A 128,469-nucleotide genomic window follows, 5' to 3' on the forward strand; every position below is an offset into this window, starting at 1 on the left:
TGGGAGTGATGTCATCATGACATCATTCTTATCTATGGAATAACAGATGGATAGGACTGGAGAGGTGAGGGATTCTGGGAATGGATGGAGTGATAGTAATGTGTCTCTCCATACACAGGATTACACAGTAGTGAAGAAGTCCTCTAGTGGGCGCTGTGGGGCCCCTGGGTGTGAAGGATGGGGAAGAACCCTGAGCCCAATCCCGGGGCCCCTGATACATGAGGAAATGGAGGAAGAGAAGATCCTAGAAGTCACCAACAAGATGGTGGAGCTGCTGAGTGGAGAGGTGAGACTGTGGCTGCTGGGAATGCTGGGACATTATACAGTAACACCACTGGAGGGGTGGGGGGGATGACTGTGTGATCATTGTGTGTGTCAGGTTCCTATAAGGTGTCAGGACGTGGCGGTCTATTTCTCCATGGAGGAGTGGGAGTATGTAGAAGGACACAAGGATCAGTACAAGGATGTGATGCTGGAGGATCAGCAGCCCCTCCCATCAGCAGGTAATAGACAGGACTATATACACACCTCCTCTCTGTATTATCTGGATGGAAAGAATGAATTCAGTCTCTGTATGTGTTCCCTCCAGTCAGATCCAGTAAGAGAACAGCACCAGAGAGATGTCCCCGTCCTCTTCTCTCACAGGATCAGGATCAGGTAGATGGAGATGTTCCCTATGATGTGTAGATGTGAGGTTCTTGCTCTCAGTCTCGGTTTATCCTACACTATTATATGGATGATACTTGTGTAATGAAGAAGGTGGATATGGCGGATAAAGCCGACCATAGACATTAGATGATGTCTGGATCTAAGGAGACAACTGGTTGGATTTATTCCTATCTGATCCTTTATTTCCCATGAGACAAACCTCAGATGTGTCTGGCAGAGGCCGATCTGGTCATGCCGGATATACAGTGTATTAGGTTGTCACTGATCCATCATCTAACATCTATTGTTCTTTTCATCAGGTAGAAGATCTGGACTATATTGATGCTCTAGACATAATTGTAAAAGAAGAGCCAGATGACAGCAGTGATGAGCAGTATAAGGAGGACATCACTACAGGAAACCGCTCAGGTGAGTAGTGACCACTAAACGCATTCTCCTTAGTCCTCCAGACAGAATGGAGAACATATAAAAGTTGTTTCGATTTCCAAAAGACAGATCATCTAGAAATACAAATTTGTGACAATCCAACGTAAAGAGGTTATCCAGAATTCTAAAATTTATATCTTGTCCGCAAGATAGACTCTGATAACCTAATAATAATAATGATTTATTATTAATAATAATAATGATTTATTTAAATCACAAGCCTAAAACAATCACAGGAGTCAGTTGACGTTGTCAACCACGAGAATTACTTAGACGTCCAGGTAAAAACTATACAAATTGTGCTAAACAAAGCTAATCCTGGACTCCTTCAGAGTCATCCTACAGTACTCGGGAGAGGAAAAAACCCCTGTGGAGGAAACCTCTAGGGAATCATTGCTGAAGGATTGCATTTCCCTCGAGCTGAGAGGGTTAATGCCAAACTCTAAATTTTAAAATAAAATAAATGATATTGTCATCCCATATATTGCACCATGCACAAACAGATAACATACATATACCTCACCCTAGTAATAATCTATATACATACAGTATATGGCTGGGTTCACACTACGTATATTTCAGTCAGTATTGTGGTCCTCATATTGCAACCAAAACCAGGAGTGGATTGAAAACACAGAAAGGCTCTGTTCACACAATGTTGAAATTGAGTGGATGGCCGCCATATAACCGTAAATAACGGCCATTGTTTTAATATAACAGCCGTTGTTCTAAAATAACAGCAAATATTTGCCATTAAATGGCGGCCATCCACTCAATTACAACATTGTGTGAACAGATCCTTTCTGTGTTTTTAATCCACTCCTGGTTTTGGTTGCAATACTGACTGAAATATACTGACTGAAATATACGTAGTGTGAACGCAGCCTATACCTTAGCCTCGTCATAATAATATGCTATATACACATATATCTCACCCCTCATAGTAATACACTATATACACATAGATCCTACGGCCCTCAAAGTAATACACCATATACACACATACCTCACCCTCATAGTAATACACTGTATACCGCCCCCAACCCCACCCCCGCTGCCACCAAATTCACGTCCTCCTTAACACAATTGTTTTCACTACATTATTGAGCAGGAGGTCGGGATTGTCACCTACAGTTCACTTTAATATAAACTGATATAATGCTCATAGTTATATTATTCAATAAAATAAGCTTTCATTTTTGCAGATGACCGTACCTGGAGCACAGAGGGACATCGGACATCTTCAGTGTTTAAAGGAGAGGATTGTGCGTTCCCACAAAATGCATATGAAGCTCGTTCTTTTATCCCATACCTACCCTCAGCCCTTCACAGAAAAGATCTGTCATTTCATCCTTATATACAAGTCCTGCCTTACGACTCATTGCAGGCACAATATAATAGTGACAGGAGAACTCACACAGGGGATAAGTCATATTCATGTTCAGAATGCGGGAAACGCTTTGCCGGGAAGGCTGTTGAACGTCCAAAAATTCGAAGACCACGTTCTGGAAAGAAGCCGTATTCGTGTTCAGAATGTGGAAAATGTTTTGGTGCAAGATCTAATCTTATCACACATCACAGAATTCATACAGGAGAAAGGCCATTTTTATGTTCAGAATGTGGGAAATGTTTTACGCAGAAAGCAGATCTTCGTAAACATCAAAGAATTCACACAGGGGAGAAGCCATTTCAATGTCCGATATGCGGGAAACATTATAGCTTTAAATCCCGTCTTGTTGAACATCAAAAAACTCACACAGGGGAGAAGCCGTATTCATGTTCAGAATGTGGGAAATGTTTTAATGTGAAATCAAATCTTAACAGACATCAGCGAATAATACACGGAAAAAATGTACAAAACTAACCGTGAAAATTAAGTCACGCATCATACACAAGAAGGGGAAAGCAATGGAGATAAGGAAATGTCCAAGAAATGTCTGTGACCCGAAACACAGTTAGGCTCTAGATAACACATCTACATTTGTCTCCTTTATTACAGTTGTACAACGTATTATGCGTGTGAACTATTCGTAGAATTTTAGTAAAATTTTACATGTAGGTTTTAGTTTTTACAATAAAGTGTTTTGTTTTTTTTCTCTAATAGTGTTATTTTCTTTTCATCAAATGTAAGGACATACCCTGAAATCTACAAATGTTCATCCCCATATTTTGCCCCATAACCCCCAGGAAGAGTCGGCACAACACATGTAAATCTGTGAAGAAACAAGAAATTTAGTTTGAACAAAAATTTACCTGGAAGTAACATTCGGAATTTAAAGTTTGCTCAGTATCCGAATGTTTTTGTGAGCGTGAATGTTGGGTTGTACCTGGTGAGTTTAGCAGTGCTGAGGCTTCACATACAGTACAGCACTGTATATGATAACATATACACTCCAAAACTAAGGGAGTATCTATCCTAATTGCCCGCTCTGCTCTTTGGGAGTTTGTGGATCAGATGTCGGACCCAGAGGGCCGGTTCCTATTTGTGAAAGGTAAGATGGTGGGTACTCTCTGTACCTTTGGTACGGTTTACCTTCCCAACACTGGCCAGTTGGCCTTCCTAGAGCGTTGCTTTGCGGAAGTAGACAATTTTCTTGAAGAAGTGGTTGTTTTAGGTGGCAATCTCAATATGGCCCTTTACCGGATCACTCTTCTCTTTCTCTTCTTTGCGCCGCACCAGGCATTCCTCTCCTATCTGCTATTGGATGTTTGGAGGCTTCTTCATCCTCTTGACAAGGATTACACCTTTACTCGCGTATTGACTACTTATTTCTTTCTCATGTACGCCTGGATTGTGTGACCGCTGCCTCCATTGACCCCATCTCTTTCTCGGATCATGCACTGATTTCTCTTTCCCCGACTTTTACCCTCAACCCCGGTCGGGGTGCTGGCGCCTAAAAGACACCTTGCTGAGAGATCATGGAGTTCTCGCTGAAATCCACTCAGACTTGACTACATACTTCGCTACTAATGTCACTGTCGACTCATCGCCCCTGGTGGTCTGGGAGGCCCATAAATGTTACATAAGAGGAACATTTATCAAACTGGCCACACGACTCGAGAAGGAACTATCTGCTAAAATAACGACACTGGTTTCCCAAATCGCGGACCTTGATAAACAACACAAGAGAACTCTTGCTATAGCTGCGGGTGCGGAGCTAAGCGGTCTTGCGGGGTAAGTTGCGTGACCTCACTTTCGCAGATGCCAAGGCCTCTCTAGCGAGATGCCGTCTTCATTACTTCGAGTTCGGCAAGACCCTAGCCCGGGCCCTACGGTTGCAGAGAGCCCACTAATTTATCCCTCAAGTCTCTTCAGCTGCAGGCTCATGATTGACCCTATCCTCCCAAATAGCAGATGCCTTTCGTTCCTACTATGTAAACCTTTATGGTCTATCCCAGTGCTTCTCAAACAGTGAGGCGCCCCCTAGTTGTTGGTGAGGCCCAGCTGAGGAGCCAGTTTTCAAAGAGCAACTATGATCTGCACAGTCCTTTTGCTGTTAGCAAAAAAATCTAATCTAATCTTGCTTTATTAGTATATCGAGCTTGAGAGACAGGTGAAAGGTAGCCCTAGCATCATTTCAGCTTTTAAATGGACTTTCACCACAGATAGTGAGGCCCAGGCACCCTCTTGGTCAGTCTGGTGAGGCCCAGGCATTGCCTTGGTCTGTTGGGTGAGGCTCCAGTAAAAAAAGTTTGACAAGCTCTGTTCTATCCACCACCGTGAACCCTACCAGCCCTGATTCCCTTCACTCTTCCAATCTCCAGTCTTCCCTCTTTGCCAGAGGAAAGCAGTTCCTCGCTTGAGTCGCCCATCACTGGTATGGAATTGCAATGGGCGAGTCCTCCCCTTCTGGTAAAGCCCCAAGCCCAGATGGCCTCACATTGCCCTACTACAAATCGTTTGGTCCCCTTCTTCAAGATAATTTCCTGTCTGCATATAACTCTATCTCTACGGGCTCCACTCTCCACCCAGACTTCCTACATGCCCATGTCATTCCCAAGGAAGGCAAAGACCCCTCCCACTGTCAAAATTATCGCCCTATCTCCCTTCTGAACCTGGAACTTAAATTTTTTTCCAAAATACTGGCCACCCACCTTACCCCTCTTCTTCTACCCATCATACACTCTGACCGAGTGGGTTTTATGCCCAAACGAGAAGCCCATGACAACACTACCAGGGCCCTTAAAATTATCCACCACGCCCGTTCTGCAGCTCTTCCAACCATGCTACTGGCCACTGATGGAGAAGGCCTTTGACCGAGTCAGCTGGCCCTTCCTCTTCGCCACGCTCAGACACCTTGCTCTCAGACCTCACGTTAGAGTGAATTGGCTCCTTATACTCCAACCCCTCGGCTCAGATCTCGGTCAATGGCCTTCTCTCTTCATCATTTCCTATATCTAACAGAACACGGCAGGGCTGCCCCCTCTCCCCCTTTATTTTTATTATGACCCTTGAGCCCTGACTTGTAAGAAACAATGCTAATATTTCTGGGGGGCGAGTGGGACCTGTAGATCATAAAGTTGCGGCTTATGCAGACGATCTCCTATTTTTACTTACAAAACCTACAGTCTCCCTCCCTAATCTTCTCTCTGAGCTTTCCCATTACCAAACCCTTTCTTATTACAAGATTAACTTAGAAAAATCCGAGGCACTCAACCTTTCTCTTCCTTCCTCTGTAGCTAACTCTTTAGAGTCCTCATTTCCCTTCCGCTGATCGCGTACTTCTCTGACATATCTGGGGGTCCAACTCACACTGCATTGTACTTTCCTAAAACTCAGGGAGGTTTTGGACCCCCTAACCTCTATCTCTACTATGTCGCTGCTCACCTCTCTAGGGTGTTAGACTGGCATTGCCATGCTCACACTAAACTATGTGTAGGCCTGGAGATAACATTCTCCCCAATGTCCTTCTTGGGGGTTCCATGGATACCGACCTCCTCTCGTTTTGTCGGTCTCCATCCCACCATTGCCCTGACACTGAAGGTATGTCAGAAACACCTTTCCTCTATTTTCTTGGTCCCACACCCCTCCCCACTGTTCCCTGTGCTGGGTAATCCTTCGTTCCTAGCTGGCTCAGATAATACAGTATTTCGTGCCTGACTTCGGACTGGCACTTTTCACGCTACCTCCTTCCTCAAAGGCCCGTCATGGCTATCCCTCTCTGAACTTAAGGATCTCTCGGACCCTGCTCCCTTGGGGTTCTGGAGGGCACTGCAACTTAATCATTTCCTCCATTCCCTTCCTAACCCTTCTTGCTTTGCCCGCTCTTCGACGCAATTTGAATCCTTATGTCTGGGTTCTGGCCCTCTCCATCTTTCTCTTTCCCTTCTATATAACATGTTGAGCTCTCCACCGGAACAACCACCTTCTCCATTTCTCACTGCCTGGGAAGGAGATTTAAATATTACTCTTTCTGTGGCTCAGGTAGAACGAGTTTTTACCTGTATACACTCTTCTTCTATCTCCTTGCACCTTCAAGAGGCGAGATATAAACTTCTTTCCCGATGATATCGGGTCCCTACCCGTCTCCACGGAGATGTCTCACCGCTCTCCTGAAGAAACTGTGGTGAAGGCGCCCTTTTACATACGTTTTGAAGCTGTCCTAAACTGGTCCCCTTCTGGAAGGAAGTGTGGCGCATCTCTTCTACCTTTACTGATCATCAGCTGCCCTTTTCTCCATCGTTTTTTCTCTTGCACGTGTCAGATATCTCTCTCAAAACTTACCGTCACTCTGTTCTCCGAGATCTGGTGTGCGTGCATGTATCCCTGCTCTCTGGCGTCGCCCTGATCCCCCTAGCATCTCCATGTGGATTCGTAAAGTTGAGGACATCAAACGCATGGAAGACCTCACTGCACAACTACACGGTCGTGATTCTAGGTTTTTCCGAACGTGGTTTTACTGGGATCAATTCAACAAATAATAATAATAATAATTTTTATTTATATAATAATAATAATTTTTATTTATTTAGCGCCAACAGATTCCGCAGCACTTTACAATTCTGGGGGTACATACATAGACAAAAAATGTACATTACAGAGATATACATATAATTATCCATACATGAGGAGTGAGGTCCCTGCTCGCATGCATGAGCTTACACACTATCAGGAGGGGGTGCGAGACAAAATGGCAGAGGGGCAAAGTGCATCGTTGTTCTTATGGTCCAGCCATAAGGCAGTATATATAAGGCAGTGCGGGTAAGGGGGGGTGAACCTGTCACCAGCCAATGCCTGCATGCAGGGCCGGCGTCAGCACCTGGCGTACTTGGGCAAGTGCCGGGGCCCACAGCTCCTCTGGGGGCCCCCTCAGCACTCGCCCGTCATGTCACAATGCAGGCCCAGCGTTTTTCTGGCACCCGGCCCGTGCCACTGTGGCAGGCTGCCGTCAGGACACCCCCCCCCCATCCGCCCGGCCCGCGGGCGCATGAACTGCTCACCTCTCGCGATCAAGCCCTGCATCCCTAGCAACGGCTAGCAACAGCCCGAGCTCGCCGTAACATTCGGCTACGCTCCGGCGTGACGTCACTGGCTTCATCCGGCCGCAGCGGCGCGTAGTTGTTCCGCCTCCCGCCTCCAGCTTGCAAGCAGGACAGAGCTTCGGCAGAGACTGTGGTGAGTATTCTTGAGGGAAGGGGGGGGGGGGAGTAGGGGGTTTTGAGAAAGAGTAGGAGAGTAGGGGGCCCGGGGGGGGGTCGGTTTTTGGTAAGGGAGTCGGGACAGAGCAGGGGACATTACTATGCGGAGCAGGGGACATTACTATGGGGAGCAGGGGGCATTACTATAGGGGCAGAGGACATTACTATGGGAAGCAGGGGGCATTACTATGGGGAGCAGGGGGCATTACTATGGGAAGCAGGGGGCATTACTATGGGGAGCAGGGGGCATTACTATGGGGGCAGAGGACATTACTATGGGGGCAGGGGACATTACTATGGGAAGCAGGGGGCATTACTATGGGGAGCAGGGGACATTACTATGGGGAGCAGGGGGCATTACTATGGGGAGCAGGGGGCATTACTATGGGGGCAGAGGACATTACTATGGGGAGCAGGGGACATTACTATGGGGAGCAGGGGGCATTACTATGGGGGCAGAGGACATTACTATGGGGAGCAGGGGATATTACTATGGGGGCAGGGGACATTACTATGGGGGCAGGGGACATTACTATGGGGAGCAGGGGACATTACTATAGGGGCAGAGGACATTACTATGGGGGCAGGGGACATTACTATGGGGAGCAGGGGACATTACTATGGAAGCAGGGGACATTACTATGGGGACAGAGCAGTTGACATTACTATGGGGAGCAGGGGACATTACTATGGGGGCAGGGGACATTACTATGGGGAGCAGGGGATATTACTATGGGGCAGAGGACATTACTATGGGGGCAGAGGACATTACTATGGGGAGCAGGGGATATTACTATGGGGGCAGAGGACATTACTATGGGGGCAGGGGACATTACTAGGCGGACAGAGCAGGGGACATTACTATGGGGAGCAGGGGACATTACTATGGGGGCAGGGGACATTACTATGGGGGCAGGGGACATTACTATGGGGAGCAGGGGACATTACTATAGGGGCAGAGGACATTACTATGGGGGCAGGGGACATTACTATGGGGAGCAGGGGACATTACTATGGAAGCAGGGGACATTACTATGGGGACAGAGCAGTTGACATTACTATGGGGAGCAGGGGACATTACTATGGGGGCAGAGGACATTACTATGGGGAGCAGGGGATATTACTATGGGGCAGAGGACATTACTATGGGGGCAGAGGACATTACTATGGGGAGCAGGGGACATTACTATGGGGGCAGGGGACATTACTATGGGGACAGAGCAGGGGGCATTACTATGGGGCCAGGGGACATTACTATGTGGAGCAGAGGATATTTCTATGGGGGCAGAGCAGGGGACATAGGGCATTTTTACAATATGGAGGGCACAACATGGGGGCATTATTACTATATGGGGGCACGGGACCTACAAACCTCCTTACTTTACTGCACATGACACCAAGCAGCAGAATTACTACTGTATGAAAGCCTATGGGTGGGAAAAAGGGAAGGAAGTTGCTGGAAATGTGCGGAGTCTAAGATGTTTGTCTGACAGGTCCTGAAGAGAAGAATTGTAGCTTGAAGAAATCATCATGGTGGTCTGGGCAAGACGGAGAGGAAACGGAGAGCGATCGCCTCAGATCAAAGAAGACGTCACATGTGAGTTACTGGATTACGTTCTTTTTCGGTATTTTGTCAAACTTTATTTGGTAGGTGTGCCCCGAGGTGTGCTATACAAAGGGGCCCTCTGAGGCTCTCTCGCCCAAGGGCCCACAAAAACCTGGAGCCGGCCCTGCCTGCATGCACAGGTCTAAGTGCTTAAATGCTTGGTGTGTGTGTGCGCGTGTATGTATGTGTGTGTGTGCGTGGTGGAGGTGTCTGTGTGTGTGTGTGTGTGTGTGTGTGCGTGTATGTATGTGTCTGTGTGCGTGGTGGAGGTGTGTGTGTGTGTGTGTGTGTGTGTGGAGGGGGGGTTGAGGGTTGAGTCAAAATTAGGGAACCTGGTAAGTCTGTTTGAACAGATGTGTTTTGAGGGCACGTTTGAAGCTTTGGGTATTGGAGGTGAGTCTGACAGTCTTGGGTAATGCATTCCATAGAACTGGTGCAGCTTGGGTGAAGTCCTGGAGACGGGAGTGAGAGGTGCGGATCAAGGTGGATGTTAGTCGTAAGTCATTAGAAGAGCGTAGGGCACGGGTAGGGCGGTAGACAGAGATGAGGGAGGAGATGTATGGAGGTGCAGCACTGTGGAGAGCCTTGTGGGTGAGCAGGAGGACTTTATTTTGTATCCTGTGTTTAACAGGGAGCCAGTGTAGTGACTGGCACAGGGGGGAGGCATCGGTGTAGTGACTGGCACAGGGGGAGGCATCGGTGTAGTGACTGGCACAGGGGGAGGCATCGGTATAGTGACTGGCACAGGGGGAGGCATCGGTATAGTGACTGGCACAGGGGGGAGGCATCGGTATAGTGACTGGCACAGGGGGGAAGCATCAGTATAGCGGCTGGACATGGGGATGAGCCTGGCCGCTGTATTGAGAATGGACTGGAGAGAGGAGAGTTTGGAGGAAGGAAGGCCGATTAGTAAGGAATTGCAGTAGTCAAGACGGGAATGGATCAGAGCGACAATGAGAGTTTTAGCAGATTCCACAGGAAGGAAGGGACGGATTTTAGAGATGTTTTTTAGATGCAGATTACAGGAACGTGAAAGAGATTTAATGTGAGGAGTGAAGGAGAGATCCGAGTCACACATAACCCCAAGGCAGCGGGCTTGTTGTGTAGGGGTTATGGAGCTTGTTGTGTGGGGGTTATGGTCGCACCACAGACAGAGATGGAGATGTCAGGTGGGGGGTGGTTAGCAGAGGGAGGGAAGACAAGAAGCTCAGTCTTAGAAAGGTTTAGTTTTAGGAATAGGGAGGACATAGCGTTAGAGACGGCAGACAGACAGTTACTGGTGTTCTGTAGAAGAGCAGGGGTGATATCACGGGAGGAGGTATACAGCTGGGTATCATCAGCATGGAGATGGTATATAGCAGAGGGTGATATCACGGGAGGAGGTATACAGCTGGGTGATATCACGGGAGGAGGTATACAGCTGGGTATCATCAGCATAGAGATGGTATATAGCAGGGGGTGATATCACGGGAGGAGGTATACAGCTGGGTATCATCAGCATAGAGATGGTATATAGCAGGGGGTGATATCACGGGAGGAGGTATACAGCTGGGTATCATCAGCATGGAGATGGTATATAGCAGAGGGTGATATCACGGGAGGAGGTATAGAGCTGGGTATCATCAGCATAGAGATGGTATATAGCAGAGGGTGATATCACGGGAGGAGGTATACAGCTGGATGATGTCACGGGAGGAGGTATACAGCTGGGTGATATCACGGGAGGAGGTATACAGCTGGATGATATCACGGGAGGAGGTATATAGCTGGGTGATATCACGGGAGGAGGTATAGAGCTGGGTATCATCAGCATAGAGATGGTATATAGCAGAGGGTGATATCACGGGAGGAGGTATACAGCTGGATGATGTCACGGGAGGAGTTATACAGCTGGGTGATATCACGGGAGCAGGTGTATAGCTGGATGATGTCACGGGAGGAGGTATACAGCTGGATGATGTCACGGGAGGAGGTATACAGCTGGATGATATCACGGGAGGAGGTATACAGCTGGGTATCATTAGCATAAAGATGGTAATGAAAACCAAACTTGCTGATGATTTTTCCGATGGGTAAAGTGTAACGTGAGAAAAGGAGAGAGAGAGAGGACCTAGGACTGATCCCTGAGGAACCCCGACTGTAAGGGGGAGGGAAGATGACGTGGAGCCAGAAAGTGATACACTAAAGGAGCGGTCAGAGAGATAGGAGGAAAACCAGGAAAGAGCAGAGTGCTTGAGGCCGATAGAGCGGAGCGTGGAGAGGAGGAGCTGGGGGGCTACAGTGTCACATACAGATAGAGCGGAGCGTGGAGAGGAGGAGCTGGGGGGCTACAGTGTCACATACAGATAGAGCGGAGCATGGAGAGGAGGAGCTGGTGGTCTACAGTGTCAAAAGCTGCAGATAGGTCCAGGAGAATGAGAAGTGAATGGTCACCTTTAGATTTGGCGGAGAGGAGATCATTAGAGACTTTAGTAAGGGCAGTTTCTGTAGAGTGGTGAGGACGGAAACCGGACTGAAGGGGGTCAAGGAGAGAGTTGTCAGAGAGGTAGCGGGTTAGGCGGGAATAGACCAGACGTTCCAACAGTTTGGAGATAAAAGGAAGATTAGAGACAGGTCGATAGTTGGCTGCACAGGAGGGGTCTAGGGAGAATTTTTTCAGTAAGGGAGTGATAATGGAGTGTTTGAAAGTCGAGGGAAAGATGCCAGAGGAGAGGGAGAGGGTGAAGATTTTAGTAAGGTAAGTAGTGACAACAAAACAAAAAAACAAAACAACTGAATATAAGTCCCTCCTGGCTTAGTGAGGATTGACCTGCCCTACTCCCTTCCCATACCCCTCCCCCGCCTCTCACCCCCTCCCCCTTTTTTCCCCTTCTTTCTCTCTCTCCCTTTTCCTCCTCTTTCTTTTTCTTTGTTCCAGGGCCGAGCGTTAGCTCACTCCTTGCTTTCCCATACACATGCAATCCCGTCCCACCCGGGAGCTGTGCAATGCTCCTGCTTTGTTATACTGCAGTTGCTCAATGTTCCATTTTGTTATGATTTTATGGATATGTGCCTTTGCACCCTTTTGGGTGTCCATTGTATTGTTGGTTTAAAAAATTGAAAATTGAATAAAATTGAGAATTAAAAAAACAAAAAGATAGCATATACAGTACAGTAGTAATAGAATCAGTGCACTCTCATCTCCCATCCATTATAATAGGGGGGGGGCACTGTACAGTAAAGAATGAATGAGGAGTTGGTGACCGGCCCTTGGACTCTTGCTGGGCTCCAGGATCTCCTCCGCTGCCAACATCACGACCCGGCTGATTTTCAGCCCGCTCAGCCAGTCAGTGACTGGGGCTGGACGTCATCACAACTCGGAGGAAATCTGGGGTCCTGGAAGAGGTAAGTACTTGTTCCCTATCATTTTCCCTCCTGACAAATTAAAAAAACACATCTTTAATTATTGGAAGGTGCTGGAACCAATTAAACACATTTACATTATTTCCTATGGGAAGACACTGCTCGGTTCTTAGACTGCCCCCCTGACCCAATTACATTCGAGAACCGAGGTACCACTGTTTTCGTCTGTTTCTGCCTGTTGAACTAACAAAGATTATGTTTTTTCCCAGTTTCTCAGCATATTTTATAGAAAAATTAAGTCTGACGTTGCAAAGTACAATTAAAGGTGGAAATAATAAGAGCTCATTTTGGTTTGTAGGTGAAAAAATACACAAAGAAAAAACAAAAGCACAAAAATCGTCCTTAAGGGGTTTATCAGGATAAGAAAATGCACAGCGCCACCCGTCCTCAGTTTATGTGTGGTACTACAATTCCATCTCTATTTATCTCTATGAAAGTGCGTGAAGAGTGGTGATGTTTCTGGAAGAAAGCAGCCATGTTTTTTGTACAGCTGGATAACCCCTTTATACAGTGTTGGGATTACACACAGGGCTCTGCTGCAGGCATATATAACACACACATACAGCTCAGCTACATGTACATTACACACATATACAGCTCAGCTACATGTACATTACACACATATACAGCTCAGCTACATGTACATTACACACATACAGCTCAGCTACATGTACATTACACATATACAGCTCAGCTACATGTACATTACACATATACAGCTCAGCTACATGTACATTACACACATACAGCTCAGCTACATGTACATTACACATATACAGCTCAGCTACATGTACATTACACACATACAGCTCAGCTACATGTACATTACACACATACAGCTCAGCTACATGTACATTACACACATATACAGCTCAGCTACATGTACATTACACACATACAGCTCAGCTACATGTACATTACACACATACAGCTCAGCTACATGTACATTACACATATATAAAGCTCAGCTACATGTACATTACACATACAGCTCAGCTACATGTACATTACACATATATACAGCTCAGCTACATGTACATTACACATATACAGCTCAGCTACATGTACATTACACATACAGCTCAGCTACATGTACATTACACACATATACAGCTCAGCTACATGTACATTACACACATACAGCTCAGCTACATATACATTACACACATACAGCTCAGCTACATGTATATTACACATATACAGCTCAGCTACATGTACATTACACATATACAGCTCAGCTACATGTACATTACACATATACAGCTCAGCTACATGTACATTACACACATACAGCTCAGCTACATGTACATTACACATATACAGCTCAGCTACATGTACATTACACATACAGCTCAGCTACATGTACATTACACATATATACAGCTCAGCTACATGTACATTACACATACAGCTCAGCTACATGTACATTACACATATATACAGCTCAGCTACATGTACATTACACATACAGCTCAGCTACATGTACATTACACACATATACAGCTCAGCTACATGTACATTACACACATATACAGCTCAGCTACATGTACATTACACATATACAGCTCAGCTACATGTACATTACACACATACACAGGGCTCCAGACTAAAAAATTTACCTGGGAGCCATTGGCTCCTAACCTGAAAAATTTAGGCGCCAAATAGAATATTTGGTCGCCAACATTTTAAACCATGTAAAATTAATGTTATGTTAAATGGGACTTACTGTGTGCAGAGGCCGCGGCAGCAGCCTCCTCCTCCTCCTCCTTTAGATCCTTTCTTTTCTTAGTTTGAAAATGTTCAACATGGAAACTTGCAACTTGACAACCATATACAGTCTGACTCAGTACTTCAGCCTCACTTGGCTAGCCTTTTAATGAGGCTTACTCTTCTGAACTTGAACTTAAAGGGAACCTGTCACCCCCGGTGACGGGGTGACAGGCTCCCAACCCCCCTATACTCACCTCATCGCGCCGGGTCCCGCTTCTGAAGATGGTCGGGTCACGGAGATCTCAGCCGCTGCAGCCCGGCGTGCGCTGAGAGATGAGTCCAACTCTCATAGAGAATGACGGGAGAGTCCAGCGCTCCGTCATTCTCTATGAGCGTTGGACTCCTCTCTCAGCACGCACGTCGGGCTGCAGCGGCTGAGATCTCCGTGACCCGACCATCTCCAGAAGCGGGACCCGGCGCGATGAGGTGAGTATAGGGGGTTCTAACGGGGGGTTGGGAGCCTGTCACCCCGTCACCGGGGGTGACAGGTTCCCTTTAAAAGCTTGCAACAGTCTATACATACTGAGCTAGACTTCTGACTGCAGCCATAGTGACCCCCCACAAGATGTGTATATAGATAGATATATCTCTCGCCTAGTGACTAATGCAAGTGACCCCCTACAATACAGACACCTGAGGGGCCCTGATAATAATAATTGTGCATATATCTATCTCCCAGTGTCTGCAGCCAGTTTGCCCTACACTTATAGATGGCCCCCTCCCCTTATAGATGCCCCCTCTACCCCCATTATAGATGCCCCCTCCTCCCCCCCATTATAGATGCCCCCTCCTCCTCCCCATTATAGATGCCCTCTTCTCCCCCCCTTATAGATGACCCCCTCCTTTTATAGATGACCCCCTCTACCCCCATTATAGATTCCCCCTCCTCCCCCCCATTATAGATGCCCCCTCTTCTCCCCCCCTTATAGATACCCCCTCCCCTTATAGATGACCCCCTCTACCCCCATTATAGATGCCCCCTCCTCCCCCCATTATAGATGCCCCTCCTCCCCCCCATTATAGATGCCCCCTCCTCCCCCCCATTATAGATGCCCCCTCTCCCCCCCATTATAGATGCCCCCTCTTCTCCCCCCCTTATAGATACCCCCTCCCCTTATAGATGACCCCCTCTACCCCCATTATAGATGCCCCCTCCTCCCCCCATTATAGATGCCCCCTCCTCCCCCCCATTATAGATGCCCCCTCTCCCCCCCATTATAGATGCCCCCTCTTCTCCCCCCATTATAGATACCCCCTCCCCTTATAGATGCCCCCTCCTCCCCCCATTATAGATGCCCCCTCCTCCCCCCCATTATAGATGCCCCCTCCTCCCCCCCATTATAGATGCCCCCTCCTCCCCCCCATTATAGATGCCCCCTCCTCCCCCCCATTATAGATGCCCTCTTCTCCCCCCCTTATAGATACCCCCTCCCCTCCCCTTGAAGATGGCCCCTCTTCTCCCCCCATTATAGATGCCCCCCCTTCTCTTCCCCCCATTATAGATGGCACTCTCTTCTCCCCCCATTATAGATGCCCCCCTTCTCTTCCCCCCATTATAGATGGCACTCTCTTCTCCCCCCATTATAGATGCCCCCTCCTCCCCCCCCCCTTTCCTCTATGCTAAGCAGTATTTAAAAAAAACAAACACACAAACTCACCTGACAACCCGCTCCCCCGGTGATCCTCTTCTTCTTCGGACGCTGTTCCCGGCTGATGCGCGGCTGCCGGGGGTGTCCCATCCTATCCCCGGCAGCGCGGCGCATCAGTGAGCTCCCTGTACGCCGGGGCTGTGACTTCTGACACAGGAAGCGTCTCTGACGCGCGCTTCCTGTGCCGGAAGTCAGGGCCCCAGGCAGCTCACTGATGCGCCGCGCTGCCGGGGATAGGACGGGACACCCCCGGCAGCCGCGCATCAGCCGCGCATCTTAAAGAGACAGCGCGCCGCCGGGGCCAGTCGCAAATGGCGCCCAGATTAATAAATCTGGGCGCCATTTGCAAAATATCAGTCGCATTGGCGACCATTTTGGTCGCCATCTGGAGCCCTGATACAGCTCAGCTACATGTACATTACACACATATACAGCTCAGCTACATGTACATTACACATATATACAGCTCAGCTACATGTACATTACACACATATACAGCTCAGCTACATGTACATCACACACATACAGCTCAGCTACATGTACATTACACATATACAGCTCAGCTACATGTACATTACACACATATACAGCTCAGCTACATGTACATTACACACATACAGCTCAGCTACATATACATTACACACATACAGCTCAGCTACATGTACATTACACATATACAGCTCAGCTACATGTACATTACACACATACAGCTCAGCTACATGTACATTACACACATATACAGCTCAGCTACATGTACATTACACACATACAGCTCAGCTACATATACATTACACACATACAGCTCAGCTACATGTACATTACATATATATACAGCTCAGCTACATGTACATTACACACATATACAGCTCAGCTACATGTACAGTACACACATACAGCTCAGCTACATGTACATTACACACATACAGCTCAGCTACATGTACATTACACACATACAGCACAGCTACATGTACATTACACATATACAGCTCAGCTACATGTACATTACACATATACAGCTCAGCTACATGTACATTACACATACAGCTCAGCTACATGTACATTACACATATATACAGCTCAGCTACATGTACATTACACACACATACAGCTCAGCTACATGTACATTACATATATATACAGCTCAGCTACATGTACATTACACACATACAGCTCAGCTACATGTACATTACACACATACAGCTCAGCTACATGTACATTACACACATACAGCTCAGCTACATATACATTACACACATACAGCTCAGCTACATGTACATTACACACATATACAGCTCAGCTACATGTACATTACACACATATACAGCTCAGCTACATGTACATTACACACATACAGCTCAGCTACATGTACATTACACACATATACAGCTCAGCTATATGTACATTACACACATATACAGCTCAGCTACATGTACATTACACACATACAGCTCAGCTACATGTACATTACACATATACAGCTCAGCTACATGTACATTACACATATACAGCTCAGCTACATGTACATTACACACATATACAGCTCAGCTACATGTACATTACACACATATACAGCTCAGCTACATGTACATTACACACATACAGCTCAGCTACATGTACATTACACACATATACAGCTCAGCTACATGTACATTACATATATACAGCTCAGCTACATGTACATTACACATATACAGCTAAGCTACATGTACATTACACACATATACAGCTCAGCTACATGTACATTACACACACATACAGCTCAGCTACATGTACATTACACATATATACAGCTCAGCTACATGTACATTACACACATACAGCTCAGCTACATGTACATTACACACATATACAGCTAAGCTACATGTACATTACACACATACAGCTCATCTACATATACATTACACACATACAGCTCAGCTACATGTACATTACACATATACAGCTCAGCTACATGTACATTACATATATATACAGCTCAGCTACATGTACATTACACACATACAGCTCAGCTACATGTACATTACACATATATACAGCTCAGCTACATGTACATTACACACATATACAGCTCAGCTACATGTACATTACACACATATATACAGCTCAGCTACATGTACATTACACACATACAGCTCAGCTACATGTACATTACACATATATACAGCTCAGCTACATGTACATTACACATATATACAGCTCAGCTACATGTACATTACACATATACAGCTCAGCTACATGTACATTACACATATACAGCTCAGCTACATGTACATTACACATATACAGCTCAGCTACATGTACATTACACACATATACAGCTCAGCTACATGTACATTACACACACATACAGCTCAGCTACATGTACATTACACACATATACAGCTCAGCTACATGTACATTACACATATACAGCTCAGCTACATGTACATTACACACATATACAGCTCAGCTACATGTACATTACACACATACAGCTCAGCTACATGTACATTACACACACATACAGCTCAGCTACATGTACATTACACACATACAGCTCAGCTACATGTACATTACACACATACAGCTCAGCTACATGTACATTACACACATATACAGCTCAGCTACATGTACATTACACACATACAGCTCAGCTACATATACATTACACATATACAGCTCAGCTACATGTACATTACACATATACAGCTCAGCTACATGTACATTACACATATACAGCTCAGCTACATGTACATTACACATATACAGCTCAGCTACATGTACATTACACATATATACAGCTCAGCTACATGTACATTACACATATACAGCTCAGCTACATGTACATTACACATATACAGCTCAGCTACATGTACATTACACATATACAGCTCAGCTACATGTACATTACACACATATACAGCTCAGCTACATGTACATTACACACATATACAGCTCAGCTACATGTACATTACACACATATACAGCTCAGCTACATGTACATTACACATATACAGCACAGCTACATGTACATTACACACATATACAGCTCAGCTACATGTACATTACACACATACAGCTCAGCTACATGTACATTACACACATATACAGCTCAGCTACATGTACATTACACACATATACAGCTCAGCTACATGTACATTACACACATACAGCTCAGCTACATGTACATTACACACATACAGCTCAGCTACATATACATTACACACATACAGCTCAGCTACATGTACATTACACATATACAGCTCAGCTACATGTACATTACACATACAGCTCAGCTACATGTACATTACACACATATACAGCTCAGCTACATGTACATTACACACATATACAGCTCAGCTACATGTACATTACACACATATATACAGCCCAGCTACATGTACATTACATATATATACAGCTCAGCTACATGTACATTACACACATATACAGCTCAGCTACATGTACATTACACACATATACAGCTCAGCTACATGTACATTACACATACAGCTCTGCTACATGTAAATTACACACATACAGCTCAGCTACATGTACATTACACACATACAGCTCAGCTACATGTACATTACACACATATACAGCTCAGCTACATGTACATTACACATATATATACAGCTCAGCTACATGTACATTACACATATACAGCTCAGCTACATGTACATTACACATATACAGCTCAGCTACATGTACATTACACACATACAGCTCAGCTACATGTACATTACACACATACAGCTCAGCTACATGTACATTACACATATACAGCTCAGCTACATGTACATTACACACATATACAGCTCAGCTACATGTACATTACACACATACAGCTCAGCTACATGTACATTACACATATACAGCTCAGCTACATGTACATTACACATATACAGCTCAGCTACATGTACATTACACACATACAGCTCAGCTACATGTACATTACACATATACAGCTCAGCTACATGTACATTACACACATATACAGCTCAGCTACATGTACATTACACACATATACAGCTCCGCTACATGTACATTACACACACATACAGCTCAGCTACATGTACATTACACACATATACAGCTCAGCTACATGTACATTACACACATACAGCTCAGCTACATGTACATTACACATACAGCTCAGCTACATGTACATTACACATATACAGCTCAGCTACATGTACATTACACATATATACAGCTCAGCTACATGTACATTACACACATACAGCTCAGCTACATGTACCTTACACACATACAGCTCAGCTACATGTACATTACACACATACAGCTCAGCTACATGTACATTACACATACAGCTCAGCTACATGTACATTACACATATACAGCTCAGCTACATGTACATTACACACATATACAGCTCAGCTACATGTACATTACACATATACAGCTCAGCTACATGTACATTACACACATACAGCTCAGCTACATGTACATTACACACATACAGCTCAGCTACATGTACATTACACACACATACAGCTCAGCTACATGTACATTACACACATACAGCTCAGCTACATGTACATTACACATATACAGCTCAGATACATGTACATTACACACAGGGCTCTGCTCCACACACATACACAGCTCTGCTCCACACACATACACAGCTCTGCTCCACACACACACACACACACACACACACACAGCTCTGCTCCACACACATCACACACACACAGCTCTGCTGCATACACATCACTTCAGCTCATCCAGCACAGCAGAGTCCTGCATACACTGAGCAGCAGCCCCTGATCATGTGACTCCTCCTCCTCCTCCATGTGAGTGATCACATGACTGTGACATCATGGCAGGTCCTGAAAGCACAGGGGAAGCACACGGCTCCTGTATCTGCAGCTGGAGGTACAGTATATATATACATGTAACATATAGCCCAGTGTCTCTCATACTTTGGTTATACAGAGGTGCCTTGGATTATGACTGTAATTCGTTCTGGGACGGCGCTTGTAATCCAAATCACTCTTAAACCAAAGCAAATTTTCCCATAAGAAATCACTGATCTGCAGACAATTGGTTCCACACCCAAAATATACTGATTATTATTCTGAATAACAAGTAAAACAGATGAAACAAACATTCAGAAACAGCAGAATCTGTGATATTATAAGTTACTATACAGTAATGGAGAGGATGGGAAACACAAGGGCGGACAGAGACTGCAGGGAGCAGGAAGGAATGAGCAGGGCAGATGTGGGCACATACATGCAGCACTCTCTGTCCGGGGAGAGAGGGGTTACAGCTATGGAGAGATTACCTCCACAGTCCTGTCCTCTGATGTAAGCCCCAGCCTGAGGTGGATCTGCTATGGAAGGTGAGGGAGACTTCCTGGGTCAGAGTACAGGGCTGTAGACCCCACTATGCAGACCATGCCCCTTCCCTTACTCCCCCTCCTACCGAGTACTGGGAGCTCTTACACCAAAGCAATGCTCTTACACCAAGGTACCACTGTATATATACAGTAGGGAATAGACACAGAGAGAGAGGTAGCTGCACCCTCAGTGTGAATGAAGCCCGTACAGCCCTCATACACCGCAACCACCATCACAGACTGATTATATCAGGATGGGATTTACCATTATCCAATGTTCTCTGCCCCTAATATCTTACAATACATTGTAAGATATTACACTGAAATACAGATATATTTATATCACATGTCAGGAGGTATATTGTATAATGTTTTCACAATGGCTTCTCACTTCTCTGTTTAGGATCCTCTGCTGATATCTTCTATATAAGAGACCGACCCATCAACCATGGAGAGAGACAGAGACAAGATGGCCGACAGGATAATAACCCTCACCCTACACATACTCTTCCTGCTTACTGGGGAGGTGAGGGATTCTGGGAGTGATGTCATCATGACATCATTCTTATCTATGGAATAACAGATGGATAGGACTGGCGAGGTGAGGGATTCTGGGAGTGATGTCATCATGACATCATTCTTATCTATGGAATAACAGATGGATAGGACTGGAGAGGTGAGGGATTCTGGGAGTGATGTCATCATGACATCATTCTTATCTATGGAATAACAGATGGATAGGACTGGGGAGGTGAGGGATTCTGGGAGTGATGTCATCATGACATCATTATGGAATAACAGATGGATAGGACTGGAGAGGTGAGGGATTCTGGGAATGGATGGAGTGATAGTAATGTGTCTCTCCATACACAGGATTACACAGTAGTGAAGAAGTCCCCTAGTGGGCGCTGTGGGGCCCCTGGGTGTGAAGGATGGGGAAGAACCCTGAGCCCAATCCCGGGGCCCCTGATACATGAGGAAATGGAGGAAGAGAAGATCCTTGAAGTCACCAACAAGATGGTGGAGCTGCTGAGTGGAGAGGTGAGACTGTGGCTGCTGGGAATGCTGGGACATTATACAGTAACACCACTGGAGGGGTGGGGGGGATGACTGTGTGATCATTGTGTGTGTCAGGTTCCTATAAGGTGTCAGGACGTGGCGGTCTATTTCTCCATGGAGGAGTGGGAGTATGTAGAAGGACACAAGGATCAGTACAAGGATGTGATGCTGGAGGATCAGCAGCCCCTCCCATCAGCAGGTAATAGACAGGACTATATACACACCTCCTCTCTGTATTATCTGGATGGAAAGAATGAATTCAGTCTCTGTATGTGTTCCCTCCAGTCAGATCCAGTAAGAGAACAGCACCAGAGAGATGTCCCCGTCCTCTTCTCCCACAGGATCAGGATCAGGTAGATGGAGATCTTCCCTATGATGTGTAGATGTGCGGCTCTTCCTCTCAGTCTGGGTCTCCGGAGTTCCTCTTATTTGCTCCGGGCCCCTCACCCTCTGTTCCTCCTTACAGTAATGGTTCACTGCTCCAGACTGTAACAGGATTAACCCTTATCTCCCCTTTTACCCCCCTGTAGTGTGTTTTTCTTTTCTTGTAAGGGTTAATACTGTACACGGTCTCCCTTCTATTCTCCTCTCCTGTAGCTTCTCACCTCTTCCTGTTGTCTCATATTCACCTCTGTTTTTTCGTTTTCTCACACGTCGTAAATCAGGAGGAAGAAATAAACTATACTGATGGTATAAACATTATAATAAAAGAAGAAGAAGAGACAGATGACGGCAGTGATGAGCAGTATAAGGAGGACATTACTACAGGTAACAGCCCAGGTGAATAGTGACCACTTAATGCTGTCTAACCTGGTGATAAGACGGATACTGAGGAGATTATATGGTGGGAATATCTTCTGGGATGAAGAGTCTCTCTGTGTTTTCCCCCCCATCATTCTGCACTAGTGCCCCATAATGAGAATGGGGAAAAAAGGAATTTTAGAAATTCTATTAGGTTTATTACAAATTAAAAGGTAAAACTTTGCATGGAGGTAAGTCTTCAGCCATTTTGTTATAACTTATGACATTCAGCTCCTCCTGATCGTATCACAGATGTTTCTGCACATTGATTGGGGTCACCAGTGGTAAATTCAGCTGATTGGACGGGATCTGGAGAGACTCCGCCCCTGTCTATATAAGGTTTCACAGCTGACAATGCATCAGAGCAAAGACCAAGCCATGAGGAGGAAAGAGCGGCCTGTAGAGCTCGGAGACAGGATTGTGTGGAGGAGATGGACCTAGAGAAGAGGACAAACACATCTCTGTTGCACTGAAAGTGGAAAAAGTTTGGAACACTCAGGACTCTTCAGAGAGCAACATTTTGACGTGTACCGCCTGGCAGAATTTAATATTCCCATAAACCTGTCAATGATAGGGATGAGTGAACCAAACTTCCGGAACCTAGCTACATTACAAGCGAGGGGACTGAACTGCTTAAAACATAACTTTAAAGGGGTATTCCCCCCAAGAGCTAAAAAAAATGTAATGCTCCCAAACCTAGCTGGCCTTACTCACCAAGTCCCTCTGAGTATTTTGAGACGTCTCCCATCTTTCTAGCTGCTGCCGTTCATGAGGTTCAAGTTTTTCTAAAAGCCGATCTATATCCAAGATAGGAAACTACATTTCCCATCATGCAATGCTTCTGCCTGATGATGGTGAAGTAGCAGAGCTCAGACAATGAAGGAGATGATGATAGTGTAGCAGGGCTGAGATGGCGGTGTCGGTGTAGCAAAGCTGAGTTGGAAGTGACGGTGCAGCAGAGCTGAGTTGGGGATGACAATGTAGCAGAGCTGAGTTGGCGGTGTAGCAGAGCTGAGTTGGGGATGATAGTGTAGCAGAGCTGAATTGGCGGTGACGGTGTAGCAGAGCTGAGTTGGGGATGACGGTGTAGCAGAGCTGAGTTGGAAGTGACGGTGTAGCAGAGCTGAGTTGGGGATGACAGTGTAGCAGAGCTGAGTTGGCGGTGATGGTGTAGCAGAGCTGAGTTGGGGGGGACAGTGTAGCAGAGCTGAGTTGGCGGTGATGGTGTAGCAGAGCTGAGTTGGGGGGACAGTGTAGCAGAGCTGAGTTGGGGGGACAGTGTAGCAGAGCTGAGATGGTGAGTGCCGCGGGTGAAGGTGGTGCCCCATGGCTGATCACGAAGGGGGGGTTCCACTTGGTGATCGTGTGGTGGAGGGGTTGGGCGGTGATCGCGGGGTCGGGTGCCGCTGGTGATAGGGGGCGGAGCTTGCCGCGGGCGATCGGGGGGAGGAGCTTGCCGCGGGCGATTGCGGGGGGGAGGGTGCAGCGGGTGAGTGTGGAGGCTTTGCCGCGGGTGAGTGAGGGATGCCACGGGTGATGTTGTGGGGCGGGGGGGCTGTGTGCTGCGGGTGAGTGCTGGACGGTGCGCCGGGAGGCTCTGGACAGAGGGGGTGAGCTCTGGGCTGGGGGTGACCGGGTGGCTGCTGATAGAGAGGGATGCAGTCACAGCTGCGCTGATCACTGTCTCCCTCTATAACAGCAGCCTCCCCATCAGTGTTTTCAGTCACTTCACTGTGCTGGGACTGAGGACACGTGATGCCGTCTCAGAGGGTCGGGGCCAGGAGCAGGGAGCGTGTCGGGTTGGACTGAGGTCTGATGATTCTCGGCAATCCGTGGGGGTGAATGCAGCTGGATAACAGCAAAACTGTGCAGAATCCTTAATACATTGATATTGGAAAGATGGAAAGCTACGGGTGGGCAACATATTAATGCAAAAATAATTTTGGGGGGAATACCCCTTTAATCATGATGAATAAAATACACGGTGATTCCTTCACCCAGCACAAGAATCAAACACTAATACGACGTAATCATAGTGTCACATAATTATGCGTCTCGGGAGACCTCCCAATAGCGGCTCCACTTAACAGGATGCTCAACGACTCTAGCGTCAACGTGATGTGGATGTATGGTAGCCTGTTTATATAGTAATGAGCAGTAGGTCTCCCATGTGGCCACCCATAATCAAAGAAGTCACTGAGATTAGTCTGACATGATCGGCCCGTAGTAAAGCCATGCTGGTTTGCATGCATCAAATTCTTATCTTCTTTTTTTTTTTTTTTTTTTTAGAAGTGTTTGCATCATTTTTATTACTAGTAAGCTAGCTGGTCTGTAGTTACTGGGCTCTTCTCTGCTACGGATGTTAAGCTCACTGGTCTGTAGTTACTGGGCTCTTCTCTGCTACGGATGATAAGCTAACCAGCCTGTAGTTACTGGGCTCTTCTCTGCTACGGATGTTAAGCTAGCTGGTCTGTAGTTACTGGGCTCTTTTCTGCTATGGATGATAAGCTTACTTGTCTGTAGTTACTGGGCTCTTCTCTGCTACGGATGTTAAGCTCACTGGTCTGTAGTTACTAGGCTCTTCTCTGCTACGGATGTTAAGCTTACTGGTCTGTAGTTACTGGGCTCTTCTCTGCTACGGATGTTAAGCTCACTGGTCTGTAGTTACTGGGCTCTTCTCTGCTACGGATGTTAAGCTCACTGGTCTGTAGTTACTGGGCTCTTCTCTACTCTAGATGTTAAGCTAACCAGCCTGTAGTTAGTGGGCTTTTCTCTACTACCCTTCTTGTGGACATAACATTGGCCACTCTCCAATCATCAGGAACATCTCCTCTTCGGTGGAGTGTCCATGCCTTATGTTGCAGTACGATGGTGGTGGATCGTCTGGAACTGACTGGCCAGGATCTAGTATCGTTTTCCTACTGTGTTGATCCTGAGAAAGGCAAAAACTCTCTATGGCGGATGACAATTGCTGCATACTAGGGAATAATTCCTTCCCAATTCCAGATACGGCCTCCATAATAAATCCCTGGGTCATCCTCCTACTTCCAGACATCTAGTCACCATCGTGTGTAATATATTATTTAAAGAAGCCGCCATGTTACTTTGGCAGCAGCTGCCTGGCGCTAGTCGCTGAGGTTACTGCCCACCAATACCCATCAGTCCTTTCCAGTGATAGTGTTACCCAGTGTGTTACTACTTATCATATAGTCATACATGCCTCAGGATAGTCTATAACTTTACATGTATCCACATTTAACCTCATTTGTCATTCCTGCGCCCCAGCCTCCAGCTTCATCAGATCTCTCTGCCCTAGCATTCAGCTTTATCAGATCCCTCTGCCCTAGCATTCAGCTTTATCAGATCCCTCTGCTCCAGCAAACATGAGACAGATCAAATGAAGCACCAGACATATATCCACACGATCAGAAATACAAATTGGGCTATATATATCCCAACTATTATACCTAATAGGGGGAGTGGAGCGGAACCATTTACAGTTGGGTTATTTTATGATAGATTGATGTGACGCCATTCTTTATACATGGAAGTATTTGCACCTATGTGTGTGCGGTTGTGCAATTTAATCTGAGATGTTTACATTGTTATTTATCACTGCCTGAGTTTATGCTGCTTGAGTCCTATGTAGGACCTATGTGCAGTAGAGATACAGAATGCCGTAATGGTTTACCTGCCAGATAGTTTGGATATATATAGTATTTGTAGTGACCTCTATTGATATGGAACATTTCCCATATGATGGTCTTATGCAGGACATATTTACAGTAACATATATATATATATATATATACATACATATACACACACACAAATGCAACATGTTTAAGGTTATTACTCACAAATACTCTCTTCTCTATTGGCAGCTGAGTGTACCCGGAGATCAGAGGGACATCAGATATCTCCAGATATTACAGCAGATGGTCAGATCACACAAGATACATATGAAGAACATTCTATTACCCCAGATATACCCCCAGACCCTCACAGCAAAGATCTCTCATTTGATTACGACAAGACCCCATTGTCTGATTCATCTCAGTTTGTTAAGCAAAATAAGAAGAGGCCCTATTCATGTTCAGAATGTGGGAAATGCTTTTTTCAAAAATCGGATCTTGTTAAACATCAGAGAATTCACACAGGGGAAAAGCCATTTTCTTGTTCAGAGTGTGGGAAATGTTTTACTCAAAAATCAGTTCTTGTAAAACATCAGAGAATTCACACGGGGGAGAAACCATTTTTATGTTTAGAATGTGGAAGAAGCTTTATTCAGAATTCGGATCTTGTTAAACATCAGAGAATTCACACAGGGGATAAGCCGTTTTCATGTTCAGAATGCGGGAAATGTTTTGTTCAGAAATCTGTTCTTATTATACATCAGAGACGTCACACAGGGGAGAAGCCATTTTTATGTTCAGAATGCGGGAAATGTTTTACTGAGAAATCTGATTTTGTTAAACATCAAAGAACTCACACAGGGGAAAAGCCATTTTCATGTTCAGAATGCGGGAAATGTTTTACTCGTAAGTCATATCTTAATGACCATGAAAAAACTCATACTGGGTAGAAACTCTTTTCATGTCCAAAATGCAGTATATGTTTTATTCAGAAATCAAATCTTGTCCAACATCTCACACAATGGAGAAACTTGTGTGTGTTGAATGTGGGAAATGTTTTCCCCATAAGTCAGCTGCTGTTAAACATCAAAGAAGTCACACAGGGAGAAGCCATTTTTGTGCTCAGAATGCGGAAAAAAGTTTTACTGATACATCAGATCTGAAAAAACTCATACAGGAGAGAAACCATTTTCATGTCTTAGAATGCGGGAAAAAAAATTTAGAACACAAACAGGAAAGAAGCTGTTATGTTCAGAATGTGGGAAATGTTTTACTCAGAAATTAAAGAACATTTCAAAGATTTTTACCATTATTTTCTCACTTTGTCATTATGGGGTAACAAGGGCAGAAAGATGGCGGAAACTGGAATTATTTATTCTATTTATTTATGTCCCACAAAATATAACCGGTAAAATGTCACTGGAAGGCAGGGGGTGCAGGAACATAAGAAAGTATACTTACCTGTGCTACCTGCGTTGGTCTCTTCTGCAGTCACCCAATGCCTTTTTCATCCCGGCTCTGGCTGCTGCAATGTCACAGCCCCTTTGATGGATTGGCCATTCAGCAACTTGGTAATTGCAAATGATGTCCCTCCTCAGTCACTGATTGGCTTAGCAAGCAATCCATCAACAGGGTATGTGACATTGCAGCAGGAGGAGCTGTAATTGCCAGTGGTGGGCAGCACTACAGGGACACCGGGATGGGTAAGTATACTTTTTTTTTTTTTTAGATCACATTATACATATGATGTGTGCTCTGATAGCTATCCTATTGTGTATATGTGGTTATTACCAACAACATTCATAGTGATTTCATTGATCCAAATTTATTTATCATTTATTTATAAAGCCCCTTTGATTTCAGAGCGCTGTACAAGCGATAGAGGGAAACAAACAGGAACACGTTACATGAATAAGGTAAATGGCAGACTGGTACATAGAGAGGACCCTGCCCGCAAGGGATTACTATTAAGAGGAGAGAGACAGAAGGTAAAGTGCAGCCAGTCACAGTGTGGTGCAGAGTTATTATAGGTTGTAGCCTGGTTTATAGAGATGGGTTTTCAGGTTACTTTTAAAGGTCTTGATGGTGGATGAGAGCCGGATGTGTCGGGGTAGCGAGTTCCAGAGTATGGAGGAGGCTCGGGCAAAGTCTTGGAGGTGGTAGTGTGAGGTACAAAAAAAGAGGGGAGGAAAAAAGAAGGCCATTGTGAGGATCGGAGGTTGTGTGAGGGACGCCAGTGTTCTCTGGCAAATGCCAAGTGTCCTGCACGGTATTGGGCTGTGAGCACAACCCCCATCTGTGGACGTCGGGCCCTCATGCCATCTTCATGGAGTCGGTTTCTAACCGTTTGTGCAGACACATGCACATTTGTGGCTGCTGGAGGTCATTGTGCAGGGCTCTGGCAGTGCTCCTCCTTGCACAAAGGCGGAGGTAGCGGTCTCCTCCACGTCTCCTGGTGTACTGGCCTGTCTCCTGGTAGCACCTCCAGCCTCTGGACACTACTCTGACAGACACAACTAACCTTACTGCCACAGCTCGCATTGATGTGCCATCCTGGATGAGCTGCACTACCTGAGCCACCTGTGTGGGGTGTAGAGTCCGTCTCATGCTACCACCAGTGTGAAAGCACCAGCAACATTCAAAAGTGACCAAAACATCAGCGAGAAAGCAGAGGTAGTGAGAAGTGGTCTGTGCTCCCCACCTGCAGAACCCTCCTTTATTTGGTGTATTGCTAAATGCCAGTAATTCCCACCTGTTGTCTATTCCATTTGCATAACAGCAGGTGACAGTGATTGTTGCTGCCTAATGGTTCGTTTACATGAATCGATAATTCGATTTTGAAGCAACGATTTGGTTTTTATAACGAGATAAATCATTAGAAAAATCATTATTGTAATCGTTTTTTAAGATCGCTTAAGCCCATCTCACACATAGGGTGAATCTGTGTAAGACTGTTTAAACAAAGCGATCTGCAAATTTTTAGCGAACGACCAACAACGATTTGAAAACATGATGAAAGATCACGATGAACAATTTCTCTCTTGTCACTTGATCGTCCGCTGTGTGTACACGAGCCGATTATTAAGTCAGGAGACAAGGAAAGACTAAGGAATGTGCAAAAGGAGCTAAAGCGACAAATCCGCGAGGGAAAGGCCAATTATAAGAGAAAGATGGAAGAACAAATAGAACACAGAAACATTAGTGAGGTCTGGAGGTCTCCCGGGTAGAAGGAGATACAAAGTGGCTTAATTAGCTCAATCTATTCTTCAGTAGGTTTGATAACACACTAGCTCCTCCCATCCCAGCATCAGTCCCCTCTCCTACAAGGGCCCTATTCCACGGGACGATTATCGTTCAGATTATCGTTGAGTCGTTCAAATTTAAGTGATAATCTTTCGGTTGAATAGCAGTTAACGATTAACGACCGAACAAGAAATCGTTGATCGTTTTATAAGACCTGGACCTATTTTTATCGTTGCTCGTTCGCAAATCGTTCGCATTGAATAAGACATGGTTCGCAGTAGTGACGAACGCAATAACGACGACAAGACGACCGCAAGAACGATCATAAGTAATGCTTATCGTTCCATGTAAATGGGTGAACGATATCAGGTCTTTCGCAATAGCGGTTGTTTGGATAGTTTATCGTTAACGATTATTCGAACGATAATCATCCCGTGGAATAGGGCTCTAACAGAGACCTTACCTCCTGCTGGGAGCTCTCACCCCCAGATCAGTGAATGTGACAGTCAGTCATCTGACTCCAGGCTGATCTTCACAAGTGCCCAGGTGAGAAAGGAACTCCGAAAGATCAAGGTTGGAAAGGCTGCAGGGCCAGATGGCATCAGTGCCGGCTACGTAAGACTTGTGGGGACCAGCTGTGTGGTATTATTACATATATGTTTAATATGAGCCTGAAGCTAGAAATGTGTGGTACCAGCTCCAAAGACACCACATCCAAGGGACCTGAACGGCTATAGACCTGTAGCACTGACATCCCACCTGATGAAGGTCTTGGAGAGATTGGTTCTCACACATCTCCGCCCTCTAGTGAGCCCAGCCATGGACCCTCTCCAGTTTGCTTATCGGCCGGGCATTGGGGTGGATGATGCCATCATCCACCTTCTACACAGAGGCCTTTCTCACCTGGAGAAACCGGGGAACACTGTGAGAAGAATGTTCTTCCATTTCTCCAGAGCTTTTAGCACCATACAGCCGAGGCTGCTGAGAGACAAGATGGCCTTTGTTGGAGTGGATCTCCATCTCTCAAACTGGATCCTAGATTACCTCTCAAATCGACCTCAGTATGTGAGAGCCAGGGACTGTGTCAGATACTGTCATCTGTAATACGACGGTCCTCAGTATGTGAGAGCCAGGGACTGTGTCAGATACTGTCATCTGTAATACGGGGGTCCTCAGTATGTGAGAGCCAGGGACTGTGTGTCAGATACTGTCATCTGTAATACGGGGGTCCTCAGTATGTGAGAGCCAGGGACTGTGTGTCAGATACTGTCATCTGTAATACGGGGGTCCTCAGTATGTGAGAGCCAGGGACTGTGTCAGATACTGTCATCTGTAATACGGGGGTCCTCAGTATGTGAGAGCCAGGGACTGTGTCAGATACTGTCATCTGTAATACGGGGGTCCTCAGTATGTGAGAGCCAGGGACTGTGTCAGATACTGTCATCTGTAATACGGGGGTCCTCAGTATGTGAGAGCCAGGGACTGTGTCAGATACTGTCAGCTGTAATACGGGGGTCCTCAGTATGTGAGAGCCAGGGACTGTGTGTCAGATACTGTCATCTGTAATACGGGGGTCCTCAGTATGTGAGAGCCGGGGACTGTGTGTCAGATACTGTCATCTGTAATACGGGGGTCCTCAGTATGTGAGAGCCAGGGACTGTGTCAGATACTGTCATCTGTAATACGACGGTCCTCAGTATGTGAGAGCCAGGGACTGTGTCAGATACTGTCATCTGTAATACGGGGGTCCTCAGTATGTGAGAGCCAGGGACTGTGTGTCAGATACTGTCATCTGTAATACGGGGGTCCTCAGTATGTGAGAGCCAGGGACTGTGTGTCAGATACTGTCATCTGTAATACGGGGGTCCTCAGTATGTGAGAGCCGGGGACTGTGTGTCAGATACTGTCATCTGTAATACGGGGGTCCTCAGTATGTGAGAGCCAGGGACTGTGTGTCAGATACTGTCATCTGTAATACGGGGGTCCTCAGTATGTGAGGCCAGGGACTGTGTCAGATACTGTCATCTGTAATACGGGGGTCCTCAGTATGTGAGAGCCAGGGACTGTGTGTCAGATACTGTCATCTGTAATACGGGGGTCCTCAGTATGTGAGAGCCGGGGACTGTGTGTCAGATACTGTCATCTGTAATACGGGGGTCCTCAGTATGTGAGTGCCAGGGACTGTGTGTCAGATACTGTCATCTGTAATACGGGGGTCCTCAGTATGTGAGAGCCAGGGACTGTGTCAGATACTGTCATCTGTAATACGGGGGTCCTCAGTATGTGAGAGCCGGGGACTGTGTGTCAGATACTGTCATCTGTAATACGGGGGTCCTCAGTATGTGAGAGCCAGGGACTGTGTGTCAGATACTGTCATCTGTAATACGGGGGTCCTCAGTACGTGAGAGCCAGGGACTGTGTCAGATACTGTCATCTGTAATACGGGGGTCCTCAGTATGTGAGAGCCAGGGACTGTGTCAGATACTGTCATCTGTAATACGACGGTCCTCAGTATGTGAGAGCCAGGGACTGTGTCAGATACTGTCATCTGTAATACGGGGGTCCTCAGTATGTGAGAGCCGGGGACTGTGTGTCAGATACTGTCATCTGTAATACGGGGGTCCTCAGTATGTGAGTGCCAGGGACTGTGTGTCAGATACTGTCATCTGTAATACGGGGGTCCTCAGTATGTGAGAGCCAGGGACTGTGTCAGATACTGTCATCTGTAATACGGGGGTCCTCAATATGTGAGAGCCAGGGACTGTGTGTCAGATACTGTCATCTGTAATACGGGGGTCCTCAGTATGTGAGAGCCGGGGACTGTGTGTCAGATACTGTCATCTGTAATACGGGGGTCCTCAGTATGTGAGAGCCAGGGACTGTGTCAGATACTGTCATCTGTAATACGGGGGTCCTCAGTATGTGAGAGCCAGGGACTGTGTGTCAGATACTGTCATCTGTAATACGGGGGTCCTCAGTATGTGAGAGCCAGGGACTGTGTGTCAGATACTGTCATCTGTAATACGGGGGTCCTCAGTATGTGAGAGCCAGGGACTGTGTGTCAGATACTGTCATCTGTAATACGGGGGGTCCTCAGTATGTGAGAGCCAGGGACTGTGTCAGATACGGTCATCTGTAATACGGGGGTCCTCAGTATGTGAGAGCCAGGGACTGTGTCAGATACTGTCATCTGTAATACAGGGGTCCTCAGTATGTGAGTGCCAGGGACTGTGTGTCAGATACTGTCATCTGTAATACGGGGGTCCTCAGTATGTGAGACCGGGGGACTGTGTCAGATACGGTCATCTGTAATACGGGGGTCCTCAGTATGTGAGAGCCGGGGACTGTGTGTCAGATACTGTCATCTGTAATACGGGGGTCCTCAGTATGTGAGAGCCAGGGACTGTGTCAGATACTGTCATCTGTAATACGGGGGTCCTCAGTATGTGAGAGCCGGGGACTGTGTGTCAGATACTGTCATCTGTAATACGGGGGTCCTCAGTATGTGAGTGCCAGGGACTGTGTGTCAGATACTGTCATCTGTAATACGGGGGTCCTCAGTATGTGAGAGCCAGGGACTGTGTCAGATACTGTCATCTGTAATACGGGGGTCCTCAGTATGTGAGGCCAGGGACTGTGTGTCAGATACTGTCATCTGTAATACGGGGGTCCTCAGTATGTGAGAGCCGGGGACTGTGTGTCAGATACTGTCATCTGTAATACGGGGGTCCTCAGTATGTGAGGCCAGGGACTGTGTGTCAGATACTGTCATCTGTAATACGGGGGTCCTCAGTATGTGAGAGCCGGGGACTGTGTGTCAGATCCTGTCATCTGTAATACGGGGGTCCTCAGTATGTGAGAGCCGGGGACTGTGTGTCAGATACTGTCATCTGTAATACGGGGGTCCTCAGTATGTGAGAGCCGGGGACTGTGTGTCAGATACTGTCATCTGTAATACGGGGGCACCTCAGGGTATAGTTCTTCCTCTTCACACTGTACACTATAGACTTCAGGTACAACTCACCTACCTGCTACTTACAAAAGTACTATGACTCTGCAATAGTCGGCCTCATCACAGGTGAAGACAACAGGGAGTACAGAGAGGTGAACAGGGATTTTGTTTCACCTTTCACCTGGAGACCCACATGAGCCCTTATTTTTTGCGCCACTAATTGTACTTTTCAATGACAGGCTGAATTTTTTCATAAAGTACACTGCGAAACCAGAAAAAAATTCAAAGTGTGTTGAAATTGAAAAAAACCCCCACATTTTTGTTATATATGTTCCTCAAGTCGTTACGATTACAACGATATGTAACATGTATAACTTTACTTGTATCTGATGGCCTGTAAAAAATTCAAACCATTGTTAACAAATATATGTTCCTAAAAATCGCTCCATTCCCAGGCTTATAGCGCTTTTATGAGAGATGAGTGAACCGGGAGCATGCTGGAGTCGATCCGAACCCGAACGTTCGGCATGTGATTAGCGGTGGCTGCTGAACTTGGATAAAGCCCTAAGGCTATGTGGAAATCATGGATATAGTCATTGGCTGTATCCATGTTTTCCAGACAACCTAAGAGCTTTATCCAAGTTCAGCAGCCCCAGCTAATCAAATGCCGAACGTTCGCCATGATGTGATCTTTCTATCGGTACCTTGATTGCGCATATGCGACTTTTTGATCCCTTTTTATTACAATTTTTCTGGATTTGCTTTGAGCAAAAATGCGCAAGATCAGGAATGTGATAAATTAATAGATCGGGCGATTACGCACGCGGCGATACCAAACATGTTTGTTTATTTTTATTTATAACCTGGGAAAAAGGGGGTGATTCTGACTTTTATTAGGGGAGGGGGCTTTTTAATAATAACTACACTTTTATTTTTACACTTCTACTAGAAGCCCCCCTGGAGTTAGGGTTATTCCCCCTGGCTGTAGCGAAATTTGGGTAGGGGGGCCGCCGATCCTGGGCCCACCAAGGCTGGGGGCCCACTAGGGCTGGGCAAAAAATAATTTCGGGCTGCGCACAGACTCAGGCGCGCGAGCAGTCCTGAGAAGCCAAGCCGGGGGGAAGGGGGGTTGCGGTGTCCGGCCGGCGGACTACAGGAGAAGGTGATCACGTCGCTGAGGGTCCTGGAGCTGTACAGCGGGATCGGGGGGGGGGGGGGGGGGGGGGGGGTTAGTGCAGACCCTCGATCCCGATGTACAGCTCCAGGACCCTCAGCGACGTGATCACCTTCTCCTGTAGTCCCTGCGGCTGCCTCCAGAGCCCGGGGAGCTCCATTTATGGCCGGGAGTAGAACGTGTGTGCGGAGGTGAGAGGAGGAGAAGGTGTATGTGCCCTCCTGCTCCAATCACCCCCAGCTACCCCAGTCCCCCTCAGTGTCACCCCAGTCCCCTTAGCCCCCCTCAGTGTCTCCCCAGTCCCCCTCAGTGTCCCCCCAGTCCCCCTCAGTGTCCCCCCAGTCCCCCTCAGTGTCCCCCCAGTCATCTCAGTGTTTCGCCAGTCCCCCTCAGTGTCTCCCGAGTCCCCCTCAGTAACCCCTCTTCTATACCTGTACTACTACACCCCTTATCCACTACACCTTCACTACTAAACCCCTCATATCTACCTGTACTACTACTACACCCCTTATCCACTAGACCGTATATGCACACAAAGTAATTCTGTCAGAAAATTATGTGTGGCATCTGCCACTCATCCCCGTGCACTCCTGCTTCACTCCCCACCGGCTCCATAGGCTCTATTATATGCTCCGGCAGATTCTGCTGTTCGCCCAAAGAATTGACATGTGTGGTATTACAATTTGGCCCCGTTCTCGTCAGTGGAAGTGAGTTGCAATACCACACACAAACTGAGGACAGGGGTGGTGCTGTTTCTGGAACAAAGCAACTATGGTTCTCTAATCTTGCATAACCCCTTTAAATTTTACATGGCCATATATGTGAATTGTAGAAAGCCTTTTACACTGCTCTCAATTCCTATTCTCTATGAGTAATGTAGTAGAATATTCCCTTTATTATTTGGAAAGCAGTGTCGTCTGCTGAGGTTCCCTATGGGTAACTTAATCGGTTGGGGGCCCACTCAGACTTGCTCGCCCCCCCTAGACTGAACCCCTAGCTACGCCCCTGCCCCCTGGGGTTAGAGTTATTCCCCCTGGGGTTAAGGTTATTCCCCCTGGGGTTAGGGTTATTCACCCCTGGGGTTGGGGTTATTCCTCCTGGGGGACTTCTAGTATAAGTATACTGATCTCTCATTGAGATCTATGCAGCATAGATCGATTGCTTCCGGCTGCTGCAGCCGGAAGCAATCAAGTGCCGAGGCGGGATCAGCGTCGTTGCGGCGCTGACCCCGGACGGGGTAAGATGTGTGGATCGCTCCTCCGGGACAAAGTCCTCCCCACTAGACACCAGGGAACGGCTGCATCAAGTAATCTGATGCAGCTGTCAACTTTGACAGCTGCACCCGATTATTAGTGGGCACGGAGATCGGACCGTGCCCGCTAATAGCCGCAGTCCCGGACTACGAGTGGCCCCACTCTGAACGCATGGAGGCGGCCCTGGACGTACGGGTACGTCCAGGGTCGCCTAGGGGTTAATGCTGGAAAGACCAAGGAGATGGTGGTGGATTTCCGCAAGCGCTAATTTCCTCCAAGTCCAGTGGACATCCAGGGGACGGACATAGAGACAGTGAACATGTATAAATATCTGGGTGTGGTCCTCAATAATAAGCTGGACTGGGCTGATCACATGGACATAGTGTACAGAAAGGGCCACAGCGGGCTCTACCTGCTCAGGAAGCTGAGGGTCCTTGGAGTCCAGGGGGCCACTTCTTAGGACCTTCTATAACTCTGTAGTGGCATCAGCCATCTTCTTCGTAGTGTCCTGCTGGGGGAGCGGCATATCAACCAGCGATAGGAACAAACTGGACAAGCTGATCAGAAGGGCCAGCTCTATCCTTGGACGCCCCCTGGATCCGATGCAGGTGGTGGGGGAGCGAAGGATTTTGTCAGTGGTCAGCTCCATAGTGGAGAATGACTCCCATCCTATGCACCAGACCGTGATCGCACTGGGCAGTACTATCAGTGACCGATTAATTCACCCAAAGTGCGAGAAGGAGCGATATCAGACGTCCTTCCTTCCTGCAGCGATCAGGCTGTACAACCAACACCGACCCAAGCAGAGATCACTCCATATAAAGAACTAATATAGTCTAATGTTTCTATTGTATCTTTTTTACCTTTTCTTCTCTTTGTCTACTTTAATCGTAATGCCTTTACTTTACCTTTTAGCTGTTTGTATGTGTAATATCTCTGCTGCTGTAACACACTGAATTTCCCCATGGTGGGACTATTAAAGGATTATCTTAGCTTATACAGCAGAATGAAGAACCAAAAGAGGAAGCGGCAACTCACAAAAATAATGCGGTTAATTCAAGGCAAATGCTGAACATCAACTCACAGGCTAAACATTAACATCCCGAGTGTGTCCCACTGAAGCTACATTCGAAAATTTGAACGATAATCGCTCCGTGTAAAAGGACCATAAGTGGACAGTTTAATTTCACAGAAGTTTAAGGTTCATTCACACGTACAGGATCCGCAGCAGATTTGATGCTGTGTTGTTATTTAGACTAAATCTGCTGCGATACAGTGTGTGTAAAGCTACCCTTACCTGGAATTATATTGTGTTGTTTAAGCAGTGTATACATGTAACCACCAAGCCGCTTACCAAATGTGACTCCTTCATAAGCTACACGCTGCCTTCACCAAAATTAGGAATTATAAGTGCTCAAAATAATGTGAACATGAACCATATAAATATATATACAGCTCAGCTACGTGAACATAACACACATACAGCTCAGCTACATGTACATTACACACATACAGCTCAGCTACATGTACATTACACATATATACAGCTCAGCTACATGTACATTACACACATACAGCTCAGCTACATGTACATTACACATATACAGCTCAGCTACATGTACATTACACATATATACAGCTCAGCTACATGTACATTACACACATACAGCTCAGCTACATGTACATTACACATACATTACACACATTACACACATATACAGCTCAGCTACATGTACTTTACACACATACAGCTAAGCTACATGTACATTACACATATACAGCTCAGCTACGTGAACATAACACACATACAGCTCAGCTACATGTACATTACACACATACAGCTCAGCTACATGTACATTACACATATATACAGCTCAGCTACATGTACATTACACACATATACAGCTCAGCTACATGTACTTTACACACATACAGCTAAGCTACATGTACATTACACATATACAGCTCAGCTACATGTACATTACACATATACAGCTCAGCTACATGTACATCACACATATACAGCTCAGCTACATGTACATTACACACATATACAGCTCAGCTACATGTACATTACACACATATACAGCTCAGCTACATGTACTTTACACACATACAGCTAAGCTACATGTACATTACACATATACAGCTCAGCTACATGTACATTACACATATACAGCTCAGCTACATGTACATCACACATATACAGCTAAGCTACATGTACATTACACACGTACATGTAGCTGAGCTGTATGTGTGTAATGTACATGTAGCTGAGCTGTATGTGTGTAATGTACATGTAGCTGAGCTGTATATGTGTAATGTACATGTAGCTGAGCTGTATATGTGTGTAATGTACATGTAGCTGAGCTGTATATATATAATGTACATGTAGCTGAGCTGTATATATGTGTAATGTACATGTAGCTAAGCTGTATATATGTGTAATGTACATGTAGCTGAGCTGTATGTGTGTAATGTACATGTAGCTGAGCTGTATATGTGTGTAATGTACATGTAGCTGAGCTGTATGTGTGTGTAATGTACATGTAGCTGAGCTGTATATGTGTAATGTACATGTAGCTGAGCTGTATATGTGTAATGTACATGTAGCTGAGCTGTATATGTGTGTAATGTACATGTAGCTGAGCTGTATGTGTGTAATGTACATGTAGCTGAGCTGTATGTGTGTAATGTACATGTAGCTGAGCTGTATATATGTAATGTACATGTAGCTGAGCTGTATATGTGTGTAATGTACATGTAGCTGAGCTGTATATGTGTGTAATGTACATGTAGCTGAGCTGTATATGTGTAATGTACATGTAGCTGAGCTGTATATGTGTAATGTACATGTAGCTGAGCTGTATATGTGTAATGTACATGTAGCTGAGCTGTATATGTGTGTAATGTACATGTAGCTGAGCTGTATATGTGTAATGTACATGTAGCTGAGCTGTATGTGTGTAATGTACATGTAGCTGAGCTGTATGTGTGTGTGTAATGTACATGTAGCTGAGCTGTATGTGTGTGTAATGTACATGTAGCTGAGCTGTATATGTGTAATGTACATGTAGCTGAGCTGTATATGTGTGTAATGTACATGTAGCTGAGCTGTATGTGTGTAATGTACATGTAGCTGAGCTGTATATGTGTAATGTACATGTAGCTGAGCTGTATGTGTGTAATGTACATGTAGCTGAGCTGTATATGTGTAATGTACATGTAGCTGAGCTGTATATGTGTAATGTACATGTAGCAGAGCTGTATATTACACATATACAGCTCAGCTACATGTACATTACACATATACAGCTCAGCTACATGTACATTACACATATATACAGCTCAGCTACATGTACATTACACATATACAGCTCAGCTACATGTACATTACACACATACAGCTCAGCTACATGTACATTACACACATACAGCTCAGCTACATGTACATTACACATATATACAGCTCAGCTACATGTACATTACACACATACAGCTCAGCTACATGTACATTACACACATACAGCTCAGCTACATGTACATTACACATATACAGCTCAGCTACATGTACATTACACATATACAGCTCAGCTACATGTACATTACACATATACAGCTCAGCTACATGTACATTACACATATATACAGCTCAGCTACATGTACATTACACACATATACAGCTCAGCTACATGTACATTACACACATATACAGCTCAGCTACATGTACATTACACACATATACAGCTCAGCTACATGTACATTACACATATACAGCTCAGCTACATGTACATTACACACATACAGCTCAGCTACATGTACATTACACATATACAGCTCAGCTACATGTACATTACACATATACAGCTCAGCTACATGTACATTACACACATATACAGCTCAGCTACATGTACATTACACAGATACAGCTCAGCTACATGTACATTACACACATACAGCTCAGCTACATGTACATTACACACATATACAGCTCAGCTACATGTACATTACACACATATACAGCTCAGCTACATGTACATTACACACATACAGCTCAGCTACATGTACATTACACACATACAGCTCAGCTACATGTACATTACACATATATACAGCTCAGCTACATGTACATTACACATATATACAGCTCAGCTACATGTACATTACACACATATACAGCTCAGCTACATGTACATTACACATATACAGATCAGCTACATGTACATTACACACATACAGCTCAGCTACATGTACATTACACATATATACAGCTCAGCTACATGTACATTACACACATATACAGCCCAGCTACATGTACATTACACACAGGGCTCTGCTGCAGGCATATATAACACACATACACAGCTCTGCTCCACACACATCACACACACAGCTCTGCTACATACACATCACTTCAGCTCATCCAGCACAGCAGAGTCCTGCATACACTGAGCAGCAGCCCCTGATCATGTGACTCCTCCTCCTACATGTGACTGATCACATGACTGTGACATCATGGCAGGTCCTGGAAGCACAGGGGAAGCACACGGCTCCTGTACAGCTCTGCAGCTGGAGGTACAGTATATATATATTGATGTTGAGTCACATATGAGGATTGTGTTGTGTTCTGGATAAGTTGTATTATGTAAAGATATAATTATTGGGAACATAAGGGAGATATTTTGCTTTGTCTTACAGCAAGATTCTCCTTGTTGCCTATAGCAACCAATCACAGCTCCCATAGCAACCAATCACAGTTCAGCTTTTTCTCCCACATTTCTCTGATAATATGAAAGCGGAGATGTGATTGGTTGCTATAGGCAACATGGAGAATCTTACAGAAGACAGAGTGATAAATCTCCTCCTGTTCTTTCTCCTGTATATTTCCTTCCTGTTGCAGCAGAGGAGTCAGATCCCGGTTATTCCTCTGTAGATGTTGGGGAGGTTTGTGAGTTTTATTGTATAATTGATGATAGAATCAGCTCCCGCTTCACCATAGCAACCGAGGGGACCGTGCGGAGGGGTGTGGGGAGACACTGGCGTGACTAAACAATAGAGATGGGCGAACTTCCCGGATTTCTGGTTCTTTTGAATCAGAAATCTCGGCGTCTGATTCCCGCTGTCTGCCGACTCCGTTCAGCGGGTGGATACAGCGTCAGGAACGCCTAGAAAACTGGGATGTCTTTGTTGTGCTTTCCGATTCTTCTGTTCGTTTATATTTATTCCACCTAACGTGATGAAAAAAATCTCACATGGAAATAGTTTGCCTCATTATTTACACTAGTAAATGTGTGGAGAAACACGGCCGGTCAGATGGATCCAGATCTCTGTGGAGAAACATGGCCGGTCAGATGGATCCAGATCTCTGTGGAGAAACATGGCCGGTCAGATGGATCCAGATCTCTATAGAGAAACATGGCGGGTCAGATGGATCCAGATCCCTATAGGGAAAAATGACTGGTCAGATGGATCCAGATCTCTGTGCAGAAACACGGCCGGTCAGATGGATCCAGATCTCTGTGCAGAAACATGGCTGGTCAGATGGATCCAGATCTCTATAGAGAAACACGGCCGGTCAGATGGATCCAGATCTCTGTGCAGAAACATGGCTGGTCAGATGGATCCAGATCTCTACAGAGAAACATGGCCGGTCAGATGGATCCAGATCTCTACAGAGAAATATGGCCGGTCAGATGGATCCAGATCTCTACAGAGAAATATGGCCGCTCGGATGGATCCAGATCTCTATAGAGAAACATGGCCGCTCAGATGGATCCAGTGTGGAGAAACATGGCCGGTCAGATGGATCCAGATCTCTGTGGAGAAACATGGCCGTTCAGATAGATCCAGATCTGAGTGGGGAAACATGGCCAGTCAGTATTATGATGACCAAGTTGATCCCTCCACGGCATCTGTCCTCTAATGGCAGCAGGAGACTACTCAGCAGTACAAAAAGGCCAATGGCTCCTTTCACATGACTTTGAAACCTATGGGTGAGGTGGTAACTGTATGTTACCCCATAGTAGCAAAGAAGATTGTTGGCAGAAGACCACTTGGTTTATCTAGTCTGCCTTTTTAGTAGTTCCTTTCTTATCATCTTAGGCCATATTCTCACCTTCCGTAGATCACAGATGCAACGGGGCGTGAAGCTGCGGGCCGGCATTGGGAACTCCCATTGTCATGTATCAATATGCTGAGAGAGCCGAATGTTTTTAAATCTTTGCGAGCCACAACTGCATGGCCTCCAGCTATACAGCCCAGCATACCCTTAGCTTTCCCCACCGCCTGGTTGCAGTGGTGACTCATTTTAAGGTTTTCAGAATTCACTGCCCCTAAATTTTTCTCTTCTGCAGTCTTTGTCTCCTATGTCACTAACAAACATGAGAACAGGACCCAGAACAGACCCTTGTGCCCGCCACGTGTAACCAGTCTCTTCTGGGAATATACACCATTACCATCCCCCTCTGATGTCCTTCACCAACCACAAATCCACTATCCCAGGATTAAGTCCAATTTTCTCTAACCTCTCTATCAGCTCTTTAGTATGTTCTGCATTGAATATCAAAGATATCGCTGTCCATTGGAGGATATGTAAATCTTCAGATATTCTCCAAATAACAGCAGATGTCAGCTTCAAGACCTTTTAATTCTTATGTAGTTTTTGTTGTAAAGAATCCAGTTGGTTATCGCTTGGCCATATTGTAGATGTGAAAGCTTCACTTCCTCCTGGGCCTTATTCCACATTATTACAAGAAAAAAAGTGTGGAGAGCCAAGGCCACAGCCGGCATCCATACTCCCCTACCGCCCATGATGGTGTATAGTGGTCATGTGCCATATGTGCTGTCATCACCACTGCCGCCCCTGACTGGTTGTAGCGATCATGTGAAGATGCGACATGTTTCATCCTCATCCATAGAGAAACTGAGACAATAAGATATTCAGCTCATGTTCCATCCGGGAGAGAAAACCTCATCTACACCGATATCTACTCTAATCTTTCCTCTTATATCTTCTATAGTTGTATCTTTTATATGGGATTTATGTGGTTTTACATTGTTTTATCTTCTTTCCATCCAGGTAACAGAAATACAGGATCAATGATGGAGAGAGACAGAGACAAGATGGCCGAGAGGATAATAACCCTCACCCTACACATACTCTTCCTGCTTACTGGGGAGGTGAGGGATTCTGGGAGTGATGTCATCATGACATCATTCTTATCTATGGAATAACAGATGGATAGGACTGGGGAGGTGAGGGATTCTGGGAGTGATGTCATCATGACATCATTCTTATCTATGGAATAACAGATGGATAGGACTGGGGAGGTGAGGGATTCTGGGAGTGATGTCATCATGACATCATTCTTATCTATGGAATAACAGATGGATAGGACTGGGGAGGTGAGGGATTCTGGGAATGGATGGAGTGATAGTAATGTGTCTCTCCATACACAGGATTACACAGTAGTGAAGAAGTCCTCTAGTGGGCGCTGTGGGGCCCCTGGGTGTGAAGGATGGGGAAGAACCCTGAGCCCAATCCCGGGGCCCCTGATACATGAGGAAATGGAGGAAGAGAAGATCCTAGAAGTCACCAACAAGATGGTGGAGCTGCTGAGTGGAGAGGTGAGACTGTGGCTGCTGGGAATGCTGGGACATTATACAGTAACACCACTGGAGGGGTGGGGGGGATGACTGTGTGATCATTGTGTGTGTCAGGTTCCTATAAGGTGTCAGGACGTGGCGGTCTATTTCTCCATGGAGGAGTGGGAGTATGTAGAAGGACACAAGGATCAGTACAAGGATGTGATGCTGGAGGATCAGCAGCCCCTCCCATCAGCAGGTAATAGACAGGACTATATACACACCTCCTCTCTGTATTATCTGGATGGAAAGAATGAATTCAGTCTCTGTATGTGTTCCCTCCAGTCAGATCCAGTAAGAGAACAGCACCAGAGAGATGTCCCCGTCCTCTTCTCCCACAGGATCAGGATCAGGTAGATGGAGATGTTCCCTATGATCTGTACATCCCACCTGACTTCTCCTCCTGTCTGATGACTTTTACAATATTTCTCTCACATCTTATGAATCAGGGAGAAGATCTGAACGATATAAATGACATAAACATAATAATAAAAGAAGAGACGGGTACGAGTGATGATGAGGCGTATATGGAGGACATCACTACAGGTATATTATTCCGCAGCACTGTACGTATATATGATTTCGGTCGCTGTCCCCATTCCAAGCTCACCTCTCTGTACGGTTGGTAGAGTGGGAGGAAACCACCTAAATATAGGGAGAACATACACACTCCTTACAGATGTCATCCTTGGTGGCATATGACACCAGAACATATTTGTGGAAATTTTTGACTTTCCATATTTTGTCAGTTTTTACCCCTGGATGTCTCCATTCAGTATAATGTAGGCAGGAGGCTGGTGTGTGTATCTGCCCTGTGCTGCTTGGCTGGGGAGAGGGGAGAACTCCAGGGAAAGCTCTTCTGCTCAGCCTTCTCTTTTTCCGAAGGGAACCTGTCATCACCGTCATGCATTCATTGCAGTATGGACACATATATCTATAGATAACATGAGCTTTACTTGGGTATATTGGCCATTAGCCCTGGGGGTATATAGTTGCCCTTCAGGAGTATCTATAAATTTATGTTATTATTGAACATTAATACAATCTGATTCCTCTTGGCAGCTGAGTGTACCCGGAGATCAGAGGGACATCAGATATCTCCAGATATTACAGCAGATGGTCAGATCACACAAGATAAATATGAAGAACATTCTATTACCCTACATATACCCCCAGCCCCTCACAGCAAAGAGCTCTCATCTCATCCTTATATACCTGTTCTATCTTCTGATTCATCACAGACCGTTGAACAAAATGAGAAGTTATTTTCATGTTCAGAATGTGCAAAATGTTTTATAAGGAAATCATCTCTTGCCCATCATCAAAGAAGTCACAGAAGGAAGAAGATAATTCCATGTCCTGAATGTGGAAAATGTTTTGCCCAGAAATCAGCTCTCATTGATCACGTGAGAATTCACACAGGGGAGAAGCCATTTACATGCATAGAATGTGGGAAGTGTTTTTCCCAGAAATCAAGACTCATTACACATCAAAAAATTCACACAGGAGAGAAGCCTTTTTTGTGCGTAGAATGTGGGAAATGTTTTACCCAGAAGTCAGGTCTTGTTAAACATCAGAGAACCCACACAGGGGAGAAACCATTTTCATGCATAGAATGTGGGAGATGTTTTACCCAGAAATCAAAACTTATTGGACATGAACGAATTCACACAGGGGAGAGGCCATTTTCATGTTCTGAATGTGGAAAATGTTTCATTACTAAATCACATCTTGATAGACATAAAATAATTCATACAGGGGAGAAGCCATTTTCATGCTCAGAATGCGGGAAATGTTTTACTTATAAATCAAATCTTGTTGCTCATCTAGAAACTCACCTGAGGAGGAGTCATTTTCATGTGTAGAATGTGGGAAATGTTTTACTAAGAAACTAAATAAACATCATTTTTTTTTTTTTTTTTACATAGGGTCTAACCAATGGGCCTCATTTACTAACAATGTGTCCATTTTAAGCTGTTATGCTGTCGATTGTGTCTGGGTTTTATTCCACTGAAAAATTAATTCCTCACAGACTCTTTGGAAAATGAAAGGTGGAATCGGATTGGTTGCTAGGGGCAACAAGGCCAGTGTCACTTTACACCATGTTTGATAAATCTCCCCCATAGAGTTTGCTACATAGGTAGTGGTAATGTTCCACAAGACCTAACAGCATGTTCCTTCCATACATCCCAGCAACATAAGAAAGTATTACCCTACTGAAAGAGTAGTAGATGGTGTGGGGGGGGGGATTTACAGCAGATGTGGTGGAGATTTCTAACCCTGTAATAACTGTGAGGATGTAGATGGACTAAGGAGTAAAATGTTATTTATTTTTTATAGAGCCCTTTATTCCAGAGCGCTGTACAGATGATATAGGGTTAATATACAGAATGTAACATAAAATCAAGAAAAAAACAACTGAATAAAGTAATGACCCTGCCTGCGAGGACTTACATAGGGAGAGAGGACCCTGTAGCACAGCTACATGTACATTACACACATACAGCTCAGCTACATGTACATTACACACATACAGCTCAGCTACATGTACATTACACATATACAGCTCAGCTACATGTATATTACACACATACAGCTCAGCTACATGTACATTACACATATATACAGCTCAGCTACATGTACATTACACACATATACAGCTCAGCTACATGTACATTACACATATACAGCTCAGCTACATGTACATTACACATATATACAGCTCAGCTACATGTACATTACACACATATACAGCTCAGCTACATGTACATTACACATATATACAGCTCAGTTACATGTACATTACACATATACAGCTCAGCTACATGTACATTACACATATACAGCTCAGCTACATGTACATTACACACATACAGCTCAGCTACATGTACATTACACACATACAGCTCAGCTACATGTACATTATATATATACAGCTCAGCTACATGTACATTACACACATATACAGCTCAGCTACATGTACATTACACATATACAGCTCAGCTACATGTACATTACATATATATACAGCTCAGCTACATGTACATTACACACATATACAGCTCAGCTACATGTACATTACACACATACAGCTCAGCTACATGTACATTACACACATACAGCTCAGCTACATGTACATTACACACATACAGCTCAGCTACATGTACATTACACATATACAGCTCAGCTACATGTACATTACACACATATACAGCTCAGCTACATGTACATTACACATATACAGCTCAGCTACATGTACATTACACACATACAGCTCAGCTACATTTACATTACACACATATACAGCTCAGCTACATGTACATTACACATATACAGCTCAGCTACATGTACATTACACATATACAGCTCAGCTACATGTACATTACACACATATACAGCTCAGCTACATGTACATTACACATATACAGCTCAGCTACATGTACATTACACACATATACAGCTCAGCTACATGTACATTACACATATACAGCTCAGCTACATGTACATTACACACATATACAGCTCAGCTACATGTACATTACACATATACAGCTCAGCTACATGTACATTACACACATACAGCTCAGCTACATGTACATTACACACATACAGCTCAGCTACATGTACATTACACATATACAGCTCAGCTACATGTACATTACACACATATATACAGCTCAGCTACATGTACATTACACATATACAGCTCAGCTACATGTACATTACATATATATACAGCTCAGCTACATGTACATTACACACATATACAGCTCAGCTACATGTACATTACACACATACAGCTCAGCTACATGTACATTACACACATACAGCTCAGCTACATGTACATTACACACAGGGCTCTGCTGCAGGCATATATAACACACACATACACAGCTCTGCTCCACACACATCACACATACACAGCTCTGCTCCACACACATCACACACACAGCTCTGCTGCATACACATCACTTCAGCTCATCCAGCACAGCAGAGTCCTGCATACACTGAGCAGCAGCCCCTGATCATGTGACTCCTCCTCCTCCATGTGACTGATCACATGACTGTGACATCATGGCAGGTCCTGGAAGCACACGCCTAGACCAGCTGCTTTCTCACTTCTGGTAAGAAAGGCCGGGATAAATTAAGCTCCTCCCACACATGAGCGTGACGTCATTAAGGGTAGAGCGATTCCCTTGGCAATAGCATCTCCCCTCCCGTACAGCTCAGCAGGTGGACATCAGGCTTATATAATCGGGGATCTCCCAGGGCGCCATTCTCCTCACAGGAAGGAAATAAAGCAGGTGTCGGGCCTGGAGAAGCAAGCAGTGCATTGTCATTCGGTAATATACAATAATGACTCTTTCCGTGAGGAGAGTAATATGGTTATTAGGCACTGTCTTCTCTCTATGTGTATATATATTCTCTGCACTATCTACCTATCTATCATCTATCTATCTCCTATCTATCATCTATCTATCTCCTATCTATCTATCTATCTATCTCCTATCTATCTATCTATCTATCTATCTATCTATCATCTATCTATCTCCTATCTATCTATCTATCTATCTATCTATCTATCTATCTATCTATCTCCTATCTATCTATCTCCTATCTATCTATCTATCTATCTATCTATCATCTATCTATCTGTCTATCATCTATCTATCTCCTATCTATCTATCTATCTATCTATCTATCTATCTATCTCCTATCTATCTATCTCCTATCTATCTATCTATCTATCTATCTCCTATCTATCTATCTATCTATCTATCTCCTATCTATCTATCTATCTCCTATCTATCATCTATCTATCTGTCTATCATCTATCTATCTCCTATCTATCTATCTATCTCCTATCTATCATCTATCTATCTCCTATCTATCTATCTATCTATCTCCTATCTATCTATCTATCTATCTCCTATCTATCATCTATCTATCTCCTATCTATCATCTATCTATCTCCTATCTATCTATCTCCTATCTATCATCTATCTATCTGTCTATCTATCTATCTATCTCCTATCTATCTATCTATCTCCTATCTATCATCTATCTATCTGTCTATCATCTATCTATCTCCTATCTATCTATCTATCTATCTATCTATCTATCTATCTATCTATCTATCTATCTATCTCCTATCTATCATCTATCTATCTGTCTATCATCTATCTATCTATCTACCTATCTATCATCTATCTATCTCCTATCTATCTATCTATCTATCTATCTATCTATCTCCTATCTATCTATCTCCTATCTATCTATCTATCTCCTATCTATCTATCTATCTCCTATCTATCTATCTATCTATCATCTATCTCCTATCTATCTATCTCCTATCTATCTATCTATCTATCTATCTCCTATCTATCTATCCATCTCCTATCTATCTATCTATCTATCTCTCCTATCTATCTATCTATCTATCTATCTCCTATCTATCTATCTATCTATCTATCTATCTATCTATCTATCTATCTCCTATCTATCTATCTCCTATCTATCATCTATCTATCTATCTCCTATCTATCATCTATCTCCTATCTATCTATCTCCTATCTATCTATCTATTATCTATCTATCTATCAAATCAAATCAAATCAAATCAAATCAAATCAAAAAAGCTTTATTGGCAGGTCCAAGTTACACATTAGCATTGCCAAAGCATGGGGAGAATAGGGAGTTGAGGAAATGGGATTCACCCGGGGTCGGTGTACAGGGGTTCATGATGTATCATGATGGTGGGGGGGGGGAATACATTCAGGGTCGGGGTATTGGAGTCCATGACCTATCGGGGTTGGGGTATCGGAGTCCATGACGTATCACGCTCCTCTCAGTCTATGGCAGGTAGTGACGTATTGTGCCACTATAGTAGCTGTGGTCTTTTCTTCTCCCAGCAGGATGGGTAGTTTCTCTTCCTCCTCCATGGTGGAGAAGCCTGGGAGGAGGTTGGAGAGTCTCCTGAAGTAAGTGTCCCTCACTGCTGAGTATTTAGAGCAGTGTAGCAGGAAGTGGGCCTCATCCTCCACGGCCTCCTGGTCGCACTGCTGGCACAGTCTGCTCTCCCTGGGGATGTAGCTCTGTCGGTGCCGCCCAGTTTCAATGGCCAGGTTGTGGGCGCTCAGTCTGTAGCGGCTCAGGATCTTCCGGTCTCTGGGGTTGGGAAGCTCCTCCAGATATGGGGCCAGTCTATACTCCCTCTGCAGGCTCTGGTACACGGCCAGCTTCTGGGATGCCCTGACCTCCTCTCTCCATTCTTGGACGTAGTCTTCTTGTCTCCTGGTTATTGTGTTCCTGATCCCGGCTTTTGTGAGCTGGTATGGTGGGATTGTCTGGTTGGGCTGGGTTCCAGAGGGTATGTTTTGGGGCTCTGCTTTGCCTGGGGCCCCTTGGTGTAGCAAGGCTTTATGGTGATAGGAACCTTCACTACTACCATGTAGGTGACCCCAGAATGACAGCGCCCTCTTCTGGATAGTTAGGTGTAGGGGGAATCTGCCCAGCTCTGCTCTACAGGCACAGTTAGAGGTGCTCCGATGGACCTGGAGGAGATGCTTACAGAACTCCAAATGGAAGATTTCCGTTGGGCTGGAATCCCATTTTGACCAGTCGGGGTATGTGTGAGGACCCCAGACCTCGCTGCCATACAGGAGAATTGGTGCAATAATGGAGTCAAAGATTTTAAGCCAAACCCTGACAGGTGGTTTAAGGTGGTAGAATTGTCTTCTGATGGTGTAGAAGGTTTTGCAGGCTTTGTCTCTCAGCATCTCGATGGCAGATTTGAAGCTCCCCGTCTGTTCTATTATCAGGCCCAGGTAGGTGTAGCTGCTGGTGGCTGTAAGGGGCTGGTTGTGTAGCGTGAAGGTAGGGGACCCGGCTGACTTTGTTTTCCTTCTCTGGAACACCACAGTGTTGGTCTTTTTGAGGTTGATGGGTAGAGCCCATGTGGTGCTGAACTTCTCCAGGATGGCTAGCTGGTCTTGGAGACCTTTCTCAGATGATGATAGGAGGAGAAGGTCATCCGCATACAGAAGGAATTTCACCTCGGTGTCATGGAGGGTGAGACCTGGTGTTGGGGAGGACTCCAGGGCTACTGCTAGCTCATTGATATAAATGTTGAAGAGTGTTGGGCTGAGGCAGCAGCCCTGCCTGACTCCTCGGCTCTGCTGGAAATAAGCCGTTCTCTTCCCATTTACCTTCACGCAGCATTGGTTCCCAGTGTAGGAACTTTTGATAACATCATAGGTCTTTCCCCCTATTCCACTCTCCAGCAATTTTAGAAGCAATCCTGGGTGCCACACCGAATCGAAAGCCTTTTTGAAGTCCACAAAACAGGCGTATATTTTTCCTTTCTTTGTGTTGTGGACGTGGCTCTGGATGAGGCGGTGCAGGGTATAGACATGGTCCGTGGTGCGGTGGTTCGGCATGAACCCTGCTTGGCTTTTGCTGAGGATATTGTGCTGGGTGAGGAAGCTGAGGATTCTCTGGTTCAGGATGTTGTTGAAGAGTTTCCCCAGATGGAAGATAGATAGATAGATAGGAGATAGATAGGGGATAGATAGATAGATAGATAGATAGGAGATAGATAGATAGGAGATAGATAGATAGATAGATAGGAGATAGATAGATAGGAGATAGATAGATAGATAGATAGATAGATAGATAGATAGATAGATAGATAGATAGATAGGAGATAGATAGATAGGAGATAGATAGGAGATAGATAGATAGATAGATAGATAGATAGATAGATAGGAGATAGATAGATAGATAGATAGATAGATAGGAGATAGATGATAGATAGGAGATAGATAGATAGATAGATAGATAGATAGATAGATAGGAGATAGATAGGAGATAGATAGATAGATAGATAGATAGATAGATAGGAGATAGATAGGAGATAGATAGATAGATAGGAGATAGATAGATAGGTCTATCTCCTATCTATCTATCTCCTATCTATCTATCTATCTCCTATCTATCTCCTATCTATCTATCTATCTATCTATCTCCTATCTATCTCCTATCTATCTATCTATCTATCTATCTATCTCCTATCTATCATCTATCTCCTATCTATCTATCTATCTATCTATCTATCTCCTATCTATCTATCTATCTATCTATCTATCTATCTATCTATCTCCTATCTATCTATCTCCTATCTATCTATCTCCTATCTATCTATCTATCTCCTATCTATCTCCTATCTATCTATCTATCTATCTATCTATCTCCTATCTATCTCCTATCTATCTATCTATCTATCTATCTATCTCCTATCTATCATCTATCTCCTATCTATCTATCTATCTATCTATCTATCTATCTCCTATCTATCTATCTATCTATCTATCTATCTCCTATCTATCTCCTATCTATCTATCTCCTATCTATCTATCTATCTATCTATCTATCTATCTCCTATCTATCTATCTCCTATCTATCTATCTATCTATCTCCTATCTATCTATCTCCTATCTATCTATCTATCTATCCCCTATCTATCTCCTATCTATCTATCTATCTTCCATCTATCTATCTATCTCCTATCTATCTATCTATCTATCTATCATCTATCTATCTCCTGTCCATCCAGTAGAAAATGAGCAGCACAGCTTTAGCAAAGATGTAGGTGCCAGCGGTCGGGGTCCTGACTTCAGACCGTCTTTATATATAAGCAGAAACTCCGCAGCACACAGGATTGACGTAAAAGTGAACTGTGGTTTATTCAAGTCATAAGTGCAAGACTCCAAGACGCAACGTTTCGGTGATATCACATGACCTTTTTCAAGCGTGTCTAGTGAAACATTCATAGTATATATATAGCAAATCAAACAAACGTGATAGGTGTACAATAATCAGCAATTGATTCACATGTGTACAAAAACAATTTATTGGGTATATATATATTCCTCTTTGCCTACCTGAAGTCCTCCGGTGAGTGCGGCTCCAGCACTTGCTTCTTCTCTTCCCGGTTCCGGTATATTCCATAGTTTATTAGTAATGGTCTGAGCTTATTCTGTGGACGTCGTTAGTTTTTAACGGGCAATTTATTTTTGATGTTTTTATGTATCACACTACACCTCAGCTGCTGCAGAACCTCATCACACTACACCTCAGCTGCTGCAGAACCTCATCATACTACACCTCAGCTGCTGCAGAACCTCATCATACTACACCTCAGCTGCTGCAGAACCTCACTACACCTCAGCTGCTGCAGAACCTCACTACACCTCAGCTGCTGCAGAACCTCATCACACTACACCTCAGCTGCTGCAGAACCTCATCATACTACACCTCAGCTGCTGCAGAACCTCACTACACCTCAGCTGCTGCAGAACCTCATCACACTACACCTCAGCTGCTGCAGAACCTCATCACACTACACCTCAGCTGCTGCAGAACCTCATCACACTACACCTCAGCTGCTGCAGAACCTCATCATACTACACCTCAGCTGCTGCAGAACCTCACTACACCTCAGCTGCTGCAGAACCTCACTACACCTCAGCTGCTGCAGAACCTCATCACACTACACCTCAGCTGCTGCAGAACCTAATCATACACCTCAGCTGCTGCAGAACCTCATCATACACCTCAGCTGCTGCAGAACCTCATCATACACCTCAGCTGCTGCACAGCCTCATCATACACCTCAGCTGCTGCAGAACCTCATCACACTACACCTCAGCTGCTGCAGAACCTCATCATACACCTCAGCTGCTGCAGAACCTCATCATACACCTCAGCTGCTGCACAGCCTCATCATACACCTCAGCTGCTGCAGAACCTCATAAGACTCTTACTTTATAAAGAACCAGGCATAATATTTAAGCTAAAATTGTTGTACTACAAGTTCCAGCGCAGAGAGGCTGAGGGCTGGATTCAGACAAGCTGTGCGCTTCATTACTAACTAGTCAGCACAGCATGGCAGCCTGCCACTCCACACTATTTAACAGTATAGTGTGGTATATGGCAGTATAGGGCATATATGGCAGCACATGTGGATATATATGTACACTGGGGCATAGTGGTGGAGGTGATATATAGCAGCAAATGTGGATATATATCACCCCCACCACTATGCCCCAGACTGGGGTATAGACTGAGCATAGTAATGGAGGAAGGGACTGGAGTCCGGCACAGGCAGGAGGAGGAGCACACACTGATAGGATACAAGGCAGCTCTGGTGCTGGAGGAGCCTCTGCTGCTGCTATCAGTCTGCACATCAGCCAGGATCAGGAGCTGCTGTCACAAAGACGGATGAAGTGTGACGAGTTGGGGATAAAGGGGCCTCCCAGCGAGGAGCCATAAGGGGGGTCTCTGCAACCACGACAAGGTTAGTGGGGTTTCGTTAGTTTGAAGTCTGAGTGTAATGGTGGCAGTAGTTTGGTTACAGGTAAGCTAAGAAGCCAAGATCGCCCCCGTCAGAGGGTGGGGGAGGGGGGAACAGGTATGGCCTTTGTGTAGAGACAAAGGGGTGATTAGTATGCGGAGGGAATACCTGGGGGAGGTAGTGAGCTGAGCTAGGTGGTAGAGGGGGTGGGGTGGTAAGAGTATAAAAGGACAGGTAACCAGACCAGGGGGACACAGCACTTTTCAAGATCCCACCCACCCACCCTCGTTATATTGGATGTATTGTATTTATCTGTATGTCTGGCTGTATGGACTGTGAGATTGTGAGGCGGAAATCACAATCCTTTCAGCCCAGGTTTGCACTTTAGGTTAGGGCCTCATTGAGCCAAAGCCAAGAACAGACTATAAACCGAGAACAGGTCATAAAGGAAAGACTGAGATTTCACCTCTTCTCACATCCATTCCTGGCTTTGGCTTCAGAAATCGGTCAGATAAATCTCTGTGTAAACGCACAAAAATAAAGACAAGGACCAGCTGATGCCAACGATCATATAGGCACAATGGAACAACAATGGTGCAAATGAAAATATTAATCCAATATGGTGAAGGTGTGGGGATGATGCTATTATTTACTATATAATGGTAGAAGGTGATGTGGATATGGGGCCGTGAATGTCCCTCTTTCCTCCCAGCAAAAGTTGGGAGGTATGATTATATATATTATATACATACACACACAGCGCTGTTTCGCTCATACTTTGGTTATATGTATGTGTATATATATATTATTAGGGAATAGACATATAGGGCTCCCTTAGTTGTGTGTTATGTTAAGATGGTACTCCCCAGGTGTGAATGAAGCCGTACAGCTCTCACCTGGACCCCGTATGGCAGCCACAGCCCGTACACCGCGGCCGCTATCACTGGCTGATGATGTCAGAGTAGTGGGAGGGATTTACCATTATCCACTGTTCTCTGCCCCTAATATCCCATAATACATTCTCTACACTAATATACAGATACAGAAATATATATGTCACATGTTATGAGGTATATTGTGTAATGTTTTCACAATGGCTTCTCACTTCTCTGTTTAGGATCCCTTGTTGGTTATTTCCTGACTGATCCTGCAACCATGGAGAGAAACAGAGACAAGATGGCGGAGACGCTAATAACCCTCACTATAGAGATACTCTTCCGGCTTACTGGAGAGGTGAGGGATTCTGGGAGTGATGTCATCATGACATCATTCTTATCTATGGAATAACAGATGGATAGGACTGGGGAGGTGAGGGATTCTGGGAGTGATGTCATCATGACATCATTCTTATCTATGGAATAACAGATGGATAGGACTGGGGAGGTGAGGGATTCTGGGAGTGATGTCATCATGACATCATTCTTATCTATGGAATAACAGATGGATAGGACTGGGGAGGTGAGGGATTCTGGGAGTGATGTCATCATGACATCATTCTTATCTATGGAATAACAGATGGATAGGACTGGAGAGGTGAGGGATTCTGGGAGTGATGTCATCATGACATCATTCTTATCTATGGAATAACAGATGGATAGGACTGGGGAGGTGAGGGATTCTGGGAGTGATGTCATCATGACGTCATTCTTATTTGTGGAATAACAGATGGATAGGACTGGGGAGGTGAGGGATTCTGGGAGTGATGTCATCATGACATCATTCTTATCTATGGAATAACAGATGGATAGGACTGGGGAGGTGAGGGATTCTGGGAGTGATGTCATCATGACATCATTCTTATCTATGGAATAACAGATGGATAGGACTGGAGAGGTGAGGGATTCTGGGAGTGATGTCATCATGACATCATTCTTATCTATGGAATAACAGATGGATAGGACTGGGGAGGTGAGGGATTCTGGGAGTGATGTCGTCATGACATCATTATCTATGGAATAACAGATGGATAGGACTGGAGAGGTGAGGGATTCTGGGAGTGATGTCATCATGACATCATTCTTATCTATGGAATAACAGATGGATAGGACTGGAGAGGTGAGGGATTCTGGGAATGGATGGAGTGATAGTAATGTGTCTCTCCATACACAGGATTACATAGTAGTGAAGAAGTCCTCTAGTGGGCGCTGTTGGGCCCCTGTGTGTGAAGGATGGGGAAGAACCCTGAGCCTAATCCCGGGGCCCCTGATACATGAGGAAATGGAGGAAGAGAAGATCCTAGAAGTCACCAACAAGATGGTGGAGCTGCTGAGTGGAGAGGTGAGACTGTGGCTGCTGGGAATGCTGGGACATTATACAGTAACACCACTGGAGGGGTGGGGGGGATGACTGTGTGACCATTGTGTGTGTCAGGTTCCTATAAGGTGTCAGGACGTGGCGGTCTATTTCTCCATGGAGGAGTGGGAGTATGTAGAAGGACACAAGGATCAGTACAAGGATGTGATGCTGGAGGATCAGCAGCCCCTCCCATCAGCAGGTAATAGACAGGACTATATACACACCTCCTCTCTGTATTATCTGGATGGAAAGAATGAATTCAGTCTCTGTATGTGTTCCCTCCAGTCAGATCCAGTAAGAGAACAGCACCAGAGAGATGTTCCCGTCCTCTTCTCCCACAGGATCAGGTAGATGGAGATGTTCCCTATGATCTGTACATCCCACCTGACTTCTCCTCCTGTCTGATGACTTTTACAATATTTCTCTCACATCTTATGAATCAGGAGGAAGATGGAAACGATATTAATGCTCCAGAGACAGATGACGGCAGTGATGAGCAGTATAAGCAGAACATCACTACAGGGAAGGATCTAAATTTCATTTATGCTACGGACAAGATAATAGAAGAAGAAGAGACAGATGACAGCAGTGATGAGCAGTATAAGGAGGACATCACTACAGGTAACCAGCCAGGTGAGTAGTGACCAGTAAATGCAGAGAACACTCACACATTCTCCTCAGTCACCGGCTGTAACTATTCTATGTGTGATATTATAAGCTCTGTGTCCTGTCAGTTCCTCCTGTTACCGATGACACAATAGACAATAGGGCTGATATTCCTGGAGGTGTCAGTAATATGGAGAATGATTTAGTGTTACTAGATAAGTGGTTAAAACTGTAGAAACAGTAGATCAAGGTTTCAAAAAGTTAAATAATGCACTCGGGGAGAAGGAATCCTCTATCCAGTATCATCATATTGGCAGTTGTGTTAGTGGAGACTTCAGAAGAGAAGGATTCAGGGGCAGAGATTTCTTACACTTCACAACGATTCACCAGTGCAGCCAGAAGGTAGGGAAAGCTAATGGTATGCTTGGCTGTGTGTGTATTTGTGTGTGTATATATAATGGTATGCTGGGCTGTATATAAAAAAAATAAATAAAAAAATAAATAAAAATATATATATATATATATATATATATATATATATATATATCTGTATACATAATGTCAACATGAGTGAAGCAGCTGAAAATTCGTTTTTTTTCGAGGCTGGGTCAAAATCGTTTAGATTTGCGTATTTAATGCAAACAAATTTCAATAAAACAGCCACACTATAGTAGCTACAATACTGGGACGATTATAGTTACGATTTTTGCAATAGTTCTTTTTATTACGGTGTCAAAAATCTTCAAATGACAAATTAAAAATAAATAAATCTCGACTTAATTTCCGCCATGGACAGAGGTGGACCTTGTGGAGATCAGCGAGGTAATATTATCTCCCAGGACAGCAGTGGATATTTGTGGACCAGCGGCATCAAATCACGTTTTCTTCCAGGACAGCAGTGGACGTTTGTGTATCAGCAGTGCTTACTTACCTCTTCTTCATGGACGTAATTGGAGAACGGACGATGGCTGAATTACAGCTGAGCACTCACTGAGGGTTTTAGGCAGCAGAAGCCAAAAAGCAACCATTCCCTATGCACTATAAATAAGACTGTGTAACCTGCCGCTCAGCAACAGATAGCTGCTGGTAATGGCCAGGGCCGGCCTTTGGGGTGTGCGACCTGTGCAACTGCACAGGGCGCAACACTGCTGGCCAGCTAGGGGGCGCTCTGGCAGACAGATAGCAGCAGCCCCATCCCTCCGTGTGCTGGAAATAAGATATTGAGCAGCAGCAGCCTGTACTCAGCACTGATACTACTGCACTATACTTATGACTATTAGGGGGTATCAAGGAGGGGGGGGGCAAAAGAAAGTTTTGCACAGGGCGCCATATACCCTAAGGCTGGCCCTGGTAGCGGCTTTAGAAGTTTCTTATATCATGTTTCAAGGCCATCATTCTCTGTGATATATATCCCAACAGGAGCCATTAAAACGTCACAGGATTACTATCAGGATTACTCTAAGGACCCTTATGGTATCTTAAAAACCACAAGTACCATGTGTATCCTGAGAAATGGGACACACATGGCCGGATTCCTCGCCACATTTGCCAGAGTTGACACAAACACATTGCTTAACGTAGAATATTTTATTGAGAACTTTACTTGGATGGAGCCTGCCATGTGGCCTGGGGGTCCTGATTCTTCCAATCAGTGGGGTGGTGGAGCTCCATACGCTGACGCATAGAAGTGATGCCTGAGTTTCGACCTAAACCTTGACTCCATTTCTGGTCACATATGTTACAGATAATGAAATGGTCTTTTCCGCCACCAGCTGATGGCAGCGGGCGGTTCTTCCGAGTAGGCACGCTGGAAGCTTCTTCTTGACTGCTGCTGCCGTGTGGTACCCGTTGGGTGCCAGGGCCTCGCCAATGCCTTTTGGCTACTGCTCTTTCCTACCCCTTTTCCCTGCTGACCCGGAATTGGTTGGTGGCACGGACACAGCTTTCTCCTCTGATGATGGCGCCGAGGACGTCATTTGTGGATGTGCATCCCAGGTTGGGTCTTCGACGTCATCATCATCTTCATAATCGGGAACAAATTTGCCCTCTCCCAAGCTCAGTGCCACCATAGCCATGTAGTATGATCCCGCACTTTGGCTACAAGCTCCCCCTGCCTGGCTCTCCTTACTGTGCTTGGTTGTGTTAACTACGGCCGTCTGAACCGCTGCTTCTTCCCTCTCAGAAGACTTCTTAAACAGATCCTCCACATCCAGTGTCTAAGGATTCTGCTAGGCTCAAGAGGAGCTCTCTTACTGACAGCGCTGGCAACTGGACACCCAGTCACCACTCCCGCCAATCTCTCTTGGACTGGGACCACCTTCTGTGCCACCTTGGCCACTGACACGGGCCGTACCCAGCAGCTAGTTTATTTGTATACCGGACACTGGCTGCACAGCTCTCACTAAAATCTTCCCCCAAACCACCCTCCTCTCCCCTCCTCTCCTCTGTCCTGGTCTCTCTATTCTTCTGCTTCCACCTGCTCTGTCCTCCACTACACACACAGACTGCCCGCCTTGAGGAAAACACTCCCCTTATATAGAGGGGGAGGAGCTGACATCACAGAGGGGCTGCAGCTGATTGGACGGGCACAGGGTATTATGGTTAATCCTTTTCTCCTGCCCAGTGACAGTATTGTAAGCTAACACGTGCAGCTGCCATGTTTAGCGAATTTGGTTAGCTATGAATTAGCTTTGCTCATCTCTAATATAATGGTACGCTGGGCTATGTGTGTATGTATGTATGTATGCTGGGCTGTGTGTGTGTGTGTATATGTATGTAATATATATATATACATACACACACCGGCCACTTTATTAGGTACACCTGTCCAACTGCATGTTACCACTTAATTTCTAATCAGCCAATCACATGGCGGCAACTCAGTGCATTTAGGCATGTAGACATGGTCAAGACAATCTCCTGCAGTTCAAACCGAGCATCAGTATGGGGAAGAAAGGTGATTTGAGGCCTTTGAACATGGCATGGTTGTTGGTGCCAGAAGGGCTGGTCTGAGTATTTCAGAAACTGCTGATCTACTGGGATTTTCACGCACAATCCTCTCTAGGGTTTACAGAGAATGGTCCGAAAAAGAAAAAACATCCAGTGAGCGGCAGTTCTGTGGGCGGAAATGCCTTGTTGATGCCAGAGGTCAGAGGAGAATGGGCAGACTGGTTCGAGCTGATAGAAAGGCAACAGTGACTCAAATAGCCAACCGTTACAACCAAGGTAGGCAGAAGAGCATCTCTGAACGCACAGTACGGCCAACTTTGAGGCAGATGGGCTACAGCAGCAGAAGACCACACCGGGTGCCACTCCGCTCAGCTAAGAACAGGAAACTGAGGCTACAATTTGCACAAGCTCATCGAAATTGGACAGTAGAAGATTGGAAAAACGTTGCCTGGTCTGATGAGTTTCGATTTCTGCTTGAACATGACAATGAGGTCACTGTACTCCAATGGCCTCCACAGTCACCAGATCTCAATCCAATAGAGCATCTTTGGGATGTGGTGGAACGGGAGATTGGCATCATGGATGTGCAGCCGACAGATCTGCGGCAACTGTGTGATGCCATCATGTCACTATGGACCAAAATCTCTGAGGAAGCTTCCAGCACCTTGTTGTATCTATGCCACCAAGAATTGAGGCAGTTCTGAAGGCAAAAGGGGGTCCAACCCGTTACTAGCATGGTGTACCTAATAAAGTGGCCGGTGAGTGTGTGTGTGTGTGTGTGTGTGTGTGTATATATATATATATATATATGTGTGTATATATATATATATAAATACACACACAGTATGGCGGGCTGTATATACAGCTTTAGTGCCATCACATCTGGGCTGAACTAATGATAACATGGATACTGAGTAGATGATACGGTGGGAATATCCCCGGGGATGAAGGCTCCTCCTCATTGAGTCCTTATACAGTAATAGTCCCCTATCACAGCCCGGTAATACTATACAGGACTATAGTCAGAGGGATTATGGGATTTGTTGTGAAGTCTTTGCTGGTGATGTGTTATGAGCAGAAGAGATGGTAGTGATGGGGGGGGGGGGAGGAGGAGGGTGGTCTCAAACACTTTTGTATATCAGACATTGTAAGGTTACTGATGTAACATCCAATCTCTTATCCTTGGCAGCTGAGTGTACCCGGAGATCAGAGGGACATCAGATATCTCCAGATATTACAGCAGATGGTCAGATCACACAAGATACATATGAAGAACATTCTATTCCCCCAGATATACCCCCAGACCCTCACAGCAACGATCTCTCATCTCATCCTGTTATACAAGTCCCATCTACTGATCCATCACAGGCTGTAAAACAAAATAAGAAGAAGCCATTTTTATGTCCAGAATGTGGGAAATGTTTTGCTTATAAATCAGGTTTTCTTCAGCATCACCTAATTCACATTGGAAAGAAGCCATATTCATGTTCAAAATGCATGAAATGTTTTACTCTGAAATCAACTCTTAATAGACATGAAAAAACTCACACAGGAGAGAAGCCCTTTGTGTGTGTTGAATGTGGGAAATGTTTTGCACAAAAATCATTTCTTGATGATCATCAAAGATGTCACACAGGGGATAAGCCATTTTTGTGTTCAGAATGCGGCAAATGTTTTCCTCGGAAATCAAGTCTTCGTCAACATATAAAAATTCACACAGGGGAGAAACCTTTTCCATGTCTTGAATGTGGGAAAAGTTTTATCTATAAATCAGGTCTTTTTAAACATCAAGTCTGTCACACAGGGGCAAAGCCATTTTCATGTTCAGAATGTGGGAAATGTTTTACTCAAAAGGCATATGTAAAAGACCATGAAAGAATTCACACAGGGGAGAAGCTCTTTTCATGTAAAGAATGTGGAAAACGTTTTACAACATCAGCGTGTGTTTTGCAACATCAAAGAACCCACACAGGGGAGAAGCCATTTTCGTGTTCAGAATGTGGTAAATGTTTTACCCGGAAATCAAAACTTAAGAAACATCTAAAAATTCACCAAAGAGAGAAGTCGATGGATAGCAGTAAATGATAAATGGTTAAGCATACGCCTAGGATATATGACAATCTACGTATACCACATGTTCAGCTTGTTACCAATAGTTAATAAAGATATTTTTTTATGCTTCTTGACTAAGAACAGTCTCCTGTGTGGATATAATATTGTCTCTGCCATTAGGGTATGTGCACACTGAGGATTATAGACGGAACCCCCAAGCTCATTCTTTCAATGGAGGGAGGAATCCGCACGTGCATAGAATGGAGTCTATGACACGGGTGGAGACGGGCGCAAGCTGAGGATTGCGCAATGGAGGTTCCGTCTGTAATCCTCAGTGTGCGCATACCCATACTGTATATAGGGAATTTTGCATGGAGGTAAGTCTTCAGCCCTGTTGCTATAACATATGACATTCAGCTTCCCTGATCATATCGGAGATGTTTCTGCACCTTGATGGGAGTTACCGGTGGTAAATCCTGTCTATATAAGTGTCACAGCTGATAATGCATCAAAGCAAGCATCGAGCCATGAGGAGGAAAGAGCGGCCTGTAGAGCTCAGAGACAGGACTGTGTAAAGGAACAGATCTGGAGAAAGGGACAAACACATCTCTGCTGCACTGAAGGTTCCCGAGAGCATGTATGAAGTTTGAAACAATCAGAACTCTTCAGAGGACAACATTATGAAGTGTACCTCATACCAGAACTTACCATTCCCATCATCCTACTGTCACTGCCATTGTCTCATCAACAGTGATGGCACTACAAAGTCCAGCATATTACAAACACTACACAACAAATCCAGTTATGTCTCTGTCTCACATCTCTAAGGTCTCCAAGGATTTATCATCATTTCTGTACTGTGTTGATCCAGAAAAATTCTCTATGGCAGATGACAATTGCCGCACACTAGGGAATAATTCCTTCCTGACTTCAGATACGCCCTCGATAATAAATCCCTGGATCATCCTCCCACCTCCAGACATCTAGTCACCATAGTGTGTAATATATTATTTACAGCAGCCGCCATGTCCTCCCAGAAGCTGAAAATGGGAGGGTTTGATGTCATGTTATCTGGATGAATAAAGTTTAGTGCCATTTTGTCTCTCTCAGAGTAATAAACTTAAGTGATTCAACCTGATCTGTGTTCTTGTCATGTTTATCACTATTTAGATGCATCCTAGAATATTATTTACCTTGGCAGCATCTGCCTGGCACTGGTCGCTGAGGTTACTGCCCACCAATACCCACCGGTCCTTCCCAGTGTGTTACTACTTTGCATGTAGTCATTTGTTGCCTCAGCATAGCTTATAACTTTACAGGTTTCCACATTAACCTAATTTGTCATTCCTCTGCCCCAGCCTCCGGCTTCATCAACTCCCTCTGCCCCAGCCTCCAGCTTATCAGATCCCTCTGTAATATATTCCCCTTCTCTGAATATTATTAAAGGGGTTGTCGGGACTTTTCAATAAACTAACTACCTTGTGGGCAGCACAGTAGTTGCCTTGTTGTCATGTAGTGTTGGATTCCTAATAGAGATGAGCGAATCGGGTTAGAGTCGATCCGAACCCGAACGTATTGGTATTTGATTAGCGAGGGCTGCTGAACTTCGATAAAGCCCTAAGGTTGTCTGGAAAACATGGATACAGCCAATGACTATATCCATGATTTCCACATAGCCTTAGGGCTTTATCCAACTACAGCAGCCACCCCTAATCAAATGCCGAAAGTTCGGGTTCAGATAGACTCCAGCATGCTCCAGGTTCGCTCATCTCTAATTCCTAACAAGGCAGCTATCAGCCCTGCCTGCTCTACTCCATGTCATGCTGCCCTTTCTGCTGCAGCTTCTACTGAGCTATATTGGTTCCGCCTACAGGGGCAGGGCAAAAATCTATGCGGAATTCCAGCCAGCCCACCTGTGATCATGATCAGATATTGAACGTGACATCACAGGAAGTAAAGAATTGACAAGCAGAGCGGTCATGTGACCGAGCCTGAGAACACAAGAGGAGCTATAAAAACATAATTACAATGTATATAGATCATACAACTCCCACAGACATCACTGCAATCCCAAATATAATAATTCTACCCTGTAATCTTTCAATAAGGTCATTAATATATACGAACGGGCCGTGACACCAGTATATAGATAAGACAGGACAGGGCTGTGATACCAGTATATAGATAAGACAGAACTGGGCTGTGACATCGGTATATATAGATAAGACAGGACCAGGCTGCTGCCACCAGTATATAGATAAGACAGGACAGGGCTGTGATACCAGTATATAGATAAGACAGAACTGGGCTGTGACATCGGTATATATAGATAAGACAGGACCAGGCTGCTGCCACCAGTATATAGATAAGACAGAACCAGGCTGTGACACCAGTATATAGATAAGACAGAACCGGGCTGTGACACCAGTATATAGATAAGACAGAACCAGGCTGTGACACCAGTATATAGATAAGACAGGACTGGGCTGTGACACCAGTATATAGATAAGACAGGACCGGGCTGTGACACCAGTATAAAGATAAGACAGGACCAGGCTGTGACACCAGTATATAGATAAGACAGGACAGGGCTGCTGACACCAGTATATAGATAAGACAGGACCAGGCTGCTGACACCAGTATATAGATAAGACAGGACCAGGCTGCTGACACCAGTATATAGATAAGGCAGAACCAGGCTGTGACACCAGTATATAGATAAGACAGAACTGGGCTGTGACACCAGTATATAGATAAGACATGTGTAAGGTTATTACTCATAAATAATCTCCTCTCTGTTGGCAGATGAGTGTACCCGGATATCAGAGGGACATCAGATATCTCCAGATATTACAGCAGATGGTCAGATCACACAAGATACATATGAAGAACCTTCCATTATCCAATATATACCCTCAGCTGTTTTATATCGTTTTATACAAGTCCCATCTTCTGATTCATCTCATTTTGTTAAGCAAAATAAGAAGAGGCCACATTCATGTTCAGAATGTGGGAAAAGTTTTATTTCAAAATCAGTTCTTGTTAAACATCTGCGAATGCACACAGGGGAGAGGCCATTTTCATGTTCAGAATGCGGAAAAAGCTTTATTCAGAAATCAGATCTTGCTAAACATCAAAAAATTCACACAGGGGAGAAGCCATATTCATGTTCTGAATGTGGGAAATGTTTTACTCTGAAATCAAATCTTGTGGTACATCGGAGACGTCACACAGGGGAGAAGCCATTTTCATGCTTAGAATGTGGGAAATGGTTTACAGTAAAATCACATCTCGTTGAGCATCAAAAAATTCACACAGGGGAGAAGCCATTTTCATGTTCAGAATGTGAAAAATCCTTTACTCAGAAAGCATGTCTTGTTAAACATCAGAAAACTCACACAGGGGAAAAGGAATTTTCATGTTCAGACTGTGGAAAATGTTTTATTTTGAAATCAAATCTGGTTAAACATCAGAGACGTCACACAGGAAATAAACCGTTTTCATGTTTAGAATGTGGGAAATGTTTTGCTGAGAAATCATATCTTAAAAAACATGAAAAAACTCACAAAGTATAGAAGCCAATTTTTATGTTCAGTATGTGGAAAATGCTTTATGCTGAAATCGAGACTTGTTAAACATCTAATAGTTCATACAAGGTGGAAACGATTTACATATTCAAAATAGATGACCGAGACCACAGTCTATATTCCAGCATAACCTATCAGTGTGCGGTTTGGATGAAACACTGAACCTACGAGCTCCTTGCAGATGTGGAACCCAGAGCCGTAGCACAGCAAGAGAACAGTGCCGACCACTGAGACACCGTGCCGACCACTGTGACAATGTGCTGACCGCTGAGACAATGTGCCAACCACAAATGTTTCACTCTTAAGGATAAGAATTCACACAGGGGAGAAGCCATTTTATGTCTTCTGACTGAACAGTAAAGGAGAGAAGCCATGTTCACTCCGAGGCTTTGGTCACACATTCAGGTTTTTTATTACAGTGTAAAGTAATGGAGGATCGGGAAGGAGACGTCTGTCTTTTCATTCTATTATTTTTATTTACTAACTGCAATTAAAATCAATGTGTGACTACGGCATCAGTATGTGGGAAATGTTTTACTGACCATCAAAACTTGTTAAACATTTGTGAACTCATAGGGAGAAGCCATTTACATGCCGAGAATGTGGGAAATGTTTCACTTGGAAATCGTATCTTAGTGAACATAAAAAGAACTCACAAGATGCTCTTATCATGTTCAGAATGTGGGAAATGTTTTACTCAGAAATTAAAGAGTATTTCAAAGATTTCTGCCTTTCTGTTCTCTCTTTGTCATTATGGGGTATGAAGGGCAGAAAGATGGCAGAAACTGGAATTATTTATTCTATTTAAAGTGACACTGTCACCCCGTTTGCATTCTGACTTCTCTACACAGGTGTAAAGGGTAAATTTAGCAGTTTTCATATCTTATTTTATATCATACGTCATGGGGCTTGTTCAAGTAAAAAGTGATCTTTTATCATCTGCAGACTGTGCTAAATGGGACGGGCTTCACGGCAACGGCGCCACTTAGCCTCGCCCACAGTGCCCCTGTAGGCCCCGCCCCCTTGAAGACCATTGGTATGAGTCAACCTAGAAGGAGTGGGGCCTTTAGGCCAGCCTGTTCCAATGGTCGGCGAGGGGGCAGGGCCTAAGTGCCAATGACGTCACGGATGGGGCCTATGGTGGTGTTGTAGGCGGGGCTAGGTGGTGCAGTAGCAGTGAAGCCCCGCCCACTTAACACAATCTGCAGATGATAAAAGATCTTTTTTTACTTGAACAATGTAATATACTGATAGCTATCCTATCACTGTGTATATGAGGCTATGATCAACAGCATTTATGGTGATTTTATTGATCCTTATATATTTATTCCTATATTGTGCTACAGCAAGTCGTAATTCTGGTATTTTTTTTTGTTAATTTTCCCTTATCCCCTTCACAACCCACGACATAAGGGTACATCATGGCAGCTCTAGGGGAGAGTCGGAGAGGAGTTGCGGACCTGCTTGAGGCCCCCACACAGGAGAAACGACCCTATCTGATGGGCCTGTAAACAGCCATATACACACAATTACGCAGAAACCTCACCGATATCTTACCCTCCTCCGGACGCACGTTTCACTCACTTCATCAGGTGATAATGGACACACGTAATGCTGCGTTTACATGGAACGATTATCGTGCAAATTTTCGCTATAACTATCGCATTTGAGCGATAATCGTTCCGTGTAAACACAGCAAACGATCAAGCGACGAGCAAAAAATCGTTCATTTTGATCTTTCAACATGTTCACAAATCGTCGTTCATCGTCCGCAAAAAATTCGCAGATCGTTTCGTGTAAACAGTCTTTCAAAGATTCACCCCATGTAAAAGATGGGCTTAAGCGATCTTAAAAACGATCGCAATAACGATTTTTCTTACGAATTTTCTTACCATTTTTCTAACGATTTATTCCTCTAAATGCTGATCGTTATAAAAACCAAATTGTTGCTTTAAAATCGTTAAACGATTGATTGGGCGAATTATCGCTTGGTGTATACGCAGCTCATAGCTCCCATTTCTTAGCCTCATCATTAGATAAATTACTTAGGGCCCTATTGCACGGGACGATTATCGTGTGAAAAATCGTTATATCCTTCGAATTTAAAACATAATCGTAGGCAACGATCGAAAAATCGTTTGTATGTCGTTGATCTGGATCTGAACTTCGCTGTAATTCCACGTTCCTTCGCTCAAGTACCGCAATTTTTCAGTTTGCGATCGTTTATTGTTAGTCGTTAATCGTTAAAAATCGCTCCATGTAATAGGACCCTTACAGTGGTGTGCTGATACCGCATGGAGGACGAGCATGCGTCATAGCTGGCGCATTGTAATGCCAAAACTGAACTATACCGATGTCTGGACATATAATGATGCGTAACAAGCAGGTTCTTCTTCCAGGAGCAGTACGGATGCAAAGCGACATCAAACTCATCACTGGCACAATGTACCGCTATGCCCACACATAGTCCATAACACTATCACACTGGAAAGGCAATGCTGCTTACAGCCACTAGGTGTCAGCACAATTTCCCCATGGAGAGATAATACATAGATACATACTAAAAGGATGTGCAAAATGCTGCAAAAGACAATATACATGTGCAATAGAACGTAGAACATATGTGCAGTAATACGGTATTATATACTTCTATAATACTATATACAATGTTATAGTAAAGTGCTGAAAAGGTCATTATTGACTTGATTAGTACAAATATTAAAAACAGTGCCGATGTCATGCTAGACCAGGGGTGGGGAACCTTTTTCCTGTCGGGGGCCATTTGGAATTTTACAAAATAGTTTGAGGGCCGTACAAAATAACATTATAAAAAATTAAAATAAACTCCCTGTTAATGTGATGGCTGGAAATGCTTTTCCTCGGCGATGCATTTTACGTGGACTGGTACTGCATATGGTACTGCCCGTGACGCGGGCCCCTGGAGCATACATATCCTGCAGCACCCGGCGGCTGAGCATGCCTCCCGGGTGCTGTAGCCGGGGGCCGGTCCCGTGCTCCTCCCGACCCGGAGACTCCTTTCCCCAACCATAGGGAAAAGGAGTCACTGGGCCAGGAGGAGCACGGGACCGGTCCACAGCGCTCCTGTCACCCCCTGTCTGATGCGCGGCTGCTGTCTGATGCCGCGTCCTAGCCCCGGCAGCGCGCGTATCATAGAGTTCTGTGTGGGCTTGTGCTGCGGCCGCGACTTCCGGCACAGAGACGTGTGCCGGAAGTCGCGGCTACAGGCCCACACAGAACTCTATGATACGCGCGCTGCCGGGGCTAGGACGCGGCATCAGACGGCAGCCGCGCATCAGACGGGGTGACAGGAAAAAGGCTCGACGGGGGAGCGTGTTGTTAGGTGAGTTTTTTTCTTTTTTTTAAACTTGCTTTCCTCGGACGGGGGGGAGAAGGGGGCATCTATAAGGAAGGGGGGGAGAAGGGGGCATCTATAAGGAAGGGGGGAGAGGGGGACATCTATAAGGGAGGGTGGGGGGAGAGGGGGGCATCTATAAGGAAGGGGGGAGAGGGGGGCATCTATAAGGGAGGGTGGGGGGAGAGGGGGGCATCTATAAGGAAGGGGGGGAGAGGGGGGCATCTATAAGGGAGGGTGGGGGGAGAGGGGGCATCTATAAGAAAGGGGGGAGAGGGGGGCATCTATAAGGAAGGGGGGAGAGGGGGGCATCTATAGGGGATGGGGGGAGGGGGGCATCTATAGGGGATGGGGGGAGGGGGGCATCTATAAGGGAGGGGGGAGAGTGGGGCATCTATAAGGGAGGGTGGGGGGAGAGGGGGCATCTATAAGAAAGGGGGGAGAGGGGGGCATCTATAAGGAAGGGGGGAGAGGGGGGCATCTATAGGGGATGGGGGGAGGGGGGCATCTATAGGGGATGGGGGGAGGGGGGCATCTATAAGGGAGGGGGGAGAGTGGGGCATCTATAAGGGAGGGTGGGGGGAGAGGAGGGCATCTATAAGGAAGGGGGGAGAGGGGGGCATCTATAAGGAAGGGGGGAGAGGGGGGCATCTATAGGGGATGGGGGGAGGGGGGCATCTATAAGGGAGGGGGAGAGGGGGGCATCTATAAGGAAGGGGGGAGAGGGGGGCATCTATAAGGAAGGGGGGAGAGGGGGGCATCTATAAGGGAGGGGGGGAGGGGGGCATCTATAAGGGAGGGGGGGGAGGGGGACATCTATAAGGAAGGGGGGGAGAGGGCATCTATAAGGAAGGGGGGGAGAGAGGGACCATCTATAAGGAAGGGGGGGGAGAAGGGGGCATCTATAAGGAATGGGGGGAGAAGAGAAGGGGGCATCTAGAAGAGAAGGGGGCATCTATAAGGAAGGGGGGAGGGGGACATCTATAAGGAAGGGGGGGGGGAGAGGGACCATCTATAAGGAAGGGGGGGAGGGGGACATCTATAAGGAAGGGGGGCATCTATAAGGGGGGGGACCATAGGGGGAGAGCAGGCCATCTATAAGGGGAGAACATAGGGGGAGAGGGGGATATAAACGTACAACATTGGGGGAGAGGGGGCCATCTATAAGGGGACAATATAGGGGAAGAGGGGGCCATCTATAGGGGGGGCAACATAGGGGACCATCTATAAGGGGACAACATGGGGGGGCATCTATAAGGGGGACAGCGGGGGGGGGGGGGCAACATAAGGAAGCTATCTATAAGGAGGGGCGACAGAGAGGAGGGCCATATACTAAAATGGGATCACATAGAGTCAGCCTGCCCACTAAATGAGGGTGTAAAGGGGACAATACAGATGTGCAGTACAGAGAGATGAGGATGGTGACAGAGTGTGGAGCCTAATATGTCTGTCTGGCAGATTCTGTGGATTCGTGGCTCGGAGAAGTTCTCATAATGGCCGAGAGCAGATGGAGAAGAAGATGAAAAGGGAAGAACTCCGATCAGAGAAGACGTCCCCTGTGAGTCACCTGATATAACTGCACTGTAATTTATATGGTGTATAGAGCCTGTGTAGAGCTGGGTGTGTTGATGGCATAGTGGTCGATCGAGAGGGGGTGGGGCGGGGGGGCCCCAATCAAAAGTTTGCTATGGGGCCCAGCCATTTCTAGTTACGCCCCTGGGGCACAGCATGTGGCAGCATGATATACAGGGGGCACAGCATGTGGCAGCATGATATACAGGGGGCACATGTGGCAGCATTATATACAGGGGGCACATGTGGCAGCATGATATACAGGGGGCACATGTGGCAGCATTATATACAGGGGGCACATGTGGCAGCATGATATACAGGGGGCACAGCATGTGGCAGCATGATATACAGGGGGCACATGTGGCAGCATGATATACAGGGGGCACATGTGGCAGCATGATATACAGGGGGCACAGCATGTGGCAGCATGATATACAGGGGGCACATGTGGCAGCATGATATACAGGGGGCACATGTGGCAGCATGATATACAGGGGGCACAGCATGTGGCAGCATGATATACAGGGGGCACATGTGGCAGCATGATATACAGGGGGCACATGTGGCAGCATGATATACAGGGGGCACATGTGGCAGCATGATATACAGGGGGCACATGTGGCAGCATTATATACAGGGGGCACATGTGGCAGCATGATATACAGGGGACACATGTGGCAGCATGATATACAGGGGGCACATGTGGCAGCATTATATACAGGGGGCACATGTGGCAGCATGATATACAGGGGACACATGTGGCAGCATGATATACAGGGGACACATGTGGCAGCATGATATACAGGGGACACATGTGGCAGCATGATATACAGGGGGCACATGTGGCAGCATGATATACAGGGGACACATGTGGCAGCATGATATACAGGGGGCACATGTGGCAGCATGATATACAGGGGGCACATGTGGCAGCATGATATACAGGGGGCACATGTGGCAGCATGATATACAGGGGGCACATGTGGCAGCATGATATACAGGGGGCACATGTGGCAGCATGATATACAGGGGGCACATGTGGCAGCATGATATACAGGGGGCACATGTGGCAGCATGATATACAGGGGGCACATGTGGCAGCATGATATACAGGGGGCACATGTGGCAGCATGATATACAGGGGGCACATGTGGCAGCATGATATACAGGGGGCACATGTGGCAGCATGATATACAGGGGGCACATGTGGCAGCATGATATACAGGGGGCACATGTGGCAGCATGATATACAGGGGGCACATGTGGCAGCATGATATACAGGGGGCACATGTGGCAGCATTATATACAGGGGGCACATGTGGCAGCATGATATACAGGGGGCACATGTGGCAGCATGATATACAGGGGACACATGTGGCAGCATGATATACAGGGGGCACATGTGGCAGCATGATATACAGGGGGCACATGTGGCAGCATTATATACAGGGGGCACATGTGGCAGCATGATATACAGGGGGCACATGTGGCAGCATGATATACAGGGGGCACATGTGGCAGCATGATATACAGGGGGCACATGTGGCAGCATTATATACAGGGGGCACATGTGGCAGCATTATATACAGGGGGCACATGTGGCAGCATTATATACAGGGGGCACATGTGGCAGCATGATATACAGGGGGCACATGTGGCAGCATTATATACAGGGGGCACATGTGGCAGCATTATATACAGGGGGCACATGTGGCAGCATGATATACAGGGGGCACATGTGGCAGCATGATATACAGGGGGCACATGTGGCAGCATGATATACAGGGGGCACATGTGGCAGCATGATATACAGGGGGCACATGTGGCAGCATGATATACAGGGGGCACATGTGGCAGCATGATATACAGGGGGCACATGTGGCAGCATGATATACAGGGGGCACATGTGGCAGCATGATATACAGGGGGCACATGTGGCAGCATGATATACAGGGGGGCACATGTGGCAGCATGATATACAGGGGGCACATGTGGCAGCATGATATACAGGGGGCACATGTGGCAGCATTATATACAGGGGGCACATGTGGCAGCATGATATACAGGGGGCACATGTGGCAGCATGATATACAGGGGGCACATGTGGCAGCATGATATACAGGGGGCACATGTGGCAGCATGATATACAGGGGGCACATGTGGCAGCATTATATACAGGGGGCACATGTGGCAGCATTATATACAGGGGGCACATGTGGCAGCATTATATACAGGGGGCACATGTGGCAGCATTATATACAGGGGGCACATGTGGCAGCATTATATACAGGGGGCACATGTGGCAGCATTATATACAGGGGGCACATGTGGCAGCATGATATACAGGGGGCACATGTGGCAGCATGATATACAGGGGGCACATGTGGCAGCATGATATACAGGGGGCACATGTGGCAGCATGATATACAGGGGGCACATGTGGCAGCATGATATACAGGGGGCACATGTGGCAGCATGATATACAGGGGGCACATGTGGCAGCATGATATACAGGGGGCACATGTGGCAGCATTATATACAGGGGGCACATGTGGCAGCATGATATACAGGGGGCACATGTGGCAGCATGATATACAGGGGACACATGTGGCAGCATGATATACAGGGGGCACATGTGGCAGCATGATATACAGGGGGCACATGTGGCAGCATTATATACAGGGGGCACATGTGGCAGCATGATATACAGGGGGCACATGTGGCAGCATTATATACAGGGGGCACAGCATGTGACAGCATGATATACAGGGGGCACATGTGGCAGCATGATATACAGGGGGCACATGTGGCAGCATGATATACAGGGGACACATGTGGCAGCATGATATACAGGGGGCACATGTGGCAGCATTATATACAGGGGGCACTGTATATTAGAAAGTAAGTTATGGCCTTGATCCCATTTTCATGTCTTATGGATGGATACAGGGATTCAACATCACAGGAAACAAGGATCATGTTCATGTAAAGACGCCAAGATATTCCAAAGTTCTTCCTTGTATTTGTTTATGGATTAAACAATAATTTTTTGCAGTATTTGGGCATTCTGAGTTGGAGAAACATTTCTTTTTTATATAATGTGGTAGGCCATATCACCCCATTGCCGTCCTTATAAGATGCCTTGAATACGACATCCTTACATTTCCTCTAGGGCCTCATGCTGTTCCCGAGTTAGGTTATCATATTCTTTAGTTTCAGGAATAGATTGAAAGTCTTGTTTTACTGACCTAACAAAGCGGTCGATTTCCGGAAATTGTGACAGCTGAGGAAATTTTATTGACTTTTGTAATAAAGTAGTAGGAAACCTACCTGTCTGGTCTGTCTCTTGTTCCTCCAGTAGATCAATAAGCGTTTGTATAGATTCAGATTCCTCACCATCCTCCTTCCTTTCAAAGATTTTTTTGGGTCAAAGGGGGAGTGACTCTTCTTAAGGAGAGCCCGTCGTAAAGACGTGTGGAGACTTATAGACCGTTGCTGCTCCACTGAGAATTCTGGGAAGAAAGGATATGCAAAATAGCTCTCACACCTCTTCAGCAAAGAGATGTCCCTTCAAGTCAAGTCTCGCTCAGTCAAGGAGCCTTAGAACATTGATTGAGGATTTTATGCCAAGCCAAACTCTCTCTCCAAAAGGAAAGATTTCCCATCTGTAGACAGCTGTTTCGGGGGTTTTGCCCCTCATCAGTGCAGAGCAGGGTGTTGTCCGGCTATTGAGAGCCATTTTGCATATCATTTTTTCTCAAAGATTTTTTTTTTAAAGCCAGTTTTCTTGCAAAGAGCATAAGATCTTTCAGTGCTTTAACCCCTTAAGGACGGGGCCAATTTTCGTTTTTGCGTTTTCGGTTTTTCCTCCTTGTGTTTAAAAGGCCATAGCACTTGCATTTTTCCACCTTGAAACCCACATGACCCCTTATTTTTTGCGTCACTAATTGTACTTTGACAGGCTGAATTTTTGCATAAAGTACACTGCGAAACCAGAAAAAAAATTAAAAGTGTGGTGAAATTGAAAAAAAAACAAAAACGCATTTCTTTTATTTGGGGGGATGGTGTATTTACGCCTTTCGCCCTGGGGTAAAACTGACTTGTTGTGCATGTTCCTCAAGTCGTTACGATTACAACGATATGTAACATGTATAACTTATATTGTATCTGATGGCCGGTAAAAAATTCAAATCATTAACAAATATACGTCCCTTAAAATCGCTCCATTCCCGGCTTATAGCGCTTTTATCCTTTGGTCTATGGGGCTGTGTCAGGTGTCATTTTTTGCGCCATGATATGTTCTTTCTATCGGTACCTTGATTGCGCATATATGACTTTTTGATCGCTTTTTATTACATTTTTTCTGGATTTGATGCGACCAAAAATGCGCAATTTTGCACTTTGGGATTTTTTTTGCGCTGAAGCGGTTTACCGTGCGAGATCAGGAATGTGATTAATTAATAGTTTGGGCGATTACGCACGCGGCGATAGCAAACATGTTTATTTATTTACTTTTATTTATAACCTGGGAAAAGGGGGGTGATTCAGACTTTTATTAGGGGAGGGGGCTTTTTACTAATAATGACACTTTTTTACACATATACTAGAAGCCCCCCTGGGGTTAGGGTTATTCCCCCCCTGGGGTTAGGGTTATTAACCCTGGGGTTAGGGTTATTCCCCCCCTGGGGTTAGGGTTATTCCCCCCCTGGGGTTAGGGTTATTCCCCCCCTGGGGTTAGGGTTATTCCCCCCCTGGGGTTAGGGTTATTCCCCCCCTGGGGTTAGGGTTATTCCCCCCCTGGGGTTAGGGTTATTCCCCCCCTGGGGTTAGGGTTATTCCCCCCCTGGGGTTAGGGTTATTCCCCCCCTGGGGTTAGGGTTATTCCCCCTGGGGGACTTCTAGTATATACACTTTGATCTCTCATTGAGTTCTTTGCTGTATACTTATACAGCAAAGATCAATGAGATCGGCACTCGTTTGCTTCTGGCTGCTGAAGCGGAAAACAAACGAGTGCCGAGCCGAGGATGGCGCCATCTTGGAGCGGTCCCTGGCCGGCAGCAGTAACGGCCAGGGACCTCCACTAGACACCAGGGAAGTGCTGCATCCGGTAATCGGATGCAGCTGTCATGTTTGACAGCTGCATCTGATTACTGTATTAGCGGGCACGGCGATCAGACCGTGCCCGCTAATACCCGTGGTCCCAGGCTACAAGCGGCACCCGGGACCGCGGCCCCGCTCTGAACACCTCTTACGGGCGCATGACGTACCGGTACATCATGCATCCTTAAGAGCTTAAAGGGATCGAATTTTGCAGAAGGACAAAATGCTAAACCAAGACTAAGTCATTGTATTTGGACACTAGACAGAACGTGGTTGGAACGATTGATGGCCTTCCCATGCCGATTCCCTTCTCTCTTACTGCGATTATCCAGGCTGCTCTGATCTTCTTTGTTTGCGGTCCTATAGATGACTATCCTCTTTGTATAGATGAGGATACAAAACTTGCTTCCACTGACACCAGTGAGGTGCTGGACGCACTTCTAGTCAGGAATGTACCAGTAGTGCATCGCTTTGTGTTTTTTTGTATGAATAGAGTGGCGCTGGTACAGGGATGCTGGTGCCGCGGTCCTTTTTTTTGAACCATGTTCCGTTTCCTAAGCACTAGCCAGGCATGAAGCACTGGAGAACTCCAGAATTCAGAATGTTATTTTCCCTTACGTCCCTTAGTGGTACAATAATGGGAATAGGGCATACACAACCCCCTATGGGAAGGCATCACGCATCGCAGAACTTACTACAGTCCTAGAAAAGGCTGTAGAGGATAAGCTATTATCTCTGTAATGCTTAAAGAAGGTTTTTGGAGTAGACCGTAAAGTTGAAAGACAGATCTGATCCAGGGGGATTAGAGCCTTTTACGCACAAGACGTAAATACTGAACATGTCGAATGGGCTTTAGTGAACTCAGGAGGATCTTGACCATTGAGAGTATACCAGAGGTTGATACTTTTGGAGATCCATCTAGAGACGGTGGGCCTGGACTCTTTTTTTTACCTCTGTTACTGCCCTTGTAGGAGACAGACGTCTAGATTCTTCTGTCCTCTGAAGGTAGATCCTCAGGCATCTTACTCCATCCAGGCTGTTGAGTAATTGGTCCTCTGATGTAGGTTCTGGATAAAGAACTGGAATAGAAATCATTTTGTTCCGATTTGAAAATAAAGGAACCTTAGGAAAAAACTTAGGCGAACAGGGTGGAACGTTAACTCGTGTCTTCTGGACGTGCCCCAACCTCACCTCATTTTGGGAACAAGTGACTAAAGACATCCAAGAGATGTGTGGTCAGTCCATTACTGTTACTCCACAACTAGTGCTATAGCCTATTATGGCTACCTTCCTCACACATTCAGCTATCCAAGCATAATCTTATAGTTTACCTCCTTACTGCTGCTGCGATGCCCGGACCCCTATGGGCCACTCCGCTGATGGGTGTTGTTACTGGCAGGAACCGGGGCAGCTGCTGAGCAGAGGATTGTCACGGTTTTGGCACGAGGGCAACACAGCTGAGAATCGGGCTCCTGACCATGCGGGGATACTGGCCATGCGATTCCTCGTTGTCCTTAGTCAGGGCACCAATTATCCCACCAATGCCAAGGTTCAGAAACAACGGTAGTTGTATATTTATTGTAACGGTGGTAACTAGTAGCAACAGTCTCTCCGGATGCAACCGGGAATAAGGCAATCTTGGATAAGGCAGAGTAATGGGTGATGCTGCAATAGGCTGTGAGAGTAGCGTGCTGAATGATGGGAGTAGTAGTGATACTGAGGATGAGATGCTGGGTGGAATGAAACAGATGAATACTTGCTGTTGATGATTAGAGAAGATGATGAGAGGAATGACTCAAGAACGGCACCCAGATCTGGAGAATAGATGAGAATCTTGAGGACTTGAGAATAGAACACAGCCAGGAACACTTCTGGTAATGCTGCAGCAAATACCGCAGGGCTGCAGCCTTGTGACACAGGAGCAGCAGCAACACACAACCTATCTCCCTTGTGGTAGGAGATAGACTGAGGTAGAACAGGAAGTCACATGGTATTCCCCAGGGCAGTCACGTGACATCCAGCCATTGCATCATCACACCATTAGGCATATACAGTGAAATATACATGAGAAATACCATACTTGAACACTGGGGGGCGACATTATACCCTGATACCTGAATATGCGTACAAGAAATTAATGGAATAACAGACCAGAATACTGCAGGGGGTGACATAACACACACAGTTTGCAGTGAACCATAGCTTTCCAGAACAGGACTGGTTATAATAAAAGTGTGAGGATAGAACAGCAGACCAAAGGGCCTGTTCTGGGACACTGCACTGCCAAACTACTAAGGGCTCGTTCCCACTGAGGAAAGGTAGCGGAATTCCGCGACGGAATTGTCCGCCGCGGAATGCCGTTAGCCTCCCGCTCATAATGGGAGTCTATGGGAGGCGCGCGCTCCTGCCCTGTCCGCGCTGAAGAATGAACATGTTCATTCTTCAGCGCGGACAGGGCAGGAGCGCGCGCCTCCCATAGACTCCCATTATGAGCGGGAGGCTAACAGCATTCCGCGGCGGACAATTCCGTCGCGGAATTCCGCTACCTTTCCTCAGTGGGAACGAGCCCTAATACCCACAGCCTGGAGACAATCCACTCCACCATCTTTGTCTGACCAGTATGCCAAAATGAACCATATATGCACTATGGAGAACTTGGCGAGTTGGACACTAAGAACACAAACTGAATTTGAACAAATCTGGACACCTTAGTCTCAATTCAAATTGGCCTCTCGGGTCTGCCGACTTTAACAATCCTCACTTTCCTCTTTCCTCTCCTGCTCCAATTTCTCTAGTACCCTCCATGTAACACATTGGCACCAAGCGCCTGTGACTATTACAAAACCTTGATACAACTCATTCATGCCCACCTTTGAAGACGAAGACCCGAACCATCCGCCACCCCCTCTCCCATTTCTCCTCGTGTTAGGCGTTCTTTGTTATTTGTCTGTCTGTTTGGAAGTTTTTTAGTTGTTTCTTTGTTCACTGCTAGTTCTGACCGTCTACCGCGTGCCCATAACGGTTGACAACTGCTTGCTAAAGTCGTGACTTTCTGATATCTGTATCTGCACGCCTATCTAAGTCAATCCATGTTATTTCTTTATATTCGCTGATGACGGTTCTTGATTTATTCTCCTGTTATTGCAAATGACATGTTCTGCTTTGTACTTATTGTACATCTATAAAATATAATTATTAAATTAAATTATTATTATTATTATTATTATTAAATTATTAAAATATTGATAGACCCCAGATTTTGGCAGAGCTGAGTGCCCTGAGACGCCAGGTTCTGCAATAGAGGAAGTTCCAATAGGTTATCTGACTCATAGTCATGAGTTGGACAAACCAGGACCTCTTCGGCCAGAATGGTATGACCGTTATCCCTGAGGCCTGGTTCTGCCTGATCTCCATCAAGACCTTGGGGATTATGGCCAGGCTGAAGTTCCAAGGAATGGACATCGCATCAGTGACCTTCGGATTGTCCGCCTGATAGAGGGAGCATAATCTTGGTACCTTGGCATTGTGACCTGTAGCCATCAGATCTATTTCCAGGGATCCCCAACTCATGACGATCTGATTGAAGACTGCTGGTTTTCAAGGACTATTCTCCTGGAATTGTCATGTTGCAGCTCAAACGGTCCGCCAGGATGTTGTGGGTCCCCTTGATGTGAACATCCATTATCATGGGTACATTCGATTCTGTCCATCTCATGATCTTTCCCACTTCTGTCCTCCGATCAGGTGCCTCCCTGCTTGTTTATGTCAAAGACCGATGCTATATTGTCCATCTTCACTTCACAGCTTGACTCCGAAGCTGAGGAGTTAACTGCTGCAGTAACTGTTATCAACAGCATTTAGTGACATGCTTTACGGCAAGCCTCATGGACATTGATACAATGAACGTCTCCAGACCCTGTTCTTCTTATAGGACACATTTGTGAACATTTTCAGTGACCTTTATAGAGGTCATTGTACAGGGTGGGGGAGTCCAATCCTCATACTGCCAGGAAGACTTAGGGTAGCTTCACACGGGCGGGCTCGCAGCGAGATTCTCGCTGCGAGCCCGGCAGGTCCTGGCAGTTCCCATAAACTACATACTTGCTGCGGACCGCATCGAGTATGTAATTGTACCGCGCTTAACCCCTTCTACTCCCGCCCGGCTCCCCCGCTGTAAGCAGCATACATTACCTGTCCTTGCTGCTCGGGTCCGGCGTCCTGCTCTCCCGTCCGGCCAATTAGTGTGTTGCCCAGCCGCAGCCACTGATTGGCCGGGCGGGAGTAGAAGGAGTTAAGCGCGGTACAATTACATACTCGCTGCGGTCCGCAGCAAGTATGTAGTTTATGGAAACTGACAGGACCTGCCGGGCTCGCAGCGAGAATCTCGCTGCGAGCCCGCCCGTGTGAAGCTACCCTTAAACCTTTTTTCTGCTGATCCAATATTTGTTATCAGAGGAGCAGTGACCACACGTCTAGTCAATAGCCCCATACACAGTAGGGATCACTGATCTGTGTGTTACACACGTCTGGTGCCCCCTGGGTCACTATGGTGGTGAGCTGCTCCACTGCAGTGTGTCCTACTCCCTCAGACACCTTCATAACCGACAATCACCTCTCACATCAATGGCACCTGGTGCTCCACAGTTCCCTCCCTAAACATGACTCCATCATAAGCGACACACTGCCGACACCAAAAGTAAGAATCATAAGTGCTTAAAATGTGAATTTATACATTACACACATACAGCTCAGCTACATGTACATTACACACACATACAGCTCAGCTACATGTATATCACACACATATACAGCTCAGCTACATGTACATTACACACATACAGCCCAGCTACATGTACATTACACACATACAGCTCAGCTACATGTACATTACACACATATACAGCTCATCTACATGTACATTACACATATACAGCTCAGCTACATGTACATTACACATATATACAGCTCAGCTACATGTACATTACACATATATACAGCTCAGCTACATGTACATTACACATATATACAGCTCAGCTACATGTACATTACACACATATACAGCTCAGCTACATGTATATTACACATATACAGCTCAGCTACATGTACATTACACATATATACAGCTCAGCTACATGTACATTACACATATATACAGCTCAGCTACATGTACATTACACACATATAGAGCTCAGCTACATGTACATTACACATATACAGCTCAGCTACATGTACATTACACACACATACAGCTCAGCCACATGTACATTACACATATACAGCTCAGCTACATGTACATTACACACATACAGCTCAGCTACATGTACATTACATATATAAAGCTCAGCTACATGTACATTACACACATACAGCTCAGCTACATGTACATTACACACATACAGCTCAGCTACATGTACATTACACACATATACAGCTCAGCTACATGTACATTACACACATATACAGCTCAGCTACATGTACATTACACACATATACAGCTCAGCTACATGTACATTACACACATACAGCTCAGCTACATGTACATTACACATATACAGCTCAGCTACATGTACATTACACATATACAGCTCAGCTACATGTACATTACACATATATACAGCTCAGCTACATGTACATTACACACATACAGCTCAGCTACATGTACATTACACATACACTCAGCGGCCACTTTATTAGGTACACCATGCTAGTAACGGGTTGGACCCCCTTTTGCCTTCAGAACTGCCTCAATTCTTGGTGGCATAGATACAACAAGGTGCTGGAAGCTTCCTCAGAGATTTTGGTCCATATTGACATGATGGCATCACACAGTTGCCGCAGATTTGTTGGCTGCACATCCATGATGCGAATCTCCCGTTCCACCACATCCCAAAGATGCTCTATTGGATTGAGATCTGGTGACTGTGGAGGCCATTGGAGTACAGTGACCTCATTGTCATGTTCAAGAAACCAGTCTGAGATGATTCTAGCTTTATGACATGGCGCATTATCCTGCTGAAAGTAGCCATCAGATGTTGGGTACATTGTGGTCATAAAGGGATGGACATGGTCAGCAACAATACTCAGGTAGGCTGTGGCGTTGCAACCATGCTCAATTGGTACCAAGGGGGCCAAAGAGTGCCAAGAAAATATTCCCCACACCATGACACCACCACCACCAGCCTGAACCGTTGATACAAGGCAGGATGGATCCATGCTTTCATGTTGTTGACGCCAAATTCTGACCCTACCATCCGAATGTCGCAGCAGAAATCGAGACTCATCAGACCAGGCAACGTTTTTCCAATCTTCTACTGTCCAATTTCGATGAGCTTGTGCAAATTGTAGCCTCAGTTTCCTGTTCTTAGCTGAAAGGAGTGGCACCCGGTGTGGTCTTCTGCTGCTGTAGCCCATCTGCCTCAGAGTTGGCCGTACTGTGCGTTCAGAGATGCTCTTCTGCCTACCTTGGTTGTAACGGTTGGCTATTTGAGTCGCTGTTGCCTTTCTATCAGCTGGAACCAGTCTGCCCATTCTCCTCTGACCTCTGGCATCAACAAGGCATTTCCACCCACAGAACTGCTGCTCACTGGATGGTTTTTCTTTTTCGGACCATTCTCTGTAAACCCTAGAGATGGTTGTGCGTGAAAATCCCAGTAGATCAGCAGTTTCTGAAATACTCAGACCAGCCCTTCTGGCACCAACAACCATGCCACGTTTAACGGCACTCAAATCACCTTTCTTCCCCATACTGATGCTCGGTTTGAACTGCAGGAGATTGTCTTGACCATGTCTACATGCCTAAATGCACTGAGTTGCCGCCATGTGATTGGCTGATTAGAAATTAAGTGGTAACGTGCAGTTGGACAGGTGTACCTAATAAAGTGGCCGGTGAGTGTATACAGCTCAGCTACATGTACATTACACACATATACAGCTCAGCTACATGTACATTACACACATACAGCTCAGCTACATGCATAGCTCCCAACCGTCCCGGATTCCGCGGGACAGTCCTGTTTTCGGGGTGCTGTCCTGCGGTCCCGTAACAGCAACCAGTGTCCCGCATTATACGTGGCCCCACCGAAAAAAACAATAAACCAGTAACTCACCTGTCCGCCGGTTCCAGCAGCTCCTCTCCCAGCAGAGCGCGCACTCCCGTCATCCTCCGGGCAGGCAGCGGGGTACAGAGACACTGACTGTGCCGGAAGTGACCTGCAGCCTCCATCATGAATTACTTCCGGTACAGTCAGTGACTGTATACCCCGCTGCCCGCCCTGGAGGATGACGGGAGTGCGTGCTTTGCCGGGAGAGGAGCTGCTGGGAGCGGTGGACAGGTGAGTAACTGGTTTATTTTTTTTACTGGTCTGGCCACACAAATGGGGGGATTGGCTAGTATGTGGGGCACTATATGCGGGGATTGGCTACTATGTGGGGCACTATATGGGGGATTGGATACTATGTGGGGCATATATGGGGGATTGGATAATATGTGGGGCACTATATGGGGGCATTGGCTACTATGTGGGGCACAATATGGGGGGATTGGCTACTATATGAGCACTATATGGGGGATTGGATACTATGTGGGGCATATATGGGGGATTGGATAATATGTGGGGCACTATATGGGGGGCATTGGCTACTATGTGGGGCACTATATGGGGGATTGGCTACTATGTGGGGCACTATATGGGGGGATTGGCTACTATGTGGGGCACTATATGGGAGGGATTGGCTACTATGTGGGGCACTATATGGGGGATTGGCTACTATGTGGGGCACTATATGAGGCATTGGATACTATGTGGGGCACTATATGGGTCATTGGCTACTATCTGGGGCACTATATGGGGGGATTGGCTACTATGTGGGGCACTATATGGGAGGATTGGCTACTATGTAGGGCACTATATGGGGGCATTGGCTACTATGTGGGGCACTATATGAGGCATTGGATACTATGTGGGGCACTATAGGGGGGCATTGGATACTAGGTGGGGCACTATATGGGGGATTGGATACTATGTGGGGCACTATATGGGGGGATTGGCTACTATGTGGGGCACTATATGAGGCATTGGATACTATGTGGGGCACTATATGGGGGCATTTGATACTAGGTGGGGCACTATATGGGGATTGGATACTATGTGGGGCACTATATAGGGGGATTGCATACTATGTGTGGCACTATATAGAGGGATTGGATACTATGTGTGGCACTATATGGGGGATTGGATACTATGTGAGGCATTATAATTGGGGATTGGATACTATATAGGGCATTTTTGGGGGGATTGGATACTATAACGGGCACTATTCAGTCAGCAGCATGTGGTGACTGTAGGGGAGTTGCTATGGGGGCGTGGCTATGGAGGGTCGCTATGGGGACCGCGGCGCACATGTCCCTCTTTGCTCTTTGCAAAAGTTGGGAGGTATGTACATTACACACATACAGCTCTCTTATGTGGACCTCATTAGAATAGCTCCGCCCTCTTTCTGGGCCTTCCTCCTAGCTAGTATTGTACACTAAGGAGGCAGCTGGTGTTGCTATGGTAACTCCCTGAGTGTGGTGTGTACATGAATACCTATAATGACCCATCTCCAGTATGGCTCCTCTCTATTTTATTTTGGTCTGAGAACTTGTCTAGGCCGGTTTTGAAGCCCTCTACTGTTTTTGCTGTGACCAGATCCTGGGGTAGACTGTTCCCCACATTCACAGTTCTCTTGGTAAAGAAGGCTTGTCGCCTCCAGAGATTGAACCTTTTTTTTCTCCAGGCGGAGGCAGCGCCCTTTTGTCTCTCCAGGCGGAGGCAGCGCCCCCTCGTCTCTCCAGGCGGAGGCAGCGCCCCCTCGTCTCTCCGGGCGGAGGCAGCGCCCCCTCGTCTCTCCGGGCGGAGGCAGCGCCCCCTCGTCTCTCCGGGCGGAGGCAGCGCCCCCTCGTCTCTCCGGGCGGAGGCAGCGCCCCCTCGTCTCTCCGGGCGGAGGCAGCGCCCCCTCGTCTCTCCGGGCGGAGGCAGCGCCCCCTCGTCTCTCCGGGCGGAGGCAGCGCCCCCTCGTCTCTCCGGGCGGAGGCAGCGCCCCCTCGTCTCTCCGGGCGGAGGCAGCGCCCCCTCGTCTCTCCGGGCGGAGGCAGCGCCCCCTCGTCTCTCCGGGCGGAGGCAGCGCCCCCTCGTCTCTCCGGGCGGAGGCAGCGCCCCCTCGTCTCTCCGGGCGGAGGCAGCGCCCCCTCGTCTCTCCGGGCGGAGGCAGCGCCCCCTCGTCTCTCCGGGCGGAGGCAGCGCCCCCTCGTCTCTCCGGGCGGAGGCAGCGCCCCTTGTCTCTCCGGGCGGAGGCAGCGCCCACTTGTCTCTCCGGGCGGAGGCAGCGCCCCCTTGTCTCTCCGGGCGGAGGCAGCGCCCCCTTGTCTCTCCGGGCGGAGGCAGCGCCCCCTTGTCTCTCCGGGCGGAGGCAGCGCCCCCTTGTCTCTCCGGGCGGAGGCAGCGCCCTCTTGTCTCTACGGGCGGAGGCAGCGCCCTCTTGTCTCTCCGGGCGGAGGCAGCGCCCTCTTGTCTCTCCGGGCGGAGGCAGCGCCCTCTTGTCTCTACGGGCGGAGGCAGCGCCCTCTTGTCTCTCCGGGCGGAGGCAGCGCCCCCTTGTCTCTCAGGGTGGAGGCAGCGCCCCCTTGTCTCTCCGGGTGGAGGCAGCGCCCCCTTGTCTCTCCGGGTGGAGGCAGCGCCCCCTTGTCTCTCCGGGTGGAGGCAGCGCCCCCTTGTCTCTCCGGGTGGAGGCAGCGCCCCCTTGTCTCTCCGGGTGGAGGCAGCGCCCCCTTGTCTCTCCGGGTGAAGGCAGCGCCCCCTTGTCCTTTGAGGGGGTTTTACCTGAAACATCTTTTCCCCATTTTTCTTGTAGGGGCCATTTATATATTTAAATAAATAAATCATATTTTCCCTTTTATGAATCGGGTTCCAAAACTGGACGGCGACTCCAGATGAGGCCGCACCAAAGCTTTATAAAGCGGTAATATTATATCCCTGTCCCGTGAGTCCAGCCCTGTTATATATAGGACAATATCCTGCTGGCCTTAGAAGCATCTGCCTGACATTGTGTGCTGTTCTGTAGTCTATTATCTACAAGTACACCCAGATCCTTCTCTATCAGCGACTCTCCCAGAGTAACTCCCCCCAGGACATATGATGCTGCGGGTTATTAGTACCCAGGTGCATAACTTTACATTTATCCACATTGAACCTCATTTGCCAAGTGGACGCCCAAACACTCAGTGTGTCTAAGTCATCCTGTAACATCTGCACATCCTCCATAGACTGTACTGTACTACAAAGCCTGTAACATCTGCACATCCTCCATAGACTGTACTGTACTACAAAGCCTGTAACATCTGCACATCCTCCACTGTACTGTACTACAAAGCCTGTAACATCTGCACATCATCTATAGACTGTACTACAAAGCCTGTAACATCTGCACATCCTCCATAGACTGTACTGTACTACAAAGCCTGTAACATCTGCACATCATCTATAGACTGTACTGTACTACAAAGCCTGTAACATCTGCACATCCTCCATAGACTGTACTGTACTACAAAGCTTGGTGTCATCTGCAAAGATAGAAACATTGCTGTTAATTCCATTCTCAATATCATTAATAAACAAGTTAAACAGAAGAGGGCCCAGTACTGACCCTTGGGGTACACCACTTATTACCGGGGACCATCGGAGTAGGAATCATTGACCACCACTCTCTGGGTACGATTTTTAAGCCAGTTTTCAATCCAGTTACACATTAAATTTTCCAAACCGATAGACTTTAATTTACCCATCAGACGTCCATGAGGAACTGTGTCAAACGCTTTAGCAAAATCCAGGTACACGATATCCACAGCCGCCTCTATCCAGATACACTATATCCACAGCCGCCCCCCCCCCATCCATATATACGATATCCACAGCCGCGCCGCCATCCAGGCTTCTACTTACCTCTTCATAGAAACATATCAGGTTGGTTTGACAGCTTCTGTCCTTAGTAAAACCATGCTGGTTATCACTTATAATACTATTAGCCACTACATATTCCTAGATGTAGTCCCTTATAAGCCCCTCAAATAGTTTCCCCACAATGGACGTTAAGCTTACAGGTCTATAGTTACCTGGGGAAGTTCAAGAGCCCTTTTTGAAGATCAGCACTACATTTGCCTTACACCAGTAAGCAAAGAATCACTGAATATTTCATACAAGGGTAGAGAAATTACAGAACTGAGTTCCCTAAGAACTCTGGGGTGTAATCCATCAGGCCCTGGAGCTTTGGTTACATTGAGTTTATTTAATTTATCTTGGACCATATCTATAGTAAACCAGTTCAGTACATTACATGTGTTAGCAGCACTGGCCCCACCCACCTCAGTACTGGCCCCACCCACCACAGCTCCATCCTCTTCTTTTGTATATACAAAGCTGAAGAACCCATTAAGTAACTCAGCTTTCTCCTGATCCCCAGTTATTAATTCCCCTTCACCATTATTTAGGGGTCCTACATGCTCTGACCTTGGTTTTTTTGCATTAATATATTTGAAGAATGTTTTGGGGTTTCTTTTGCTTTCTATAGCTACCTGCCTTTCATTGTGAATTTTTGCTGCTTTTATTACATTTTTACAGGTTTTGTTGGCTTCTTTGCAATGTTTAAAGGCTACAGCTGACCCCTCTGATCTGTACTGTATACAGCTGACCCTTCTGATTGGTATTTTTTGAATGCCCCTTTTTTCTCATTTATAGCCCTTCTAACCTCGGTTGTCGCCATGTGGGATTTGATTTTAATGTTTATATTTGTTACCCATAGGAATATACACTACTGTTCAAAAGTTTGGGGTCACCCAAACAATTTAGTGTTTTCCATGAAAAGTCCCACTTCTTCACCACCAGACGTTGTGAAATGAATAGAAAATAGAGCCAAGACATTGACAAGGTTAGAAATACTGATTTGTATGTGAAATAACATTGTTCTTCCATCACACTTTGCTTCCGTCCCAGAATCCTCCTTTTGCAGCAATTCCAGCATTGCACACCTTTGGCATTCTAGCTATTAGTCTGTTGGGGTAAGCTGGAGAAATTGCCCCCCACGCTTCTAGAAGCAGCTCCCACAAGTTGGATTGGTTGGATGGGCACTTCTGGCGTACCATACGGTCCAGCTGCTCCCACAATGGGGTGGTGATCTGGTGACTGCGCTGGCCACTCCATTACCTATGATAGAATGCCAGCTGCTGCTTCTGCTGGAAATAGTTCTTGCACAATTTGGAGGTGTTTAGGGTCATTGTCCTGTTGTAGGATGAAATTGGCTCCAACCAAGCGCTGCCCACTGGGTATGGCATGGCGGTGCAGAGTGATGGCCTTCCTTATTCACAATCCCTTTTACCCTGTACAAATCTCCCACCTTACCAGCACCAACCCCAGACCATCACATGACCTCCACCATGCTAACAGATGGCGTCAGGCATTCTTCCAGCATCTTCTCATTTCTTCTGCGTCTCACAAACCTTCTTCTTTGTCATCCAAACACCTCAAACTTGGATTCATCCGTCCACAACACTTTTTTCCAGTCTTCCTCTGTCCAATGTCTGTGTTCTTTTGCCCATCTTAATCTTTTTCTTTTATTGGCCAGTCTCAGATATGGCTTTTTCTTTGCCACTCTGCCCTGAAGCCCAAAATCCTGCAGCCGCCTCTTCCCTGTAGATGGTGACACTGGTGTTTTGCGGGGACTATGTAATGAAGATGCCAGTTGGGGACCTGTGAGGCGTCTGTTTCTCAAACTAGAGACTCTAATGTGCTTATCTTCTTGCTTAGTTGTGCAACGCGGCCTCCCACTTCTTTTTCTACTCTGGTTAGAGCCTGTTTGTGCTGTCCTCTGAAGGGAGTAGTACACACCGTTGTAGGAAATCTTCAATTTCTTAGCAATTTCTGGCATGGAATAGCCTTCATTTCTAAGAACAAGAATAGACTGTCGAGTTTCAGACAAAAGTTCTCTTTTTCTGGCCATTTTGAGCGTTTAATTGACCCCACAAATGTGATGCTCCAGAAACTCAATCTGCTCAAAGGAAGGTCAGTTTTGTAGCTTCTGTAACGAGCTAGACTTATTTCAGATGTGTGAACATGATTGCACAAGGGTTTTCTAATCATCAATTAGCCTTCTGAGCCAATGAGCAAACACATTGTACCATTAGAAGACTGGAGTGATAGTTGCTGGAAATGGGCCTCTATACACCTATGTAGATATTGCACCAAAAACCAGACATTTGCAGCTAGAATAGTCATTTACCACATTAGCAATGTATAGAGTGGATTGGTTTAAAGTTAAAGTTAAAGTGCTTTTCCTTCAAAAATAAGGACATTTCAATGTGACCCCAAACTTTTGAACGGTAGTATATTTGGCAGTACAGTTATTTAATGTGGATTTGAAGATTTCCCATTTATTATCAGCATCAGTATGTGCCAGCAGCCGCTTCCAGTCTATGCCCTGAACTTCAGCCCTTAACCCCGGATAATTGGCCATTTTAAAATTAAACGTTTTTGCCCTCCCAACATGTCTTTCTTTTCTACACTTTAAGCTAAAAGTCACTATATTGAGGTCAATATTACCCAGGTGTTCATGAACAGTGGCATCCCCAACCAGCTCAGCATTGTTAGAAATAACCAGATCCAACAAGGCATCACTTCTAGTCGGCTCCTCCGCAAAGTGGCCCAGAAAATTATCCTGCAGGAGGTTAAGAAATTCCCTCCTCTTTTTGGTTTTAGCTACATGTACATTACACATATACAGCTCAGCTACATGTACATTACACATATACAGCTCAGCTACATGTACATTACACACATACAGCTCAACTACATGTACATTACACACATATACAGCTCAGCTACATGTACATTACACACATATACAGCTCAGCTACATGTACATTACACACAGGGCTCTGCTGCAGGCATATATAACACACACATACACAGCTCTGCTCCACACACATCACACACACACAGCTCAGCTACATGCACATTACACACATATATACAGCTCAGCTACATGTACATTACACACATACAGCTCAACTACATGTACATTACACACATATACAGCTCAGCTACATGTACATTACACATATACAGCTCAGCTACATGTACATTACACACATACAGCTCAGCTACATGTACATTACACACATACAGCTCAGCTACATGTACATTACACACATACAGCTCAGCTACATGTACATTACACACATACAGCTCAGCTACATGTACATTACATATATATAGAGCTCAGCTACACGTACATTACACACATACAGCTCAGCTACATGTACATTACACACATATACAGCTCAGCTACATGTACATTACACACATATACAGCTCAGCTACATGTACATTACACACATACAGCTCAGCTACATGTACATTACACACATATACAGCTCAGCTACATGTACATTACACACATATACAGCTCAGCTACATGTACATTACACACATATACAGCTCAGCTACATGTACATTACACACATATACAGCTCAGCTACATGTACATTACACACATATACAGCTCAGCTACATGTACATTACACACATATACAGCTCAGCTACATGTACATTACACATATACAGCTCAGCTACATGTACATTACACACACACAGCTCAGCTACATGTACATTACACACAGGGCTCTGCTGCAGGCATATATAACACACACATACACAGCTCTGCTCCACACACATCACACACACACACAGCTCTGCTGCATACACATCACTTCTAGCTCATCCAGCACAGCAGAGTCCTGCATACACTGAGCAGCAGCCCCTGATCATGTGACTCCTCCTCCTCCATGTGACTGATCACATGACTGTGACATCATGGCAGGTCCTGGAAGCACAGGGGAAGCACACAGCTCCTGTACGGCTCTGCAGCTGGAGGTACAGTATATATATATAGATAGATGTGGAGTATGTACATTTTTTATTCTTTCTCCTCTCACTTTTCCATCACAGGAGCCGGTCAGTGTCAGTATATATATATATATATATGTAACATATAGCGCTGTGTCTCTCGTACTTATGGTGGGGGGAGGCGCTTACTCCCCAGGTGTGAATGAAGCCGTACAGCTCTCACCTGGACCCCGTATGGCAACCACAGCCCGTACACCGCGGCCGCTATCACTGGCTGATGATGTCAGAGTAGTGGGAGGGATTTACCATTATCCACTGTTCTCTGCCCCTAATATCCCACAAAACATTCTCTACACTAATATACAGATACAGAAATATATATGTCACATGTTATGAGGTATATTGTGTAATGTTTTCACAATGGCTTCTCACTTCTCTGTTTAGGATCCCTTGTTGGTTATTTCCTGACTGATCCTGCAACCATGGAGAGAAACAGAGACAAGATGGCGGAGACGCTAATAACCCTCACTATAGAGATACTCTTCCGGCTTACTGGAGAGGTGAGGGATTCTGGGAGTGATGTCATCATGACATCATTCTTATCTATGGAATAACAGATGGATAGGACTGGAGAGGTGAGGGATTCTGGGAGTGATGTCATCATGACATCATTCTTATCTATGGAATAACAGATGGATAGGACTGGGGAGGTGAGGGATTCTGGGAGTGATGTCATCATGACATCATTCTTATCTATGGAATAACAGATGGATAGGACTGGAGAGGTGAGGGATTCTGGGAATGGATGGAGTGATAGTAATGTGTCTCTCCATACACAGGATTACACAGTAGTGAAGAAGTCCTCTAGTGGGCGCTGTGGGGCCCCTGGGGGTGAAGGATGGGGAAGAACCCTGAGCCCAATCCCGGGGCCCCTGATACATGAGGAAATGGAGGAAGAGAAGATCCTAGAAGTCACCAACAAGATGGTGGAGCTGCTGAGTGGAGAGGTGAGACTGTGGCTGCTGGGAATGCTGGGACATTATACAGTAACACCACTGGAGGGGTGGGGGGGATGACTGTGTGACCATTGTGTGTGTCAGGTTCCTATAAGGTGTCAGGACGTGGCGGTCTATTTCTCCATGGAGGAGTGGGAGTATGTAGAAGGACACAAGGATCAGTACAAGGATGTGATGCTGGAGGATCAGCAGCCCCTCCCATCAGCAGGTAATAGACAGGACTATATACACACCTCCTCTCTGTATTATCTGGATGGAAAGAATGAATTCAGTCTCTGTATGTGTTCCCTCCAGTCAGATCCAGTAAGAGAACAGCACCAGAGAGATGTCCCCGTCCTCTTCTCCCACAGGATCAGGATCAGGTAGATGGAGATCTTCCCTATGATGTGTACATGTGCGGCTCTTGCTCTCAGTCTAGGTCTCCGGAGTTCCTCCTATTTGCTCCGGGCCCCTCACCCTCCGTTCCTCCTTACAGTAATGCTTCACTGCTCCAGTCTTGTGTCTTCTCCTGTGTAACAGGATTAACCCTTATCTCTCCTTCTACTGTGTTTTTTTTCCATGTTGTCTGGTCTGTGTGTAACGTACGGTAAGGGTTAATGCCATACACTGTCTTCCTTCTGTTCTCCTCTCCTTCTCGTCTCTTCTCTCTGCCTCTAAGATTTCTGTTGTCTCTTCTTCACATTTTCTTTATTTTCTCACAGATCACGAATCAGGGGGAAGAAATAAACTTTAGTGATGTTCTAAACATTATAGTAAAAGAAGAGCCAGATGTGAGCAGTGATGAGCAGTATAAGGAGGACATCACTACAGGTAACAGCCCAGGTAAGTAGTGACCACTACATGCAGAGAATATTCCTGAATATCGAATCCCATTAAAGTGAATTGGAGAAAAATGCTTGTTTCTTGGAAATCAAAATTCGACCACTTGGAGGTCACCAAGTCCACGATGACACCTCAGGAAATGATGACAACACCTCTGGATGCAACTGGGACAGCAGGCGAAGCATGCCTGGCTGCATCTAACACGCCAAAGTCGTAGTATTATGCCACTATCACTGTCAGTGATACAGAACAGGAAGACAGCACCCTAACATATACCCACGTTTGAAGCGCTTTTAATTAATAAAAAAATTGAGATTAAAATTTTATTTGAAATTGAAGATTCAAAAACCACCCACTAATGGCATAACGCATGAAAATTGGCACTCCTGAGCAGTGACAAAAAATAAGTCTGGCAGCTCTGGCAAACCGGGGTATCTTTAATTTTTGGAAGTCCGTTTTAACATGGTTCGACATGGACAATACTCTGATCGTCGTGAAACAGCGAGATTCTGATTTAAAGGTGAAATGGGGACACTTTGCCCCACACCTTGCAGTTGTGCATGAGAGCCTGGTAGTGACCCTCACAATTATTTTTGGAGTTAGTGACGAAATAATAACAATACAGTCCTCAATTCCAGTCCTCAGGCCTCACCAACAGGTCATGTTTTGAGGATTTCCTTAGTATTCCACAGGTGATATAATTATACTCAGTGCATCAGGTATTATCACAGGTGATCTTTGTATGGGATAGCCTCAAAACATGACCTGTTGGTGAGGCCTGAGGAGTGGAATTGAGAAGCACTGCTTTAAAGAGTATCTTAGAGGGAGCAAGTGCGGTAGGCCCGGCAAACCAGGAGACGTAGGCATTTACCTGATGTCTTAGTCAATATATTCAAATTAGTAAAGCAGCTCATTTTCCACTGAAGAAACCGAAAAAAAATATTTAGAAGTATAACAAAGTCCTTTATTTACATATGCATAATTTACAAAAATTTATAAAAACTAGGGAATTTCATAGGAAATGACACAAATAACACAAGGCCAGAGGGGGAGAAAGATCTCAGTGTGGTAAATCAATATAAAATTAGAAATTATAAGTGCTGCAATATTATGTGTACCAATTGCAACACTACCATCTGGTGGTCACTGAAATTATAGCAGATGACAAGTATTTAACCTGCAATGCAGTTACAGTATAGAAGTAGTACAATATGATATAGTATAATGGAGGGGGGACTTTCTATGTACTATATGGAAGGAGCTCTTTGCAGTGATGTGTATTGTAGTAGCCCTAAGAAGGGCTTTTGTGGTCTTGCCTGCCTACAATCTGCTAAAATTCTCACTGTCCCTACTCCAATATCTATCCCTCAACTATCTGCAATACTTACATTGTAGGAGCAAATAGATGAACTGAAGCCTATTTTTCACAATGAGCCGCTGTCTGGGAGAATAAGCTGCAGTTGTTCTGGTAGCCGGCCAATAACTGCTATCTGCTGTGCTGTGTATTGTAGTAGCCCTAAAAAGGGCTTTTGGGGTCTTTCCTGCCTACAATCAGCTAAATTCTCACTATCCCTACTCCACTATCTCTCCCTGACTACCTTCAATCAGGCATCTGATGACGAGCAGGAAAAGCAAAGTTCTTATACTCTGGAGGTCACATGAGTAAGCCTGCCAATTACTGTAGACGCTGTTATTGGCTAGAAAAAAGTGCCAGGGAAGATGGGAGGGGCATCGAATTTTGGCTGCGTTTTTGGTCGGATGTTTGATCGAAAACGAGTATTTTGAATTGTGTAGTATTCAACCGAGTACTAGTTGCCCATTTCTAAACACAAGGTCACGCCAGAAGAAAAAAAAAAGGTCACCAAGAAACTAGCATTTTTCTCCCATAGACTTTAATGGGGTTGAATCGAATAGTTGATCGCAGTCTGTTCTAATCAAATTTTGAGCCTTAGAATATTTCACTACTCACTTATGTCTAGCCACAACCTCTCCAACACTACTCAGGGTAAGACGGTATGTTTTGGAGATGTGAGATCAATGTTCCCTCTAAGCTTCAGCCACTGCTGAGCGGAATGGCACGCGAGCCGAGCCATGTTCAAGCAAAGTCGGGCAAACCAAAAATTTAACACAACTGAAATGTAGGTGTTAGGAGCTGCGAGATCTTGGTTATATATAGTTGGTGATTTCTGTGCAGGCCTTGCCCTGCTCCTGGTCTTTTCCTGCCCTCTGCTCGCTTCCTGGCACCGGGCACTGCAGCTTCTCTGAGCGGACAGGCCGCTAGGCCAATCACTGACCGCAGCGGTCCCGCGAAGCGAGTAGGGGGCAGGAGAAGACCAGGAGCGTGGAGAGGTGATATATAACAGTTTATCCAATCATTAGCCGCTTGCCGCACATCACTATTTCACGGAGCAATTACATACAGTGAGGCATGGCCGCAGGCCAAAGATTTTGGTGTTGGACCTAAAGAAACGATCAGCCATTGATTGTTGTCATCGGCCAATCATTGTCTCTATTACACAGAGCGATAATTGGCCTGATAACCAGCGGATTATGGCTCTGTGTAATAGGGCCTTAGAGGGAGGGAATACTAGAAGTTCCAAGGAAGGAGGTATACAGCAGGGGTGATATCCCAGGAGGAGGTATATAGCAGCAGTGATATCACGGGAGCAGGTATATAGCTGGGAGATGTCACGGGAAGAGGTATATAGCAGATTGATGTGATGAGGGGATTGTCTACACCATAAATATAAAAATCCAATCTTTTATCGTTGGCAGACGACTATACGTGGAACTTAGAGGGACATCAGATATCTCCAGATATTACAGCAGATGATTATATCCCACAAGATACATATGAAGAACAATCCATTCTCCCATATATCCCATCAGCCTCTTACAACAGCGATCTGTCATTTGATCCTTTTATACCAGTCCCGTCGTCTTCCTCCTCATCGTTTGTGGAGAAAAATAAGGAGAAGCCATATTCATGTTCAAAATGTGAGAGAAGTTTTGTTCAGAAATCAGATCTTATTAGACATCAAGGAACTCACACAGGGGAGAAGCCTTTTGTGTGTGTTGAATGTGGGAAATGTTTTGCCCGTAAATCAAATCTTGTTCAACATAAAAGATGCCACACAGGGGAGAAGCCATTTTTGTGTGCACAATGTGGGAAAGGTTTTTCTCAGAAAATAGATCTTATCCAGCATCAAAGAACTCACACAGGGGAGAAGCCATTTTCATGTTCAAAATGCGGGAAATGTTTTACTCGGAAGTCATATCTTAACAACCATGAAAGAACTCACACAGGGGAGAAGCCATTTACGTGTATGGAATGCGGAAAAAGTTTTACTCAGAAAACAAGTTATGTCCAACATGAAAAAAATCGTATTGCACGTGGGAAATGTCTTACCCGTAAATTCGTTCTTGTTGAACATCAAAGAAGTCACACAGGGGAGTAGCCTTTTTCATGTTCAAAATGTGGGAAATGTTTTTCTCAGAAAACAGATCTTGTTCAGCATCAAAGAACTCAGCCCCCCCCCCCCCCACCCATATATTTTCATGTTCAGAATGCAGGAAACCTTTTTTTTCGGAGGTCCAAAAGAGAGAAGCCAATGTATAGCTCTTTAAATTATAAATAGTTAAAGGCCGGCCTCAGCTGACTTCTCGCAGGGCAGAGAGTAACAATAACGTATTGCTTACCTCTTCCCCGTTTTTGCGGTGAGCAGGGCAACCCGGCCTCAGGACCCCCGCCGGAAGACATTTTCCCTCGAGTTGCGATGATGTCACTACTTAGGTGGAAAAAAGCTGTGATATCAGATACCAGGTCTATGCAGATTCTGCAGAGTATTACACCCTGCAGACTATAGTATACCGCAGTGGTCAGATAGAGATCGATACTGACACCGTTTTGCATATTTGCACTTTCGGTATAAAATAGATATGTTTGAGGTGTGTTTGTTATATAGATATAATCTTGGTTCGCAGTAATATAGGTTACATTGAACTTTATATTTTGTATGATTTGTATTGCATTTGATGTATACTAGTTATACTCCGATGGCTTTGTATCGCTTATTATGTATGCAAATTGTATTCTGATGTCACTGCCTTTATATACCATGTGATTTTACAGCTGTGTATGCTGGAGGGATACGTCTCACAATGCTGTATACCTTCATGGAATAAAGATCACAATGTCATCCACTGTACTTGGGAGTGCCAAGGAGTTTCTGCTTACTAGATAGATAGACAAGGAGGAGATAGATAGATAAATAGATTGATAGGTGTGTGACATGGACCCCTTAGACATTGGGATCCTCACAGTCAATCCACAATCACACCTATTGGACCATAACCAAATATCCCTATATATTAAGTCGACAAACCAACCACCAGGACAAAAACCTCAGTAGGCTCCCAAATATACAGAGTTGCACATTTAGGGTATATGCAGACTGAGCAATTCTCGCGGAATTGAAGAGGAAAGATTTCTGCTCTGGCAGAATTCGAGCGGAATTTCAAGCAGAATTGAAGCCCCATTGACTTCTATAGGATTCCTCTAGCGGAATCCGCCCAAAGAAGTGACATATCAATTATTTAGGCGGTAAACAGATCCGCGGCGGAATATTCCGCAGTGTGCAAAAATAGTCAGAAAGCTCATTAAAATATATGGGAAGGAGCAATGTTGCAATTCAGCGCATTTTGCCACAGAATCCCCTAGAAATTCTGCCACAATTCCTCAGTGTGCATGCACCCTAAACCAGAAATCCAAGGGATACTCCACAATATCAGCAACATGGTGTATGAGATTAACCCAGGAGTCTATCAAGCTGTAAGGGATCTTAATCATAGATTTCACACCATGGCACAAATGGTTGACCTGAAAAAGAGAAGGCAGAAGAAGGCAAAAGAAGACGATCCTAACACGATAAGGAGTGCAAAGCTGTACGGAAGACCCTAAGATCGGCCTCAAATAAAAAGCACAGGGACCCCAACAACACCCATCTGCGGGAGGCCAATGGCACAATACAGAGGCAATACAAACCGGAATACACCTTAACTAAGTTCACCCAGCTCCAAGACGCCCTCCAAAAAAACTCCTTCTGGGAACTATGGAACCACCTGGGCACAAAGGGGAAAAAAAAAAACACCTCCACATTGAGAGCGGCAACATCTGGCTCCAATATTTCAGAGACCTCTATGGAGACATCCCAAAAAAGGAACGGAATCTGGATCAAGAACAAATTATATCAAAACTGAAGACCATGGAGGAGATACTTAAGGACTTCCAAAACCCTCTGGATTCCCCTATAAGGGCGGGTTCACACTACGGAATTCTCGCAGACAATGTCCGCGGAATTCCGTCAGCTGTCCGCCCGCACGGGCACGCGCTTTTCCGCCGGCTCCATAGACACCATTCTATGGGCTGGCGTATTCCGTGATCCGCTAAAAGAAGTGACATGACACTTCTTTCAGCGTATAGCGGAATACGCCAGCCCATAGAATGGTGTCTATGGGGTCGTCGGAAAGGCGCCCAGATGTGCGGGCGGACAGCTGACGGAATTCCGCGGACATTGTCCGCGAGAATTCCGTAGTGTGAACCCGCCCTTACACTGCAGGAGATATCAAAGAGACTATCCACTATAAGGTGTAAGAAAGCCAGCGGTACTGACGGCATCCCCCCCGAAATAATATAGCTCCCCAGCAATACAGGCGGCCATAGCACAAATTGTACAACATTGTGCTGAGCTCTGGCTACTTCCCTCGTGCCTAGAACCAAGGTGTCATAACCCCAATGCACAAGAGCTGGGACAGGTACGACCCGGCCAACTACCGAGAGGTATGTGTCAGCAGCAACCTGGGGAAACTCTTCAACAACATCATGAACCAGAGAATCCAGGGCTTCCTCACCCAACACAATGTTCTCAGCAAAAGCCAAGCAGGGCTCATGCCAAACCACCGCACCACGTATACAGCCTGCACCTCCTCATCCAGAGCCACATCTACACCCTGCATGCCCGCACCATGGATTACGTCTACACCCTGCATGACCGCACCATGGATTACGTCTACACCCTGCATCACCGCACCATGGAGTACGTCTAGACCCTGCATCACCGCACCAAGGATTACGTCTAAACCATGCATCGCCGCACCATGGATTACGTCTAGACCCTGCATCACCGCACCATGGATTACGTCTAAACCATGCATCGCCGCACCATGGATTACGTCTACACCCTACATTGACTTATCCAGAGCCACATCTACACCCTGCATCACCTCACCATGGACCACATCTACACGCTGCATCACCACACTACGGACCACGTCTACACCCTGCACTGACTTATCCAGAGCCACATCCACGACACAAACGCCTGTTTTATTGACTTCAATAAGGCTTTCGATTTGGTGTGGCACCCAGGATTACTTCTTAAATTGCTGGAGAGCGGAATAGGGGGAAGACCTATGATGTAATCAAAAGCTCCTACACTGAGAACCAACGCCTGAAGGTAAATGGGAAGAGAACAGCGTATTTCCAACAGAGCTGAGGAGTCAGGCAGGGCTTCTGCCTCAGTCCAACTCTCTTCAACATCTACATCAATGAACTGGCACCCTGCACAACACCGAGGTGAAATTCCTTCTGTATGCGGATGATCTCCTTCTATCACAAACTGAGAAAGGTCTCCAAGACCAGCTAGCCATTCTGGAGAAGTTCAGCACCACATAGGCCCTACCCATCAACCTAAAAAAGACCAACACTGTGGTGTTCCAGAGAAGGAAAACAAAGTCAGCCAGGTCCCCTATCTTCACGCTACACAACCAGCCCCCAGCAGCTACACCTACCTGGGCCTGATAATAGAATAGACGGGGAGCTTTAAGTCAGCCATCGAGATGCTGAGAGACAAAGGGGGAGATTTATGAAAGGGTGTAAATATACACCTGGTGTAAACTGCCCACAGCAACCAATCACAGCTCAGCTTTCAGCTCTGGTAAAATAAAAGAGGAGCTGTGATTGGTTGCTGGGGGCTGTTTACACCAGGTGTATATTTACACCCTTTCATAAATCTTCCCCAAAGTGTGCAAAATTCTACCACCTGTAGGGGATTCTACCACCTGTCAGGGTTTGGCTTAAAATCTTCGACTCCATCATTCCACCAATCCTCCTGTACGGCAGTGAAGTCTGGGGTCCTTACTAGAAATGAGCGAACCTGGAGCATGCTGGAGTTGATCCGAACCCGAACGTTCGGCATGTGATTAGCGGTGGCTGCTGAAGTTGGATAAAGCCCTAAGGCTACGTGGAAATCATGGATATAGTCATTGGCTGTATCCATGTTTTCCAGACAACCTTTAAGCTTTATCCAAGTTCAGCAGCCCCCGCTAATCAAATACCGAACGTTCGGGTTCGGATCGACTCGAACCCGGTTCGCTCATCTCTAGTCCTTACACATACTCCGACTGGTTAAGGTGGGATTCCAGCCCAACGGAAATATTCCACCTGGAATTCTGTAAGCATCTCCTCCAGGTCCATCGGAGCACCTCCAACTGTGCCTGTAGAGCAGAGCTGGGCAGATTCCCCCTACACCTCACTATCCAGAAGAGGGCGCTGTCATTCTGGGGCCACCTACATGGTAGTAGTGAAGGTTCCTATTCCATAAAGCCTTGCTACACCAAGGGGCCCCAGGCAAAGCAGAGCCCCAAAACATACCTACTGGAAACCAGCCCAACCAGACAAGCACCCCATACAACCTCACAAAAGGAACAGGAGACAGGGCATCCCAGAAGGTGGCTGCATAAAAAACATCAGAATTCTGTATGTGAATTGATCAAGCCACACTGCCCCATGTACCGCGTGCAGGTATCTGATACACATGGGTCCCTACACTAAGTCCACACTGTGTCGGTCAGTACCTCCATGTTTTTCCCATCCTGTCTGCAGCAGTTTTTGGTGAGTGTAATACCATATCCATACTTGTGGTGTTTGGGGGCAGCCTTCCCCGCCGGTGGTGCTGGCTGGGACTTTTTGGGGGTGCACTTTGGGTCTGGTCCTGTGACATGGGGGTTGCAGGGCCACTCTATGGCCTCCCTTCCCTGCATGTGCACGCTTTGCGGGGGTGGCGGTCACTGACCGACACGGTGTGGAGTTAGCGTAGTGACCCGTGTGAACCAGGAGACCTGCACGTCAGTACACGGGGCGATATGGCTTGATCATTTCATATTCCAACATCCTGAAGTTGTTTTTTTAAAATAGGCTTAGCAGCATTGGTATCAGCCATAGGTGTGATGTGCAGCCGCTCCTCTATCTCCATGTCGGACAGACTGACCATATACCAGAGCCTAAAGAGTACAGACTGACCATATAGCAGAGACTACAGAGTACAGACTGACCATATACCAGAGCCTACAGCGTACAGACTGACCATATACCAGAGCCTAAAGAGTACAGACTGACTATATACCAGAGACTACAGAGTACAGACTGGCCATATAGCAGAGTCTACAGAGTACAGACTGACCATATACCAGAGACTACAGAGTACAGACTGACCATATACCAGAGACTACAGAGTACAGACTGACCATATACCAGAGCCTACAGAGTACAGACTGACCATATACCAGAGCCTACAGCGTACAGACTGACCATATACCAGAGTCTACAGAGTACAGACTGACCATATACCAGAGACTACAGAGTACAGACTGGCCATATAGCAGAGTCTACAGAGTACAGACTGACCATATACCAGAGACTACAGAGTACAGACTGACCATATACCAGAGCCTAAAGAGTACAGACTGACCATATACCAGAGCCTACAGAGGGAGTACAGACTGACCATATAGCAGAGTCTAAAGAGTACAGACTGACCATATACCAGAGACTACAGAGTACAGACTGACCATATACCAGAGACTACAGAGTACAGACTGACCATATACCAGAGACTACAGAGTATAGACTGACCATATACCAGAGCCTAAAGAGTACAGACTGACCATATACCAGAGCCTACAGAGGGAGTACAGACTGACCATATAGCAGAGTCTAAAGAGTACAGACTGACCATATACCAGAGACTACAGAGGGAGTACAGACTGACCATATACCAGAGACTACAGAGTACAGACTGACCATATACCAGAGACTACAGAGTACAGACTGACCATATACCAGAGACTACAGAGTACAGAGTGACCATATACCAGAGACTACAGAGTACAGATTGACCATATACCAGAGACTACAGAGTACAGACTGACCATATACCAGAGACTACAGAGTACAGACTGACCATATACCAGAGGCTACAGAGTACAGACTGATCATATAACAGAGCCTACAGAGTACAGACTGACCATATACCAGGGGCTACAGAGTACAGACTGATCATATAACAGAGCCTACAGAGTACAGACTGGCCATATACCAGGGGCTACAGAGTACAGACTGGCCATATACCAGGGGCTACAGAGTACAGACTGGCCCCATATCTAGAAAACCAAACCCAGAGACCGACAAATCCTGAGCAGCTACAGACTAGAGTACTAGACTACAGACAGAGTACTCACAGCCTGGCCTTTGAATACGGGCGGCACCAACAGAGTTACATTTCCAGAGAGAGCAGACTGTGCCAGCAGTGCGACCAGGAGGCCGTGGAGGATGAGGCCCACTTCCTGCTACACTGCTCCAAATACTCAGCAGTGAGGGACACTCACTATAGGAGACGCTCTGATCTCCTCCCAGGCTTCTCCACCATGGAGGAGGAAGAGAAACATGCCCATCCTGCCGGGAGAGGAAGAGACCACAGTGACTATAGTGGCACAATATATCAGCGCCTGCCATAGAGTGAGAGGAGCGTGATAGGTCATAGACTGCTATACACTACCCCCCCCCCCCCATCATGATATGCCATGAACCCCCGTACACTGCCCCCAGGTGCATCCCATTTCCTCAGTGCTAATGTGTAACTTATGCTGCGTTTACATGGAACTATTATCGTGCGAATTTGCACGATAACGATGGAATTCGACCGATAATCGTACCTGTAAATGCCGCGAACGATCGAACGATGACCGAGAAATCGTTCATTTTGATCTTTGAACATGCTCTGAAATCGTCGTTCGCAAAAAATTTGCAGATCGTTCCGTGTAAACCGTCGTTTACCGATTTTACCTATGTCCGAGAGGCTTAAGAGATCGCAAAACGAATTTTCCGTACGATATATTGTTCCGTCTAAACGCGAATTATCGCTACGTGTAAACGCAGCATTGGACCTGCTAATAAAGAAGACAACGACCAGCCGAGAAGGTGATAATTATATGCCGATCATTTTCTTTCAGCAGGTTTACAAATCGTCGCCCGCGTATTGCGCTGTGTAATAGGAAGTGAGTGGTCGGTGGCCGATGAACGTGCAGAGAAAATAATGCAGCTATCCTTACCTCTTCACGCTCCCCGGTGTCCTTCCTGCTTCTCCCGGTTCCCCCCAGCCAACGCTGAAGCTTCTGAAGCCGTCTTTGCAGTGACAGGCAGCTCAGACAATCATTGGCTGCGGCTCTGTCCTGTCTCGGCCAGTGATTGGCTGAGCAGCCGGTCACTTCAGAGACATCTCAGAAGCTTTAACGGCGGCCGTGGGGAGAAGCCCTTTAGGAGGGAAGGAAGGAAGCCGGGGAGCAGGGAGAGGTAAAGTATTGCTTTATTATTTTCGAGCATACTCAAGTCAGCTCATTCGGCCTTTGAATACCGGTGGCAGCGGCTGACAACTGTGTATACAGCACTAGGGAGTCTATAGCCATATCCTTGTTATCCAGGACTCCAACAACACACACACACACAGCTCTGCTCCACACACATCACACACACACAGCTCTGCTCCACACACATCACACACACACAGCTCTGCTCCACACACATCACTTCAGCTCATCCAGCACAGCAGAGTCCTGCATACACTGAGCAGCAGCCCCTGATCATGTGACTCCTCCTCCTCCATGTGACTGATCACATGACTGTGACATCATGGCAGGTCTTGGAAGCACACTGCAGGGAAGGAGCTGGGGGACCATTAACCCCTTCAGGACTGGGCGGTATTAGGTATGAGGTGTTGTTGTTCCTTGTGTCATTGCTGATCCCAGGAGGCCGATCTGTGCTGTTTCCTCTTCTCTCCTCTCATCTGGATGATATCATGTTGGGGGAGATGAGAATCTTTCTTCACATTTTCTTCTCTCTTTCCTGGGACATCATGTGACTGTTCACTGTGCCTGATCAATAAAGTTATATTATACTGGAGACCCCGATATATTACATTGTCTCCTCCTCTTCCCTCCAGGATCCTCTGCTGATATCTTCTATATAAGAGACCGACCCATCAACCATGGAGAGAGACAGAGACAAGATGGCCGACAGGATAATAACCCTCACCCTACACATACTCTTTCTGCTTACTGGGGAGGTGAGGGATTCTGGGAGTGATGTCATCATGACATCATTCTTATCTATGGAATAACAGATGGATAGGACTGGGGAGGTGAGGGATTCTGGGAGTGATGTCATCATGACATCATTCTTATCTATGGAATAACAGATGGATAGGACTGGAGAGGTGAGGGATTCTGGGAGTGATGTCATCATGACATCATTCTTATCTATGGAATAACAGATGGATAGGACTGGAGAGGTGAGGGATTCTGGGAGTGATGTCATGATGACATCATTCTTATCTATGGAATAACAGATGGATAGGACTGGAGAGGTGAGGGATTCTGGGAGTGATGTCATCATGACATCATTCTTATCTATGGAATAACAGATGGATAGGACTGGAGAGGTGAGGGATTCTGGGAGTGATGTCATCATGACATCATTCTTATCTATGGAATAACAGATGGATAGGACTGGAGAGGTGAGGGATTCTGGGAGTGATGTCATCATGACATCATTCTTATCTATGGAATAACAGATGGATAGGACTGGAGAGGTGAGGGATTCTGGGAATGGATGGAGTGATAGGAATGTGTCTCTCCATACACAGGATTACACAGTAGTGAAGAAGTCCTCTAGTGGGCGCTGTGGGGCCCCTGGGTGTGAAGGATGGGGAAGAACCCTGAGCCCAATCCCGGGGCCCCTGATACATGAGGAAATGGAGGAAGAGAAGATCCTAGAAGTCACCAACAAGATGGTGGAGCTGCTGAGTGGAGAGGTGAGACTGTGGCTGCTGGGAATGCTGGGACATTATACAGTAACACCACTGGAGGGGTGGGGGGGATGACTGTGTGACCATTGTGTGTGTCAGGTTCCTATAAGGTGTCAGGACGTGGCGGTCTATTTCTCCATGGAGGAGTGGGAGTATGTAGAAGGACACAAGGATCAGTACAAGGATGTGATGCTGGAGGATCAGCAGCCCCTCCCATCAGCAGGTAATAGACAGGACTATATACACACCTCCTCTCTGTATTATCTGGATGGAAAGAATGAATTCAGTCTCTGTATGTGTTCCCTCCAGTCAGATCCAGTAAGAGAACAGCACCAGAGAGATGTCCCCGTCCCCCCTCAGGATCAGGTAGGTGGAGTTGTTAGCTATGATGTGTGGAAGGGCTGTGAAGCCACCGCTGAAGCGTCTGAAGCCGTCTTTGCAGTGACAGTCAGCTCAACCAATCACTGGCCGTGTCTCTGTCCTGTCTTGGCCAGCGATTGGCAGAGTGGGCTGTCACTTCAGAGACATCTCAGAAGCTTTGACGGCGGTGGCGAGGAGTTCGAAGGACGGAAGGAAGCCTGAGAGCATGGAGAGGTAAAGTAATGCTTTATTATTCTCTAAATATGCAGCAAGGGCTGCACAGACATCACTAGTGATATATATACAGATATTGCTAAACGATCGTGGAGCCGCGTAATAGGCTCAGTAAGTGATCGCTGGTCTGGCAGATCAGAACTCGCTTACATAGAATATCGGACGGTGTAATAGGGCCCTTAAGTCTCTAGCTTCATCAGATTCCATTGCCCCAGCCTCCAGCTTCTTTAGCTCTCTCTGCCCCAGCCTTCAGCTTCTTTAGCTCTCTCTGTAATATTATATTCTCCTCCTCTCTGCTTATTTCCTTGCAGACCTCATATTATTATCCTACCCTGTAATCTCTCTACAAGGTCATTGAATATATGCAACATGTTATCGCTAGAAATGAGTGAGAGTCAAGCATGCTCAAGTCCGCCCGCTTGGCCTTGGAATACTGGTGGCTGACAAAGTTGTATGCAGCACTAGGGAGTCATGAAAAACAGGTATACAGTGTATGGCCATATCCCTGTTTTCCAGGACTCCCAAGTGCTGCATGCTCAAATCACACTCATCTAGTTATTACACAAAAATATTTTTATTCTTTTGTTTTATTCTTGGCAGCTGAGTGTCCCCGGAGATCAGAGGGACATCAGATATCTCCAGATATTACAGCAGATGGTCAGATCACACAAGATACATATGAAGAACATTCTATTAGCCCAGATATACTCCCAGCCCCTCACAGCAAAGATCTGCCATCTCATCCTTCTGTACCAGTCCCATCTTCTGATTCATCACCGACTGTTAAGCAAAGTAAGAAGAGGCCCTATTCATGTTCAGAATGTGGGAAATGTTTTACTTTGAAATCTGTTCTTGTTAAACATCAGAGAACTCACACAGGGGAAAAGCCATTTTCATGTTCAGAATGTGGAAAAGGCTTTATTCAGAAATCGGATCTTGTTAGACATCACAAAAAACACACAGGGGAGAAGCCATTTCCATGTTCAGAATGTGATAACTGTTTTATTCAGAAAGCGGATCTTGTTAATCATCAGAGACGTCACACAGGAGAGAAGCCATTTTTATGTTCAGAATGCGGGAAATCTTTTATGGCAAAATCATATTTTGTTCAACATCAAAGAATTCACACAGGAGAGAAGCCATTTTCATGTTTAGAATGTGGCAAATGTTTTACTTTGAAGCCACAGCTTACTGCACATAAAAGAACTCACACAGGAGAAAAGCCATTTTCATGTTTAGAATGTGGCAAATGTTTTTCTGAGAAATCACATCTTAAAAGACATGAAAGAACGCATACGGGAGAGAAACCATTTTCATGCCTAGAATGTGGGAAATGTTTTACATTAAAAACACATCTAGTTGAACACCAAAAAATTCACACAGGAGAGAAGCCATTTTCATGTTCAGAATGTGGGAAATGTTTTTCTTTGAATGCTCATCTCAAAAAACACAAAAGAACTCACACAAAGCAGAAAAGATTTTCATATTCAAAAAAATAACAGGCCCACAGTCTATATTCCAGTTTATCCTGGATGAAACATTCTTAGCCTACAAACTCCTTGCATGTGTTGAACCCAGAGCACTGATGTTAAACTGCAAATCGGGGGGCTGATTTCAGATGGATCCCCAATAAAGACCTAAATAAAGAGAAGAGTCACAGAGATAGAAAAGACTATGCTCTCAATACAAAAACAGCGTGAAGACTCTTCTGGTTCCCTGAGTGCTCCCTGGTTTTACACAATGAACTAACAGACTAAGAGGACTGTTCCGGAAAAGCAAATGTTAGGATGGTGAGATTTCCAGAGGGGGGAGGGGGATAACCTGTTAAAGTTTTGGATTTCGTACTGGAACTGTTGTCACAGCAATTGGACATTGAGAGGGCACATAGAATTTCCCGGATTGGCCGCCTTCCTGGGGCTCCTCTTAGGACAACATGGATAAAGGTGGCTATGTGTAACTACACGCGGCCGTGTCCGTTCCCCCTACCTGCTCTGGGTGACACTGCGCTGTGATCATCTCGCTTTCTCTCAGCCTGCTTGTCCTCTGCCAGCTTCGCTTGGTCTGAGCTGGCCTCTTAGCGGTGTGGGCTCCCTCTAGTGGCAGGCATGCGCCTGTCCACCTGCATTTATAAGCTCAGCCCACAGGCTCTGGAGTCTTCTGGCGTGTTCTCCTGAGGGTATATATATAGTCTTCACCTCCTCACCTCCTTTCTCAGTTGTTTGTCAGTCAGTAACCATGTCTGTGCTTCCCGGCTATCCGCCACTTCCTAGTGATCTAGCTATTTGGATCTCAGTCCATTCCCAGTTCCAGCTCAGCTTCAGTCTGAACTACGTCCTAACGTTGCATCCTTCTACCACAGAGGAAGAGCACCTAGTCCCGGACTCCTTCAGTTCTTCAGTCGGTGTTCGCTGAGGTCCTTCTCTTAGGGGAGCGGCCTGGGAGTTTCCCGCAGCAAAGTCCATCCTGCCTTGCGATGTCGCTCTATGCATCCAGACTGGTCTATAATGAAACAGCGCACCCCTTTCATTCCCCTATAGACGCTATTGAGTGGTTGGAAAAATATTCGTTATAAACTTGTGATTTCTTGTTTGTTTCTCCTTTGCATGGATGTGGGCCACATATATGAGGAGGTACCGTCGGTATTACAGAAATGTTTAGAGGTGTTGGGGAGACGGGGGGGGGGGGGGGGGGGGTGTCGCTACTTGCATGTCAGGAGTATTGTGCTTTACAGGGCCATCGGGGAGGAGAGCGAGAGGTAGGGGGGTTTTCTTCTTGAATAGATTGTTTCATGTTTTCTAACGTTAAACGCATGAGGTGCAGAGGATGGAGTTAAAGGGAACCTGTCACCCCCCGTGCCGGGGTGACAGGCTCCCGACCCCCCGTTAGAGACCCCTATACTTACCTCATCCCGCCGGGTCCCGCTTCTGGATTCGGTCGGGTCCCGGAGATCTCAGCCGCTGCAGCCCGGCGCGCGCGCTGACAGATGAGTCCAACGCTCATAGAGAATGACAGAGCGCTGGACTCTCCTGTCATTCTCTATGGGTGTTGGACTCATCTCTCAGCGCGCGCGCCGGGCTGCAGCGGCTGAGATCTCCGGGACCCGACCGAATCCAGAAGCGGGACCCGGCGGGATGAGGTAAGTATAGGGGTCTCTAACGGGGGGTCGGGAGCCTGTCACCCCGGTACGGGGGGTGACAGGTTCCCTTTAAGGGGCCATGTTCAATCTTTTTGGTAAACATCTATAGGCAGGGTGAGGGGACACTTCCACAGTTCCTGACATGGACAGAGGTGGCAGCAGAGAGCACTGTGTCAGACTGGAGAGAATACACCACTTCCTGCAGGACATACAGCAGCTGATAAGTACTGGAAGACTAGAGATTTTTAATAGAAGTAAATTACAAATCTGTATAACTTTCTGGCACTAGTTGATTTAAAAGAAAAAAATTTTTTGTAAACAACCCATTTAACCTCTTAAGGACGCATGCGCCCGTAAGAGGTGTTCAGAGCGGGGCCGAGCGGCGACCCCGCTCTGAACCGCCGCGGTTCCAGGTGCCTCTTGTAGCCCGGGACCGCGGGTATTAGCGGGCACGGTCCGATCGCCGTGCCCGCTAATACAGTAATCAGATGCAGCTGTCAAACATGACCGCTGCATCCGATTACCGGAGGCATCCGTTCCCTGGTGTCGGCCTTGGCTCGGCACTCGTTCGTTTTCGGCTGCAGCAGCCAAAAGCAAACGAGTGCTGATCTCATTGATCTTTGCTGTATATCTATACAGCAAAGATCAATGAGAGATCAAAGTGTATATACTAGAAGTCCCCCAGGGGGAAAATAACCCTAACCCCAGGGGGGGGGAATAACCCTAACCCCAGGGGGGGAATAACCCTAACCCCAGGGGGGGAATAACCCTAACCCCAGGGGGGGAATAACCCTAACCTCAGGGGGGAAATAACCCTAACCCCAGGGGGGGAATAACCCTAACCCCAGGGGGGGAATAACCCTAACCCCAGGGGGGGAATAACCCTAACCCCAGGGGGGGAATAACCCTAACCCCAGGGGGGGAATAACCCTAACCTCAGGGGGGAAATAACCCTAACCCCAGGGGGGGAATAACCCTAACCCCAGGGGGGGAATAACCCTAACCCCAGGGGGGGAATAACCCTAACCCCAGGGGGGGAATAACCCTAACCCCAGGGGGGGAATAACCCTAACCCCAGGGGGGAATAACCCTAACCCCAGGGGGGTATTAACCCTAACCCCAGGGGGAATAACCCTAACCCCTGGGGGAATAACCCTAACCCCAGGGGGGCTTCTAGTATATGTGTAAAAAAAAAAAAAAGTATTGTTATTAGTAAAAAGCCCCCTCCCCTAATAAAAGTCTGAATCACCCCCCTTTTCCCAGGTTTTAAATAAAAGTAAATAAATAAATAAACATGTTTGCTATCGCCGCGTGCGTAATCGCTCGAACTATTAATTAATCACATTCCTGATCTCGTACGGTAAACTGCGTCAGTGCAAAAAAATACCAATGTGCAAAACAGCATTCTGAAAGAAACTTCTGGCAAATAAAGTCACTGCCCCCGGGCACGTAGTCCGGGATGACTTATAGGCAGATCTGAGATGTTTCGTTTGTAAGGAAATCGGTTACAATAAAAAAAAAAATTCCCTCGTAAAGAAACAGAGATAAAAGTTAAAGCAGAAAAACTGAAGAAATGTAAGAAACCTTAGATGCCGCGGCCGTAAAGAAGATGGGAGCTGCACCACAACTGTCCTCATTATTCCTATTAGATAATGCCCAAAATAACATTTTCTATAATACCAATATTTTTTAGAACGGGGGGAGACCCAGCAAGTTGTTAGCACGGGCTATTAAAGGGGTACTCCGGCGGGGGGGGGGGGGCTTTTTTTTATTCCTGGGACCAGGGATGAGGTGGCTCAGGGAAATGACGTCCACTCACCTCCCTGGTTCCAGTGGCGGGTCCCGCATTGCGGCGCTTTGGCCCCCAGTTCCCGGCCGCTTCCTGGTGGAGACCGGAGCGCCGCGATGCGGGACCCGCCGCTGTATTCAGGGAGATGAGTGGACGTGGTTTCCCTGAGTCACCTCATCCCCGGTCCCAGGAGAAAAATGCCCCACCGCCGGAGTACCCCTTTAACCCCTTAGCGACCTATGACGTACCTGGCACGTCATGGTGCCACGGGGGGAGTTCAGAGAGGGGTCCCGCCCGGTCCCGTTGCTGCGCTGGCTTATTAAGCACTTCAATGCAGCTGTCAAACCTGACAGCTGCATTGAAGGGCTTTATACTTGATATCCCTGGTGTCTAGTGGGTCGGATCCGTTCTTCTGGCCGGCCTGGGCCTCAGCGTCGCAATGGCGCTGATCCCGGCTCGGCAATAGATTGCTGTAGCCTGCAGCAGGCCACAGCAATCTATCACCGATCTGATGGATCTTTGCTGTGTATATACACAGCATTGATCTCTATGAGAGACCAGTGCTGTGTATATACAAGTCCCCCAGGGGGATCAGTGCTGTGTATATACAAGTTCCCCAGGGGGCTTCTAGTTGATGTAAAAAAGTGGTTTTATTAATAAAAAATCCCCTCCCCCATTAAAAGTCCAAATCACCCCCCTTTTCCCATTTTATAAATATAAATTAATAAATAAACAAATAAAGAAACATATTTGGTATTGCCGTGTGCGTTATCGCCCGAACTATTAATCACATTCCTGATCTTGCACGGTAAGCGGCTTCAGCACAAAAAAATTCCAAAGTGCAAAATTGCGCATTTTTGGTCGCATCAAATCCCGAAAAAATGTAATAAAAAGTGATCAAAAAGTGGCCCCCATTGACCAAAGGATAACAGCGTTATTAGCCTGGGAATGGAGCGATTTTAAGGAAGATATATTTGGTAACAATGGTTTGAATTTTTTAAAAGCCATCAAATAAAAAGAGTAAGTTTTACCATAGGGCGAACGGCATAGATGCAAAACTCCCCGAAATCAAAACAAATTCCTTTTTTTTTTCAATTTGACAGCGCAAATGATTTTTTTCCGGTTTCGCAGCATATTTTATGGAAAATAATGCCTGTCATTGCAAAGTACAATTGGTTTCGCAAAAAATAAGGGCTCATGTAAGTCGGTGAAAAAATGCAAGCGCTATGGACTTTTAAACATAAAGTGGAAAAAGCGCAAAAACGAAAATTGGCTTTGACCTTAAGGAGTTAATCCTTGGGATGGTGAGGAAACGTCAAGCTAGCCCTAGCATTACTTTCAGCTTTTAAATGGACTATAACCACATGTAGTGAGGCCCAAGCGCCCTCTTGGTCAGTCTGGTGAGGGGTGGGCATTGCCTTGGTCTGTTGCGTGAGGCTCCAGTAGAAATAGTTTGAGAAGCGCTGCCCTAGAGGACACCATGCTCCCTTACTTACAGATGTAACGATGGAACATTGATCTGTAATCAGTGTCACATCGGTGGTATCTAAGATAAAGGAACAGACTCTCAGGTGCTCTAGATAAAGCACTGGTGTCCTGTCCTTGGTGACCAACTCTCCATCTAGAACCCAGACACTTGCATTACGCCACCATTTGTCTTCTACCACCCTATATATATCCTATAATATGGCCTATAAAATATCCTGAGTCTTTTGTATACAAAAAGAAATGCCCGCCTGTATGTCAGGGACTTATGTAGGTAGGACGTCAATGGCTTTAGCTCAAATGACCACTGTCCCTTATAGAGGGATTCAATTGCCAGTTTAATGTTAGTGGATAATTCTACTTGTCCTTGTGTGCAAGCCACAGCCCAGGATATATTTTTACCTCTTGAGGCCATAAGTTCCCCTAATCCCTTGAAATGTTGTATAAAGTCGGTTTCTCCTCCTATATTGGTATACACATGGCTTTGCTGCAAATTATTATGTTGATGACATCATAATATTGATGACATCATTTACTTCCCTTTGCGCCTCAAACCCTCTCTTACTATTAGACGCTATGGCAGCGAGTTTAGCCCTCAGAATACTAATATCAGCCTGGTTGATAGCAGCCATTCCAGCTCCTATACCACCCAATATAGTGTATCCCTTCTCCGTCTGCTCAGTAAGCTATGATGGTGCCTCAGCATCTCTTATATTCCTGGGAGTAAGCCACTGCTATAGAGAATGCACTCGGGGTATGTCCTTCACATATTGGACAGTAGGTTTTCATCAGAGAGATACTGAAATGCCGGGTAATGAACGTATATTGAATGTTATGTGCGATCATCTGGGCCGAATCGAGACTTACCTGGAAAGGCTGCCCTTCTTCCAGGTGTGGGATTTTCTGGGTATCGTTATCTACCCTGTTTCTGCACGGCCTTACATAATCTGAATCAGCCTCAATAATATCCATTGCCCCGACCTCTATTTCAGGCGTATCACATGTCCAATAACCGACCATCTCCCTATGGGATTTGTATGGTTTGGTAATTATATAATTCTCTCCTCAATGAATTGCCATACCGATCTCTGTTGTTTTGTCCAGGTATGCGTCACTATAAGTTAAGATGATATGCTTTGGCACACGTTGCGGATACATACTATGATGCCAATATATGCCACACACAATGAATTATATTGTAATCCTGAATTCTCATTGTAAATCCCATATTGTGTTCCCTTCTGTTCACCTGTATTGTCCAATTCTTCCCCTAACCGATAACCTGTATCGTTCTCGTATACAGTTGCTATTATGAACGGTTGTAGTGCATCGGGTAGTATGTTGTGTCTGCTAGATCCCTAGTATTTTATTAATATTATTATTTACTAGAAAATGTACCCGGCGCTGCCCGGGTATAAAGTGTCAGTGTGTTAATTAGATTTGTTCTAAGGTGCCCAGGAGGCCAAGCTAAAGGTATTGTTTCATCTGAGTTAATCAGTGGAATTAGTGTATACCTGTAGTGCATAGTTGAAGGGGTTCTGTATACTCACAATGTATAGTTTTTAGGGGTCTCGCATATCTGTAGTGCATAGTTGGGGGGGCTGTATACCTATAGTGTATAGTTGGGGGGGTCCTGTATACCTGCAGTGTGTAGTTGGGGGGGCTGTATACCTATAGTGTATAGTTGGGGGGGGGTCCTGTATACCTGCAGTATGTAGTTGGGGGGGCTGTATACCTGTAGTGTATAGTTGAGGGAGGTCCTGTATACCTGCAGTGTACAGTTGGTGAAGGTCCTGTATACCTGTACTGTATAGTTCGGGGGTCCTGTATACCTGTTGTATATAGTTGGTGCTGTATACCTGTAATGTATAGTTGGTGGAGGTCTTGTATACCTGTAGTTTATAGTTTGAGGGTCCTGGTTACCTGTAGTGTATAATTGGTGGAGGTCTTGTATACCTGTAGTATATAGTTCGGGGATCCTATATACCTGTAGTGAATAGTTTCAGGGTCCTGTATAACTATAGTATAGAGTTGGTGAAGGTCCTGTATACCTGTAGTGTATAGTTTGGGGTCCTATATACCTGTAGTATATAGCTGGTGGAGTTCCTGTATACCTGTAGTATATTCGGGGTCCTGTATACTTGTACTATAGAGTTGGTGAAGGTGCTGTATACCTGTATTATAGAGTTGGTGTAGGTCCTGTATACCTGTAGTGTATAGTTTTGGGGTCCTGTATACCTGTAGTATATAGTTGGTGGAGGTCCTGTATACCTGAAGTATATAGTTGGTGGAGGTCCTGTATACCTGCAGTGTATAATTTTGGGGTCCTTTATACCTGTAGTTTAAAGTTTGGGGTCCTGTATACCTGTAGTATATAGTTTTGTGGAGGTCCCGTGCACCTGTAGTGTATAGTTTTGGTGTCCTGTATACCTGTAGTGTCCTGTATACCTGCAGGGTTGTATTTACCCGTATGTCAGTGTTATTCAGTCACAGTGTGTCGGTATTGGTCATGTCTGGTATGGCGGTGTTATCCAGTCACAGTATGGCGGTATTGGTCAGGTCTGGTGTGGCGGTGTTATCTAGTCACGGTATGGTGGTATTGGTCAGGTCTGCTATAGCGGTGTTATCCAGTCACAGTATGGTGGTATTGGTCAGGTCTGGTATGACAATGTTATCCAGCACAGTATGGCGGTATTGGTCAGGTCTGGTATGGCAGTGTTATCCAGTCACAGTATGGCGGTATTGGTCAGGTCTGGTATGGCGGTGTTATCCAGTCACAGTTTGGCGGTATTGGTCAGGTCTGATATGACAGTGTTATCCAGTCACAGTCCTATCCTAACCCCAGGGGGGGAATAACCCTAACCCCAGGGGGGGAATAACCCTAACCCCAGGGGGGGAATAACCCTAACCCCAGGGGGGGAATAACCCTAACCTCAGGGGGGAAATAACCCTAACCCCAGGGGGGGAATAACCCTAACCCCCGGGGGGGAATAACCCTAACCCCAGGGGGGGAATAACCCTAACCCCAGGGGGGGAATAACCCTAACCCCAGGGGGGGAATAACCCTAACCCCAGGGGGGGAATAACCCTAACCCCAGGGGGGAATAACCCTAACCCCAGGGGGGTATTAACCCTAACCCCAGGGGGAATAACCCTAACCCCTGGGGGAATAACCCTAACCCCAGGGGGGCTTCTAGTATATGTGTAAAAAAAAAAAAAAGTATTGTTATTAGTAAAAAGCCCCCTCCCCTAATAAAAGTCTGAATCACCCCCCTTTTCCCAGGTTTTAAATAAAAGTAAATAAATAAATAAACATGTTTGCTATCGCCGCGTGCGTAATCGCTCGAACTATTAATTAATCACATTCCTGATCTCGTACGGTAAACTGCGTCAGTGCAAAAAAATACCAATGTGCAAAACAGCATTCTGAAAGAAACTTCTGGCAAATAAAGTCACTGCCCCCGGGCACGTAGTCCGGGATGACTTATAGGCAGATCTGAGATGTTTCGTTTGTAAGGAAATCGGTTACAATAAAAAAAAAAATTCCCTCGTAAAGAAACAGAGATAAAAGTTAAAGCAGAAAAACTGAAGAAATGTAAGAAACCTTAGATGCCGCGGCCGTAAAGAAGATGGGAGCTGCACCACAACTGTCCTCATTATTCCTATTAGATAATGCCCAAAATAACATTTTCTATAATACCAATATTTTTTAGAACGGGGGGAGACCCAGCAAGTTGTTAGCACGGGCTATTAAAGGGGTACTCCGGCGGGGGGGGGGGGGGGCTTTTTTTTATTCCTGGGACCAGGGATGAGGTGGCTCAGGGAAATGACGTCCACTCACCTCCCTGGTTCCAGTTGCGGGTTCCGCATTGCGGCGCTTTGGCCCCCAGTTCCCGGCCGCTTCCTGGTGGAGACCGGAGCGCCGCGATGCGGGACCCGCCGCTGTATTCAGGGAGATGAGTGGACGTGGTTTCCCTGAGTCACCTCATCCCCGGTCCCAGGAGAAAAATGCCCCACCGCCGGAGTACCCCTTTAACCCCTTAGCGACCTATGACGTACCTGGCACGTCATGGTGCCACGGGGGGAGTTCAGAGAGGGGTCCCGCCCGGTCCCGTTGCTGCGCTGGCTTATTAAGCACTTCAATGCAGCTGTCAAACCTGACAGCTGCATTGAAGGGCTTTATACTTGATATCCCTGGTGTCTAGTGGGTCGGATCCGTTCTTCTGGCCGGCCTGGGCCTCAGCGTCGCAATGGCGCTGATCCCGGCTCGGCAATAGATTGCTGTAGCCTGCAGCAGGCCACAGCAATCTATCACCGATCTGATGGATCTTTGCTGTGTATATACACAGCATTGATCTCTATGAGAGACCAGTGCTGTGTATATACAAGTCCCCCAGGGGGATCAGTGCTGTGTATATACAAGTTCCCCAGGGGGCTTCTAGTTGATGTAAAAAAGTGGTTTTATTAATAAAAAATCCCCTCCCCCATTAAAAGTCCAAATCACCCCCCTTTTCCCATTTTATAAATATAAATTAATAAATAAACAAATAAAGAAACATATTTGGTATTGCCGTGTGCGTTATCGCCCGAACTATTAATCACATTCCTGATCTTGCACGGTAAGCGGCTTCAGCACAAAAAAATTCCAAAGTGCAAAATTGCGCATTTTTGGTCGCATCAAATCCCGAAAAAATGTAATAAAAAGTGATCAAAAAGTGGCCCCCATTGACCAAAGGATAACAGCGTTATTAGCCTGGGAATGGAGCGATTTTAAGGAAGATATATTTGGTAACAATGGTTTGAATTTTTTAAAAGCCATCAAATAAAAAGAGTAAGTTTTACCATAGGGCGAACGGCATAGATGCAAAACTCCCCGAAATCAAAACAAATTCCTTTTTTTTTTCAATTTGACAGCGCAAATGATTTTTTTCCGGTTTCGCAGCATATTTTATGGAAAATAATGCCTGTCATTGCAAAGTACAATTGGTTTCGCAAAAAATAAGGGCTCATGTAAGTCGGTGAAAAAATGCAAGCGCTATGGACTTTTAAACATAAAGTGGAAAAAGCGCAAAAACGAAAATTGGCTTTGACCTTAAGGAGTTAATCCTTGGGATGGTGAGGAAACGTCAAGCTAGCCCTAGCATTACTTTCAGCTTTTAAATGGACTATAACCACATGTAGTGAGGCCCAAGCGCCCTCTTGGTCAGTCTGGTGAGGGGTGGGCATTGCCTTGGTCTGTTGCGTGAGGCTCCAGTAGAAATAGTTTGAGAAGCGCTGCCCTAGAGGACACCATGCTCCCTTACTTACAGATGTTACGATGGAACGTTGATCTGTAATCAGTGTCACATCGGTGGTATCTAAGATAAAGGAACAGACTCTCAGGTGCTCTAGATAAAGCACTGGTGTCCTGTCCTTGGTGACCAACTCTCCATCTAGAACCCAGACACTTGCATTACGCCACCATTTGTCTTCTACCACCCTATATATATCCTATAATATGGCCTATAAAATATCCTGAGTCTTTTGTATACAAAAAGAAATGCCCGCCTGTATGTCAGGGACTTATGTAGGTAGGACGTCAATGGCTTTAGCTCAAATGACCACTGTCCCTTATAGAGGGATTCAATTGCCAGTTTAATGTTAGTGGATAATTCTACTTGTCCTTGTGTGCAAGCCACAGCCCAGGATATATTTTTACCTCTTGAGGCCATAAGTTCCCCTAATCCCTTGAAATGTTGTATAAAGTCGGTTTCTCCTCCTATATTGGTATACACATGGCTTTGCTGCAAATTATTATGTTGATGACATCATAATATTGATGACATCATTTACTTCCCTTTGCGCCTCAAACCCTCTCTTACTATTAGACGCTATGGCAGCGAGTTTAGCCCTCAGAATACTAATATCAGCCTGGTTGATAGCAGCCATTCCAGCTCCTATACCACCCAATATAGTGTATCCCTTCTCCGTCTGCTCAGTAAGCTATGATGGTGCCTCAGCATCTCTTATATTCCTGGGAGTAAGCCACTGCTATAGAGAATGCACTCGGGGTATGTCCTTCACATATTGGACAGTAGGTTTTCATCAGAGAGATACTGAAATGCCGGGTAATGAACGTATATTGAATGTTATGTGCGATCATCTGGGCCGAATCGAGACTTACCTGGAAAGGCTGCCCTTCTTCCAGGTGTGGGATTTTCTGGGTATCGTTATCTACCCTGTTTCTGCACGGCCTTACATAATCTGAATCAGCCTCAATAATATCCATTGCCCCGACCTCTATTTCAGGCGTATCACATGTCCAATAACCGACCATCTCCCTATGGGATTTGTATGGTTTGGTAATTATATAATTCTCTCCTCAATGAATTGCCATACCGATCTCTGTTGTTTTGTCCAGGTATGCGTCACTATAAGTTAAGATGATATGCTTTGGCACACGTTGCGGATACATACTATGATGCCAATATATGCCACACACAATGAATTATATTGTAATCCTGAATTCTCATTGTAAATCCCATATTGTGTTCCCTTCTGTTCACCTGTATTGTCCAATTCTTCCCCTAACCGATAACCTGTATCGTTCTCGTATACAGTTGCTATTATGAACGGTTGTAGTGCATCGGGTAGTATGTTGTGTCTGCTAGATCCCTAGTATTTTATTAATATTATTATTTACTAGAAAATGTACCCGGCGCTGCCCGGGTATAAAGTGTCAGTGTGTTAATTAGATTTGTTCTAAGGTGCCCAGGAGGCCAAGCTAAAGGTATTGTTTCATCTGAGTTAATCAGTGGAATTAGTGTATACCTGTAGTGCATAGTTGAAGGGGTTCTGTATACTCACAATGTATAGTTTTTAGGGGTCTCGCATATCTGTAGTGCATAGTTGGGGGGGCTGTATACCTATAGTGTATAGTTGGGGGGGTCCTGTATACCTGCAGTGTGTAGTTGGGGGGGCTGTATACCTATAGTGTATAGTTGGGGGGGGGGTCCTGTATACCTGCAGTATGTAGTTGGGGGGGCTGTATACCTGTAGTGTATAGTTGAGGGAGGTCCTGTATACCTGCAGTGTACAGTTGGTGAAGGTCCTGTATACCTGTACTGTATAGTTCGGGGGTCCTGTATACCTGTTGTATATAGTTGGTGCTGTATACCTGTAATGTATAGTTGGTGGAGGTCTTGTATACCTGTAGTTTATAGTTTGAGGGTCCTGGTTACCTGTAGTGTATAATTGGTGGAGGTCTTGTATACCTGTAGTATATAGTTCGGGGATCCTATATACCTGTAGTGAATAGTTTCAGGGTCCTGTATAACTATAGTATAGAGTTGGTGAAGGTCCTGTATACCTGTAGTGTATAGTTTGGGGTCCTATATACCTGTAGTATATAGCTGGTGGAGTTCCTGTATACCTGTAGTATATTCGGGGTCCTGTATACTTGTACTATAGAGTTGGTGAAGGTGCTGTATACCTGTATTATAGAGTTGGTGTAGGTCCTGTATACCTGTAGTGTATAGTTTTGGGGTCCTGTATACCTGTAGTATATAGTTGGTGGAGGTCCTGTATACCTGAAGTATATAGTTGGTGGAGGTCCTGTATACCTGCAGTGTATAATTTTGGGGTCCTTTATACCTGTAGTTTAAAGTTTGGGGTCCTGTATACCTGTAGTATATAGTTTTGTGGAGGTCCCGTGCACCTGTAGTGTATAGTTTTGGTGTCCTGTATACCTGTAGTGTCCTGTATACCTGCAGGGTTGTATTTACCCGTATGTCAGTGTTATTCAGTCACAGTGTGTCGGTATTGGTCATGTCTGGTATGGCGGTGTTATCCAGTCACAGTATGGCGGTATTGGTCAGGTCTGGTGTGGCGGTGTTATCTAGTCACGGTATGGTGGTATTGGTCAGGTCTGCTATAGCGGTGTTATCCAGTCACAGTATGGTGGTATTGGTCAGGTCTGGTATGACAATGTTATCCAGCACAGTATGGCGGTATTGGTCAGGTCTGGTATGGCAGTGTTATCCAGTCACAGTATGGCGGTATTGGTCAGGTCTGGTATGGCGGTGTTATCCAGTCACAGTTTGGCGGTATTGGTCAGGTCTGATATGACAGTGTTATCCAGTCACAGTATGGCGGTATTGGTCAGGTCTGGTATGACAGTGTTATCCAGCACAGTATGGCGGTATTGTTCAGGTCTGGTGTGGCAGCGTTATCCAGCACAGTATGGCGGTATTGGTCAGGTCTGGTGTGGCAGTGTTACCCAGTCACAGTTTGGTATACCTGTAGTGCCCTGTATATACATGTACTGTATGGATGGAGTAGGGGGTCCTGTATATACATGTACTGTATAGATGGAGTAGGGGGCCCTGTATATACATGTACTGTATAGTTGGAGTAGGGGGTCCTGTATATATATATGTTCTGTATAGATGGAGTAGGGGGTCCTGTATATACATGTACTCTATAGTTGGAGTAGGGGGCCCTGTATATACATGTACTGTATAGATGGAGTAGGGGGTCCTGTATATACATGTACTGTATAGATGGAGTAGGGGGTCCTGTATATACATGTACTCTATAGTTGGAGTAGGGGGTCCTGTATATACATGTACTGTATAGATGGAGTAGGGGGTCCTGTATATACATGTACTGTATAGATGGAGTAGGGGGCCCTGTATATACATGTACTGTATAGATGGAGTAGGGGGCCCTGTATATATATGTACTGTATAGACGGAGTAGGGGGCCCTGTATATATATGTACTGTATAGACGGAGTAGGGGGTCCTGTATACATGTACTGTATAGATGGAGTAGGGGGTCCTGTATATACATGTACTGTATAGATGGAGTAGGGGGCCCTGTATATATATGTACTATATAGATGGAGTAGGGGGTCCTGTATACATGTACTGTATAGATGGAGTAGGGGGTCCTGTATATACATGTACTGTATAGATAGAATAGGGGGCCCTGTATAAACATGTACTGTATAGATGGAGTAGGGGGTCCTGTATATACATGTCCTGTATAGATGGAGTAGGGGGCCCTGTATATACATGTACTGTATGGATGGAGTAGGGGGTCCTGTATATACATGTACTGTATAGATAGAGTAGGGGGTCCTGTATATACATGTACTGTATAGATGGAGTAGGGGGTCCTGTATATACATGTACTGTATAGATGGAGTAGGAGGTCCTGTATATACATGTACTGTATGGATGGAGTAGGGGGTCCTGTATACATGTACTGTATAGATGGAGTAGGGGGGCCCTGTATATACATGTACTGTATAGATGGAGTAGGGGGTCCTGTATACATGTACTGTATAGATGGAGTAGGGGGCCCTGTATATACATGTACAGTATAGATGGAGTAGGGGGTCCTGTATATACATGTACTGTATAGATAGAATAGGGGGCCCTGTATATATATGTCCTGTATAGATAGAATAGGGGGCCCTGTATATATATGTCCTGTATAGATGGAGTAGGGGGTCCTGTATATACATGTACTGTATAGATGGAGTAGGGGGTCCTGTATACATGTACTGTATAGATGGAGTAGGGGGTCCTGTATATACATGTACTGTATGGATGGAGTAGGGGGTCCTGTATACATGTACTGTATAGATGGAGTAGGGGGCCCTGTATACATGTACTGTATAGATGGAGTAGGGGGTCCTGTATATACATGTGCTGTATAGATGGAGTAGGGGGTCCTGTATATACATGTACTGTATAGATGGTGTAGGGGGTCTACCAGTTATTACTGTGGATGTTGTGAGGCAGCTTCCCTAGCAACCATTGCTCCCTGTGAAAATGAAAGCAGTAATCCTATTGGTTGCTAAGGCTCCAACTGCCGTGTCTGCTGCAGCTAATTATATCACCTGTGTTTGCAGTGAGGAGATTTTCCCATTCATCTCTATGGGGCGCTCTTTCCCCTCCCCCCTTCCCTCCTGTACATCTGGCGGGGACGGGACCTTCGCAATAACCTTCCCGGGCACCCAATGTATCTGTGGGCCAAATTTGGGGTCAAACGGCTCAGGCGTTTGGAAGTCTATAGAGGACAGACAGAAGGACAGACAGACAGACAGACAGACAGACAGAAGGACAGACAGACAGACTTTGATTTTTATGATATAGATAAAGCGCCCGTAATTCCAGAGCGCTATAGAGTAGATAGGGGTAACAAGCAGAAACATTACGTCAAAACACATTATATGAAGGCAAAAGGCAGGCTGGTACATGGGGAAAGAGGAGCCTGCCCGCCAGGGCTTACATAGGGAGAGAGGACCCTGCCCGCCAGGGCTTACATAGGGAGAGAGCACCCTGCCCGCCAGGGCTTACATAGGGAGAGAGGACCCTGCCTGCGAGGGCTTACATAGGGAGAGAGGACCCTGCCCGCCAGGGCTTACATAGGGAGAGAGGACCCTGCCCGCCAGGGCTTACATAGGGAGAGAGGACCCTGCCCGCGAGGGCTTACATAGGGAGAGAGGACCCTGCCCGCCAGGGCTTACATAGGGAGAGAGGACCCTGCCCGCGAGGGCTTACATAGGGAGAGAGGACCCTGCCCGCGAGGGCTTACATAGGGAGAGAGGACCCTGCCCACCAGGGCTTACATAGGGAGAGAGGACCCTGCCCGCGAGGGCTTACATAGGGAGAGAGGACCCTGCCTGCGAGGGCTTACATAGGGAGAGAGGACCCTGCCCGCCAGGGCTTACATAGGGAGAGAGGACCCTGCCCGCGAGGGCTTACATAGGGAGAGAGGACCCTGCCCGCCAGGGCTTACATAGGGAGAGAGGACCCTGCCCGCGAGGGCTTACATAGGGAGAGAGGACCCTGCCCGCGAGGGCTTACATAGGGAGAGAGGACCCTGCCCGCCAGGGCTTACATAGGGAGAGAGGACCCTGCCCGCGAGGGCTTACATAGGGAGAGAGGACCCTGCCTGCGAGGGATTACATAGGGAGAGAGGACCCTGCCCGAGAGGACTTACATAGGGAGAGAGGAGCCTGCTCGCGAGTGCTTACATAGAGAGAGAGGATTCTGCCCGCGAGGGCTTACATAGGGAGAGAGGACCCTGCCCGCGAGTGCTTACATAGGGAGAGAGGAGCATGCCCGCGAGGGCTTACATAGGGAGAGAGGAGCCTGCTCGCGAGTGCTTACATAGAGAGAGAGGATTCTGCCCGCGAGGGCTTACATAGGGAGAGAGGACCCTGCCCGCGAGGGCTTACATAGGGAGAGAGGACCCTGCCCGCCAGGGCTTACATAGGGAGAGAGGACCCTGCCCGCGAGGGCTTACATAGGGAGAGAGGACCCTGCCCGCGAGGGCTTACATAGGGAGAGAGGACCCTGCCCGCCAGGGCTTACATAGGGAGAGAGGACCCTGCCCGCGAGGGCTTACATAGGGAGAGAGGACCCTGCCTGCGAGGGATTACATAGGGAGAGAGGACCCTGCCCGAGAGGACTTACATAGGGAGAGAGGAGCATGCCCGCGAGTGCTTACATAGGGAGAGAGGAGCATGCCCGCGAGTGCTTACATAGGGAGAGAGGAGCCTGCCCGCGAGGGCTTACATAGGGAGAGAGGAGCCTGCTCGCGAGTGCTTACATAGAGAGAGAGGATTCTGCCCGCGAGGGCTTACATAGGGAGAGAGGACCCTGCCTGCGAGGGCTTACAGTCTATAAGGTATGGGGAGAGAGACAGGAGGTAAAGTGCAGCCAGTCATCTGTGATTCAGAATTATTATAGGTTGTAGCCTAGTTTGAAGAGATGGGTTTTCAGGTTACTTTTGAAGGTCTCGATGGTGGATGAGAGCCGGATGTGTCGGGGCAGTGAGAGCCGGATGTGTCGGGGTAGGGAGTTCCAGAGTATGGGGGAGGCTCGGGCAAAGTCTTAAGAGGTGGTTGTGCAAGGTACGAACAAGGGGGAGCGCAGAAGGTCGTCACTGGACGTTCAAAGGTTGCGTGAAGGACGGTAGCGGGATATCAGGTCAGAGATGTTCGGAGGGGACAGGTTGTGGACGGACTTGTACATGAGCTGCTGTGGCTCATTCTACTAAAAGAGAAGGTAACACTGGTAACTATCAGGGTCCTGATGATATATCCCAGTTACCTACTTTTCCTCTGGTAGGAGTCTCAACCTTCTATTCCTAGCTATTTGACTGCTGTCCCTTTGTGTTGTCCCCACAATTTTATATAAATGATGGTAGGGACATTGTTCCCTCATATTTTTTTTTTATGTAATGTTTATTGGGTTTTTTAAATAAAAAATATACAACACAATACAACATTGTGAGTATCGACTTAAATACAGCAACTTCAAGCAAAAAAAAACACAAGGAAGTATGCCATGACATAGCAAACAACTAATGCCTTTCACCATATCATCAAGACAATCCACTCCAAAGGGTGGATCAATAGGTCAGGCGTAAGATAGGGAAGACTAGCCTGAAGTCTTAACAGAAACACCAAAAGACAAGGACAAAGGGAAGAGACACAGAAGGATAGGAGGGGTGGGGGACTGGTCTAAAAAGAAGTATTACTTAACACACGTAACCAGACCGAACACAATAGGCATCCCATGGTGCCCAGATGGAGTCAAACAAAGGAAGGTTTGTTATGAAGAGAAGCCATTAGACATTCCGGAGACCTCATCTCCTTTATTCTGGAGTTCAGACTGAGATGGAAGGAGCACCAGCTTAGTGGGCTTCTTAGGGCCCTATTCCACAGTAACAATAATCGACCGGATCGGCCCCCATTTGGCCCGATTCGGCCGATTATCGTTCGGTGAAATAGAGAACGATCAGCCGATGATTGTGTCATCGTCTGATCGTTCATTTAGGGCCAGACCTAAAATCATCGTTCCCCCACCGCGCATCGCTACGGTTGAATAGCGGTGCGCGGCGGGCGACCAACGATTTGACAAGCAGCAGCATCATCATACATTACCTGTCCAGACTTCTTCTCTGCTCTGCCTTTATCCCAGGGTCCTGCGCTCTCTATCTTCAGAATGGGTGGTCAGAGCTCAGCCAATCACAGGCCGGGACCGCCGCGGCCTGTGATTGGCTGAGTGTGGCCTGTCAGCTGACCGGCCATTCTGAAGATAGAGCGCGCGGGACCCGGGGAGGAAGACAGCGCGGAGAAGAAGCCTGGACAGGTAATGTATGCTGCTGCAAGGACCTCGGTAACGATGTCCTTGCAATCCTCGCTCAACGATCATTTGGCCGTGGAATAGGCCCAGTAAACGAGCAGCAATCTAGCAGATCGCCGCTCGTTTACATCGTTGATCGGGGCCTCCTCGGCCCGTGGAATACCACCCTTACTCTGTTCCCTCATATTCTTCACGTGTGCTATTGTCTTTCGAGGGTTTAATATGGTTTGATTCAGTAGCATAGGCGATGCCGACTGCCAACAAAATTGTAATGTTCATGTCCAGGATCTGGAAATTTTGGCTTCTTAATTGATGCTTCATATATGATCCTGGAAAACAATGAACAAGAGCGGCATCAGATTCTTAGCAGTTCTATGCTTTTCCATCTCTCCATATCCCTCCTTTCCCTGCAGTTGTCACCCTTCTCGTCTATTCTTTTAACTTTTACAATCCGGTCACTCAGCGTCCGTGTAACCTCAAATAGTCCCACCCAATTAGCATCCCAAAAAGATTTGGGTACAAAATTCTTAACCATCGGCCTATCCCCTATTCTTAGCTTAATAGGTGGCCTGTCCTGCTCTTCCTTTGCTCTTGGTGCCATCTTATTGTAGCAATACTGAAGAAGCGTGAACCTGTACTGCAAATGGCAAAACATCTCGAGTGCAGTTGGTATTTTCTCTATTCAGCATGTGTGTGAGCATGTTCAGTGACCTTTATAAAGGTCATTGTACAGGGTGGGGGATGCTGAGCTGGGAGCAACAGCTACTGTGTGCTCTTCTGTGATCTATATACTGGTGACACTGCTTACTGTACTCCTATCTGTGATGATAAGGAGGGCAGTGCTGAGAAATGGCCTGTACAGAACAAGAAGTCTCAGCTTAGTTTTAAGCCTGGTGGCCAAAGCGGAAACTGCAAGATTTCAGGATTGTTTTATAATATATATATATATATATATATATATATATATATATATATATATATATATATAATAAAAGACAATAATCAGAATGAATGGGTGTGTAAGATCACCTCAAGAGTGGCCCAGAGAACATCACAGGAACAAACCCCGACCATAACACTGCCCCACCAGCTTGTGTTCTTCCAGCAATGGCTGCAGGGTGATTGTTCTTGGATGTGTCTCTCCTGAAACAACAACGTCCACCCGTTCAATGAAGCAGAAAATGTGACTGATGGCAGAAGACCCTTTACTGATCAGCAGAGAAGAGATGTATAACCCTGGTTTGTGTGAGATCCTATTCCTGCGAATGTGTGTGTGTTGGTTGGGGGGGGGGGGGTTAGTTTAAAGAAGTGGGAAGGGGTGTTTTTTTTTTGGGGGGGAGGGGTGTTCGCTACTTTTCTTACTCTGTGCTGCAGATATTATACTAGCTCTCCATTTTATACAATGGAACCCTACAGTCTTGTGATACCACTGTATAATGTGTTATCAATACTATTCCTTTGTTGAGTGTATGATCTACTGACATATGATGTTATATGGAACAATTTTTAAAATAAAAAATGTTTTAAAAAAAAAAAGCTCTACTGTGTACACATATACAGCTCAGCTACATGTACATTACACATATACAGCTCAGCTACATGTACATTACACACATACAGCTCTGCTACATGTACATTACACACATATACAGCTCAGCTACATGTACATTACACACATATACAGCTCAGCTACATGTACATTACACACATATACAGCTCAGCTACATGTACATTACACACATACAGCTCAGCTACATGTACATTACACACATATACAGCTCAGCTACATGTACATTACACATATACAGCTCAGCTACATGTACATTACACATATACAGCTCAGCTACATGTACATTACACACATACAGCTCAGCTACATGTACATTACACATATACAGCTCAGCTACATGTACATTACACACATATACAGCTCAGCTACATGTACATTACACACATACAGCTCAGCTACATGTACATTACACACATATACAGCTCAGCTACATGTACATTACACACATACAGCTCAGCTACATGTACATTACACATATACAGCTCAGCTACATGTACATTACACACATATACAGCTCAGCTACATGTACATTACACATATACAGTTCAGCTACATGTACATTACACACATACAGCTCAGCTACATGTACATTACACATATATACAGCTCAGCTACATGTACATTACACATATACAGCTCAGCTACATGTACATTACACATATATACAGCTCAGCTACATGTACATTACACACACATACAGCTCAGCTACATGTACATTACACACATACAGCTCAGATACATGTACATTACACACATATACAGCTCAGCTACATGTACATTACACACATATATACAGCTCAGCTACATGTACATTACACACATACAGCTCAGCTACATGTACATTACACATATACAGCTCAGCTACATGTACATTACACACACATACAGCTCAGCTACATGTACATTACACATATATACAGCTCAGCTACATGTACATTACACATATACAGCTCAGCTACATGTACATTACACACATATACAGCTCAGCTACATGTACATTACACATATACAGCACAGCTACATGTACATTACACATATATACAGCTCAGCTACATGTACATTACACATATACAGCTCAGCTACATGTACATTACACATATACAGCTCAGCTACATGTACATTACACACATATACAGCTCAGCTACATGTACATTACACACATACAGCTCAGCTACATGTACATTACACACATATACAGCTCAGCTACATGTACATTACACATATACAGCTCAGCTACATGTACATTACACATATACAGCTCATCTACATGTACATTACACACATACAGCTCAGCTACATTACACACATATACAGCACAGCTACATGTACATTACACATATACAGCTCAGCTACATGTACATTACACATATACAGCTCAGCTACATGTACATTACACACATATACAGCTCAGCTACATGTACATTACACATACAGCTCAGCTACATGTACATTACACATACAGCTCAGCTACATGTACATTACACACATACAGCTCAGCTACATGTACATTACACACATACAGCTCAGCTACATGTACATTACACACATATACAGCTCAGCTACATGTACCTTACACACATACAGCTCAGCTACATGTACATTACACACATATACAGCTCAGCT

General features: G+C 45.9%; 3 protein-coding genes and 2 long non-coding RNA genes across 5 annotated transcripts; all 5 read left to right on the forward strand.

Annotated features, from left to right (window-relative positions):
• Positions 1-750: 750 nt before the first annotated feature.
• Positions 751-62,669, forward strand: LOC138786664 (zinc finger protein 721-like). Its single transcript, XM_069963640.1, has 15 exons — positions 751-759; positions 924-1,077; positions 2,301-2,951; positions 4,042-4,270; positions 4,861-4,948; positions 5,309-5,410; positions 23,236-23,350; positions 27,256-27,953; positions 30,739-30,864; positions 31,084-31,310; positions 36,712-36,823; positions 44,569-44,818; positions 45,335-46,131; positions 57,368-57,554; positions 61,666-62,669. Exons 1-15 carry the CDS (start codon positions 751-753, stop codon positions 62,559-62,561), a joined length of 4,641 nt encoding a protein of 1,546 aa, XP_069819741.1. The 3' UTR covers positions 62,562-62,669.
• Positions 48,397-57,114, forward strand: LOC138786873 (uncharacterized). The gene is made up of 3 exons (XR_011362224.1): positions 48,397-48,615; positions 55,744-55,859; positions 56,736-57,114. It is a non-coding gene; the product is annotated as an uncharacterized lncRNA (long non-coding RNA).
• A 230-nt stretch (positions 62,670-62,899) lies between the features above and the next one.
• On the forward strand, positions 62,900-66,796 carry LOC138786665 (gastrula zinc finger protein XlCGF17.1-like). Its single transcript, XM_069963642.1, has 3 exons — positions 62,900-62,905; positions 65,334-65,390; positions 65,504-66,796. Exons 1-3 carry the CDS (start codon positions 62,900-62,902, stop codon positions 66,101-66,103), a joined length of 663 nt encoding a protein of 220 aa, XP_069819743.1. The 3' UTR covers positions 66,104-66,796.
• A 24,236-nt stretch (positions 66,797-91,032) lies between these two features.
• On the forward strand, positions 91,033-92,308 carry LOC138786881 (uncharacterized). The gene is made up of 3 exons (XR_011362236.1): positions 91,033-91,117; positions 91,535-91,650; positions 91,930-92,308. It is a non-coding gene; the product is annotated as an uncharacterized lncRNA (long non-coding RNA).
• Positions 92,309-92,702: 394 nt separating this feature from the next.
• LOC138786666 (zinc finger protein 665-like) lies at positions 92,703-108,366 on the forward strand. The gene is made up of 6 exons (XM_069963643.1): positions 92,703-92,928; positions 95,704-96,382; positions 98,120-98,247; positions 98,702-99,023; positions 100,399-100,562; positions 106,236-108,366. The coding sequence occupies exons 1-6, from the start codon at positions 92,703-92,705 to the stop codon at positions 107,216-107,218; spliced, it is 2,502 nt and encodes an 833-aa protein (XP_069819744.1). The 3' UTR covers positions 107,219-108,366.
• Positions 108,367-128,469: the final 20,103 nt, after the last annotated feature.

This window comes from Dendropsophus ebraccatus, chromosome 3, assembly GCF_027789765.1.
Source record: "Dendropsophus ebraccatus isolate aDenEbr1 chromosome 3, aDenEbr1.pat, whole genome shotgun sequence".
Taxonomy (NCBI): domain Eukaryota; kingdom Metazoa; phylum Chordata; class Amphibia; order Anura; family Hylidae; genus Dendropsophus; species Dendropsophus ebraccatus.

What these genes read in the sequence shown, in the direction of transcription:
- LOC138786664 (XM_069963640.1), top strand. An exon ending in GGGCGAGTCCTCCCCTTCTG is followed by an intron (nt 4,949 to 5,308) that starts GTAAAGCCCCAA and finishes CCCGTTCTGCAG; the next exon opens with CTCTTCCAACCATGCTACTG. An exon ending in CACTACAGGTAACCAGCCAG is followed by an intron (nt 57,555 to 61,665) that starts GTGAGTAGTGAC and finishes TATCCTTGGCAG; the next exon opens with CTGAGTGTACCCGGAGATCA.
- LOC138786666 (XM_069963643.1), top strand. Translation starts at nt 92,703, where the DNA reads ATGCCATACACTGTCTTCCTTCTGTTCTCCTCTCCTTCTCGTCTCTTC. An exon ending in CACTACAGGTAACAGCCCAG is followed by an intron (nt 92,929 to 95,703) that starts GTAAGTAGTGAC and finishes TATCGTTGGCAG; the next exon opens with ACGACTATACGTGGAACTTA. An exon ending in CTGCATCACCGCACCATGGA is followed by an intron (nt 99,024 to 100,398) that starts GTACGTCTAGAC and finishes CGACTGGTTAAG; the next exon opens with GTGGGATTCCAGCCCAACGG.
- LOC138786665 (XM_069963642.1), top strand. An exon ending in TCCAGATATTACAGCAGATG is followed by an intron (nt 65,391 to 65,503) that starts GTCAGATCACAC and finishes CATTTTGTTAAG; the next exon opens with CAAAATAAGAAGAGGCCACA.